The sequence below is a fragment of the Dipteris shenzhenensis genome, chromosome 20 (genome assembly GCF_047967505.1).
Source record: "Dipteris shenzhenensis isolate YYH24624 ecotype China chromosome 20, Dip_SZ_1.0, whole genome shotgun sequence".
Taxonomy (NCBI): domain Eukaryota; kingdom Viridiplantae; phylum Streptophyta; class Polypodiopsida; order Gleicheniales; family Dipteridaceae; genus Dipteris; species Dipteris shenzhenensis.
In genome coordinates, this window is record NC_141615.1 from 31,570,879 (window position 1) to 31,715,057 (window position 144,179).

Consider the following 144,179-nt stretch of genomic DNA (forward strand, 5'->3'; position numbering starts at 1 on the left):
TATCGCCTTAGTCTCTGTTAACATCGAGAAATTGGATGGTAATAGCCGTGCTTATAGGGGATATGAATGCTACTAGCCAATTAATGTCAGTACAAGAATGATTTCTCTAATGAGAACGCAAACATTTGGCTAAAGAAGTGGATTGCTTGTTCCATGCTCTTTACCTATTTTGCAGCCAGGATTTTCTAGAGCCTTTGGTGGAAGACTCGGGAATGCACTCTCAAGCTCGGTGCACAAGCGAACGAGATGCGCACTTTAATGCCTGACTTGTTCATGTGATGAAATTGCTCCATTAGTTCGATGCATTTAATGGTGGTTTCAGTTGTTTGACGTAGAGCTCTAAGTACGTGCACAAAGCTATCCATGTGAAGATGAGCACTCGATGGCAACTTTCCATTGGCTCAATTGGAAATGGGGCTCTGGTGTTGTAAATGGCACCCTAGAAATTGGAATTGCAAATATGAGAACCGATGGATCATGGCGCTTCACCTTAGGGTCTGTGCACACGAGGCAGAAAATGCGAGGCTAAGGGAGCACCAGCTTTGCACTGGCTGCGAATTCTACGACTCTTGGAATGGCTAAATTTTATTCACTGATATTTTAGCAAGGATGAAAAGATGAACAGCTGATGACCGACCGTTGCTTCCCGTACACCAGCTAGGACACTTCTGGCTCCATCAAGGTCGGCGTCCGGACGGAAGGGAATCCCAACCGTCCAATCGTAGACACTTCTTCTACAGAACTTCGCATCCATCGTTTTGCAGTCGCCATCAAATGGAACGTCACTGTCCTTTGTGGAGGTTCTCCCGTACGTCGCTGTCTAAGTCAGAAAACAAAGGAATGTTGATGTGTTTCTTGGAAGATGAGCCTCCCGCCCAACTTCGACGTCCGTGAATTGCCAACAGTCGGCAATTTGAAAAAATAATTTGGCTCGCAGCTCATGCCGCTCGCCAATTTCTTTTTTAGAATTGCCTCCCGCGGGCAATTCACTAAGGACTTCTGTCCGCCTCTGCATCGGTTCAAATGAAATGTGACACCAGTGCCAGAATTGGCACTTTGCAAATCGAAGGTGCCAAAGAGAGCACCGATTGCGCATCAATGCTCACTCTAGAGTAAATCGTGTGAATAAAACTGGATCACCTCTAGCTGCGCGATAACAAGAGCATGTGTTAGTCTTAGAGAAAGTTGTGACCCTCCAAATGAGTGTTCACAAAAAATCTGCAAACTATATACAATGAACCTGTAACATTTTCATTTTCACCTGTAAAAATTACTCTCAATTTTGTAAAATCTGTAAAATTTTAGGCGATTTAGTTATATTTAAGCCTGGGAGCTCCATATCCATAAGAAAGAAAGAAAGAAAGTTTATTCGTGAACTCTTTGTTCTCATCGATGCACACGGATTTTAAATTATTGCATCTTTCAAACGGATATTGTTTTCGTTGTTTCTTCTTCTTGCAGCTTTGGATCATTCCAGTTGTTTTCACTTTGTTTGCCCCGATTGGATCCGATCTCCGCAAAACATCGCACAGATAACTCCGCAGGCGAAATATTGGATTTTGCAGCAGTGAACTGCAACGTATCAATCCATGATTTCATTTGGTGCATAATTTCGGCCAGAAATTTCCTGCGAGGAGTCACAGAACGCAACGCGCCTGCGGGAGGCAGGATTTGATATGGTTTTCGCCGTTCGGCTCCACCTTATTAGATCGATTCAATTGCCGGGCCTGCACAAAAGAAATGAGAATGCGACGGTGCACAGGCTGCGAGGATACAGCGACGTGCGGTAGTTGAGCCTCCCTTTCGAGAATTTGAATCTTCACCTGCTTGTTAAATCGCGAATCGCGGTGAGGAGTTTGACAATCGGGGATCCAGTCGGAGTTTGGACAATCATGGAAAATGGACTGTTTCACCTATTCACCGATTCACTGGAACTATTTGCACTGCAATGAAATTCAACTATCACACAATCAGCCGTGGAAAATCGCAGTGCTTGTTGAATCAGCCGTGGAAAAGCTTGTTGAATCATCCACATCCCCTCCAATTTTCACAGCTCAGCAAATACTTGCTGTTTGCAATGGTGATTGATTCAGCAAATTTGTGGTGAATCACCATTGCAAACAGCAAATTTCCAGAACCAATCACCATCGATTCTTTGTTCTGTCCTCTTTCAGACCTTTCACCCTGCAGAGCTCGGGAAATTCGCTGTTTGGCAATGGTGATTGATTCACTGTAACACGCTCTTTGATTCTATCGTTTCTATCCTTTTCCTGCCTTCGTGATCTGCGCAGGGTGAAAGGTAAAAGGGGACAGAATCAGGACAGCGACAACTGTTTACAAACAGCGAATTGTGAAAACTCAGGGACGACTTCGCCTTGTCTTCCGTAGAGATGCTCACTGCTGCAGCAGGTGCTTGTGTGCAAGTTGAGGGTGGCATCTGCTGCACGAGTGAAAATCTACGGCTTCTGATGGCGATACGTGGTGGCCCGGAAGCGCTGAGCACAGCAATGGCGCCATGGCCACTCGCCAGCTCTTCTGTCTCTTTGGCGTCTGGAAACGAGGTACTGCCATCACTCCAGTCTATGCAACAGTTCCCTTGAATTTTCACAGCTCAGGAAATCCGCCGTTCGCAATGGTGATCGATTCTTCCTTGAATTTTCTCACAGGTCGGGAAAGGAAATTCGCCGTGCGCAATGGTGATTGATTCTGTCTCTCTCAGACTCTCACGGAGTCTCACCGTCTGGATCTTATCCTCTTTCCTGCCCTCAGGATCTCCTCTGAAGAGATCAGATTTCTGCAAAACCAGTTCCAGGCCCTGTTTTCGATGCCCCATTGCCACTCTGGCTTCTGTACGCAATAATTGTACTAGCGGCAAATACAAGTTGCGAGGTTGATACGTCGCCGTGCCCAAAAGCATGCGATGATGAGGTGACGAGCGTGGGCAGTGAGCTACTTGTTGACGACAGGCAGGTGCTGCTCAGTGCTGTCTACAGGCCGTCGGCGTCGGCTTTGGTCGCGGACTCGTCAGAAGTATCGCATTTGCTGGTAGGGGCGGAGCCATAAATGTAGCTGGACCGAAGCCCCATCTGTGGGAAATTCTTCTGTAGGATAAGGCGATGAGCTGGTCACGTGGAGGCACATTTAGCACGGGAAGGCGAGAGGGCGAAGGGGAGAACGAGGTAGCTAGCTGGCGTTGCTCTACGGCAGCAGGGCATGGAGCACGAGCAGCAGCACGGAGCTGCTGCCTGCCCTCCAGTACCTAGCGCGAGGAACAGCGAGTGCGAGACAGAGAGGGTGGGGATTGAGTTGCTGGCTGGGATGAATGATACAAAGGCTACAGCGAGGGAGGGTCGCGCAGCGAGCTTCGCGGGGTAGCTTCCTTCGCAGTGCGCGGGGGATTGATGAATTCTTGGTTGGAAGGGATGAAGCTAGACGCCATAGCCGAGGGAGCTCGAAGGTAATTCTCAGAGGTGAGCATGAGCGTGTCTATCTGTGTAATGCATCTCAACCGAAGACATTTTTTGTGATTCGAGTGAGGTTCTGTAAAACAAGCTGATCTTCGCCGCTGCCAGAAGTTGAATTCCCAATCGAGGAGTACGAATTGGCTTTTGCTCAATCTCTAATTCTGAAGCTAGCTTTGAATCTAGAGAGGAGGATATCGAGACGGTGCGGGAAAATGATAGCCTTTTGCTGAATCTTCACAGTTGTGAAGTGAGGGGATTGGGGATGCTGATGAGATAGTGCTACAATCTCTGCAAAATGTTCGCGGCGTGCCACAAGCTCAGCGGCGAGAATCGAGCATAAGAGATGGAGATGGGTTTGATAGCGAGACAGAATCTTCACCGACTGCAGGAGGCGAAGGTGAAAAGGGTGAAGGGAAGAGGAGGGAGATGCCGATGCGTGGACGGAGATGCCGAAGCGTGGTGGATAAGAGCTAGTGCTACAATCTCGGCAAAAAACGTTCGGGCGAGAAGCGAGGAGAGATGGAGAGCGAGCTGAGGATGGTGACGGACGGGAGAAGCGGAAGGGCGAAGAGAAGGTGAGGACGGGGGGCTTGGATGTGGAATAATGGAGGAGGAGGATGGGCAGGGGAGCGATGGTGGCTATGGAGGAGGGGGGGAAGGAGGTACAATGGTGAGATGAAGCTGAAATGGTGATGGTGGTGGTGTGGAGAGCTAAGGCGATGGAGGAGGGGAAGCTCGGGCGAGCTATGGCGATGGAGGAGGGGAAGCTCGGGCGAGCTGTGGCGATGGAGGAGGGGAAGCTGCGAAGGTGAAGGAAAAGCTCCGGCGAGCTGTGGCTATGGAGGAGGGGAAGCTCCGAAGGTGAGAAGCTCCGGCGAGTTCTGGCTATGGAGGCACGACCTACGGCAGCTCCGCGATGGTCTCGGATTCCGTTCGACATTCTGGCAGAATCAGAGAAACGGCAACGTCTGGCAAAATTTCCGTCGTCGTCATCTGCACCAGCAAAAGCAACAGTTCGAATCTCGGATTTGCCGGAACCGATTCTGGCGATAATCTTCAGTCACGTTTCCGACACGCGCTCACGAAATGCGATGGCCTTGACATCGACGGAATGGTACAATTTGGAGAGAGCCACGAGAAGCCATCTGTGTGTAAGAGGAAATGTAGCCGATCTGTTCCTAATTCCTCAATCGTTTAAATCCGTCCAAAGCTTGGATCTGTCGAAATGCTCACCTTCCGGCACTTCTATCTTCCGATCAATCCCTCATCGTTCCCTTCTCGTCGGTCATCTCCTTCATCAAGCTTTCCCTCGCGTCTCCCATCTCTCCATCTACATTCGTGATTCCCTTGATATCGACATGCTCTCTCGCTCTTGGCCTCGCTTGCTCTCCCTTAAACTCGTCCGCTTCCACCCTCGCCCTTCCCTCCCCCCCCATTCCTCTCCCTTCGGCATGGAATTTCGCTCCCTCATGCTCTCCTGCTCCTCCCTCTCCCACCTTGACCTCTCCCAATTCTACTGCTGGCCCGAAGACATCCCCTCCGCCCTCCAGATCCACCCCTCCTTCTCCCTCAACCTTCGTAGCCTTAACCTCCTCAAAGCCTCCCTCATGGAGGGCTTCAAGGCCTCCGAATTGGCGGCCGTTGCCTCCGCTTGCTCCCACTTGGAGGACCTGCGCATCGCCCTGGTTTTTGACCCTCGTTTCCTGGATTTTGTCGGGGATGATGCTCTCTTGCAGCTCGCTACCTGCTGTAAGAAGCTGCGCGTTCTGCATCTGATGGATGGCTTTGCATTCACTGATGCTCGAATCCGAGGCGATCCAAACGATGGCTTTGCCTCCCAGGATGCTCAAATCAGCATGAAGGGCCTGTCCAGTGTCTTTGAAGCCCTTCCTCTACTCGAGGATCTTGCTTTTGTGCTCTCTCAGAACGTGAGAGATGCTGTACCAGCTTTAGAAACGCTTGCTTCTTGCTGCAAAAGGTTGAGATCACTCCGACTTGGGCACTTTCATGGAGTGTGCAAAGGCCCCCAGCCTGATGGACTTGCATTGTGTTTGGGCCTCGAGGACTTGGTGATAAAGAACAGTGCCGATTTGGATGACATCGGTATGATTGCAATAGCAACTGGATGTACCAAGCTAGGTAAGTTTGGCCTGCAATCTTGCAAAGGAGTCTCAAAAGTTGGGCTGCGAAATCTCACAAGACTACTCAGTCAAACTCTTGTGGATGTGGAGGTTTTTTGTTCCTTGCTGATGAATGCAGTTGATACACTCTGGGCATTGCAGCCTATTCAGGCTACCATCCAACGCTTACACCTGGATTGCATTTGGGACACCGATCTTGTAGCAAGTGAATCAGAACAACTCCACAAGCCCCACGGAATAGCTGCTCCGAATGTTCTAGAGTTCAACCTGCTGAGGAAGGAAAATGAAGGGTTTATAATGCCAAATGCCCCTTATGGAACGGTTAAAGATGGAGACACTGGAAGGGGTAGGATGGGTGATAGCTTGGATCTCAATGTCTCTGTTCTTGGTACAGAAGGTGAACATGTGGATTCAAAGACTGCGCTGCCGATGAGAAAGCTGAAGGATGGTTCATGTGGTGGATGGCTTACATTGAGCAGCTCTGCTGGAAGCAGTTCAGAAGAGGTGGGGCTGAATGTTGGAACTGACCAAGATAATCTCATGAAACAGGGGTGTAGTAGTGTTTCAGTGGGTTTGGAGCTGATAACTGGGGGAGCTTCTCAAGCTGACCCAGATAACTTGTGGCCAATGGAATGTGCTAGAAATGAGACCCTGTTCTCTACACAGGGATGCTTAAAGTCAGATACTTCCAAAAGTGATAACAGGGGAAATGGGAATCTCAAAAATCTGGAGCAAGAGAGTGTGATGTCCATTACAGACTGCGTGACTGTGGACACTACACTTGAACCATTCACTTCTCGACCTGAAAGTTTCAATACATTGGAAGAATCAGTGTTGCCTGAATTCTCTCTTTCTTTCCGTGAGCAAGTTTGGAGCAAGTTGAAGTCTCTCTCCTTGTGGATCCCTCTAGGCGAGTTAGTGTCTCCATTACCGCTTATGGGTCTAAAGTTCTGCCCATCTCTACAAGAGATCAGATTAAAAGTGGAGGGAGATTCCAGGTTTTGGCCGAAGCCTAAAGCACGTAGTTTGGGCCTTGCCACTTTTGTTGATTACCCTGCATTGTCTAAGCTTGTATTGGATTGCAGTGACATACTAGGATATGCTCTTAGTGCTCCTCTGGGCCATATGGAACTGAGTTCATGGGAGAGATGGTATCTGCAAGGGATTCAGACACTGAGGCTTTGGGAGCTTGATTATTGGCCTCCCCAAGACCCAGATGCTAATAGGAGGGGACTTTCTTTGCCTGCTGTTGGCCTGATATCCCAGTGTCAGTCGTTGAGGAAGCTTGTGGTTCATGGAAGCATAAATGAGCACTTACTGAAGATGTTTCTGAACATTCCAAACTTGAGAGATGTGCAGCTGCAGATAGACTATTACCCTGCCCCGGAGGTTGAACTAAACACAGAAATGCGGACAGATGCTTGCAAAAGGTTCGAAGCAGCTCTTACTGAGCGGGGCTTTCCAGAATGACAGGCTGTTCAAGTATATTGAGGCAAGGCTACCCAATGCCTGTGGTGGATCATTGTGGTCATCATCCCTATCTGGGAGACCTGATGAAAGCCATTTTTTTCCTGGAAAAACAATCACAGGGAATAGCTGTGATTGGTTCCAGTTGGTGCTGAATTTTTTTTAAAGCTTCTGCTGACTCTGGATCTGTAAAATTGCAAGCCAAACGTCAAGTGTATGAGCTGAGTAAGTATACACAGCAATGGGTGAAGTTTGAAGCACTCGCACTTTTTATTTTGTTTTTGGTGTGAGGATTGATAAAATTGTTTCAAATGGGGTTATCTTGTTGCACGTCCCCTTGAGTCTTTGGTGCTATACCTGGGACGTGAATCAAATCTTAGTCTATGTTTCTAATGATTTCAGGAGGCTTTTTAAAGAGCCAAGCAGAGTTTATTCCAGTTTGTCTGCCCTCCATCAATCCCTTTTCCAGTAAGAATTTTAGGTGGTCTATACTTTTAGGGGAAATAAATGTTGTTCTGACATGCCTACTGCTATATGCTTGTAAATTAAGGGTTCTAATTTTCGCCGCTTTTTTCAGTTAGCTTGGTGTGCTGAGGAGATGAGTAATGTTTTTCATTGGTCTTGTCAAGGTAATATAGAAAATCTTTCTTTGGACTGTCGTGAGCGCCTGGATTTTGCACTAGTCACATGAGCTCCATTATTTGTGGATAATCTCGCTAGCCAGGATTGATGAAGAACATACATGAGTAACACATTACACCATTACTACCAGTCCATAAGAGAACCAAATCAAGGCATTCATGCTTGTAGGCTACACAGACGTGCTGTTTTTTGCTGGACAAAAACTGTGCAGTGTGACTTGTCAATTGACTAATATTGCCTGATGTCACCTAAGGAATGGGGTTTTATTTGCACTGGATTCTGGGTATTTGTTGTTTGACCATGTCTTCTGGGTTATGTGGGTTAGGGTTTGTTTACTTAATGCATTTGTTTAATGCTGAGCATTTGAGACACTGGTTAGTTTCTTGGCTAAAGTCAATGCATTATCCAATTTTTACCGCTAAGAAGTGCATTGAGTGAAGATGGACCTTATATACATATAAGTTAGCCCAAGTGACAAGCTCTGCTTTAGATCCAACAAATGCAAAATGATTTCAGGCTTTTGTTGCTGCACAAGATATGAACCTCCTTTGGAACAGCTGATCCAGGGCAGGAAAATGGTGGGAGATGGTCAAATTTATGCATCTGGTCTTTTTAAATTGGAGAGCTTTCTAATGTCAAAACAACATAGTGTTGCTTCTCTTACTCGATTTTGTGGACATGTTGGATTTCTTTGTTGACTTTCCTGTAGTCTGGATGTTATGAATACCGGTGGTCAGGCTATTTCTAAATCTCCTCTTTCGGTGTGTTCTCTTTATATATTTCCTTCTTAGTAATTCCCCTTTCCTTTCTGTCACTTTATATATTACTTAGTAATTCCTAACATTTAAGATGTACATATTCTGGCTTTTGTTGTCAATTTAAAACATTGTGAATGCATACATGAGCTATTTTTGTCATAGTTGTACAAGTGCACGCGGTTTTCTGCCTAGATTCTTTGGTTATATGGTCTTATTATCTGAGTATCAGAACTGCTATGCAAACATGTGAATACATACAGAGATTCATAACATAGGGTCTTTGTTGAGGGATTCAACCTCATACCTGCTAACTTGACATCTACAGCTTCGCATAGAGTATAATTAGTCATGATTCATTCTGTTTTGGTACTATTGGCTGTATATGAACCCATGATTCCATTTAGGGGCTTTTTTCATTGGAGGTTCACGATGACATACAGAGATTCATAACATAGGGTCTTTGTTGAGGGATTCAACCTCATACCTGCTAACTTGATCTACAGCTTCGCATAGAGTATAATTAGTCATGATTCATTCTGTTTTGGTACTATTGGCTGTATATAAACCCATGATTCCATTTAGGGGCTTTTTTCATTGGAGGTTCACGATGACATATGGCCTTGCCATATGTTGTGAATGCAAGACTAGGTCCAGGAGGAAGAGGCATTATGGGAGGCGTTGTGCATGTACATGGCCAATTCAATGCACAGGAACAGGAAGTCATGAATTGAAAAGTACCTAGTATGCGAGGGCTGTGCTATGAAGAGAACGTGAAGCTCTGATATTGTGCGTTGTTGAATCCATGGCTTCAAATAAATTGAAATTTTTATCATAATTGATTCAAGAGCAAATAATATAATATGAAGCTTGGTAGATGCTGCCATAAACATCACCATAGTTACCATCGGTGGTAAGCTGTAATTGCTAGAGAATCCTCCTATCACGTCCATCTCTCCTCTTAATTAGATCCTACCGGTTATCTTGTATCACACTTGAATTCCAAGTATCTCCATTCAAAGTACATGTATTTTATCCATCTCCTCCACTATATTCAAGCTATGTGGAGAAATGGAACATGATCCAAAAACAATTTGATACTATCCAAGAAGCATGTTTAATTTCATCAAAGCAAGTTTGATTTCATACTATCGATGAAGCATGCATAATTTCATCAAAGTATTACACGAGATATATAGTCTCTATGCCCCTATGCAGAGTTCTAAGGGGCCTATTATTCCATCTCAATTTGAAACATTGTAAAAATTCCATAATCTTACCTCGGGTCCCCATGGTGTCGGTATCCCCAAGAATCCAAGGCTCCTCTGAGTATATCAAGACCTCATATCATGGGATATAAGGGAGACAAAGCTAATCCCTTTTATAATTTTCAAAAACAGTAAACCCAAAGAATGCAAGGGTCCCCAAGGGGATGCGTGTTTGTGTGTTTCCCACCAACCGCATTCTCGGCTTGGAGGGAGTTGCAAACAAATATATGGTGCGCTCCTAGGAATCCAAGCTGAGGAACATAATAGCCTCAATATTTGAAGAAGACTTCATTGGCTTCCCAAGAAGGTTGGTAGAAACAGAAATATTTCTTCGGTGACTTCCATCGAATTTTATTTATTGGTGAAACTTGCATCTTAAAAAGAAGTTTTGAGATGGGAAACATACACATCTTTTCAAATGAGCCCTATGCAGCATACTGAAGAGGATGCAGAGTTCTTTTAATAAGCCTTCTCCTTTATTGCTAGCCTTTGTCACGGCTGAGTTTGCCCCCCGCACCAATGTCTCCCCCCCCACTCATCGCAACTTGTCCCTCAACAATCTCTCAAGCCCCATCCCTCCCTAGTTGGGGCTCTTCCTCTTACTCCATCTCTCCCCTTGCACCAATGTCTCCCTCCCCACTCGTCTCTCAACAATCTCTCAAACCCCATCCCTACCTAGTTGGGGCTCTTCCCTACTGTTGCTTGCCTTGAGCTTCGCACCTCCATGGCACAATTCCTCCTCATCTCACCCGCTGCTGGTTGGATTTAAGCTCTAACAATTTAGCTCTATGCTGGTTGGATTTAAGCTCTAACAATTTGTTCAACATCATTCTCCTATCTCTTTGATTGCTTTCCAATCTCAGTTGCCTCTTAGATTTGAGCTATTGCGACCTCTTCGGCACCATCCCCCCTCTCTCAAATCACTTTCCAATCATAGTATCCTCTATCTGAGTTCCAACATGCTTTTGGGAACCATCCCTGTAGAGCTTAGCCAATTGGTGCAGCTCATAAAACGCAGTCAACTTCGTACAAGTGGTTGTGTTGTATGCATGTATTTGTACATGCATGTGTATCTTTGTGTGTTTGGTCACACATAAAAAACTACATTCACGCACTCACATTGTGTAGAGAATCAATATACCTGTGCATATGTGTAGACACATCCTCCCATGTGTGTGCACATGTAGGCGCACACAGATACACATGATCATCTGCACTTACACGTGTATACACACACTTGTGCATGTATGTGCAACTTTATGTGAATGTGGTGTTAGTATATGCATGTGTGTCTATCTGTGTGTACATGTGTCTACGTATATGTAGTGTGGTGACTTGTGGCAAAGACACTCTGGAAAAGGGGGACGAAACGTGATAAGAGTTATCTGAGTTTTCATCCCCTTTCCTTATGTCAATGTTCTTAGCATGATGCATTGGAGAGCTTTCAGAAAGATTGGGTTACATGACAACAATCTTTTGTTCACATGGACAGATGTGTCACGGGCACTTTGACACTACACTTCATAGTCTACAACCCAAGAAATCTATTGAATGTTGAATCTTTGTTCTCTCCTATGAAAATTAAGGCAAGTGATCCCCCACCGACTTATGCATGATTGGTGGGTAATCTCCCAACATGATAGGATCTAGAAACCTACAGAGAACTCAAAGATGATGATCAAAGGCTATCATCAAGAAATAATTCTAACCCATCGTTGGAGACTATCGAAAGCATGTATCTCAAGGCTTTACATTCAAGTTCCAACATTATGTTGCATTTTAGCACCCATCATAGAAATCCAAGCTTCTCTTAACATCTTTTGCATATTTATATATATATATATATATTTTTTGGTGAACGCATTACCCAATCAAGTGTTGAACTCTTGTGCAACTATCTAGATTGTATCATTAGCTTAAAATCAAGGGATCTAGATACTTGATCCTATGGCCATTGTATGTAGTGATGTAGAGAATCCCCTTGTCACCAAAGTGGGTTGAGTTTGTACTTTTTCTCTTTATGGCTTATAGAATAAGGGTAAATCTTCACTTGCTATCATAAAGAAGCCGAAAGTCCTCGCTTGTTTTAATGAGGGATGCAACATGCATGAATCCATTAGGATAGCAATTGTTGGTGCAAACATTGCCATCCATAGAGATAATGACAATGGTGATTACCTCATGGTATGTAAGAGCATAGTCGTAAGTAGTTCCTAGACCTCACGACAATAGGCAAGCACTCCTTGGTCTTGCGAGGCCCACGATATAGCTTGGGCGCAAATGCACCATGCAATTTGTCAATAATCCAATGGGGTAGGGCATTGAGCCATTTAAGTGCTTTGGCCATGATTCCATCCGCTTAGATGCCTATCCATGCACTTGCAACTGGAGGCGCCTTCTATCATCATTTGCCCCTCCCACCATAACGGATATCCGCTCACCTCTCCAACCATAGTCTTTGCGAGAAGCCCCACCTCATTCTCCCCTCTAGCGAGTTGAACATCACAAAAAAGAAGTGCTAGCTAGTAAATTACAGCAAGGAGTTCATTGCCATGACCTCCCCTTCTACATCGCTAGCTCCTTGTCCGCTAGTCCCACCTCTACTACTAGAAACTCTAGTCTATGCTCAATTGTATCTCAATTGTATAGCTGCCCAAACTCAAAAGCCTCCACCCCACACTACCAGGCCATCCCCTCCACTAGCTTTGGTGATGACACCTTTGTAAGTCATATTCTCGTAGGTGCTTTTGCCCTGCCCATGCCCACCCTACTCGCTCTAACTTGTAGTAATGTTTCCCACTACACCCCCTATGATGCCGAAGCTAATTATGTATACCCGCTTTGCTACCTTGATCACCTCTGGTATTGCTTGGTTGGCCATCATCCATGTGAACACGAAGTATGGGCACACATTGTTTAGCCGCCTCTTTGACAACACCTCCATGAAGTAGGCTACCCATCTCTCTTGTGGGGGTTAAAGGTCACTGTGCCTTTACCCCGGTTATGTACAATACTCAAACACATATATAAATGAATGAAAAAGAAGATTAGGGTGGTTCTGCACCCACCAAAACTTGTGTGGCTCTCTGTCTCTCTCTCTCTCCTTCTTCCGTTCTTGCTTCCGTTGAGAGCACTCTCAACTGGTATCAGAGCCCGAGTGATCTAGCTGAGCATGCGTGAATGCTTAGAAGCTCAGCAGCTCTGTGGGAGGAAGGAGAAGCTCTGTGGGAAGCTTTGTGGGTGACTTTACTTGCATCCGAGTGTACAGAGACCTTGGCGGAACCTTTGGAAAAGTCACTTTGGTTTTGCGAAGTGGTTTTGAGAGCCTGTTAAGAGTTTTCAAAGAAAAAGTCATTTTTTGAGCTTTTTCGTGTTCCGTTCGATGACAGAGACTCCGTATTGACTTGTAGAGGAAACGATTTCTTGCTTTTGGTGTCCACTTCACTTCAAGAGCTTGGAAACACCTTCTTTTTTGAATCTGGGATCATTTCATTGGATTTCTGACTCACTGTGTCAGTTTCTGCGTTTTTTGCCCGGGTGTTGGAACTCAAGTTTGGAGCAACCATTTGCAGATCTGTCAGTTCCGGTGGACTCAGGAGGTCCTAAAACTTCTATGTTACTCATCATTCGCACTCCGGTGGAGTTTACAAACAGCTCTGTTTCCAAAAACGTTTTTCAGTCCGTGTGTTGGACCTAGTGATTGAGACCATGGTTTCCAAAACCGTCTGTCCCATTGCGTTCCGGACACCCAAAAACCCCTACCTGTCAGTTCTTGCGCAATTCGGTGGAGGATTTTCAAAGTTATAGATCTCTGTGTATTCGATTTCGTCTCTCTGTTATGCATTTTTCATTCTAAGGTTTTGAAACCTTAGATTTATGCCACATGGCAGTGGATAAGTGTTGACTCCCATTTCTCACTCATCGGTTGGGATTTTGGAGTTCTGGCAGAAGAGACATATTTGTAGATTTTCTTGCTGAGTCCGTTTATGTAATGGCGCCCATGTTTTGAGGCATCTCAGGTTCTATTTTCAGTAGCGGTCATTACCGTGGGACTATGATTTCTTGAGCATACCTTATGCAGATCACTCTAGTTGCAGTTTGAGCAGTGTGCGCTCATTCGTGGTATGCATTGGGTTGCAGTGGATGATTTATAGGCCATTTGGATGCATTGCGGTCCTTATTGGATGCGCTGATAGGCCCAAATTGCCTTGTGGGATGCTATTTTTATGGACGCTTTGCACATGGATGCTATTTTATGCTGAGGGACAGCTTTGACACATTGCAAGTGATGCACTAATAGTGCTATGCTCTCTTCGATGAGATATTATTGATGCATATGCCAGTGGACGGTGTTTATGCTTGAGTCATTTGGCACTTATTGGCATTTTGGATTGCCATTGCAGTTGGCATTTTCTTTTGGGCCAGATTTGCTCATATGGATGCATAGTATATGCACATGAGTCAGATGCATCTTTTGATGCTTTGAGCTTTGAGTTTTGGTGATATTTCACTCTATTGTGGCATACACATTTGGGTGCACCTGGTATTTGGTGTGATTCTCTCTTGCAGGCACTAACATTTGGGATTTTGCTTTATTTGCATTATGGCATCCTCTTTCATGTCTGAAAAGGAGTTTTTCAGCATTAAAAAGTTTGATGGGACAAACTTTTCTTTGTGGAAAGAACAAATAAGGGATGTGCTTATTCAAAAGAAGCAGATTAAACCCTTGGCAGGGATTGAAGCTAAGCCTGCAAATATGTCTGAGGATGATTGGAATGAGTTGGATGCATTAGCAAAGTCTACTATTAGACTTCATCTTGCAGAGTTAGTTTATTTCACAGTAGTAAATGAGCAGACTACGGAAGATTTGTGGAAGAAACTGTGTGCCACTTATGAGAAGGAAACTGCCTCTAATAAAGTTTACCTCATGAAGAGGTTGTTTGAGCTGCAGATGAAGGAAGGGGTCTCCATTGCTTCTCACTTGAATGAATTCAATATTATTTTCAGCCAGCTTCAGGCTCAGAAGATGAATTTTGATGCAAGACTAAGGCAATATTTCTCTTATGTTCATTGCCATCCTCATGGGATACCTTCCGTACAGCTGTCAGTAACTCTGCACCTGGTGGAGTACTGAAATTTAATGATGTTGTGGGTAGCTTGTTGGCCGAGGAGATTAGACGGAAGTCTATGGATGGCAACAAGCAGGATGTAGCCTTAAATGTGCAAAGGGGCAGATCACAGTTCAGGGGGAAGTCCCAAGAAAGAGGGAAGTCTCGTAGCAAATCCAGGGCACGGAACATTGAGTGTTACCACTGTGGCAAGAAGGGCCATATGAAAAAGGATTGCTACAAGCTAAAAAGAGAGCAAAAGGATAAGAAAAAGAATGCAAATTGGGGTGCAAATCAAAAGGAAGAGAGTCCAAGGGAGGACGAAGGAAAAGTGAAGATCGAGGAGATCAATGCAGTCACACATGATAGTGACAATGACGTTCTCTTCATGTCTAGTTTATCTGTAGAGTTCCTTACCACTTCCGATGATGCATATTCCCAGGATTGGATTTTGGATTCTGGTGCTTCATTCCATGTTACTCCCCATAAGGAATGGTTCTCCACTTATGACAGTGGAAAGACAGGTTGTGTGCATCTTGTAAATGACTATGCATGTGACATAGTGGGAGCAGGTGACAAAATTTTCTTTTGCAAATGGGTCTGCATTTGTTTTGAAACATGTGAGACATGTGCCTAAGCTGACCAAGAGTCTTATTTCAGTGGGTCAGCTAGATGATGCTAGTTTTCACACCACTTTTGGCTTTCAGAGTTGGAAAATTCAGAAGGGCCCTATGCTTTTGGCTAGGGGTGCCAAGTGTGGGACTTTGTATCCCTTTCATGTATCAGGGGTATTTGATCATGTTGTTGCAATAACCGAGTAGCCAAGCACTTCTTTGTGGCATTGCAGGTTGGGGCACATGAGCCAGAATGGAATGAAACTTTTATGCCATTTGGGTTATGTACCGCATTTGAGTTTCTCTGATTTTGAATTTTGTGAGCATTGTCTCTATGGGAAGCAGACTAAATCAGCCCATAAAAGAAGGGGAAAGAAAGAGTTTGAAAAGCTTGATTTGGTGCATTCAGACGTATGTGGTCCCATGCCTACACGGTCATTAGGCGGGGCTGAATACTCTGTGACATTCATTGATGATGCAACTAGGAAAGTGTGGGCTTATGCTATAGCTCGGAAGAGTGATGTGTTCCAGGTATTTCAGAAATGGCTGGCCTTGGTTGAGAATCAGTCAGGTAGAACGCTTAAATGCCTACGGACTGACAATGGTGGAGAGTATCTCTCTCATGACTTTCAGCATTTCTGTGATGCACGTGGGATTAAGAGGGAGCTCACATCCCCTCGTACTCCAGAGCAAAACCCAGTTGCAGAAAAGATGAATCGTACCATTCAAGAAAGGTTGCAATGCATGCTTTCCAATGCAAGTCTTTCTGGTGGTTTTTGGGTTGAGGCAATGAAGACTGCAGTGCATGTGATCAATAGATCACCTAGTAAGAGTTTGGATGGTGGTATTCCTGAAGAGGCATGGAGTGGCAAGAAGCCCTCTTACTCTCATTTGCATATATTTGGGTGTGAGGCATATGCACATGTGCCAAAAGAGCTTCGAAAGAAGCTAGATCCTAAGTCTAGGAAATGCATCTTTCTGGGTTATGGTGAACGTGGAGAGATGGGCTATCGTCTCTGGGATCAAGAAGCAAAGAAGATCATACGCAGCCATGATGTAGTCTTCAATGAGAAGAAGATGCATAAGACACCCATGAGGGATGTGGAAATGAGGAGAATCACTTTCCAGGATGTGAATCCACCTGCATATGTTGATAGACAGCAAGCTGTCCATGCACCAAATGTGCAAGAAATGGTACCACCTAGTACTCCCACAGGTATACAATCAAGGGTAGATGATGGGTCATCTATTGGTGGAAATGATGAGCCAAATGTGGCTGATATGCAGGTGGGACAGCAAGCTGAAATGCCCTTGAGAAGATCATCTAGAATGTCTAGACCGCCTGATAAGTTTGTTCCAGGGGTAGACTATGTGATGCTTACTGATTGCGGGGAGCCTTCTTGCTATAAAGAGGCTATGATGCGTGAGGATCAACGCAAGTGGGAGTACGCTATGCAATCAGAGATGAGTTCACTTATGAAGAATAAGACTTGGGACTTGGTTTCTTTGCCACATGGAAAGAAAGCATTGCCATGTAAATGGGTCTACAAAATGAAGGTCACAGGTGATGATGTGCCTAGGTACAAGGCCCATTTGGTTGCTAAAGGGTTCAAGCAAGAGAAGGGTGTGGACTTTGATGAGATATTCTCTCCAGTTGTGAATATGACCACACTTAGATGCATGCTTGGACTAGTGGCAGCAGAGGATATGAAGCTTATGCAGATGGATGTCAAGACAGCTTTCTTGCATGGGGATTTGCATGAGGAAATTTACATGGTGCAGCCGGAAAGCTTTGAAGAAAAGGGCAAAGAGCATTTAGTTTGCAAGCTAAAGAAGAGTCTCTATGGTCTTAAGCAAGCGCCTAGAGAATGGTATCAGAAGTTTGATGCTTTCATTCGGTCCCAGGGTTTCAGAAGGACTGAAATTGATCACTGCCTCTACACTAAAAGGGCTAAGGATAATAGCCTGATAATCTTGGCACTATATGTGGATGATATGCTATTGGCTAGCAAGAATACTTATGAGCTAGATGCATTAAAGGCCAAGTTGCATGAGGCCTTTGATATGAAGGATTTGGGATTTGCAGGTCATATTCTTGGTATGCGCATCACGCGTGATCGGAGTAGGAAACTCCTTTGGCTTTCACAAAAAGAGTATGTTACAAAAGTATTGCAGCGTTTCAATATGGAGGGGGGGAAGGCAGTGAGTACTCCATTGCCTCCATATGTGAAACTGAGTCATACAGATAGTCCCAAATCAGATGAGGAAAGGGCCATGATGGCCAAGGTTCCTTATGCATCATCGGTTGGGAGTCTTATGTATGCTATGATAGCTACTAGACCAGACATTGCATTTGCAGTGGGAGTTGTTAGCCGGTATATGGCTAATCCAGGAAAAAGGCATTGGGAGGCAGTTAAGTGCATCATGAGGTACATGAAGGGTACCAAGGAGATGTGCATCTGCTTTGGTAAAGGAGACATGCGTGTACTTGGGTACACAGATTCAGACTATGCAGGGCATGTGGATAGTAGGAGATCCACTTCTGGTTATGTGTTCACGTTTGCAGGTGGTGCAGTGTCCTGGATGTCTCGCGCACAGAAGTGCGTTGCTTTGTCTACCACAGAGGCTGAGTATGTTGCAGCCACAGAGGGTTGCAAGGAGGCTATATGGCTTGATCGGCTAGTGGGAGATTTGGGGATTCATACAGGTGTACCGACATTACATAGTGATTCCATGAGTGCTATTCAGCTAGCACGGAATCCGGTCTTTCATGCAAAGACCAAACACATTGAGGTCAGGTACCATTTCATCAGGGAGGTACTTGAGGACAAGCACATCGGGCTTGTCAAGGTTCATACAGATGATAACCCTGCAGATATGCTGACGAAGAGTCTACCTAGTCAGCGGTTTGAGTATTGTTGTGTATTGATGGGCATTGGATAGTATGCTCACTCGTTGTTCTCCCTTAAAGGCACATTGTCCTTTAAGTGGGAGGTTGTGGGGGTTAAAGGTCATTGTGCCTTTACCCCGGTTATGTATAATACTCAAACACATATATAAATGAATGAAAAAGAAGATTAGGGTGGTTCTGCACCCACCAAAACTTGTGTGGCTCTCTGTCTCTCTCTGTCTCTCCTTCTTCCGTTCTTGCTTCCGTTGAGAGCACTCTCATCTCTAAGATATATAGTAGATATATGTACCCCTCCTGTTGAACAAACGAAAAAGCCCTCCCTATTCATTACGTGAAAATTAACCCAAGTTAAAAGCTGTTGGGCCCAATTATAAAGATTAACCTAAGCTAGCACCTAAATTAAACCCTCCCCTATTCATTAAGCCCTAATCCTTGGCCCTCCCCCTTCATCGCAACCACAACGCTCCTCCCTTGCAATGTTTTGAATGCTTTTTCCATTTCTTTCATGCTTGGATGGTCATTTGGATGCTCCTTGTTACAGCTATAAGCACTAGCTAGTTCCACGAAGTCCAACAACTTAGCTTTTGCAAGAGCTTCATTTTCTCCTACCTTGCTCTATTTACTTCTCTCTTGCTCAAATCCTCCATCTATTAACTTCTTGATTCCTCTTCCCATCTTCTCTTGCTGCCCAATTCTACATCTTCTCTCTTTTTCCATCTCTTCCTACACCCTATCCCCATCGTCCACACTTTAAGGTCCTCCACCTACACCATCGTCTAAATGCTTCTTGCAGGTTCTAGCCAACTCCAACAATGCATCCTCTGTCATAGCATTTCTACCTTCTCTCTTCTGAGTGACACGTGGCACACTCACGGCTCCCAATCTCCTTAAGAAGAAGTAAGATCTGATAAGATAAGATGAATGCTCAAATATGTTTGGGGTATGGAATTTGCAAAATTTTGTACAATAAGGAGAAGTTTTATACCCCAAGGAATGTTGGGCAAAATTTATAATGTTCACTAGGGCACCAAAATGGAAACTATTGCAAAATTTGATGGAGATGGGTTTTTTAAGCCATTTATTACCTAAAACCACACTAGACTACACTATACTAGCCATCAGGATGTGGAAAATAGTTTTAGATATCATGAAACTTTTTACAAAATATTGCCTACACATCATGACACTTTTTACAAAATATTTTTGGGTTTTTGCCAAATGTTCGAGATTTTTCCAACGGGAGGTATACTACGAGTAGCATGATCTGTCTAGGTTGGGCTCATTAGGTTGCCTTTAATTTCAAGGAATAAAATTTTCTATATCTCAGTTGTTGAATTCTTTTTAGAAGATTTCAAATGGGATCTTCGTTAAGCCTTAGCATTACTTTTAGTTAGGAAAAATGTTTTGTGCAGTTATATATATATATACTCTTGTGCTTCTTCCTTGCCTTTGCAGCATCATCATCACCATAGCTTCCTCTTACTTCAACCTTCACAATTCCCATCTCGATCTCCATTCCTACATTCATCTCCATCTACATTCCTGATGAAGAAAAGACCAAGATGCACATCTAAGAGGTAAAGGTGCAAACCTGAACTCAAAGCCTTAGCATTACTTTTAGTTGGGAAAAATGTTTTTGTAGTTATATATTCTTATCATATTTGATATATATATATATAAAATATGATAAGATGAATGCTCCAATATGCCTGGGGTGTGGAATTTGCAAAATTTGGTACAATAAGGAGAAGTTTTGTTCCCCAAGGAATATTGGGTAAAAATTATAATGTTCACTAGGGCACCAAAATGGAAACTATTGCAAAATTTAATAAACATGGGTTTTTAAAGCCATTTATTACCTAAAACCACACTAGACTGCACTATACTAGTCATTAGGATGTGGAAAATAGTTTTAGATATTATGAAACTTTTTACAAAATAATGCCCTATACTATTACATATCATGACACTTTTTACAAAAAAATTTTGGGTTTTTGCCAAATGTTCAAGATTTTTCCAACAGGAGGTATACTACGGGTAGCATGATCCATCTAGGTTGGGATCCTTAGGTTGCCTTTAATTTCAAGGAATAAAATTTTTTTAATCTCAGTATTTGAATGCTTTTTAGAAGATATCAAATGGGATCTTTGTTAAGCCTTAGCATTACTTTTAGTTGGGAAAAATGTTTTTTGTTGTTTTATATGTGTGTGTGTGTGTACACACACACACACACACACATATATATATATGTATGTATGTATGTATGTATGTATGTATGTATGTATGTATATATATATATATATATAAAATCTTCTGCTTCTTCCTTGCCTTTGTAGCATCATCATCACCATAGCTTCCACTTCCTTCAACCTTGACAATTCCCATCTCCATCTCCATTCCTACATTCATCTCCATCTACGTTCTTGATGAAGAAAAGAACAAGATGCACGTCTAAGAGGTAAAGGTGCAAACCTGAACTCAAAGCCTTAGCATTACTCTTAGTTCGGAAAAATGTTTTTTGTAGTTATATATATACAGATATACTCTTCTGTTTCTTCCTTACCTTTGCAGCATCATCATCACCATAGCTTTGACAAAATATGAAGAGGGGAGAGGAGAAGAGTGGAGATGAGGAGAGAGGGCACAGCTAGAGAGCACACCACAAATGACTAACTGTACACTAGATTTAGTTGAAAAAATAGAATATATACAAACCCTTTTAGGGTTAGGGTTAGGGGAGCTAACCCTTTCCTTTATAGCACTCTATAAGGTTAGTGCTATGCACATATGATCACGTGATGGTGCTATGCACACATGATCACATGATGTTGAGCATGAACTCTCAACACCTTCCCTCAAGATCAACATCATGAAGTAGGCCTTCCCTCAAGATGATGATTCTGGGGAATCGAAGAAGGACTGAGCATTACATTCCATCACACCCCTTTAATGGGAATGTCCTTCCTCTGCATCAAACCAAGAGCTAGTCGGTGTTTCTCGAATAGCTCTTTACCGAGTGGTTTGGTAAAAATGTCTGCAACATTTTCTTTGCTATCACAATGCTGCAGTGTGATGTCACCAAGTAACACTCTTTCTCTGATGAAGTGCTCTCTGACATCAATGTGCTTTGTTCTGGAGTGATATACTGGATTTTTGGCCAATGCTTGAGCCGATTGATTATCACAGTATATTGTTGTTGGGTTTGACTCATCAAAGTAATTTGTTTCTGACAATAGTCTTCTGAGCCATATAGCCTCACATGCACCTGTAGTGAGTGCTCTATATTCTGCTTCAGTTGAAGACAAAGAAACAGTTGGCTGTTTGTTTGACAACCATGATATAGCACCTTGACCAAGGAAAAATGCATATCCCTGTGTCGATCTCCTGGTCTCATGATCTCCAGCATAGTCACTATCACAGTATCCATGCAACCGTGGATGACTTCCTCTGTATTCTATCCCAAATTGTCTTGTACCTCTGATGTATCTCAAGACTCTTTTGGCTGCATTCCAGTGAGACTGTTTTGGATTTGCCATAAATTGTGCTAGTGAGCTTACTGCATAACAAATGTCTGGCCGTGTGATTGTCAGATATATAAGAGATCCAATGAGTTGCCTATAGTATCTGTCATTGACTGTAGGCTTTTCTGAATCTTTAGTAAGTTTCAAACTCTGTTCCATGGGAGTGGCTGCAATCTTGCAATCTGCCATATGAAACTTCTTCAGGAGACTGTCAACATATTTGAGCTGACTCATGAATGTGCTATCTGAATCTCTCCAGAACTCAATTCCAAGACAATAGTGCATAAGTCCAAGATCTTTCATGTCGAACTCTGCAGATAAGTCTTGTTTTAGCTTTCTGATGAAGCTATCCTTGCTTCCTGTCACAATCAGATCATCTACGTACAAAAGTGCAATAGTAATATCTTCCCCTTGAACTTTGTAGTAGAGAGTATGATCTGCATTGGACTTCATGTATCCCAGATCAGCAAAATACTTGTCAATTCTGCTGTACCAACTTCTGGGTGCTTGCTTTAAGCCGTAGAGACTTTTCTTGAGATGGCAAACCTTGTTCTCTTTTCCTGGTTCAACATAACCGGCTGGTTGTTGCATGTAGACTTCCTCGTCTAGGTAACCATTGAGAAATGCATTCTTGACATCGAGCTGATACACATTCCATTTACTGAGTGTCGCTAGTGATATCAAGAACCGTATGGAATCCATCTTTGCTACTGGAGCATAAGTCTCATCATAATCTTGACCATATTGTTGTGCAAATCCTTTTGCAACTAATCTGGCTTTGTATCTTTGAATACTGCCATCTGGATTGTACTTCACTTTGTATACCCATTTGTTGGCTATGGCCTTCTTTCCTGGTGGAAGGTCGCATAATTCCCAAGTGTTGTTTTTATACAAAGCATCCATTTCCTCATTCATTGCAGTTTGCCATTCTGGCTTATCTACTGCGTCTTCGAAGTACACTGGCTCTTCTGTAGCCATGATGGTAGTCATAAGAGCATAGTTGGTGGTTTCCACCTGAATTGCTTTGCCTTTCTGAGCATATGTCAATCTGGCTGGTGGTCTGCTTTCCCTAGTAGACCGTCTGAGCTGCTGTGACACTGATTGGGGTGTTGCTGGCAATTCTTGCTCTTCTTCATCAATTTGTTCTGTAGATGACTGTGAAGTCGATGCTTCTATCTCCTGTGTAGGTGAGGTTTTCCATTCTGATTCCTCATCGAAGATTACATCTCTGGAGATAATGACTTTGCGGTTGATGGGATCATACAATTTGTATGCTTTACTTTCTTCACTGTAGCCAACCATGATGCATTTGCGTGACTTAGCATCCAATTTCCTGCGATGATCATCATGTATGTGGGCATTTGCTATGCAACCAAATATGCGGAGATGCCCAATGCGTGGCTTGTGTCCAGTGAATGCTTCATAAGGAGTCATTCCTTGTATCGGTTCGGTAGGAAGCCGATTAAGCAAGTAGTTAGCTGTAGCTATTGCTTCTGCCCAATACTGATTCGGAAGATGCTTTTCACTAAGCATTGCTCTAGCACTGTCTGCTAAAGTCCCATTCTTCCTTTCAGCTATTGCATTTTGCTGAGGAGTATCTGCACATGTGAATTGTCTTCGAATGCCGTGAGTTTTGCAAAAGTTCATGAAGGCTGAAGACATGTATTCACCTCCTCTGTCTGATCTCATGACCTTGATCTTTCTGCCTGTTTGGTTTTCTACCATGGCTTTAAATTCTTGAAATCTTGCAAACACTTCAGATTTCTCTTTCAGAAAGTAGACCCAACAATATCTGCTGTAGTCGTCGATGAAGGTCAAGTAATAAAGTGAACCATTGATGCTGCGGGTCTGGGCATAACCCCATACATCTGTATGAATTAAATCAAGAATACCTCGTGCACGTGAGGTACTTCTGACAAAGTTGGTTCGCTTTTGTTTGCCGAAGCAGCATGCTTCACAAACTTTTCCAAGAAACTGTAGCTTCGGAATCCCAATTGCCATATTTTGATTCCTTAGATCTAACAAGTACTTGAAGTTGACATGACCATATCTCTTGTGCCATTTTGCAGATAGTGGCATCTGTTGCATTTGAGCTGACATGGCATGTTTATCTGGTACTGTAGCTAGCATCCTGTATAAGCGTCCTTCCTTGACACCTTTTGCTACTAGCTGACCTCTTTTGGATTTGTCTCTGATAGTGCATTCATCACCGTCGAAGATGACTTTGTAGTTGTGTTCCGTCATTTGACCTACTGACAAAAGGTTCTTGCTGAGCTTCGGAGCATAGAGCACATCTTTGACTAATCCTTTTGTACCAGTGAAATTGTTCATAGGGATAACTCCTGTCCCTTGAACCGAATTCGGTGTATTGTCTGCTGTATAGATGACATTCTTTTGACCTTCTAATGGCTTCATTTCTGTGAACCATTCCTGATGATTTGTCATATGAGATGATGCACCGCTGTCGATGTACCAAGGATCTTGTTCCACTTGGTCGACTTGATAGCTGAAATCCTCTTTGGGATTGAAATCAGTGTCTTGGTGCATTGTATCAGTCTGATGCAATTCCTCACTTGCAAGAAACATATTGCCATGTTCATTTGCAAAATGACTGTGACTAGAATGTCCACCACGATGATTTCCTCTTCCTCGGGAATTCCCTCGATTACTGCTGGATTGACCGCCTTGGTCATACTGCTTCTTGCGGCAATCTCTTTCATAGTGTCCAAACTTGTGACAATAGTTGCATTGAATGTTTGACACATTGGTGGATGCATTCCCTCGTCCTTGGAATCTTCCTCGGTTGGAATGATTTCCTCTTTGCTGATTTTGATGTTGCTGAGGATGCTGCTGATACTGATGCTGATTCTGACTTTGATTTTGACCACTTTTCTGATATGATCTACCTCTGTTTCTGCCTTTGCCTCTGCTTCTGTCTGAAGCGGTGAATGCCTGATCATTAGAATGACCTTTACGTGCTTGAATGGCCTGAGTCCTGAGTTCTTCACCAAGTAGAACTGACTGAAGTTCTTCAAGTGTTGGAATTTGCCGTTGGATGGCAATACTCTGGACCAGATTCTCATATCCTTCTCCTAGTCCATTCAGGATTACTTGAACCATTTCTGCGGGATTCATAGTCTCTCCTGCTGCTGCAAGTTGATTGTTGTAGTCTTTGATGCGGAGTACATAAGCATGACCGGTTTCATTGCTATTGCGGAAACTCTGGTTGATCTGGTTTCTCAGGGTGAGAATCCTGGATGTGTTCTTGGACTCGTAGAGAGCTGCGAACATATCCCATGCTTCTTTTGATGTCTTGACTGTGTTGAGCTGTCCTAGCATGACATCTTGCACATTCTGCTTGATCAGGTGATAGGCATACTTGTCTTTCTTATCCCATTCTGCTTGAGCTCGGGCAATGGCAGGATCTGCTACTGGTGCGGAAACTGTTTGTGTAGATGTAGATCGCGATGTAGATCCCGTTGCTGGTGCTGTGACAACAGATGGAGTAGAGCTACTGGTGGCTGGATCGGCCAATGGTCTAGGTATGGATCCATCAACATACTCCCATTTGTCCTGAAGCACAAGAATGGTCTCCATTCGGTATTTCCATGTACCGTAATTGGAGTTGTCTAACTTAGCAGATGCCTCCAAATTGAGGTTGCTAGTCGACATGGTGCAAACAATGTACTCAAAAAGTGTCCTGGAAAACTCTGTATGAATCAACTGCAAATACACTGAAGATGCCAAGTGAAATCTCTGTACCGTCGGTGAAGATAGAACTGTAGTAAATAAGATCTGACCTGTGTTACAAGGCTTGTGGCAATGATGCCGGGAATAGCCAAGAGGCTTTACAAGGCTGAAAATGATGTGCACGATGCCGTGAGATAGCCAAATAGGCTTTACAATGGTGGCATGTGTGTGTGAAAGCAAGTGCTATCTGCCCACTGAGTCAATCTGCAATGCCTCTGAACTCTGAAGTCTGCTCACTGAATTGATGAACGTAAGATTTCAGGTAATGTAATGATGTGAAATCGGATGTGAGCGTATGGACTGACTCCGAGTAGGTACTAGTCGGGAATTTCGGGCATGGCTTAGATTGGCAACTTGGGGAATTCAAAGCGTCCCCTCTATGGCGATCTAGTCTACTCTGATCTAGATCTAAACCAACCGTCGATCGATGAAAGAACAGCAAATAATTCCTTTTCCTTTGTTCTTTTTAAGTGCTGGGTCAGATGCGTCGATGTAGAGGCAAATGTGCGTGAAGGAAGTGGTTTTGTCGGCGAGGCTTAAATGTGAGTGTAACTTGTGCCGAAATGTGCGCGTGATGTAACGAGCGCGTAGAGCACGAAAAATCGAGCGACTTTCCTTTTTGGAGCACCCTCAAATTCTTCCTGGATCAAGAGATATGACTTGATCTAGGTGGAGGGGCAAAAGGAGTGCAAATGGTGCTCAATGATGATGTGTCACTGTGAGTCACATGCAGTGATGATGTGGCACTGTGCTTAGCAAGAGGTGTGCCAGTGAAGCTCTGTGCTGAGGTGGCAGTGCTGAGGTGTCACTGATGACGTGGCTGATGACGTGGCCAGATGACGTGGCAGGTGATGTGGCCTGATGACGTGTCACTGGATAAGATGATGACATGGCAGATGCTGGAGCCTGCTGACGTGGCCAGATAAGATTGCCACGTGGCTAAATTTTAACCAAAGACCAAACCCACGGTTAATGATTATCCTAACATGGGTCAAATTCTATCTGCCACGTGTTGCATGGAGAGCCACTGGAATCTTTTGGAGATTCCGTCGAAGATGCCGATTCCGTCGCGGCCTGCGTGTGAGGTGGTCGTGGGTGCTCTTGGAGATCCGATCGATGGAGGCGCTCGCTTCGTGGCGAGAGAGTCGTTGAGGCAAATCAAGCGTATAAGCCCGTCGTTCGTGGAGCGGGAGCCATCAATGGGCGCTAGTGCTGGCTACTGCCAGTGAGCATCCGTGCTGGAGTCGCCCAGGCGATGGAGCTATGGCGCTGCTCGTCTTTGGAGCAAGAGATGCTAATGTCATTGAGGTCTATCAGGTGGCGCCTGCTCGTTGTTGGGACGTAGGAGTGTAGGAGAGCGTCTGGGCTGTTGGGGAGGTCGAGCCTCAGCAGAAGGACGTCGTTGGAGAGCTCCTCGTTGGAGCTGTGCTTGGCCAACATGCACGAGTCGGCCTTGTGTAGTGAGCCAACATGCATAGTCGCCTTAACTAAATCCGTTTGGAGATTCCTCCGTTGCGAGGATTGCAAGGCGCGGATGTCAGGGGAGGACCTACATCGTCGAGAGACGTTGTAAGGTTCGAGGAGGGACGTGCTGGAGTATGGAGCGGCATAGAAGCCGAGAGCTGACTGAGGTATGGAGGCGATGTAGAGTTTGTTGCTGTGGGCTGCACTCAGAGCTTAGATGCGAGCCAGACTGAAGAGGCGGGAGTTTGCAGGCACATATAGTTGGAGAGGTCGCTGAAAACGGGGGCGCTCAGAGATGGCCGCGGCAGCTGGAGTAGAAGCGTTGTGAAGAGGCTTTGGCAAACAATAGAGGCACACATGAGCGTTGATGGAGCTAGAGTGCCTAGTTGAATGGGCCGTTGGAGGCGTCTCGATGAGCTTTGAGGGTGCTTGCTGTGAGTAGTCGATCGGCTGATGAAGCCATGGAGGTCATTTGTAGAGCGGCTATGTTTGCTGCTGAGGCCGCCCTGGATAAGAGAGACTGAGAGGTCTCTGCCAAGGAGTAGGCTCGTATCTTTTCTCTCTCTCTCTTTCAACTCAAGAAACACTCAAAGGAAGGAACTAAAATCTCTCAAGAATGAACTCAAAGAAAGAAGAATGGACGGAAATTTCTCTCAACGGAAGTGAAGGGAAAGATCTCACAATCACTCAAGAGAACTCTCAATCTCACAATCTCTCTCACACTCTCAAGAAACTCAATGTCTCAACGGAAGACAAGGGAGCTCTGATACCATGACAAAATATGAAGAGGGGAGAGGAGAAGAGTGGAGATGAGGAGAGAGGGCACAGCTAGAGAGCACACCACAAATGACTAACTGTACACTAGATTTAGTTGAAAAAATAGAATATATACAAACCCTTTTAGGGTTAGGGTTAGGGGAGCTAACCCTTTCCTTTATAGCACTCTATAAGGTTAGTGCTATGCACATATGATCACATGATGGTGCTATGCACACATGATCACATGATGTTGAGCATGAACTCTCAACAAGCTTCGTCATCCTTCAACCTTCACAATTCCCATCTCCATCTCCATCTACGTTCTTGATGAAGAAAAGAACAAGATGCATGTCTAAGAGGTAAAGGTACAAACCTGAACTCAAACCTCCTAAAATATTCATAAAAGGGGCATGCTCTCCATATTTGACTCATGTGCCACTGATCACCTGTGTGACAGTCTATAGAGAGAATAGGTGGCAACAAAGATGAAAGTGCACATGCATAGCCTAAGAAGTCATATCTTAGAGACATTTTTGCTAGTAGTAGCCTCACCACAAGATTTTTGAAGTTCTTCCCTACGGATTGCTTGATACTTAGCGCATACTTAGCGCTGGTTTAGCCACAATAGGCTATGCAATAGTGCCATTCCTTCTATTGGCCCTTTCCCATGGCTTCCGTAGGAAGAGCAGGGTTTTCTCAATATGTAGGGTTCTGAGGCTTTTTGTCACCTACAGATATATCGAGGTTGTCGTTTGTAGTATACGTGTACCTTAGGACCTCGAGTCGTATTCCGGTGAGAGACGTAGGCTTAAGTGTGGTAAGCACACATAGTGCATGCATGTGTAAAAGGAACGTGTATCATCATGGTTGAGGTAATGAAGGCTTTCACCTTCATTGGAGGTTGCAGGGTTTAGGAGGAGTACAAAGGTTTAGGAGGAGGAGTTCAAGGGTTAGAAGGAGGTTTCAGGGTTTAGAAGGAGGTTCTAGAGTTTAGAAGGAGGTTGCAAAGTTTAGAAGAGGTTCCAAAGTTTAGAAGAGGTTCAAGGGTTAGAAGGAGGATTTAAGGTTCACAACGTTCAGGGTAGAGTACATGGTGGAGAACTCATCTCCCTCGTCGATCATGGAGGTTAAGGGTTGAGGAACTAAGGGTTTAGGGGGAGCATAGGAGTGGGAGAGGAAGAAGGTATAAGAGCATGGGGGAAAGAAGAGAGAGGAGGGAGGAGGAGGAGGAGGAGGGAGGAGGAGAAGGGAGGAGGAAGGAGGAGGAGGAGGAGAAGGGAGGAGGAGGAGGAGAGGGAGAGGATGGGTTGCAAGGTTGGAGGAGAGGGGAGGAGGAGTTGCAAGGTTAGGACATGCTTTTGGACGTGGAGTGCAAGGAAGCATGGACACTTGAGACAATTGCTTGGAATACCAAAGTAGAACTCAACACAATGCCCCAAAGAGTGTGGGCTTCACTCCATTATGGGGTATTTATACAAGTTGGAGAGCTTCTCTCTCTGCATGTAGGAATTGTAAGACATGCTCTCTCTACATGTAGAACTTGCATATAGAAGTTGCATGTAGGAGTTGCAAGTTGCATGTAGAACTCGCATGTTGCATGTTGCATGTAGGAGTTGCATGTAGAACTCGCATGTACAACATGCATGTAGGAATCGCATGTAGAACTTGCATGTAGGAGTTGCATGTAGAACTCGTATGTAGGAATCGCAAGTAGAACTTGCATGTTGATTTTCCTGAGAGAGATTATTCCTAGCCTTATGCAAGTACAAGCGGAGCTTTGCCACTACTCTACACACACATTCTGTACTACCTAAGTCCATGTTGGCACAGAGACAACATACTCCCAGATCTATTTTATTACCCATCCTCAGGTTATGGCTTATTGTGAGCACGTACCTGGGTTGCCATGCATGCAGTCCATTAGTGGTTGTGGAATTTGTGTCGTGCCAGTCGATCCTGCTGTAAAGCCTTGGCACCATACAATTTTTGCTCAGTTTCCATGTAGCCTATATCCACCATTTGTTCGAACAAAGATATGTGGCGTGCTTCTAAGAAGATCACCCTTTGATAGAGTCGACTTGTAATTTGAGCATCGACCCGTTCATTGGGATTGAAATTGAGGGGAGGCAAATGGGTATCGAGGTAACATGGGACCTCCAGAATGAATTCCAATGTTTTGTAGAAGATAGCACTTAGGCGAAGGAAGCGATCAATGTTGCCGTGCATTATTTGCTCATGCTACTGAAGTGCTTGGATCATTGTGCCTTGGATATTCCATTCTACACCAGAGTATGGTTCGATCATTGGCCAATTCATGGTGCGATCTTCATCCAAAGTGTGTATGTTGGCTTCCCATTTTTTATGTCGTGGAACTGCATAGAACTTGGGATGGGTTCTGAGACATGGAGGTGCACGTAGGTACTCTTTCAAGAAGATTACATCAAGAGCTTGGGACAGCGCCAATCAGGTTGTGGATCCAACTTGCTTATCCAATCTTTACTAATTTGACGCTGACAAAGGTTGGTAGGAAAGTTGTCCAAGGTCCATCCACCTCGAGTTTTCATATCAGGATATTTGCCCCAAAATTCCTTGATGGGGTTACTGGGAAGTGGTATCTCATCAAAATCATACCCATCATTGGAACTTGGCATGGGAGTACGAATTGGATTATCCGGATCCTGATATTCAAAATCAAATACTGTATCATTTTCTGTTGATGGCAGCACAAGTAGTGTCGGAGGTGATGACGGGGTAGGGAGAGAATCTGGGGACATGGGGGAGAAATATGGAAGAGTATTAGTTATGGAAGGGGGAGCACAGGGGAGGGGGGGAAGAACTGGGCAAATGGTTTAAGCAGCTTGGTAATCCTCTTGGGTAGCACTAGCAAGGGAAGGGAAGAAGCTAGGTGTGAGGGGTTCGTAAGTTTGTGACTGTTGGGTCAATTGAAAATGGTGAGAGGCATGAGCAAAGAGACAATGGAGGGAATAGATGTTAGGATGGAGCTCGAGGAAGGTTAAGAGGGTGGTAGCAGCAAGGGTAAGTGAGGTTATGAGGTTGGCAGAGAGAGTGGTTAGATATGGGAAGTTGGATGTGAGATAGGCCTTGTCATCTTCCGACACTTCTTTTTGCTAGTGCAATGGGATCATCAGCTGCATGGGTGGGATGTCGATTATGTCGGTTATCATCAGCTGCATGGGTGGGATGTCGGTTATGTCATGCCTTGCAAATAATAGTGGTGGCCTTTGTAGCAATGGCAAAACAAACCAGCAATAACCCTGAGGGGAGGACTACTCATGAGGCATACATATGCAATGAAAGCATCCGTCCTGAGTGCTATAAACCCGGAATGTGTGGACAGGCAAAAGATGTTTTTCTCATCTTGGCAAATTATGCGCAGAGTTTTGGTCCCTATGGAACGTTCCCATTTGATTGTTGGATGAGCGGAGATGATCTTGATTTGGAGTTGCTTCCATTGGATAAGCACGCGTGCATTGAGGTGATCTTCCACTTGTAGAGCAGCCACAAGCTCTTGGTACACCACCAATGTGCATTGTAGTGGGGCTTCATTGGTGTTGTCTTCCATTGCCTCATTGTTGTGCACTAGCAATTGGAGTTCAAGCTTGGAGATGATTATCTTTTGGGAGTGCATCTCATTCAATTTTTCTTTGTATTTCTAGTAGATGGTTGTATGTGCCTCCTTAAGCTTTCTCATTTGGAAGGTGACCTTCGCTTGTTGAGGAATGTCTTCAGTGGTATTGGACAATTGGTCCAAGACTTGTGCTTGTGAAGTGCTGGCCTCTTTAGCGGTAGCAAGTTGGTCCTTTAAGATTCAGCATTCCCTTGTGAGCTCGTCAATGCTGAAGGCACGTACTGCCAAAGACTGTTTCATGTCTTCAAGCTTGTCTTTGCAATCCTGGAGCTCTTCTTCTTTGTGAATTAGAGTGAGTTGAGCTTATGCCACTACCTCCATTTGCTGAGCATGTACGAAGGTCAAGGAGTTATAGTAGGTCTGTAGGATTGTCGTTGCTTGTACTGCTACTGTCATAGCTATGTTTAGCTTTGGTGGAGGTTGGAGGTCACATCCCTCACTGCCTTATCTTAAACTTGGACGTTTGGTTCATGCGCACTTCTTCTACCTCCTCATCTATTTGTGCCCGAAGTGCCTTGACCTCTATGGTGATTGCCTGGAATTGATCTTCAATTTTTGTTGCAGTCTGTGTGTCCAATTGTCTTGCATATTCTTCCTTGGCCAAGCATAGTTCGGACATTTGGATCATTTGGCTAGCTTGATGTAGGAGAATGACAGACGGTGATGAGGACTGGCGATACTGCTGATACAAGTGGTGCCCATGTAGCCATCCTGATGATTCTATAGTACTTGTGGGGGGTTGTTCCAATTGTATTTCAGTCACTTGGGTACAATAGTCATACTATTGATTTGGCACTAGCTCCCCTCGTGGCTCATGGACTGGCATGGCGTCAATGGGAGGTGTTGGTGTGGATGTAGCCTCAGGCTCCCGGTGCCGATCTTGCCTCAACCTCTGGTTGCTGTTGTTGTTGGAGATATATTGGTTGCAGTTGTGCATTGAGCTGTAGCATCTCATGGGGCAATTCCTCAATTTCGACCTCTAGAATAGGCATTTCCTCTGAGGTATCTACATTTTCCAATGTGATAGTAGGAGAAATTGGTGACAGCTCCCATACTGGTGAGAATGGTTTTGGTGACTGGGGTAGAGTCATTTCTCGTTCCTGTAGCTCTTTTTTTATGATTATAGCCAATAAGTGTGGAATTTTACAATTTTGGACTGATGAACCATCTAGTTTTTTTATAAAGAAGATGACTACGTGCTGGATCCAGTCTTGCTTTAGTTTCCTACTCAGCAAAACAAATGTGCGGAGTGGAAGGGATCGATTCTTGTCGCACTTAACCCCTAGGATTGTGGATAGGAATTGTGCTGCTTCCTTGAGGCGAGGTTTAAGGATGGTGTGAAGTAATATGACATCCCTATGGAACAGTGTGACTGTACTGTCGAGGATAATGCTGAGTGGGCTCTGATGTACATTGATGGTACTCAGCAAAACAAATGTGTGGAGTGGAAGGGATCGATTCTTGCCACACTTAACCCCTAGGATTGTGGATAGGAATTGTGCTGCTTCCTTGAGGCGAGGTTTAAGGATGGTGCGAAGTAATATGCCATCCCTATGGAACAGTGTGACTGTACTGTCGAGGATAACGCTGAGTGGGCTCTGATGTATAGTGATGGTACCGTACTTGCCAACCTGTGCAATGCTGGAGTGGTAAGAATGGAGAAAGTCCCTGATGTATGTGGTCATTGCTGTCCTCCAAGGATTTTAGGCTCTCATGCAAACTGCCTAGACCCCTTTGCTCTAAGTAAGATGTTGCTTCCTTGGAAAGAGCATAAGTCGATGTAGGTGGCCACACAAGTTTCAATGATTGGGGCCCTTCCATGGTTGTGTAGGTCAGTGGTGACTGGGGTGGCATTTGTTCTTCTTGGTCATGCACTGAATCCTCCTCAAAGCTATCGCTCTGGACCACAAATGCCTGTGGTCTCGTCGTGGTTGAGAGGATGTAGATGGCTGCGAACTCTGGAGGGGGTCTCGTGGTTGAGGCGGTGGGCTCTTTCTACGCATCCTCTTTAGTGGCGGCATTTTTTCTGAACCTGCATCCATGTGCATGTGATGTACGATTGATTATTAGATTAGTTGGCATGCAGGTATGACATTTGTGTGTGTTTGTGAGAGATCTTATTTTTATACATTCTTTGAGAGTGTCGAATGAAAGTGTGTGGCACAATTATTCATGCAATCATCTATGTGTCTAAGAGAAAGCGTGTGAGTACACGTGACCTAGTAGCTAGGTAGGGACTAATTGTATGCTTTTTTTTGTTTCTAGGATTTCATAGGGCAGCTAGAATTCAGGCATCACTTCTGAGGCCTAGGTTAAAATCGATTGATGCTACCTATATGTGTGAAGACGTACATATGCAAGTGAGTGCTCGTGATACAATCTAATTCTAACTAAGGAAGACTTGGGTTTTCCCAATCTTTGTTTTTGTCGGGGATGGCTTGTGTGTTGAAGTAGTAGTGCTTCAGTCGGCTCTCGTTTATTGTTGTGTTGAATTGGACTCCATCCAATGTTTCTAGCAGCACAGCTCCGATGGGATTCATCTTTCTTACTCGGTAGGGTCCTTGACCTAGATACTTCAGATTCCCCTTGTGTACTTTGGCATTATATAACAAGATCAAGTCACCTTCCTTGATGTCTTTAGCTTTAAGATTTCTGTCAAACCATGCCTTTCTTCTGCGTTTTTCTATTGTCATGGCATGGTAGGCGACTAGTCTTGTCTCTGTATGCTTCTCCAATTGATAGAGTCTTTCTTTCAAGGATTCATGGTCTCCCATGCGTTCCTATACTACTATGCGTAGGCTTGGTATTATAAATTCTAGTGGGACCAAAGCTTCAAGGCCATACACCAATTGAAAAGGGGTGTTCCATGTACTGACCTTGAGTGTGGTTTAGTATGCCCATAAGGCTGCATTTAGTTTTTCTGCCCAATCAGAACGTTGTGGTTCTACTACCTTGGTGAGGATAATGCATAATATTTTGTTGGTGGATTCGGCCTGTCCATTCCCTTAGGGGTAGTAGGGTGTGCTTTTTCTATGGATTACCATAAAGCTAGACAAGAGTTCTTGGATTACGTCATTGACAAAATGTGTGCCTCTATCCGACACAATTTCAATGGGGCATCCGAATCGGGTGATCACATTCTCGTATAAGAATCGTGCTGTGCTTCTGGCATTTGCCTTTTTGTGACTACTTTAGCTTCATCCCATTCGGTAAAGTAATCAGTGTGGCCACAATGATGTAGCATGCCTGTGTTCCCTTTGATGCTAGATGGATGGGGCCCACATAGTCAATCCCCCATTTTTCAAATGGTTTTTGTGCAACAACTGTTGTTAGGGGATTGAAGTCTTTGTATTGTGGCTTAGTAGTCCGTTGGCATACATCACAATCTTTTACATATTTATAGGCATCTACCCAAAGTGTTGGCCACCAGTAGCCTGCGAGGAGGACTTTCCTTGCTATGGCTTCCCCTTGGAAGTGTCCTCCTACAATGCCTTCATGGACTTCACTCAAGATTGGCATGATCTCATGAGGCGATACACATCTTCTTAATACCTGGTCCTTGTCCATCTTGTACAGTTGTCTTGCAATGAGTTGATAGGGTGCAGCCTTTAGAAGCAGTTTTCTGGCATCTACTGCTTTCATTTCAGGGGGTGGTCTTCCTGCCATTTATTACCCAATGATATCTCCACACCACTCTGGAACAACATCTATTTGAAATAGTGTGGCATCTGGTAAGTCGTCTTCTACTCCAATGGCTTCGTCTCCTGACTTGACACAAGACATGTGATCGACAATGTAGTGTTGGGCACCTTTGCGGACCACTATTTTGAAGTTGAACTCTTGAAGCAAGAGGAGCCATCTGGTTATTCTTCCTGTTGTACACAGACGGTTCACAAGATAAAGCAATGCTTGATGGTCGGTGTAGAAGACAAAATCATTTGCCAATATAGATAGTGCTGAAATTTCTTAACACTGTACACCATTGCTAGGGCTTCTCTTTCTATGGTGGTATAGTTGATCTCTGCATCATTGAGTTGTCGACTGGCGAAGTAGAATGAGTAGTCTTTCTTATGTTCACCATGTTGACAAAGCACACTCCCAATTGCATACTTGGATCCATCAGTATGAACATGAAAATCAATATCCCAATTGGGAGATATAAGGATGGGTGGAGGCAGTCAATCAAGCGAGCAATGTCGAGCAAGCAGGACCAAATAAGCGAGCAAGAAAAAGCGAGCAAAGAAGAAATGGTTGGGCTACCAACACATAATCTCATTGTATGTATGTACTCAGCATTAATAAAGATTTATAGAGCTTCCTCAACATTGAACATGATTATAACATAATATTGGAATTGCACATTAGTAATAGTGTTCTATATTCTATGAGATGAGCTTAAATAGAAATACTTTAGCTATCAACAACAGGTACTATATAGCTGAAGTGCATCACTTGAGAAAAACATAACCTCACTATATGTATGTACTGATCGTTAATAAATCTCTATAGTATCACCATAATTTTGAAGATGATTATAACATAAGCTTGTAAGTCTACATTAGTGATAGTGTTATTTATTCTCATGAGATGAGGTTGCATAGAAATGCTTTGGCTACCAAGTAGTATATAGTTGAAGTGCATCATTCAATAAAAACTTCAACATCGAACATGATCATAACATGTTATTTAAAGTCTACCTTGGTAAAAGTGTTCTATATATTTTCATAAGAAGAACTTGCATGAAAAACATTTGATTGTTTTTGTCCCAATATATAGATAGAGTTCTAACATGCTCCTATTATGAGCGGCCTTGCTCTATATTAGGTGTAAGAAACTAGCAAAAATTCCATTAAATTCACATTTTGATGCATGAAGTTTTACTAAATGGTGCAAAAGGTCATGATAATCATCTAAATCATGCCTTGCCATTCGTTTTGATATGTAACATGACCCCATTTGGATTTGTAAATCAAAAGATACAGGACATCGAAATTCTCATCTTTTGGGCCAAAATAGGCAGCTAAAACAAAAGGGGAGGGTACACACTAAAAATGAAAATAAAATATGGGATTAATCCATTTCATAAAGCACGTTTCTTGGTATTTGTACGAATACAACCACTTGTTTTCCTTGCCACTTCAGCCACTTTCTTGCCAGCCTTGCTACCTCATGCTTGCTTATGGTACCTACCAACTCTCTTCATAGGTACCTTCGAGACCCTTGTTTGCGAGACTGACACTAATCTCTCTTACGAGAGTCTTTCATTAGTAATTAATGTTTATTTTGTTTTATTTTGTTTATGACTGGCTACCTGTTTTGGCCCAAAAGATGAGAATTTCGACGTCCTGTATCTTTTGATTTACAAATCCAAATGGGGTCATGTTACATATCAAAACGAATGGCAAGGCATGATTTAGATGATTATCATGACCTTTTGCACCATTTAGTAAAACTTCATGCATCAAAATGTGAATTTAATAGACAATTAGCCGATTTCTTGCATCGAATCTAGACGAAAGTTTACCTAATAAGGACCATGTCAATATGTTGTCTATTTTGGCTTCTACCATTGATTTCTACAAGCAAAGATTGATTAATTTTTGAAGTTAATTCATTTTAAATAAAGGGATGTACTTAGCCTTTAGATTTTGTTGGATTGGTGGGATGTAAGAGTGATTCATTAGGGAGGGTTTTTTTGCAAATAGAAAAACATGGGTTTTGGTTCAAGGGTGAATAGAGTTTCAAAAACCAAGCATTTCCACATGCATGTAATGTGGACTATTCCATTTATGAACTCCTATGAAACTTTTGACTTGTGGGGAAGATTTCATTGGTGATCTCACTTATGTTGGTGGAGAGAGAGAACTTGATTATGGATGATTAATTGAATGAGTAAAAGTGAGTGAAGATAGGGTGCGTCTTTACTAATGATGCCTTGGCAATGACATAGGTCAAACTCTCTCATGGACTTTTGAAGAACTTAGACAGTTGCTAAAACAAGGATTTGTCAATTTGTTTTGATTATTTTTTTTGGCTTGCTCACTTTTTCTTGCTCGCTTTTTTTGGTTCGCTCACTTTTCCTTGCTCGCTTTTTGGTAATCCTCATATGGGTGCTGTGATGAGGCGCCACTTTAAAAACTCAAAGGCTTGGTCGCACTCTTCTGTCCATAAGAATTCCACTAATAATTTGTAAAGTGGTCTAGCTATCATGGCATACCGCAATATAAATCTTCTATAATAGCTGACATGTCCCATTAAGAACTATACACGTTTGGAATTTGTAGGAGGAGGCAATTCCATGATGATTTTGATTTTGTCCATGTCAGTTGCAATCCCATGTTGAGAAACGATGTGTCCCAAAACAACTCCGTGGGTGACCATGAACTGGCATTTTGTTGGATTTAGGGAGATTCCATACTCCCTGCATTTGATTAGTACTACTTCAAGACATTTGAAGAGGTCTTTTTTATTCGAATGGATGCACAAATCATCCAAGAACACCTGTAAAAACTTATTCAAAAATGACTTGAAAGCTGTGAACATGACTTGCTGGAATGCAGCTGGGGCATTACAAAGGTCGAATGGCATGACTCTATATGCAAAAATACCCCATTCTATAGCAAATGTTATTTTTGATTGGCCTTTAGGAGCAATTTGCACTTGGTTATAGCCATTGAAGCATTCCAAGAAGTTATGTATTCCAGAACCTGCCACCCTTTCCAACACTCTTTCTATTAAGGGTAGGGGATAATGATCCCTAATTGTGGTGGCATTCACATTCTTTAAGTTTATGCATATTCTGACCTTCTTGTTGCGTTTAGGCACAATGACGATGGGTGAAACCCAATCAGTGTGCTCTATCTCGTAGATGAATCTGGCATCTAGGAGTTTTTCCAGCTCGTCATAAACCATGGTGCCATACTTAGGATTTGTGCGATAAGTTCCACATACCTTAGCGTGGGTACCTTCCCTTATAGGCATCGTGTGTACTGCCACGTCTGGTGATATTCATTTCATCTCTTTGTACGACAATGCTAGGCAGTCATGGTATTCCATTAGGAGTGCTTTGAGTTTGGTTTCATCTTCTTGCCGAAGCTGTTTCCCAATGAAAACCAGTTTTTCCTCCTCCCCTTCAAGGGCGAGGTTTATTATGCGTGTTTTTGCTGGTCCCTCATAGATTGGAGTTTCTCTAATGCTATCGATTTCTTGAACTTCAGATTCTCTTAGTGGTCTTGGCATTGCTATTAGGACACTACCACTTGTGTAATTCTTGAAGTACTCCGGCACTTCTCGAAGATCAGCCTCTGATGGTGTTGAACTAGCCTGACATGTGCCATGTGTACTAGGTGGCATAGTTTCATTTACCAATTTGTTAGGCTCTTTTTTACTTTCTTTTTCTGAAGTCTCGTGATTGAGCGTCATCCGCACATGTGGCTTATATTTTCGAAACTTCTTACGTTAGGAAATGTGGGGTAACTTTTCCACTAGTAAGGTGTTCCCAACAAGTAAGGGTTCATTTGCTGCACATACTCCTTCCAGTCCCTCAGGGGACCATTCAAGAGGCGGTGGTTTTGATTTTGAGGAAGCTAGATTTGCAAGATACAATTCGACGATCCTTTTTTGGACTCATTCGAATTCATTAAAGTGTTCGGCCTTGGCTTTTCTGTGATTTCCTCTAGCTTTCTTGCGGGATCTTCAGCTGTTATTCAACTTTGAAGGTTCAACTTTTGGGAGCTCGACTGCCATTAGGACATGCAGAATGGCTAAGTCATTATCAAAGATTTGATCTTCAATTTCAGCATTCTCAGCCTCAGTTTCAAGGTCCCAAGGAAAATCGGAGTCATCATTGGTATGGGTACCTTCTTCAAGTTCATTATCCCACTTGAGGTCAGCCATAAAGAATGGCACCTCTAGATTGATTGGTTCTTCATGTGTGAGTGGAGGATCTACCTATAGCACCTTAGCATCTATCTGCGAGAAGATGGGGTCTAATGAATGGCAGTTGTCGATGGTTGCCAATGTTTGTATCCAGTCATTGACATTGCTTTGTGAATCACCCGCTATGGCATGCTATTGCAAGGGAGCTGATTTGCTTGAGATTATTGTTGAAAATGTGTCATCCAATGCTCTAGGCATAATTGGTTTTATAGCTCATGTCCCCACATTCACCCTGACTGCGGTGTCACGATTCTGGATTGTCAGTCTATCAGTTCCCCAGTCATGGAGGACTGACGCTTCCCGTAACCAAGGACGTCCCAGTAAGATTTGATAGGATTTTTTGGGAAGATCCAAGATTGTGAATGAAGAAAAAAGTGGACTCCTGTGACCTTTGTGGACATGCCATTCACTATTCCCAAGGGTTTAGCCCGTGAATCATCGACAAGGCGTATGTTGAAATTAGCCTTTTGCATTGGTGGGAGACCCCATTCATCGTAGAGCTCCTTTGATAGGACATTTACACTTGCTCCACTATCCACTATGGCTTGGACTTCATTATATGTCTTGTGGATCAAAGGCACAGTAATGTTGCGTATGTCCTCTCTCTCACCCATCTGCACAAGAATATCTTTGATGTCATTCATAGATGGAGGGGGATTTGCGAGTTCAATCCATCCTTTGAAACTCTCCCAGAGATTGGGACAATTTCGTAGGAGGATTCCGATGGGAATTAACACTGGGCAACTCAGGATGCTAGAGAGTGCGGCTCCTTCAAGTTGACATTTCGATACATTATGTTGAGTCTGTTCTTGGAGTAGAGGCTCAAGTATAGTATCAATACTTTGTGGGGCCAAGTCATGGATTGGGTCTTGAGCTTGCTTCTAAGCCTCAAATTGAGCTTGTTCCTTTTGTACCCATTGTTGAAGTGCCTGAAAACGAGCCTTCTCCACTTTTGCATTTGGGTAAGGAACTTCTTTTATTTGAGGCTCGGGAGCTGATGTAGATGAGCTTGGCGGAGGTGGAGGCACTTGTGCTTTCTTTTTAAGAAGTTGCTTTGGTTGGATTGGAATGTTAGGGTCCTTGGTGGCCTCTTTCTGCTGGTGTGTAATTACATTCACAGGTTGTGATATTACGCTTGCTGGCCCCAGACTTTGATGGTCCACCCCAATGATGTTGATTGGGACATCAGGCTTAAGTCTGTTTGTTGTGGGACCTTATTTTTCATGGGACAATCCATCCAGGCATGTCCTATGCCACAATCTCCTCAGAGTGGTTGGAAAGTAGTGGGGCTACCACGATGAGGCACTCTGCGATCCGGTGATTTTCTCTACAACCGTAGCACTTGATTGGTGCTCGATATGTGTTGAGACGTACTTGATTTGCATAGATTGGTATTAGTCCCTCTGTGCCTTCTACATAGTATACTAGGTACTCTGCTTCATACTCGAATGGGAGTCTACTTCCTCGGCTTGTAATTGATGTATTGGAACTACCTAAGGAGATGGATTTGGTGCTCTTGGATATGGTCGTGGATTCGGATTGCTGAGTAATTGTGGGACTTGTGTCCAAACATGAACATGATTGAGCCTCAAAGTTAGGGGCGCATGCTGGTTGCCTGTACACTGACATGGATGCCACTTGGTATTGTTGAGGTCGAGGCGGGTTGTTGCGCATGTTTAAGATGTAACTATTTTCATCATAGTCGTCAACGACGCAGATATGGCACCACAACCTTGGCAGTGGATTTGCTTGTGCAGTGATCTTGGCTCTTAGGACCGGGCACTCATTTGTTGTATGATTGGCCATGCAGTGTGGACACCAAACATTTTATCGTCGTGGATAAGTCTAAGTTGGCGGCTGAGACAAGTGAAGCTTTTGTTCCATGGCTTGCATCATGTCTTCAACGTGAATTTCATTCATGTGGCTTGCCCGAGATGGTGCGTGGAAAAGGGGGCAAATTGCAAGCTGAGAGAGAGAGAGAGAACAAGAAGGAGAAGAGAGAGAGAGAGAGAGAGAGAGAGAGAGAAAGTTTATTAAAGTCTTCGGAAGACTGATGGGTCTATGAGACTGTGAAAAAACCTGATACAATGAGCTGTGGTAGTGGAGCTACTAAACGAGCATCCACACCAATGCAAAATGCAAAAAATGCAAAATGGCAGTACTAAGTCCTAAGTACAACATAGTCATGTCGATAGTCGACTATATATCAATCTCAACATCATCATAATCATCATCATCATCAACAGGACATCAGGATGGATGAGGTAGTGGAGGCATGAGGTCAGCAATAGAGCGTTGTCGGCCTCTCAAGGGTGCAGTCCTTGTACATCTCTTGGTATCTTTTAAAATCCTCATCTTGCTATTTTTACCCCTTGAACCCTCCATCTTTTTCTCCCTCTTCTCTTTGTCTCTCTCTTCTTCTTCTTCTTCTTCTTCTCTCTCTCTCAGCTTTCAATTCGCCCCCTTTTCCGCGCACCATTTCGAGCAAGCCATGTGAATGAAATTCATCTTGTTTCGACATGCATTGATTGGAGTGTGAGTATTCTATTTCTATCCCATGAAATTCTCCATCTTTTTCTCCCCCTTTCTCTCTCTCTCTCTCTCTCTCTCTCTCTCTCTCTCTCTCTCGTTTAGTAGCTCGACCCTCACACCTCACTTGTATCAGGATTTTCACAGTCTCATAGGCCCATCGGTCTTCCAAAGACTTTAATAAACTCTCTCTCTCTCTCTCTCTCTCTCTCTCTCTCTCTCTCTCTCTCTCTCTCTCTCTCTCTCTCTCTCTCTCTCTCTCTCGCTCTCGTTTAGTAGCTCCACCCTCACAGCTCGCTTGTATCAGGATTTTCACAGTCTTATAGGCCCATCGGTCCAAAGACTTTAATAAACTCCCTCTCTCTCTCTCTCTCTCTCTCTCTCTCTCTCTCTCTCTCTCTCTCTCTCTCTCTCCCCGCCTACTCGCTGCTCCTCCCCCACCTCTACTCGCTGCTCCTCCCCTACTTCTACCCGCTTTGCCCTGCCCCGCCTGCTGGCTCCACCTTTGCGCGCTGCTACCCGCCCCGCCTATTGCTACTACCCCCGCTTGTATCTCCCGCCCTCCTAGCTCCCCGTAACTCCTCCTCTAGCCGATTGCTCGGCCCTCTCGTTGCCTCCTCCGCCCATGCAGCGCCACCCTCCCACTTGGCCTCTCCCACCTACCCTCACCTAGCCTCGCCACTCCCAGCCTCCTCCGCCTACCCTCAACTAGCCCCTCAACCTTCCCCGCCTACCCTCAGCCTACCTCCACCTAGCCTTGCCATCCCTTAGCCCGTATCCTATCACCTTCCTTCTCCATTCCCCTCCATATTCACCCATTCTTCTCCGCCCCGCCGACCTACAACCCCGCCTTCTACCCCCTCCATTGAGCTCTCACCCTCCCCACCTTTTTTCAACCCCCTGGGGGTACCTCCTGTCATGGGGGGGGGGGGGCTCATGCTCCCACTCCCGCTCCTGCCCTAAAGAGGACCTGCACCAAACACGGGTCAGTCAAACGAAATGGGGAAAGGTGGCAAAGATACGGATAAAGCCGTTAAGAAAGATGACAACAAAGCCAAGAAACAAACACAACTGAAACTCCAGGATGTGGACACACGCTACAACCGCAGTGGACTCAGAGTTGACAACAAAGCAAAGGCGGGGTCCACCTCATGCCTCAGCTTCAGTCTCAACTTCAGCTTCAGTTTTAGCTTCAGTCTCAGCTTCGGTCTCAACTACATCCTCATCCTCAGCTTCAGCGCTAGCCTCAGCGTCAGCTCCCGTTTCAGTTTCAACTCCACTTCCGTCCATAGCATCTACAGTTACAGCTACTGGCTCTCATATACCCCTACCCATGACATCAATTGTTCCACCCTCACCTAAGATAGAGGGGTTGTCACTGACACCATCTCTCCCTTCTTCTCCCGCTACAATTTTCTCTCTGATTATGACACCTAATTTGGAGGGGTCATACACTGTTCCGCACTACTCGACCTTTTTCTCCCCTCTACCTCTCAGTCAGCCCACGTTCCCACACCCTGCTAGGATCGCCTCCTCCAGGCCGCATACCGCACCCATCTCACCCAATCATCTTCTAGCCTCCAGTCTCATCCTCACACTTTCATGCCAGTCCTTTCAGTTTTCGCTAGAGCACGGACAAGCTGACCCATCAGAGGCTTGGGAGAACTTGTTGATGGAGGTTCATAACATCCGAGAGCGCGAGAGGGAGCTGTCATGCTTTGCACAGGAGCAGACATGCTTCACCCAGGAGTAGACGTGTCTGATACAGGAGCAGTCTCAGGCTATCCGAGACCAGCAGGCTGATCTTATTCAAGGGCTCAGACAGGAGATCTCGCAGCTCTGACAGGTCACTGCTATACGTACAGTCCCAGGGAGCCACACCCTAGTTGTGGAGGCACAGAGCATGCAATCTGCCATCGAGGAGACGTCCAGATGGATCGACGTAGCCAAACGGGAACTTGCAAGGGTAACCATTTCGGCTACCCTCCTAGAGCAGCAGCAGAGAGCCAACAAGGCTCTCAACATCAGAGTACGTGGGATCCCACAGGCAACTGAGCATAGGATTGAGAGAGCATGGCGGGTTGGGAGGGACCCCAACCGAGAGTAGTCCCTTATCATATGTTCCATGATGCCCAGGCACGACTTTGGGCTTTACGTCGTAGGTCAACCTTACGAGACCAGCCAGTGATCTCCATGGATGAGGACCTCACTCCACTACAGGTTGAGAGGAGGTGCTTTCTTTTGCAGCAGCAGGATCAAGCCCGCAAGGAGGGGAAGTGGGCAGTACTACGAGATGGAGGACTCCTTACAGGCCCCCGTCGGGCACCCACCTCTCCTCCCACATAGGGAGGCGTGGTCTATGAGACTCAGACATTCGAGACCCTTCCTGCACCATCTGGAACTGTAACAGTACCTTATGGTCAGAACCAAAAAACTTCTCAGAATCCTATACAGGTCACAACATAGTCTTGTATATAGATACACATCAGAGTTAAGAGCGCCCACTACCAATAGTAAGCAGGTATACATTGGAGTCTGCCTACAGAGATGAGACGAGGGATACAGGAGGGGTTCGAGGGTCAGGAGGAGTCGTAGTCCTCTACAGATCCACACTTTTGGGGACCATCTCAGTGGAGCAGAGAGATACACATTCCAAGTTTCTCTGGATCCGGATTCGGCACATGGAAAGCCAGGATCTGTTTATTGCAGTTTGCTACTTCCCCCCCCTAGACCTCTCGCTTTGCCAGAGATATTCGAGGGGAGGATGAGACATCCCCATTTGCTCTTCTTTATCAGTCCATTATTGACTTCTCTAGCCGCGGAGAAGTCCTCCTAGTTGGGGACTTCAACACGAGGAAAGGCGCTCTCATTATTTATAATGGTCTTGATAGATGGCCCACATCAGGTGGGTTCACGTGCTTTCCACATGGGGGAGGCTTTAGTGTTGTGGACTACATAATCGGATCCCCTGCCTTCACATCTCGCATCACTGACTTTACCGTAGCACCTCTCCCTCCAAGGGCTAATCATACCTATCTTTTCTTTAGCATTTCTACCCCCTACTGCACAGCACATTCTACCCCATTGAGTTCTTACTCCACCTACCATGATATACGCTTTGATCTCGCAATCACTCACCTACTTACTCTGGCCATCTGTACATACTTCTCGCATACATTGACTTTATACCCCTATTAGAGGATCGCGCTGCCCTAGTCACCCGCTCACTACAAGAGGTTGCTCTTCACGCCTTCCCCCACACCACCCACTCCATCCGCCCACCACCACCTGGGATACATTGAGGAGGCGAGGGCACGAAAGCAAAGGATTTATTGTTGCTTTGTGGATTTCCGCAAGGCATTTGACACGGTTCTGAGAGCCCGCCTCATATGATGCCTACAAGATTTGGGTTACGACCAGGAGATCATTTGGGCTATCATGGCACTTTATGAGTGAGTTTCAGGTAGAGTTCGGATAGGATCTGGATGGACAGATGAGATCATGAGCACTATCGGGGTCAAACAAGGGTGTCCATTATCACCTACCTTGTTTGGCCTCTACATTGACGAGCTCGAGACAGTGATGCAAACACGGGGGGTAGGTTGCTCTCTCGCGAGCACGCTGATCCGGATATTGCTATACGCAGATGACATGGCTCTCTTGTCTTTCTCAGCAGAGGGGCTCCTGATCTCAGGCAGAGAGTCATTCGACAATGCCATGATAGCCCGTGTGCGGGACATCCAGGTGTCGTGCAATTATCTCCCTCCTTATATAATAGATTTGCGGGAAGAATGTATAAAAAAGTAAGCTTTTGGGTCAAATTTGGAAGGAGTGTTTTAGTCCTTTAGATCAATCTAAAATCAAGGGCCTAAAATTGTGCTTGTGGCTAAAGGAGAACTCACAAAAGTTTGCTTTTCTAGAAAGCACGTTTCAAACCTTGGATCTTCATAAAGATCAACGCCTATCAACACATGGCTTAACGAGGGCTTAGAAAAGGAAAACTTCCTTCTAGGCTCACAAAAGTTTTGCTTTTCTAGAAAGCACGTTTCAAACCCTTGGATTTTCATAAAGATCAACGCCTATAATCACGACACATGGTTTAACGAGGGCTTAGAAAAGGAAAACTTCCTTCTAGGCTACCTACCGTAAATATGTTTTTGTAAAAAATGAAAGCCTAAATTTTCTCTTTTGGAAAATAAGCACCGGTCATGATACTCTACCCCCTTCGGAGGCATGCCAAAAAAGTGAACATAAAAATAAGAAAATACTTGATTTTTCTCTTTCAAAGACAAACGTACCCATTGTGGGCAAGCCAAAAACTGGACATAAAAATAAGTAAATAAGTGATATTTCTCTTTGAAAGGCAAACGATTACTAAGGCCTACGCATTGGGGGCGGGTCAAAAAGCGGACATAAAAATATACCCATTGGGGGCAAGCCAAAAATTGGATAGACAATCAAGGAACACAATGCTATTTTCTTTCTCGATAGAGTGAGAGGCTACTCACCCACTTGTGGTCCCTATCCTATCGAGGGGCACACCGCACTAGATAGGTGTGGTTAACTCACGCAGGCTGCACACACGCACCCATCCACGTCCTCTAAGATTTGAACCAGTGACTTGAGGATTGGGCTTGGTGACTTGAGGATTGGAAGCCCAATGCTGAAACCACTAAGAGGCTATTCTCGTGCGGGGAGGTGCTTGAGGATTGGAAGCCCAATGCTGAAACTACTAAGAGGGTATACTTGTGCGGGAAGGTGCTTGAGGATTGGAAGCCCAATGCTGAAACCACTAAGAGGCTATTCTTGTGCGGGGAGGTGCGCACGCTCACGCGGGTGCTTCAATGTTGACATCTCCGACATGCGCCAAACGAATCTCTGGAGGAGATGGCGGTATTCGATTGGCCACGGGTGCTCTTCTACACTCACACGTGGAGGCATGTGGTAAGCTTAAAAAGACCGTGGCGTAAGACCCTTCGTGTTGAAGTTTAAACACGAAAACTAAACAGATATTAAGGTTAAATAAACCATGTCTTCGTGTTGACGTTTAAACAAGCAACCATCGCTTCGATTTTCGACCATCTCGTTTTTGGACTTCTCCTTTGGAAATTCGGCTTCATGCTCGCAGAATTTCTCTATGAAGCTTCTCTGACTCAATCCGTTTCCAGTTCTTCAAGAAATTTGGAAAATGGCGACTCACTCCTCCTTTCCCCCCTCTCCAGCTCGATCCATCCTTCATTCAACTCAACGCGGTTCTAGGAATACCTGCGCAACGTGTTTGCTGCGCATATCTGGAGGTATTTGGCTCCGCCTTTCAGCTTCCAGACCACAGGATATCAGTTTTAATGGCAAGCTACATTCCATTGCTTTGCATTGGCTGAGTTTCGAGGCGCATCATTTTGGAGACTTCTGTTCAAGAAGGAGGAGCGAATCCCTTCAGAAAGCCCTCAGGGGCTCTGGTTGGTCCATCGAGGAGCCTTCCGAGGATCCAATGGCGAAGAAAGTTGAAAATGATGAAAACGGTGCATTTACATCTGTTAATGGAAACGATTCGACGCCTACAGATGAAGAATTCTCTAGTACACTACGGCTGGTGGAAAGCGCAATGTTGGCTGCTGCAGTGGGACTTGCGTATTTTTTGAGCAATTCACTTCGAATTGAGGTACCCGCTTCTACGCTCCAATGGTTCTAGTGGGAGGCATATCATGGCCGTTTATTACCTCTCTCTATAATCCAGGAGAAAGGTTTTTTTGCGTTAATAACAGCTTTGAAAGACTCAGGAAACATGATTGATATCATACGTTTGTGACACATTTGTGAAGGTTTTAAAATGAGGATGATTATTACGTGCGCTGCAAGAACTCTTATTAACGTAATGTAACTACTAGTACAAACAGTGCTGGATGTCAAGCGCTGCAAGATAACACTAAAACGAGCTTCACTTGGCTTTTTGACTGCCCTACAGTGATGCACATATGAGCCTTTATTAAGAAGAAATAAATCGAAGATGCACATGTTTGATTAAATTACATCACTCTTGGTTTCTAAATTTGTATTTGTTGCGAATTTTGTTGCAGAATTATTTTGGTTGTTTCTTTCCTTTGCCACCGGTCATCTCCTCTTTGAGATGGGGAGTTGCTGCGGGAAGAAAGACAATGGTATGTTGCTAGCCAGTACTGCTTTGTGGTTCTTATCGCTTGCAACTAATACAAAACCTGAAGGGATTTCTTTTGCGCCAGTACCATAGGGCAAGCAATTTTGAGCAAATATTTGTAGGGGTTACACCGTAACAATATCTGATAGATTGTCTAGTGAAACACTTTGGTGGATATTTTGATTTTGAGTGCTTATCTTGTTGCTACTGTTTAGGTCTTCTCAAGAGCTGAATACCTGCCCCCCTCTCTACTGCACACACACTTAACATGCAAACATGGGTGATTTCAAGTTGAAATGGGGTCCATGCCGAGTCAGACATGCATGCTGGTATGCAAGAGATCATGTTTTAAGCTCACAGAATATGCTTGAAAATTTACAGGTGGCCACAGTCATGTTACTTCTTGTGATTTCGGGTCCTTTAAGGGCAGCTTCTTATTTGGTATGCATTAACTTTATTTATTTCTAGTGTTTGATTCTTAGCTTGCAATGGACATATTCTCTGAAATGGACTGCAGGAGCAGTTAATGCATTTACGTTTTCATAATTGACCATCCGTCATTGAACTTTATTGCAGCTTATGCATGGATTTACTGGGTTGGCAATCGGCACACTATGGAGGTAAGAATGCTTTCTTTGTGTCTATGATGAAGAATTTTTGAAAGTTGTGATCAAATATAATATTTTGGGCTCAGCATGAACTTTGTAGATTTTAGGTAATGAAAAATTGTTTTCTTTTAAAGCTGTCAACAGATCTGAAAAAAGGGACCTTTGCAAGATATGTGATGATACCTAGAGTACCTGTGACAGTTGCCACAGCTATAGTGGACAGGAGTTGCTTTACCCTCCTTGGGTTTTGTGCTTCTAGCTTCTTTGATTACCAGAGAGTAGTATCCTGCCTCATGTGTCAATATTAAGTGAATTATTTGAGCAAGCTGATTGGCTGGTTTGTGACTGGAAATCTCATCTTGGGTCTTGCAAATGAGTTGGATATCTAACAAATACACTTTGGTTGACGAGAAGAACAATTTTATTGAGTAAATCTTAAGTTTAGCACGTTTGCATTAATCCTTGTTTGAATTTGTGCTGCTTGAGAGCATGTGAACAGGCTTCATAAATACCATCCATGTAACAAAGAACTTTCTAAAGGTGCTCTGTAAACACTTGTGTTGAAGCTGTTTGTTGGAGATATAGGTCCTTTGAGGAAACGACTAGCACACGGGCTGCCATGTGGGCAGCAGGTCCAAAGAATACCTGGCAATTCAAAACCACCAGGGTGGACAGCAAAGGTAAGGCTATGCCACCTGGCTGCTAGCGATTGGCTGGAGCATGATTGCGCAGGGATTGCAGTCAGGAAGCACTGTGATGACGTCAGCATCTGTATGGAGGGGCTGCAGGGAACTGTATGGACCTAAAACAGGCCTCCAGGAGCTGGAACAGAGCCTGAAACAGTGCAGAACAGCAGCAGCAAAGAGGTGCCTAGTTTGGGCCAGATCTGGGCCCTGGATCAGGTCGGGTATGAGCAGGACTGCCTAGGGCCAGTGGCTGCCTGCTACGTGGCCAGGTAAGGCCAGCCATGCCGCCTCTACAAATGTGCCCCCACCTGGGGGGGTTTTACTGGGTCAGTTGGCTGGGGGGCTTCCAGCCCTATAAAAGGCCATTGGGGCCTCATCCAGAGCAGCAAACAGCAGCAGACTGGAGCATCAGATCAGCATTCTTTGGGCCTACATCCAGGAGGACAAAGAGGGGCAGAAGAGTTGCAGACAGAGCTAGGAAGGGCTGCACGCCTAGGCTGACAGTTAGGGCAGCAAGGTGCAGGGATCAGGCACACAGTGACTGAATATATTGAAGCTAAACAAGGAGCATGCGGGCTTAGAGATCTAGAAGTGCCACGGAGGTTGTAGGACGACACCTTTTGGGGTAAGGACAGCGGACCACGATTTGGTGGGACTCTGAACTTCTTTTGTAATATGTCCTGTCGGCCGGAAATATATTTTGGTTTGTTCTATATCTCTTGTGAAGCATTGTCTACTTACTGGCTTGCACACACATATGTTTGTTGAATACACACAAGTAAAGAAGTTTTGGATTCCGTAGTTACACACTTCTACGTGAATTCCTGGGACACTCTATCAATCTTCTGCTTGGGGATACCCTTTGTCTGGTTCATTTCTAACATGGTATCAGAGCCCTGGTCGGAAGTTCACGGGAAGTGGAATTTGAAGGCAAGGGCCTTGCTAAAGGAAGACTTTGATTCAGTGCTCCGGAGAATCTACTTCAACGTCTGAAAGATTGCGCCCTTGTGAGTAGGAGGGAGGCTCAAGTTCAAACAGGTGTATGACACTCTTAGTCTATCTCTTCTCAGTTCATTGTCATGAGTATACTGTTCCCTAATTTTGGAGACACAGGCAAGTTGGATGGGAGCAATTACCCATTGTGGAACATGAAGGTCCGGAGCCATTTAGTGTTGAGGGAATCTTGGGAGATTGCGACGGGCAGAGAGTTAATACCTCAGCCGACGGTGACTCCAGCAACAGCGATTGCATCATCGGTGACTACATCGGCATACCCTATTTTGGTGAGAGCTTTGTTGGAAAGTAGAGGACAGAATCACTCACTCCTCTCACTCCCAATCGCAGCTAAAACAATACTCAAAGAGATAGAGAGAGATAGAGACAAAACTCAGATATATTCTTCCACAACTGTGGGCTGACAAAAGCTCAGAGATGAGCTGAGAAGATAGCAAGGCTGCTGTCAACAAAAGCTGAGTGTCCTCCTCCCCTAGCACACTTGCTGGTGCAAGGCTTGTCAGTGCAGGTGATGAGAACCGAAGGGGATAGGGGGGGCTATTTATAGGCCCATAGCTGGGCTCAGAAAACCGACCAGCGGGGGGTCGGCCCCCTGCTGCATCACCCGACCTGTTGGGCTCCACCACCGACTAGGCTGGTCGGCCACTTGTTGGCTGATCTGGCCGGCTTGGGCCAGGCCTATATAAAGGTCCATGTGCCCATGCCCAGCACATGAACTGCTGATGCAGTCCGCAGATCCCGCCAGTTGCTGCTCTAGGAGGCGCCTTTGATGCTGCACCATGTCATCTCGCAGCGTGGGTTCCAGGCCAAGTAGGTCCTCTTGTTTCCCCCCCAGCCCCCTATAGTCTCTTGTCCCCTTGTCCCCTCAAATCGGGGGCTCACAGGTGGGGCAGTGACATTCTAACAAGCCTGGCTCATAGGAGATGCGCAGGCATTGGCTATCATTGTGGGCACCACGGTGGATGTAGTACTTCAACTACAAACTTCTTTCGAGGCCTGGACCATTTTGAGGGACACCTACGAGCTCAACCACATAGCGAGGATTTTAGACCTCGAAGATGGAGCTCTAAGGCATGATTCAATACATGATTACACTGCCAAGATGAAGGTGGTGTGGGATCAGCTGGCGTCAGTTGATCAAAGAATGAGTTCGAGAAGGATGGCTAAACTATTGCTTGGCATGCTCCCAAGGTGCTATGGTAGTTTTGTGACTACTATGATTGTAGGGCTGAGGGCAGTGCCAATGATGTTCGAGGAGCTAGTACCATTGCTTCTACAGGAAGAAATATGACGGAACCGATGAGAAAGCCCCTTATAGCTCAGGACAGGGGCAAGGGTAAGGGTAAGCCTAGCAAAAGCAAGCCCAAGAAAGACAAATTTGATGATGAAGCGGACTCTTCAAATGAAGAAAACATGAAGAGGAAGAATGAGAAAAAATGCTTCTATTGTGATGAGGCAAGACATTTTGTGAAGGATTGCAAAAGAAGAAGGCTGATTAGAAGAAGAAGGGGGCCAGCTCAGAGGCAGAGGAGTCAAAAGTTAATGTGGTGTAACAGGTATAAGTTTTTGCTAGCAGTCATCCTTGACATATCCTGTGCATTTCTCTATTCGCATCTCCTTGTTCCCTTGTTCTGCTCTCATACCTCCATTGCCTCATCCATCCGGATATCCTGCTGCTGCTGCTGCTGCTGATGATGTTGATGATGATGCTGAGATTGATATATAGTCGACCATCGACATGACTATGTTGTACTTAGGGCTTAGTACTGCCATTCTGCATTTTTGCATTTTGCATTGGTATGGATGCTCGTTTAGTAGCTCCACTACCACAGCGTGTTGTATCGGGATTTTCACAGTCTCATAGACCCATTGGTCTTCCAAAGACTTTAATAAACTTTCTTTCTTTCTTTCTCAGTTTCTACTCGCATTTCCACTGCACCTTTGCATGGTATTAGACCAACATGTCATCTAAAAGCTTGGACTTGGAGGGTGTTTGAGGTGTGGAAAGTTCGGAGTTTGCTGCTGTATGGAGATTGCTGTTCGCAGGCGTTCGAGGCATGGACAGTTCGGAGCAGCTGCCATATCACACCCACCCTTACTGCATGGCACATGGATGAAACCGTCTTCATAGTGTGATGATTACTCATGTAGCCTAAAAGCACTAAGCTTTTTGAACTGACGGAGTTTGCTGCTGGAAGGTGTGGGAAATTCGGGTGCAAGCAAAGCAAGAAGGCAATCTAAAAGCATGGCCCACCCAGGTTGACAGTGAGAAGACTGTTGCAGGTATGGACAGCAAGGCATTCGGAAATTCTTGAAGAAGGCATCATAGCAGCCTCTTCTCCTTTCCTACCAGTCTCCCTTCTCTTCTTCCCCGGCCACCCTATCTCTTCTTCTGTTAGAGATGAATCAGACAGAGGGTATCCCGCAGCAGAAGACTGATAGAGAGTCCCAGGAATTCACGCAGAAGTCTGCATACTTTTACCTCAGGTAGGTGACTGGCATAGGCAAAAGACTGCACCACAAACTCGCCAATCAGCAGGCAGAAGAGTGCGCAAAGGACTGCCAGAGAACTCCAAAACAAGTACAGTGAACAAAAGGCTGAATGCCCTATTTATAGTGTGTGGGTAGGTGTGGGTAGGGGCTGTAGACAGCCGACCCAGTCGGGTGGTGGGCCTGCTTGATCAACCCACGTTAGGTCGGCTGATCCAACCTTAGTCAGCCGGCTGACCTGACCTTGGTCAGCCACAATGCTGGCCTGGTTAGTCCCAGCCAGCTGGCACAAGTGACAAGACCAGCCTGAAACAGGACCTCTAACCTGCCCCCAACCTTGGCTAAATGCCGTGGTAAACAGCCCCCAAACTAATTGAGTACACTACTCCTTTCGAGGGTTGGCACTTCACATAGAAGCCCTCACTCCCTGGTAACCATACAGGTGATGACTAACTGCAACAAGTGGAAACAAAGATATCCTTTATACCTTTCTGAGAAAGTGGTAGGATTTCCATAAATTAAAATACACTCCTCCTGGGCTGCAAGTCATTGAGGCGACTTTGTCTCTTAGTAGCAATGCTTATATTTGGTGGAAGAATTTGCATGATAGCAAGCCAGTTTCTTGTACATGGTCAGAATTTTAAAAAATGTCTTGTAAGGAATTTCCTCTAGAAAATGAACAAGAAAGTCATGGGAGACATGGGGTTCTCTGAGCATGAAAATGTTCCCATTGAACTAATATGTTGCCAAGTATTGTGAGGCGATTCTTAAGTAAGAAGACCTCATGGAGTTTCATAGAAGTAGGGGGTTTGTATGTGATCTTAAAGATGAGGCTATTAGGTTTGCTCAGATCTATGATGATTCTGTAGAAAAGTCTAAACCTTAGTTGAAAATCATGTCTTTCAAACTGGACAAGATAAAATCCTTTTTTTCAATGAAAGCTAAATTATAAACCTCCCCTCCCGAAAGGCAATGAAGGATTGGCGATGTTTTAAATGTTCAAGTAAAGATTGCATAGCCACAAATTGCCACTAATCAACCACAGGGGAATGAAAACCATTTTGATAAGGGTAAACAGCCAATGAAGCAAGTTCATAGTGTACAGATCTTGCCAATTCCTCCATACTCTCAATGCAAGGAAGTTCAAGTCTTTATTAGCATCAAGAGCATGCTTGCTTTGTTACATTGGCCATATGGGAGTCCATATTTTGGCTCCATGATCTGTGCCCAGAAAGGGCGTTTCTGGGCACCATTTCGGTGCCATTTCCGACACTAGAAACGGCGTTTTGGGCATGACAGTTTTTTTTTTTTGGGGGGGGGGGGGGGGTGCAGTGCCTCTGGAGCCTAGCCAAGGAAACATATATATAGAGCAGCAATGTAAGAGCTTGTAGACACCAATGCTCAGCTATAGAAGAAAAAGTACCAGCACACACACAGCACACACACACCCGCCTCAACCACCGAGTAAGAACCCCATTGGCAGGTAGGGCAGTTTTTGCTCTCCCTCTCCAGCCTCTCCTCTTGCTCTCCTCTCATCTTACAGCCCCCCTCTCAGCCCGCTGCCCCTCCTTTTAAGGATGGACAGTTGATCGGCCTTCATGGTATATGGTATTCTTGACATTCCACCCAATAGTTATACGGACTTGGAGCATTTGGTTGAGCATGACGATGCTCAGGTATATGTAATTTGTAGTTGTCTTTCTGGATGATATTTTATCTTTAGTAAGACTAAGCACGAGCACTGGAGCACTTGAAGTTTGTTTTCGAGTTGCTAAGGCAAAATAAGTTGTAGTTTTAACAATCCAAGTGTCTTCTTTTGTCAAGTAGCTAGGTCATATTGTATTTAACGAATTCTATCAAAGATTTGTCAAAGATTATGCTAAGGTTGCAGTACCTATGACTAATCAGCTTAAGGGGAAGGGAAGACCTTCACTTGGACTGAGGAAGCAATTGTCCAAATTTTAAGAGTGGTTGACCCTAATGGACCTTTGATACTCGAAACTGGTGCAAGTGGTAGAGCTGTGGGTGCTGTGTTGGTCCAAGATGTAGACCGGTTGCCTTTGAAGGCAAGAAAATAGCTCAGAAAAATTATTCAGCATATGTGAAAGCATTTTATGCTATTACCCATGCTTTGAAAACATTGAGGCACTATTTTTTGAGATTCTCTTTGATCAAGAGAGTATCAAGTGGTTGTGCAATCAGCCGGAGTTAAAAGATCGAAAGGCTAGATGGGATGAATTGAACTTGTGATGACTCAATGCTCAGGTGCATAAGGAGATAAGTGTTGGTGTTTACATATTGATTTGTTACAATGTACTTTGTCATCATAGATAAACATAAAATCCTTCGTATATGAAAGTGTGCAAAAGCCTCGCTAACAAATCGATGAGCATTTTTGTACTGTATGCAATTTAGATCCATGACATAATGTAGCAATGCAGCCATATCCCACATCAATGGCTAGATGGACCGGCATGTCAGCCAAGAGGCCAAACATACTGCATCCATGCTCAAAGGTCGGCTGGCAGCAGACAATTCCTTCAAATGACGCTTTACAGGCTGACCTATAAATATAAGGGCCCTTTTCAGCCTGGTATCACACTGTTTAGGACTTATTTTTCTAAACTGTTTTGCCATTTTTATCCATGTACCATGATGTCCAAGGTCCACTCCATTCTCCAGGTGCATGTGTTGGAATTTTAAGGCAAGTTTTAGAATATAGTATATTTCGATCTGTGTTTCACCTTCTTTTGTTAATGTGTATCTTTGACTGATCAATAACCCAACACCCCAAGGACTTTGGGTTAAGGGAAATATGCAAGGGCTATTGATTTGTTGTTTGTAGTGGTCTTTTCCAATATTTAATAGATTGTTAGGCAACAGTTCTTGGCTAAGCAGATCTGTTTTGAAGAACTGGCATGGAATCTTAATGGGTTTTAAGAATTGGCTTTTCTTCTTGTAGATCAAATATCAGCTGGGGCCTTTCAGTATTTATCTGCACTCTGGTAAACAATTTTAATGTCTCGCTTAACATAGTACCATTTATTCTTAGAGAAGGTTTTCCGGCTCTAGATTCAAGGTCATGTACTGTATTAAGAAGCTAGGAATGTGATATTGAGACACAATGGGCTGCCCTATGGCTCTCATGTACAATCAGTCTGTGCCACAATTCTTCAAGATTTTCAATCATGGGATTTCCACTGATGCCTAGCACAATTCTTAAATTTTAATGTGCCTAATGTGTTTGGCTTGGATTTGGAATCTTTTCAAATATTTACATAGATGTCTGCTTCTTTTGGTCCTTGGTGTTGCAGGTGCGAAGCTTAGGTGCTATGGGTTTTGTATTTCTATCGTCATGGTTGTTAAGGGATAATCTACTAGCTTTGGTGAGTGGACTTGTATTACAGGGATTTATGATGACTTGTCTGTTGCAATTGTATTGTTAATAAAGATTGGGAAGAAATCCTGTTTTGATTTATCCATGGTTGGTTTGGTTGTGCACATTAAAGTAAGGTGTGATTCGAAACGTTCAGGGGATTTTGGAATGCTTCGAATGGTAAGGTGTGCCCTTTCAAGTATCTGCACCTAATTTTTTTTTGAACCTACTTTCACAAATCCACTGCCGTCACGCGACTCCAATCTCCTCTTCGCATTTGATTTTGCCATTTTGCATCTGCGCTGCTGCTGGAGCTCTCGGGTCACTGGTGGTGACTGGTCTTTGCCTCTATGATCCCTCAACCTTTTCGTTCTCTCAGCCAGGGCCCCTTACTCAGTTGGCTCAGCGCTGCATCCTGTCCTATGTTGTCCTCAGCCCTCTCACAACCCACACTCAGCCCACACAGTGAGCACTCAGCAGCCCTCTCTCTGCATGCACTCAGCCCTCATCCCTTGCCCTCCCTCAGTTTGAATTTTAAATCCTTGTCATCACCTCTCATTCCCTTTTCCATGGTCAGCCCTCTGTCTGCCCTTCCACACTTAGCCCTCTCTCACGATTCAGTCCTCTGTCAGGACTCATCCCTTCCTCCCCCCCCTCTGTAGTGAACAGCTCTCTCCTGATCCCTATTGGGATTTATACACCACCTATGTTTGTCCTTCCAATGCCAGCTAGGTAGTAGGAAATAGAGTTGCAACCATTGCGGAAGTAGGGAATAGCTCTATCACCCCAGCTCTCCATCATGTTTCCAAGCTGGGAGGTAAGGGTGTAGGGTGTTGTGTAATTATCCCCAGACGATGCAGCTGATAATATATTACGAGGACACTCCGATCTTGCAAACATAGTAGCAGCATGTGTCTTGAGGCTTCGTCAGAGTTGAAGGAGGATATGCTATCAGATATTGGAACATCAAGTGTCTCGAAGAACAAAAGGCAAAGAAGCATTCCTCATCTCCATCTCCATCTCCATCCCAAATACTCGGTGGCCTACCTACCCTTGCATAGGCAAGGCACTCTCCATAACCCAAACCCCACTCAAGCTTGGAGGAAAGAGCACATAAAAATTGCTGAGGTAGAGATAAGGAGACTGATCTTGTCATTTGTGTTATCTCTCTTTCAATGTATGAAACACTCCTCAATGGTAGAGGATGATCAAAGACATTGTAGTGGTTGGCCCATGTGAGGGATGCACATGAGTGGACTATAGGGCCATGTGTACCACAATGCTTGATGATGAGATTGGACGCATAAATAGAGCCCTCAGTCCCATCAAGGAATGTTGGAAGAAATTTGGCTACACCACACTATTTGATCGGTAGTTTGAAGTTAGGAGGAGTATCATCAATGTCGTTTCGCCTCTTGCCTTGACACTCAAGGGTGGTAGGAAGACCACTAGCGAGTTTACCTACTGTTATAGCCGTAACGTTTGTGCGTAGACTGATGGCAGTACAACTCTTCCTAGAGAGAGTTAACTGCTCTCCTATGATGTCCTTGTGACTCATGAGGCTTAAGCTATATACCATATTGTATAAATTATAATTCATAAATTCTGAATTTCAAATTTTGAATTGAAGCATCCATATTGTCTTTACTCTTTCTAGTTGTATAGGGTTGATGAGATACTAAAGATTTTTGACAAGAGTTAAAAATGGATGCCCCGGTCTATCCATAGTGTGGTTGTCCTACTCCATCCTTTCTTTACGAGCACTTAGATATTTGCAGATGCTACATTGCTTCAAGCGTGAGATGAATACTTTGTTTGCATGTATTGAGAGTAGGGCCAGTTAGTTCTGCACACGAAGTTGTCCAAGTACATGAATAATTTAGGTTTCTCTTTGTCATGCTACCTCTAGGAGGCCGGAGGCATGTGGAAACATATGGGTATTCTATTCCCTACCTATAAGCATCGGCATTGAGAGTGCTCTCGTAGGTAATTGTTGTTGTGATCTTGTTGAATATAATCAACTCTTAAGTTTAATTGATGTATTTTAGTAAACACTGGGTTTGTCCAAGAGACACCATGGGTCTTTTGAAACCCAGTATAGTTGCTTATTTTTTGACACTGATGACGACATAAGCATTGCCTTTGCTTGCTAGGTATTTTGAAATTTAGAACAATAAAAATTTGAATTTGTATGATTGGATATATTCTAGTCTTAGAAAGTTATATATATAATGTATGTACTATGGCCCTGATCCTAGCAAATCTCTTTAATGAAGCAGCTTGCACTAAGTTCCCTCGCACATGGACCCTTAATACCATCACCCTTGTCCACAAGGCAAACAATCTCATGAGCCGAAAAACTACAAGACCATTATAATTGGGCATGTCATGTCCAATATAGGTTAGCTTGCATGTGGAGCCCTAGGGGACTCAAAGCCGAGGGACAGACATGCTGCCAGGTTGACCATGTGACTCTAGATCACACTCTCACATTTAGAGGTGTCATTGAGGAGAGACTAGAGCACAGAGACAGAGGGTTTGTTGCTGCTTTGTGGATTTCTGCAAGGCTTTTGACATGGTTTAGAGGGGGCACCTCATGGATTGCATCCAACAAAGCATGGTGGAAAACCTCCTTATCCATCTCTTCAGGGGTTTTTAACATTCCACCATTTGAACCAACCATAGAGATCTTGTACCTACTTTTGTGACTTTTCTGGGTTTCTTCTTGTATCCCAGGCCTTCTTGGTAGTCCATGGGCTTGATATATATACCTTAATAAGACAAGAATATGTCCAATCTTACAAAATAATACTTTTTAAATATAAAACAAGTGAAAGAAAAAAGGAAAGAAGGTAGCCTTGACCCCCAATGCCTTCTAATGAAGGATTTTGCATCTTCTCTATGTCATCCCAAGTTCATTGCGAGATACTACCACCCTACACTTCCACTCCATATAGCACTGTTTGTGGTGTCGAGTCGAGCAGCATATGACGTGTGTGTTGTCTTCTCGTGTCACTATTGTTACAATCACTCTTAAACCGGTAGTATTAACCCTAACCCCATCCCGCATCAATCCTCCATTGTATGTATTGGCTCCATCTATGATTGGCTGGCCAAGGTACTTAAATGAGTACACCATCTCAATGGGTTTCCCATTGTACCTGATACATGGGGGTGCTTAGCTGCATTGCCTTTACTACCAGTAGCTTTATTTAACAGCTAGCCCACTTTTTGTGCAAAAGGTATGCAAAATGTCCATCATCATTATTTGCATATTTGCCTCACCACATCGTCTACATATAAGAGCAACACAATAGCAATGCAAGGCCCCTCCTTCATGCTACTCCTAGACCTTCTTCTCAATGCACAGTCCAAATGAAGTGGGTGAGGGTGGACAACCTTGCTTGTCCCAATATTGCTGCGAAACTGCTCTTACATTCCGGTTTTGCATTTTAATTGACATATCATCTTCTTAGAATGTCTGTATACAGTCATTCTCAACTACTAACTGAAAGAGATAGACTGGAAGCAGATCACACTCATATATCCATGTGGAAACTGTGAGGGTGAGTGTGAGAGACTGAGAGGGGAATAAAAGGGGACCTCCAAAGAGATATATATCACTGAATGAATGGATGCCCAAAGGACTGAATACAACTGTATGAAGGGATAGAACCCTCACTACAACCCTCACTACAAAACTGTAAATGAATGGAACTGTAGAGAGGAGGTGAATCCTCACTTGATGATCCTTGTAATTCCAAGGCTACCCTGCTGGTCTGCTGCTGGGGGTCCTGGCCGCTGAGCTGAGCCACTGAAGGCCCAAGTAGTGGATGAATAATGAGGGCCAAGGGGCTGCCTTTTATAGCCCGCCCTTGGGCCATGAAAGAACCGACTGGACAGCCGACTTTGCTGTTGCTGCACCGACTGGGAGAAGGTTGCATCGACCCTGTCTGCTGATGTGGCAGTCAGGACTGACGTCATCGCTGCCATGTGGCATGCGACTGCTCCACCTGCACCTGCTCCTGCGTGGTAGTCCCTGCGCTGATGTGGCACTGACGTGGCTGTCTGCATGGCATCTATTGCATTGGGTGCTGACGTGGCAGCCCAGCATGTCCATGGGCTGTGGATGCCCGTGACAATTAGGCACTCCTACATGCTCCATCCGTTCTTTTTTTTGCAAAGAAAGGAACCTTCTATTAATGCTTGAAAAACTTCATACACAACAGCAGCCCCAAAGGTGCTCAGTATGGGGAAAATACCCCGGGATAAAGGCTGAAAGAAGAAGACCCAGCCTGTTCCAGAGAAACCTAGCTTGAAGGCTCTGCATGCAGGCCATAATCCTGAGGGCTCCCATCCAGATCCTCACTGCGCTACGATAGATCCAGAGGCAGTGAGGGATGTGGGCGGCCAGCTAGAAGTAGGAGATCTTCCTCGGCCGCAAATTGGACCATAGACGCGTCCAAAACCTAGAACGGACCTCTTGGGGCACCCAATGCCTCTCCCTTGAAGGGGTCCAAGTCGAAGAGTCCATTTGAAGCCTCTTGCCAATCTGAGTGGTATAGGAAAAGAAGGGCACCTCGTCCACCTGCTCGGTGAGACCAATTCTGGAAGGCCAAAGCCACTCTCCTGGATCCCACTGGACCTCCCTCAGGGGCCTACCTTCCCAAAGCTAGAGTTGCCATCTAGGGGCATCCTGCTCTGGGATGCTAGGAGGATTGATGTGCCACTCCTTCCCTAATCGGTCCACAACTCTGATCATCTGCCAATGAATCCCATCCAAACTCCCGTCCATCTCTGGGTCTCTCTCAGTGAGTGCCTGAAGTTGCTCCAGGCCCTACACAGAAGAAATCCGGCTGCATGCTGCCTCTCTGAATCATCATCCTCAAGGGGACCCTAGTTCGAGAAAATGGACCCAACCATCTGCTGTCCATCCACATCCGGAGTCCCTCCCACCAAGACTCAGGTATGGCTAGGTCAATCTCCCTCATCCGTTGCCTTGCAACTCGCATATGCGCTATGGCTCCAAGCCTCGCCTCTGCCTCCATGGGTAATTTGCTCCATTTGCTAAAGGAGCAGGCTGTGCCACTGTCCTAGTGTGCCCATCCAATGTGAGTCTGCTGCCCGAGCATACGTCCATCCTGATCCCTGATCTCCAGGTGCCAAATCTCTGCAACAGGGCTGAGCACGGATGAGGCCCCCCTGCTAATCTGTGCCAGACCCTATGGAGGCTCCTCATCATGGGGGAACCCTTCCCCATAAGGGGGGCCTCTGAAAAGATCCATCTGTGTGAATGCTGCCACTACCCCCCACTGCGTTGGGTGTTCCTGAGAAGCCCTTGCTGTAAGAGGAGCTTCTAGGGCTCTACGCGAGGGGTGAGGCCGTGCACAACCAACTTGCCCAAGAGGGCTCCGCTCTGCATCTTCGGATCAATGATACCCAAGCCTCCCAATGCCTGCAGCATGATCACTGTCTGTCAAGCGACCCGAGCTCTGGTATTCCTTGTGCCGTCCGATCCTGCCCAAAGGAAATTTCGAACCAAACGTCGGAGCTGTCCAATGCACCCTCTGTGAAAACACCAGCAGGAGGCAATGTACCAGGCCGTGGCAAGGACCTAGTTTGCCACTAAGGCACGGCCCGCTAGGGAGAGTTTGGCTGAGCTCCAGTAGAGCCCTCGTTGGGCTTCGTGGGTGGCAGCTGCGATTCAGAGGAGCAGTGAGGAGTTGCAATCTCACACCCTTAGATGGAGGAGGGCTCTTCAAGAGCGCGAGTGTGCACTGCGACGAGACCTCACCTCCATAGAGAGGCTCAGGGAGCAGGACCCAAGATCCCAATGGCTTAGTGACATATATGAGAGCGCACGCCTTGAGCTCCAGGACACGAAGGTTCGGCGGGCTGAGTTCTCCTACCACTCCACTCGGGCCCGTTGGTTACAGCAGGGGGACAGGATGACGAAGCAGTTCTTTTAGACCACTGGGCCTCGATCGTCAAGCACAGAGTTACAACGTTTACGGGATCTGTAGGGCATTATGCACACTGATCCACAGGAGATTCTAGAGCTGACCACGATTTTCTATAGCTAGCTCTTTCAGGCGGAGAGGTGACTCTAGCTTGCCTTGTGGCTTGTGAGCTAGTTTGGGACCACGTTCCGACAGTAATCTCGTGGGAGTTGTGCAAGAGTCTGGAGGAGCCTTTCACGGATGAGGAGCTTTGGGAAGCCCTCAAGGTCCTCCCGACCTAGAAGTGTCCTGGCGAAGATGGCTTGACTCCGGCTTTCTTCGGGAACTTCTGGGAGATCATTTCCACCCCTTTCCGCTTAGCCTCTTTGACATGGGTTGCCTTCCTTAGTCCCTCTTTGACACGGTGCCACTGTGAAGATGAACTACTCCCACGTGCTTTGCTCTGCTGCTGACATCTCTGAAAAGGAGGCACCACCCTGCTTGTCCTCCCCGAACTCCAGGTTGTTGAAGTCTCCTCCAATGATCTAGAAGTCAACATCTGGCAGACACTCTGTTAGCCTCCTCCAAAAGGCCGGACGGTGCTGTCTGCACGTTGGGGCATACACATTCAGGATCCAATCTTGGACTCTCCCATCCTGACTCCCATCCAAACTGTTCACCCTAGGATAAGCTCACTTTGATCGTCGACCTTTGGGGCCACCGCCTGGGAGACCGAGATGCAGACCCCTTCGCTCTGTCCTACGGTAGGAGACCACATGCGTGAGATCTGATCCCCCATCATAGCATCAAATACCCCTGGGGTCCACTTCTCCAACCCTGTGGAAGTGAACTGGAATCTCCAAACTGGATGTGTTTGGGAGCCCACTACATTGATCGAACCCCCTTTTTAGGGCTGCAAGATCATGAACGTCACCTCCAGTGGTAGAGGGTAATAGTTCAGGATCTCCAAGTAATTCCAAGGCCCCAATTTCCAAAATCATCTCGGGAGAGGAGCCCAGGTGAAGAATGGGAGCTGTTGATCGAAAGGACGAGCCCCTTCCCTCTGAATCCCCCTCGGAATGGGTGGGCTGAGATGGGAGGGGGATAGGCCGCTAAGATGAGGAAGCGGAGGGGGAAGCGATCGTGCCCTTGCCTACTGGCAAGGGAGCCGGGGCAGGTATGATAGGGGGGTGGGAAGGGGGGGAGGCTAAAGAAGATGCTATGGAGAGGGAGGGGGATAGGTCGCTGAGATGGGAGAGGGATAGGCCGCTGAGACGAGGAAGCGGAGGGGGAAGCGAAGGGCCCTTGCCTATTGGCAGGGGAGCCGGGGCAGGTCTGATACGGGGGTGGGAAGGGGGGGAGGCTAAAGAAGATGCTATGGAGAGGGAGGCCGGGGCGGAGGGTGGGGGGGGAGGGGAGGGGCAGGTGGTGAGGATGACCATAGCAGGAGTGGCGAGGGGGGAGGAGGGGGAGGGCGTGGAGAGGGAGAGGGGTCCAGAGGTGGAGGGGGTGGGAGGGAATAGGGGCAGTCACAGGCCCACCTTGATGATCATGCGCACTTGGGCTCTGAATCCCCTTCTCCTCAATTGCTGTTGGGCTACCCTCCGTAGCTTCTGCCATTGCAACGTCAAGATCTCCTGAGGCACCCTGTTGACGCAAGGGTGATTGTGGTCGCTGTACCTCCATTGATGGAGGATCAACTGGTTGAGCCGTGGCCCTTGCTGTTGGGTGGGAAGGGTCTCCAATCAAAGGCTCTTGCGGCTGCTCCTCCGTGGGACCCTCTCGACCTGCTCTCTCTCTCTCTCTCTCTCTCTCTCTCTCTCTCTCTCTCTCTCCCTCCCCCCCCGCCCCCCCCCCCCCCCCCCCCAACCCTGTGTCTAGCCCATTGCCTGCGGCGCTTTCTTTGAAGGTGTCACCTAGGGGGTCTGGGATTGTTGATGCTCCTGTTTGAGAGGGTGCTGGGCTCTGGCTTGCTGACTCTGCCTGGTGGGTTTTCCATATCTCACGCTCCAGGCCTCAGCTACGTTGTCTCCTTGGGGCCTGCTAATCTGTGCATCTGGCTGGAAGAACTCATTCTAATATCTGCCCCAAGATATTTCTGCATTTCATACCTATCCATCGGGTTAATCTCCTGCTTGTAAAATTGCATTTTTGTTCCTGGGTCTAGCCATAGTTTCTGTAGCGTTTCCTGCATTACTATCTGGTATATCAGCAGCCTTTATTCCCTAGATCTACATCCATTCCTCCCCATCTCTATACCAGCCCATGGTCTTTGTAGCCTCCATGGATTTGTGCAGTATCCGATTTGCATCCATCTTTCCAAGCTTGTTGAAGTACCCCATGAATTGGCATAGTGCTTCCCCCTTCAGTGGTATCATACCTCTCACCCAATAATATGGCATAGGGTGTCATGGACCTATTGTTTGTGCTGCTGTTTTATCATGCTGTTAATTTGCACGAGTATGTTTATTTTGTAGAGGATTCACCAAAATGTGCTTATTTATAAGGGCCCATTTCTAATCAATTTTATTTCTCCGAAGTGAATTTTCTACAATTTGAAGGTTTTAATTTGATGTTTTGTGTTTTTCGCAGATTACAATCAATGCTCATGCATCAATATCATTTATGCTAGCAGCAGTGGGAATTAACATTGTACCTTCTATGGGGAGCATCTATTTTATATTTGGTACTTTGGTAAGTGCTTCATTCAGTTAGATGTTAATTGCAGGAAAATATATTGTATTAATTGAAGAAATTGTACACTTCTAATAGACTTTTTTGCTGATGCAAAAAAAGTATGATAATCTGAACTTTTTTTCTGAATTTGCTGTTTGTGTGTTTCTATGAAAACTGTTCGCAGGTTCTATTGAATTGTGGGTCCTTTGTCTTCCTACTTCATGTATTATATGCCATTTTTCTTCGGCGTCTTGGACTCAACCCTTCCTTGACTTTTCCTGCATGGCTTAAGGCATTATAAAGGCGCTCTCTACTGGATGCAGCCATGATTCATTCTGTTTTCTTCCACTGTGAGTCTAAACAATCCTTATTGATGGATTTCTTCCTGATTTGCAATTTGAAGACAGTAATGGGGGTATATGTTTATTCTTGTGGGGATGTCTAAGAGGATGAATCGATAAAAGTCTGAAAGTATCTTTGTGATATTTCTGCAGGACAAGATGGGATTGGCAGTCCAAAAATTGCCATATGAGTACAATTCCATTCTATCCGCCAGATGATCACCTAACGGAGCAATAATGTCAGTGTTGGCTTCAACTAAGTGCGATTTCAGATTACTTTCTAGGAAAAAGTATATTTGCATCAAGAGTTTTTAATGAGTCAAGGGTATACATGAGTTTACATTTTGTCTAGAAAGTGAGATGATTGGGGATTTGCCTTGACAGTGCAGGTGATGATGGCCTTCTAATAGGGAATAGGACAAGCATGGTATACAATATGCAATAGGTCCTAAAACAAAAAAGGAACCTCAAGCATATGCTGAAATTTGGGCATAAATAGCATATGATGACCATTGAAGCTAGTGTGATGAACATTGAAAGTCTGCAATACTCTTAGTTTTCAAAGGGCACGCACGAGTTTACATGTGTCTATGAAGTGAGATGATTGGGGATTTGTCTTGATACTGCAGGTATTGATGACCTCCTAATATAAGCACACTTACACAATACACAATAGGTCCTAGAACAAAAAGGAACCTCAAGGTAATGCTGAAATTTGTCCATAAGGACTGACAAGAATAGTAATGACAATCATTAAAGATTGTTTAGTGTTCTAGCACCTCAGTTTTACCAAATGCTACATGCTCTTTCATACACGTATTTGTCTTAAGGTTGTGATCAAAGACATTGCATTCTTTGGTGCTGATAGAGTATAATTTGACGTGTGTGCGCGCGCACATGCACACTATTGCTCTACACTAGCACAACATGAAAATGCATCTCTGTGTGCAGGGGCGAGGACTGCACACACATACCCTCCCACACAAACATGTGGCACACGCGCGCGCGCACACACAGAGTGGTTTTGAATCTCCACCTCCTTTGAGTGAGAAAACATAATATCCTTGAGTTTGGAGGAGTAATTTATTGATCTGCCTCGATCCTTAAGCTATGTGATGAAACTATGAAGTTGAAGCAAGGCGATTTCCTTAGGGCACAAGTGGACCTGCAGGTATCTGCATCTTGATCTTCGTGACTTGAAGAAAGCGATCTTTGTAGAACCTAGGTTTTGTAGGAAGTGTAGCGGGCAGATATGAAGCGGCATATTGTTTGATTTAATAGCTTGATTGGAAATTTAGATGCCCTACCATCTTTCACAGTATGTGCGAAAATTCCATCCTCATTGAATTTTTGCATATCTTGTTGTCATTGATTCTTTGATCATTGATTTTCATACATATTATCCTTGGCTAGTGTGATCACATATATCCCTTGACAGATGACTCTATGATCCAATCGGAAACCTCCTGTCATCACCTAGACAAATGTTTTAGGACTTATCAATGACTTGATTGCTGGATAAATACGAGGACTGTGATGTGGCTTGATACCTGTAGCAATATAGGTGAGAGGGAGTGAGAAACACTGCCACGTGAGCAGCAATAGATATTCTTTCTTGAGGGTACAACACTTACCTTATTGGGTAGAAGAAGGCACCTACCAGGTTGGCAGAGGGGCCATACCAGGTTTTCAATAAGAGAGAGAGAGAGAGAGAGAGAGAGAGAGAGAGAGAGAGAGAGCGTTAATTCTAGTTTTTTGGAAGATTTTTTTTTTTGTTTCTTGACTTGCTTGTTTATTTTTGCTTAGTCACCTTCTTCCTTTCTTCTTTATTTCTTGTTTTCTTTCTCTTTTGTTTATTTGACGTATTTTAGTAAGCACTGGGTTTGCCCAAGAGACTCTGCGGCGGGTCTTTAGAAACCCAGTATAGCTGCTTATTGTTAGAAATGACCCAACAGAGGGTACACACAGCGGAAGACTTATAGTAATGCCCAGGAGCTCACACAGTGTGGGTGTGGGGTGTGGAATCACAAACTTCTTTACTTAATGTGTTGGGGTAAAGGCACATTGCCAACCCTTAATTAAAAGAATTAAAGATAGGACACCTATGACTGTCTTAAGACAGTCATAGGGTAAACCTAATCCTAATAAAACACAACTGAGTTTGTGGTGTGGCTCAATCATTCTTCACACCCGCATTTGAGTGTCTCTCTCACTCTCACTCTCTTGCTCTCTTCCACTACTCTCCCCCTCTCAACTGGTATCAGAGCCTCCTCTCCCAAGCCTCCTCTTCCTTGCCTACCCCTTTCCGTACGGACGTACGGACAGATCCGTACGGCCGTACGTCGTCCGTACAACCGTACGGACGGACTGTGACAGCACAGGCGGCGCATTTTCGCCTGCAGGGCGACGAACAGTGCGCAGGCGGCGGCGGGCCAGATCGAGGTCACGGGCGTGGTCACGGTGGTGGTCGCTGGTCGCGGGTCTCCTTGCACAGGAGCTGCTAGCTGCAGCTCGAGGCGCCGCATCTAGCATAGCAGCCAGCAGCTGCATAGCAGCTGCTACTAGCTGCTAAGCCTCTCGAGGCATTGTGAGGGCGCAGGGCAGCAGATCAGGGCAGGGTGAAGGCGCAGGCTGCAAGGCGACAGCAAGGGCGCGGGCGTCGTCAGGTTGCGACACTGCATCAGGCAGCTCCATAGCTGCTCGGCGCAGCTATTCCACGGCAGTCGTACGGACTGCCGTACAGTCGTACGGACTGCCGTACAACTGTACGGACGACAGTCCACCCACCTGCAGGTACAGTAAGGCTTGCGTGGACAGCAGAGTACAGTAAGGTACTGCAAAGACTCGTTTTTTTTTGGGGGAAGCGTGCCTGCTACAGGGACAGAGAGTACACAGGTACTCTGCAGGGAGTACTCTGCAGGGACAGAAGTACAGCAGGTACTTTGCAGGTATTGAAAAGTACAGCAGACATTTTTTTTTGTGTTGGAAGAGAAATAGTGCTGAAGCACTCTGCTTTGTGCATGTACACGTAGTACATGAAGCATTCCGATGGATTCCTGAAGCATTTCAGCAGTACACTGTGCATTTGTTGAGGTACAGCAGGTACTCTCGTGTCACTCACGCTTGAGGTGACTTGTACCACAGTGGTGGTGTTTGCACAGTTACTTGTCTTTCAGAAAGGTTAGATGCTTGTTCTGCAGAAGCTTCTATGCATTTACTGAGTGCAATTCTCAGTTTTGGGTGACCATTTCAGAGGGCTTTTGCCTGGATGTGTTTGCAGTATATGCCTTGAGGCAGTGTGTAGCCGGGGAGCACACATTTGCTTTGTTTCCGCAGTGCATTTGGTGACATTTGTTGCAGGTCACATTCTTTGTACGCACTTTGAAAATCTCAGTTGAGCCACGCTTGGTCAGGGCGCATCGAGTTTACTCGGTCCCTAACTGCCCATCGTTGACAGTGCTCAAAAGATTTTCTTCTTGGTGTTTGTACTTTGTGATTTGTGTTGTTACTGAGTACACAGGGGCAGTCTATGCTTTGCACATTGTCAGGTACAAGTGTCAGAGAGATTTATCATATTGCATGCTACCTCAGTGTTGAGGTGTTCTCCACTTGATTCAGGTGTCAGATCAAGGGGCTTTTGCCCAGACCTTGTTTGATAGCACTTGGGTTACTGACAGAGATCTTCAGATGCATTTTCTCCCCTTGGCATAAGGGTGATTGCTTGGGATTTATCCCATTTACTGTTGCAGGTTTTGTGACAGGCTGAAGCATCATTTACTGTTTTTTGGGTGTTTGCCAAGTGGTTTATGCAATTTTACTCAGTGCAATACCTCATCTGAGGTGGGAGAAGTGATCAGTACAGTCAGTACAGCAGTGTCTACAGCAGTGTTGGTGGTTTTGTCAGATGATTGTGCACTGTTAAGCACTTGTTGAGCAGCAGCAGCAGTCTGAGATTACTGTTTTTTATGCCTATTTGAGCTCAGAACAGTTTGTCAGAAGGTACAGTATTTGCAGGGTCATTTATTGTTTTGCTGCAGATTTTACTGACAGTAAAAACAGCACCATTGAGAGTGCTTCTGGCTCTTGAATAGAGCAGGTTTTTTTTTTCTGAGAAATCAGAATTTTTTATTCAGTCTTTTTTACTTCCAGGGAGTCGGGTACTTTCCTCATCTGATATGGCATCAGGGGGAAGTGATTCTTCAATTCTGAACATAAAGAAACTGGAAGGAGCACACAACTATGCATTATGGGCAGAACAGTGCTTAAATGTACTTCTGTTAAAGAAGATTGCTAAGCCCATAAGGGTGAAGGGTGTCAAGCCATCTGACATGGCAGCTGATGATTGGGAAGAGCTTGATTTATCTGCAAGGGCAGCTATCATGCTCACTATTTCAGACACTCTTGTGTTCAATGTACAGGCTGAAAAGACCTCTTATGGTCTATGGCAAAGACTAGAGGAATTGTATGCCCAAAAGAGCTCAGCCAGTAAGGTTTATTGGCTGAAGAAGCTGGTCGATCTTCGCATGAAGGAAGGTACAGCTATGACCTCACACTTGAGTGAGTTCAATGCCATCTTTACACAGCTGATTGCACAGGGGTTGAACCTTGATGAGGAGTTCAAGGCTACTTTCTTGTTGTGTACCCTCCCTGAGAGTTGGGACACTTTCAAGACCACCCTGTCTAATTCAAATGTCACTCTTATTTATGCTGATGTAGAGAGCTCTCTCCTTATGGAGGAGATGAGCAGGAAGAATAATGCGGGCAGCAAGTCTTCAAATGCTTTGCAGGTACAGGACAGAGGCAGGACTCAGCAGAAGGGGAGATCTGCTAGTAAGTCCAAATCCCGCAGTCAGTCCCGTGGAAAAAAGGACATTGAATGCTTTTATTGTGGCAAGAAGGGACATGTGAAGTCGAAGTGCTTCAAGTTCATACGAGATCAGAAAGCCAAGAAGGCTGAAACAAAGGATGCAGGAAATGCAAGCAAAGGCAAAGGCAAGGCCAAGGCAGATGACTTGGATGTAGTGAATGTTGCAGCAGAGGACAGTGACAGTGACATACATGATGTTTTATGCTCTTCTGCTGTAATAGCACATGCTTTGGTTATTGATGGCCATGACATGCACACCTGGCTCTTGGATTCAGGTGCTTCTTTTCATGTTACTCCTCATAGAGAGTGGTTTACTTCCTACACAGGTACTCATGGAGTTGTTCATCTTGGGAACAACTATGCATGTCAGATTGCAGGGATTGCCAGTATACAGATAGTATTTCCTGATGGACAGTCATTTATGCTTGATGGTGTTCGCCATGTGCCGCAAATCAAGAAAAATCTGATTAGCACTGGCTTATTGGATGACAGTGGTTACCACACCACATTTGGGGATTCCAAATGGGTGATTACTGATGGCCAGACTGTAGTGGCTGAGGGTTTTAAGAGTGATACCTTGTACCCTCTTTATGTTTCCAGTGTGGGTAATCATGTTGTTGCCATAACCGAGCTGCCAAAGGTTTCATTGTGGCATAGCCGGTTGGGACACATGTCTGTTAAAGGAATGCAAGGACTGTCACGCTTGGGTTATCTGCCGCCTCTCTCTTTTTCAGATTTGCCTACTTGTGATCATTGTATTTTTGGCAAGCATTCTGTGACTCCTCATAAGAGGAGACCTCCCCAGAATAGAGCACCACTTGATCTAGTGCACACTGATTTGTGTGAGATGCCACAGTTATCACTAGGGGGTGCAAAATATTTTATTACTTTCATTGATGATGCCACACGAAAGGTGTGGGTCTATTTCTTGAAGCATAAGGGAGATGCCTTAGATGCTTTCAAGAAGTTTGTCGCTCAGGTTGAGAATCGGACAGGTCGTAGGCTGAAATGCCTCAGATCCGATAATGGGGGTGAGTATGTGTCACATGCTTTTGTGCAGTTTTGCCAAGCTAAGGGCATCAAACAGGAACTCACAGCCCCTCATAATGCATCTCAAAATGGTGCAAGTGAGCGGATGAATCGAACTATACAGGAGAAGGTTCGATGTATGTTGTCTTATGCTGCATTACCCCATGGCTTTTGGGCAGAAGCCGTGCAAACAGCAGTTCACATTATTAACAGGTCACCAAATAAGGCTTTGGAGTTGAAAGTGCGAGAGGCGGTGTGGTCTGGCAAGCCACCCTCATATAAGCACTTACGTGTATTTGGCTGCGAGTGCTTTGCTCATGTACGCAAAGATCTACGCACCAAACTGGATCCAAAGTCTATCAGATGCATCTTTATGGGTTATGGTGACGAAGGTGAAATGGGGTACAGGTTATGGGATCCCGTTAAACGGAAGATTATACGCAGCAATGATGTCATCTTTAAAGAAGATAGTGTACACAAAGAACCCGTACAACCTGTGGAATACAGGAGGGTTCTCTATGATGATGTTGGACAGCAAAGAATGCCCATTTATATGCAGCAGCAGGCTGCTGCAGATCACCCTGTTCAAGAGGGTATACAGGCTGACAATCAGCCAGATAATTTTGCCAATGATGCACCATTGGATGTGCCAACAGATGGGGCTGTAGAACAGCCAGATATGGTGGTACAGCCACCCGTCATGCATGAAGAACAGGCTGGACAGCAGCCTAATCCGGAACATTTTGTTAGGAGGAGCACCCGTGCACAACGGCCTCCTGCCAGGTTTGTTCCAGGAGCCAATAATGTGGTTGATTTTATCATGCTGACAGATTGTGGTGAGCCTTCCAGCTTCAAGGAAGCTATGGGAAGAACAGAGAAAAAGAAGTGGGAGAAAGCCATGCAGTCAGAAATGGACTCTCTACTTCAGAATGATACATGGGACTTGGTGCAGTTACCTGCAGGCAGAAAAGTTTTGCCATGCAAGTGGGTTTACAAAGTCAAAGTGGATTCAAATGCTTTACCGAGGTATAAGGCCAGATTGGTTGCCACGGGATTTAAGCAGGAGAAGGGCATTGACTTTGATGAGATTTTTTCCCCTGTAGTCAAAATGACTACTTTGAGAGCAGTGTTAGCTCTTGTTGCTCATGATGACATGGATTTATGTCAGATGGATGTGAAGACAGCTTTTCTTCACGGAGATCTCCATGATGAGATCTATATGAGTCAGCCAGAGGGATATGCTGTTAAAGGGAAAGAGCAGCTTGTGTGTAAGCTCAAAAGGAGCTTGTATGGCCTCAAGCAGGCGCCAAGAGAATGGTACAAGAAGTTTGATGCCTTCATGCAGTCCCAAGGGTATCATCGGTGTGAGACCGATCATTGCTTATACACCAAACGGGCAAAGGATGGCAGTTTGATGCTACTCATTCTATATGTGGATGACATGCTTATTGCCAGTAAATCTCAGCATGAGATTAGTGCTTTGAAGAAACAACTGCATAAGTCTTTTGACATGAAAGACTTGGGTGATGCAAATCATATTCTTGGCATGCGTATTACCCGTGACAGGTCCAAGGGACTTTTGTTTCTGTCACAGAAAGAGTACATTGACAAAGTACTGCAGAGGTTTAAAATGGAGGGGGGGAAGTCCATTAGTACCCCGTTGCCTCCACATTTAAAACTCAGCAGTAAGGACAGCCCCAGATCAGATGATGATAAGGCTGAAATGGCCAAGGTTCCGTATGCATCTGCAGTTGGATCTTTGATGTATGCCATGGTTGCCACTCGTCCGGATATTGCTTTTGCGGTGGGAGTCATCAGCAGGTATATGGCAAATCCAGGCAAGCGGCATTGGGAAGCAGTGAAAGGTGTCTTGAGGTATCTCAAGGGTACCAAAGACTTGTGCATATGCTATGGTAGGCAGGATGCATTGGTGCATGGTTTTACAGATTCAGACTATGCAGGGAATGCGGATAACCGGAAGTCTACTACCGGATATATTTTCACATTTGCAGGAGGTGCTATATCATGGGTGTCTCGGTTGCAGAAATGCGTTGCACTGTCAACCACAGAAGCTGAATATGTTGCCGCCACTGAGGCTTGCAAGGAAGCAATATGGCTTACTCGGCTGGTGGGAGATTTGGGCATTACAGGAGATATGCCAGTTTTGCATTGTGATAGTCAGAGTGCTATCATGTTGGCAAAGAATCCGGTCTTTCATCAGAAGACCAAGCACATAGAGGTCAAATATCATTTCATCAGGGAGGTACTGGAAGACAAGCGACTTGAGCTTGTGAAGGTGCATACTGATGATAATCCTGCAGATTTGCTCACTAAGAGCCTGCCTACAGAGCGGTTTGCACATTGCCGCCACATCATGGGATTAGGATGAGACCATTCTTACTTTATGGTCTTGTATACAGTAACTGTATATTGCTGTAATTTTTATTCTTTTCTCCCCTTTAGGCACATTTAGGTGGGAGGTTGTTGGGGTAAAGGCACATTGCCAACCCTTAATTAAAAGAATTAAAGATAGGACACCTATGACTGTCTTAAGACAGTCATAGGGTAAACCTAATCCTAATAAAACACAACTGAGTTTGTGGTGTGGCTCAATCATTCTTCACACCCGCATTTGAGTGTCTCTCTCACTCTCACTCTCTTGCTCTCTTCCACTACTCTCCCCCTCTCATAATGTGCATCACATAGATGTGCAGACTCATCAATAGACAATGAACCAGCCAGATATAGAAGACACCAAAACTTACATATTTCCGTCCAAAACTATGGACACAATACAAAAGACATAGATCCAGAGTCCCACCAATGGTGTGGTCCTCTGATCTAACCACAAGGTCCTTCTCCTATCTGCCGGCTATCTCTAGACTTGAGTCCGTGTGCTCGACCTCGAGCGTCTATCGACTTTCCGTCCAGTGTGTTCTTCTCCACCTTACTGCCTGTGAATCAGCCTAGGTGGGCAGCCCCTGCCAAGCTTTGTCTGCAGCACACAGGTCCCTGTTCCACTGCTCCAACCTGCTGTCAGAGGGCTGCTCCAGAGAATGTGATCGCAACACCTTGCTGCCCTAGAAGACAGCCAAGGTCCAGCCTCTAGGAACTCAGTCTGCAGCTCACCTTCAACTCTCCTTTACCCCTAGTGTGAGGCCCAAGGGAGTGGTTCCTGGCTGCTCCCGTCTGCTCCTGCTTTTGCTGAACTGTTGGATGATGAATGAGGGCTGGAGGCCCTCCTTTTATAGGCCCAGGGGCCTGTCATAAAAACCGACCAGCCAGCTTCATACTGGCCGACCAGTCTGCTGCTGGTCCAGCCCTTTAAGGGCTCACAAAACTAGGCCTTTATGGCCCACACTTTTAGGGCTTTTGGCCCTCCAATCTAGGCAAGGGCCCAGCCTATATAAAGCATGCCACTGCCCACTAGCAGCCTCATTTGCTGCTCCACCAGGCCCCAGCCATGTCAGCGCCTGTTCACCCTGCTGCTGCTGGTTCTGCCCTCTACCAGGCTCTTCTCCAGCCACGTGTGCAGCGCCGTACTGAACCGTACTGCTGCTGTCATCATCGCGCCCTGCCAGGTCAGATCTGGGGCTTGCTGTCCCCGCCTTTTGCTCCTTCCACAGGTTCCGTCCTTTGCAGCCATGCTTGTCTCTGTGAGGTGCTGCCCATGTGGCAGCCCCCTCTCTCTCTCTTCTCTGGGCATCTTCTGCCCTAGGTCTCCCTCCCCCACACTCTCCTCATTTGGGGGCTTACAGATGGGGAGGTGACCTTTCCAACACCCCCTCTCACCGACACATCTCGGCCCAATGCCAACACGTCGATGAAGATGGGCATCTTCTGCCCTAGGTCTCCCTCCCCCACGCTCTCCTCATTTGGGGGCTTACAGATGGGGAGGTGACCTTTCCAACACCCCCTCTCACCGACACATCGCGGCCCAATGCCAACACGTCGATGAAGATGGGCATCTTCTGCCCTAGGTCTCCCTCCCCCATGCTCTCCTCATTTGGGGGCTTACAGATGGGGAGGTGACCATTCCAACACCCCCTCTCACCGACACATCCAGGCCCAATGCCAACATGTCGATGAAGATGCTCCAGTAACTCCCTGGTCGTAGTCCTTTGGAACTTTTCGATCTTTTCCTGGCTTTTCATCGAGTGGCTCTTGCTCCACCAGGTCCGGTTCCGCTTCCGCACACCATCCTAGTATACAGGTCCGTCTTTGGTAGCACCTCCTGGCACCACCTCCTTAAGTCACGTTCTTGCCTTCGAACTCGAGCAACCCAGCCTCCACGATCTTCCAGTTGTCCCCCTCATAATGAGTGAACAACTTGGAGTCTTCTAGGCACCATGCTCTGAGGGTCTGTTTCAACCCGTCCTTCCTTTGGCAAGGTCTGCAACAAAAGTACATCTCCAGATCACCTGGACTGCGAACTTTAAATGCACCTGACTGAACCTGAGTCACCCTCCTTCTCGCAAGGGCACAATCCTCCAGTCGTGGAAGTCGATTCCCAAGAGCTTCTGAATCAGGGTTGTCCTTCAGCAAGGTCCCTGCCTTCAAGCTTCCACACCTGTGAGCCTCCTACTTGGGCTCTGATACCATGTTAGAAATCAAGAGGGAATGAATTACTCAAACCTCCACCCAAGATCTCTCCAACTCTTACACACACTCAACTCAGATAGATGATCACAGATGCAATAAACACTCTCTTAGAAATAAATATGGACGGAGAGAGAAAGAGAGTATATTCATCCTCCGGATGATGGGCAGAAAAATAGCTCCAAGGGAGCAGTACAAAACACAGCAAAGTGCTGGAGAATATTGATGGACTCTCTCTCTCAGCAATTGATCCAGTGCAAGATTGAAAGCCCCTCTCCAAGGCTGTGTTCAGCACTCAGATCTGGAGCAGTTGCTGAGAGAGAGAGTCCATCAATATTCTCCAACACTTTGCTGTGTTTTGTATTGCTCCCTTGGAGCTATTTTTCTGCCCAGAGAGGTCTTTTGATGGAGGGGTGAGAGAAAGCTCTTGATCTCCCTTTTCTTTTGGCAAGATATGCACCTGTCAAACATCTTTACCAAGGAAAGTAGCAAAACCACGCTTTGATACCACTGTAAAACCACTCTATGTGCTACCTAGGAAAGTAGCAAAACCACGCTTTGATACCACTGTAACTTGGTGCCGGAAAATCCATACACTTCTCGAGATATGTGCTAGAGTTGTGGAAGTTGAACCACCAATTAGATAGAGTGCTAGGAGAGAAGGGTAAGGAGCAAAACACAACACTAGGGCCCAGAAATAAGGGTTGGACCCCCCCGAAGGTCTTCATTGAAATAGAATAATCATTGTAACAACTGGCTCTTGAAAGAGCATAGAACTAAGTACAATTCTGAATACATCTGGGAGGCCAGAGGCCTTTCTTTTATAAACCAGGCCTAGCAAAAAGCCAGGGCCTACTTTCTAAAAGCTAGCCGACCAGGTCAGCCAACCTAACCATATTCTAGCTGACCTAACCTGCTGCCAACAGATATACCTTTATAAGACTAGAATAAGTCCAATCATAAAAATTTAGATTTTTTGTTGTTCTAAAGACCAAAAATCTACACAAAAAATAAAAGGAAAAATGAAAGAGAAGAAAAAAGAGGTAAACAAAAACTTTTATGAAAAACAAAAGGAAGACATACTTGGCAAGCAAAGCAACACTTATGTCGTCATCAGTGCCCAAGCATAAGTGTTAGAAATCAAGAGGGAATGAATCACTCAAACCTCCACCCAAGATCTCTCCAACTCTTACACACACTCGACTCAGATAGATGATCACAGATGCAATAAACACTCTCTCAGACAGAAATATGGACGGAGAGAGAAAGAGAGTATATTCATCCACCAGAGCATTCACTAAGCAACACAAGATTTTGGCCAAGGGAAAAGGCAAGACCATTCCAGTTGTATCAAATATTTCCATTGCTAAATCAATAAAGTTTGCAATTTATGCGTATATGGTCTTTGTTAAAGAGAAAGAGGGTGAACCTCGAGTGGGAATAAGTCCTTTAGAAAAAGAAAAATTTCAGTTTTTAGAATCTTTCAAAGATTTTTTTTTCGATTCTCTACTAGGAGAGCTTCCTCCAGAATGACCTGAAGATCATGTTATAGAGCTTCTTCCAGGAAGTGAGCCCCCGAATCGTCCTCCTTATCGTGTGAGCGCAGCCCAGAGTGAAGAAATTATGACACAGGTACATGATTAGCTCTCCAAAGGACTTATCAGGCCTAGTTCCTCACCCTTTTGTTCACTAGTGCTTTTAGCTCAAAAGAAGGATGGCTCTTATCGTGTGTGTGTGGATTAGAGAGCTCTTAATAAAATGACAGTCAAGAACAGGTTTCCAATCCCTCGCATAGATAATATTTTGGACAGATTGAAAGGGCCACAATTTTCAGCCGTATTGATTTAAAAAGTGGATATCATCAGATAAGGATCCACCCACAAGATGTCCATAAGACAGCTTTTTGGACCAGTTTTGGACTTTATGAGTTTTGGTGATGCCTTTTGGGCTTACCAATGCACCAGCCACTTTCAATCGTATGATGGACATAATTTTCAGATCCTATAGGCACTTTCTTTAATGATATTTTGGTCTTTTCTAAGATAGAAGAAGAGCACAAAGAGCACTTGGCTATTGTGTTTAAGAACTAAGAAATCATAAACTTTTTATTAATGCCAAAAAGAGTGAATTCTTTCTTGACGAGATTCATTATCTTGGACACATTATTTCCAAGGAAGGGATTAGGATGGATCCAGCCAAGATTAAAGCTATATAGGAATGGCCAAAGCTCACCTCGGTACATGAAGTACACAGCTTTCTTGGGCTTTGTTCCTATTACAGGCACTTCATCCGACACTTTGCTGATATAGCATCCCCCTTACATGACTTGACCAAGAAAAATGTAGTTTTCAGGTGGGGAGAAAGACAAAGGACAGCTTTTAATGCTCTCAAAGAAAAGCTAATGACCGAGCCTATTCTCATTGTTCCAGATTTACCGAAACCGTTTGATGTGGACTGCGATGCATGTGGAGAGTGTGTGGGAGCTGTCCTCCATCTTCAAGGTCGGGTTATAGCTTATGAAAGCAGGAGGCTGTGTGATGCCGGATGCTTTTGGGTGTTTATGAGAAAGAGATGCTAGCAGTTATTCATGCTTTAAATATTTGGAAGCATTATCTTCTTGGAGCTGACTTTACAGTCAAGACTGACCACTAGGGTCTTTAGTATTTCTTGACTCAGACCAAGATCTCCGAAAGGCAGATGAAGTGGGCAAATTTTCAGTTCATGTTTCATTTTCAGGTTGTTTATACTCCAGGAGCTCGGAACAAGGTTGTAGATGCTTTATCTAGAAGGCTTAAAGTGAATAGTGTCACCATAGCATATCACAGAGACTTGGAGGCCATGAAAGAGCTTTATTTACAGGATCCAGATTTCGCAGAGACCATGAGAAATATTCAGTAGGGAGTATTATCCAGCCAGTATACACTGAAAGACGGATTTCTCATGAAAGATGATCATCTTTGTGTGACCCAAGACATGCCAGCCAAAGTTTTGGAAGAATGTCATGCTCCTCCTTACGCAAGGCATCGAGGTATTCTGTCTACTACACAGGCCATTGAGAGAGATTTCTTTTGGCCCGGGATGCGGAAATACATTAGTGTTCCAGATTGGGTCTGGTTGTTCATGAATGATGCGGAGCAGTATTTAGAGATGTTGGAAGTGCATATTACAGGACCATGATGAGGACATAGAGTTAGCTATCAATGATGATGTAAATCTTAGATTTGATGAAGCTTTGGGTTGTGCATCAAAGTAAGGAAAATTCTCTTGAGAAAGCACTTATTCTCTTAGACATAGGCAACTATTTAGCCCATGCCTATATAGGTAAGAATTTTACTATATTGGAATTTTAGTGCATCCTTAGATAGTATCTGTAGTATCACATAGTGGCTCATCTAGCTTGGCACATGACTAACCTTTTGTAGGATCCCAAAATTCATGTCCACAAGTTCATATAAAATTCACTTTGTAACCTCCCCATTAATCTCCTTAGTGATGCCTTGTTTGAAATCTAGAGAGCTTAAAAATAAATCTCAAACTATGTCATGCGTAGTGGATCGCATCACAAGACTTGGAAATGCCTTAATTAGGGGCAACATGGGGGGCCCTATCCCCCCACATTCACCCAGCTTTATTAACTTTCGTCCCAAACAGCATATTTTCACAAATGGGAATAAACAAAAGTAGGTTAGAAAACATTCTCCATGTCTTCTCTTAGCACCCTCTTGAGGCAGTCATTCCTTCATTTCTCTAATTTAAACTTTTCTTTGAGTTTGGTATCCTTTTGGAACTTTGTATGGGTTGTGATTTCCTTTCTAGCCCTCAGATCTCCCTTGGAGTTCTTCATCATCCTTTCTTTGATTGTGTAGACTTGTTAGAGAAAGACCACATGTATTAGTAAGGTAGAAACTAAGAAAAAATCATGTTTAAGAACATGTGGATTGTAGTACTCCAAAATTCTAAGGCACCCCACAAGTTGGGTGCTCTTGGGTCAAGTCTTATTCACAGCTAAAATACCTTACCTTGCTAGATAAGACGTTTTCCTCTACAATTCAACATAGCTGATTGTGCTTCCATTCACCACTTGCTTCTCCAAGATGTCATCTTTCTTATTTCCCCTTACCATGGGAGTATAAGGAACATTTTCTTTGATCTCCAAGATGGGAGGCTCGGGTGGGTTTTCAGGTTCACAAGGTTCTTCAACACAATGGGGAAGCTTTGTTCCCGGACACTTTCAAAGAACATGTAGTGGGGTATATTTTTTGGAGCTCAAGACTATGTATACTGTCGCTCAATAAATACCTCTCCGTCCTATCTTTTCTCATTTGGGAGTTGTGGGGTGTTCCATGAAAACTGGTGAGCTGAATGGACTCTTGGTCCTGAGATGACTTGGGTGCCTTGTGTATGGTGTTGCCATGGTCCACATGTGTGGGAGTCCCTTGCCATGTCATATGGCTGATAGGTGTTTTGCCATGTGTCACTTGCTGCCATGTGTGTTCTTCCATGTCCGATGCTGTCATATGTCATGGATTCCATGTGTTATTACCTTTTCTTCTAACTATTGTAGTGCGATATATTTTTTGGAGCACAAGACTGTATAGTGTTGCTATGCCCCCCTCCTATCCTTTCTCATTTGGGAGTTGTGGAGGTGTACCATGAAAACTGGTGAGCTCAATGGAAACTTGGTCCACAAGATAACCCGGATGCCATGTGTAGGGTGGTGCCATGTGTCCACATGTGTGGGAGTCCATGTGTAGGCTGCCGCATGTATCTTGCCATGTCATATGGCTGATAAGTGTCATGCCACATGTCACTTGCTGCCATCTGTATTCTTTGATGTCCGATGCTGCCATGTGTCATGGCTTCCAGGTGTTATTACCTTTCTTCTGACTATTGCAATGAAAAAGTCAGCTCCTTTCACAGCTCAGTGGTTTTTTAAATTATAACCTGTAGATCACACAATTGCCTTTTCAAGACGATCTTGTCCTCCATCTCATAACCCAGTTCAGAACGGTTGCTCATAGATTCAATCTCTGTAAAGCTCTCTTTTACAAAGAAGAGACACAAGATGGAAAGAGGGGCTGCTGTAAGTTGAGCTCAATGTTTTGGCTAAATGTAAGATATCCAAAAGCTCTACAAAAATTGTGACCACCTGCACAATGGTAGGACAATTAGGAGAATTGAGCAGCTTGTATACAAGAACAAGAGCAGCTGAAGGGTAAATTGTGAGGATAGCAGGAAATATTAGGACAAGTCTGTGGCTATTCAGGCTGTTCAAGTAAAAGCTTGAAAATAACCTCAGCTCAATTCAAGTTCACAAGATTGATCTTAAATTTAGCTCAGCCTTAAGCTAAAGAATTCAATTCTTGCTATCTACAAGCCAGCTCTTAATTTAGGAAAGCCAAGCCAAGGAAATATTGCCTCTGGATTTCCTTAGACTATAGCTCCCAAACTACCAATAGAATAAACTGCCCCTATTTGCCAAAATCACACCCGCCTCACCAAGCACACCATCCTTGATTTCTTCTGTCTAGCAGCTTCTCGTTGCTGCACATTTGTCAGCCTACATGACAGCCCATTGTCAGACTGCTCAATTTGCCATGTCCTTGAGCTTCATTCATCAAGTTCATCGGCAGCCAATCGTCAAGCGTGCACCTGATCTGGCCAATGGCTATATTCTAGGACAGCCAATTCGTCCCTTAATCATGGCAGTACAGGGCCACCTGCCCATATTACTTCAGGCTATCTCTGCTATCAAGATTGCCTTTCATTTAGTACTGTCAATCTGTAAGTATCATGCTGACCTAGGGGACTAAACCTACACACTCATTAGGTAACATTTACGAGGTTGACATTATTCCTTAGGCTTGAGCTAGCGAGGTCACCAGCCAATCTTAGGTGTAATACCTTGAACCGATTTTGCGCTTAAACCACCAGTCCGACTCAAGGTTAGGGCATGTGTTCCATACCACATGCCCATTCCACTTGTTGGAGATCAGGTGGTCACATCCCCATATGTAAGCCATTATATGAGGAGAGCATAGGGGAGGTGGATTGGGGATTGTTGGTGTTAAAGTGAGGATCGTACTAGCCTAATCTACCACTCAATGAGCATAAAGATTACGGAGGATCAAACCAAGTATAGAAAACCATGGGAAGAGGGATAGAAAGTATAAAACACTCAATCTATTGCAATGTATGTGTAATCAACAATACATGATAGGCTTCTTATATAGAGAGAGCCTTTAAAATAGTCAACACTTGTGGGATCCTCTTATCCACATCTCTCCTTGTGGATGTCCTTGATCCACATCTTCACATCATGTAGTCCACATCCTATATCTGACCACCTTAATTCTTCTTGTGCTTTTAATGCTTTATGTGTGGATGCCATGTTCTGTGATATGGTCATCTCACGCACTTGTGCTTTCGGCATGCTTTTTATATTCATGCGTTGCTTTACCATTATTGCAAAGGTCTTACCATGAGCTTTATTTTGCTTCAATGGCAGTGTCTAATTGCTAACAATGATTCTGACTTGACAGGCGTGTAGAGCTCGAAAAGACGATTACTTTTTCTTTTTGGAGCGTGTTCAAATTCTTCTTGGATTGCAAGTTATGGCTTGTCGAAGTTTTTGTGAAGAAGAGGGGTAATTGATGATGTGGTAGAGGCAGTTCATATGCTGCAAACACACTGTGCTTAGCAAGAAGTTGTGTGCTTAGGTGGCACTATGTGATGTGTTACTAATGACGTGGCATAAGGTTATCACGTGAAACTTCTTTGGCTAGCCTTTGGCTACATCTTAGTTAGTTGTTGACCACTGAGCAAACTGAGTATGGTGACCCTTATCTATGCTAACCCTACATGCCACGCGTTAGATAAGGAAACCTTAGGAGACCTTTGAGGCGAGGCGACATTGAGGAGGCGATGACAACGGAGGTCGGCATCATGTAGATTGCTCGCTACTAGTCCGTCGGCACTGGAAGCCCGTTGGTTGCCAGACTGCAAGCACAGACTTGGCCTTTTTTCATTCTTCCGACCCCGTTCTCAACACTTGGACTCTGTCGCCCTCTTGTCTCTGCACGGTGGATTATTGCATAATGAGGCATCGCGTCTGATGCTGAGAAGGCCGACCGGTTGATAAGGCGTAGCTTGGCGTTGGCGCAGTTCATGGTTGATCGTGGTGGGACTGGAGCCCATGGAGAAGCACTGTCCGCTGTTTGAGGGATGTGGATGTTGCTTAGAGATGGTGGAGAGGCTTTGCAGGTTGGCTAAGAGCTTGGAGATGTAGAGAGCCGTCGTTGCAAGAGGGCGTTTAGAGGTGACTCGTTGGTCATTGCATGCAGGAGCTCATCTGCCACTGGCTCCAGAGCAGCTTCTTCTTCTTTGACGGCCTTGGGTGGCACTTCGACGATAGATGGCTACCCAGACACAAGCAGAGGCACCTTCTCCTTACAGCTTTCTCTTCTGCAAGAAGAACTTTCTCGACGAGCTGTCGCTGACTCTTCTGCTGTTGGGACTGTAGCTTCCGTAGAGAGGATGACCTCTGCAGCAACTGGTTCAGCTACAGGTGTCTCCCCTTTAGCAGCTGTTGCTGCCTCCTTGGCCTTAACGTCTGTCTCTCCTTCCACAGACCGTTGCTTTTGTTTGACTCCGTGTTGCGGCATTTGCTTGATGTCGTAGATGCTCCCTTGTCCGCTTGCTATGTAGTTGCTTTTAGAGAGGGCTGAAGCTGATGAAACCTTGACTCTCTCAAAACACTCGAATGGAAGAGATCTCTCACACACAGTAGAAACTTTGCTAAAATCTATCACGCCAAGAAATGAACTTAAAAAAAAAAAACAATGGACAAAAAAATCTCTCATCAACTCAATGAAATAGCAACACTACTAAACAATCCTGGGCTTTGCTAAACCTACTCTGATACCATGTTAAAGTGAAGATCGTACTAGTCTAATCTACCACTCAATGAGCATAAAGATCATGGAGGATCAAACTAAGTACGGAAAACCATAGGGAGAGAGATAGAAAGTATGAAACACTCAATCTATTGCAATGTATGTGTAATCAACAATACATGATAGGCTTCTCATATAGAGAGAGCCTTTAGAATAGTCAACACTCGTGGGATCCTCTGATCCACATCTCTCCTTGTGGATGTCCTTGATCCACATCTTCACATCATGTAGTCCACATCTTAGGGTGGCTACTTTAATACACTTCTATACCACACTTCAGTCTCTAATTATGTGGTCATGGCACCATATTCCTCTACAATTGGTTGCCAGTTTGGTAGTATTTGGGCAGTATTTCGGTCTGTCACATGGGTTGGTTTGACAAGGGATTGAGGACTGTCACATGGGTTGCACATGGGTTGTCATGTGGGCAACATATAGACACAGAGAAGACAAAACATGGGATGTCATGTGGACAGCACAATCAAGACATGGACCTCGTTGCTTGGAGAAGATTGGACCATAGTCAGAGTAGCAGTAGTGCATGGATCCTCCTTCACAAGATGGTGTATGAGGTCGTGAGTGTAGATCACTGGTGTCGTTTTAATGTGGACGAGCCAAGTAAGACATGATCGCGGAGCTGAATGATCCAACATACAAAATGAGGAAGGGAGAGCTGTTTGGGGGTATTAGAGGGTGGCAATAAGGCATATGAGGTTGTTTTCAACTCCAAAGATTTTTTAACAAAGACGTTCATGGGAGATGAAGGGAAGGCACTGTTGCATAGCCTATTATGGCCAAACCAATTCCAAGTAACAAGGAATCCGTAGGGCAGAACTTCAAAAATATAGTGGTGAGGCTACTACTAGCAAAAATGTCTCTGAGGTATGACTTCTTAGGCTAGGCATGTAAGGTCGCTGATCAGCTGAGATTTGATCTCAGCCGTCCATCCGTGACCCCCTAAAACACATAATATCTACCTCAAAAACCTAGAATGAACCTACCAGAAAATTAAACTAAACAGATCATGACAACTAATCAAAACCAGTCAGAACAACAGTTTTCAAAATTTGATTAAAAAAACCAGCATCAACTAAAAAACTTTCATCAAGCTGTGAAGATACAACTCGATCAATCCTTCTTCACCACATACAAAACTTTCATCAAACTATGAAGATACAACCCGATTAATCCTTATTCACCACGGAAGATCCATCTATATTTAAATTAAACATGCAATCTTTGAAAACACCACCAAAGATCATCGAACTAGCACCACCAATGCCACGGACAACCTGATAAAGCTCTTCCATCCTCTTCACATCACTCAACCTCACGAGCATCTTCATCAACTCCTCCCAGCATATCACAAAATCTTGATGTAGAACCAACCAAAGAACCACCACCACCAGTAGAAATGCCACCACCAAGAGCACCAGCAACAGAACTCGAAAGAGAACTGCCAACAATAGAACCTTCACCAGAAGCACCACCAAGAACTAAAATAGCAGCAATCGAACTGGTACAAAAACTGCTCATAGAAAGACTAACTGCCTGCTACTACAACAACCAAACCAAGAGAAGCACTACTCAAGGAAACACCAACTGAATTGCACATTACAACAATATTCCCACAAACACCAGCACCCAAAATGCTTCCTCCATCACCACCACCAGAAACCAATGCAGGAATGTCAAAGGAAACACCTCCATGATCACTCTTAATAGTAGAACCTGCGCCAGAAATCTCACTTCCACATCCACCAACAAGAACCCCAACAATAGACGCTCCAAGATCTCCCAACCCCCTACGAACCACACCATCAACCTTCATACAATAAAACTCCATATTCTTTTGAAAAACCTCATCATACTTTCTTAAAGAACCATGTTCATCATGAGGATTAGCAGCCAATTCAAGAGCAGTGTTAACTCTAATAGAATTAGTACGATCATACTTCTTCAAACTATTAAGCCTTTTGTGACCTATCACTCGCATAGAGACATCATTAGGCACCCTACACACATTCCCAACTTGGTAGCAAGCTGTGGCATGCAAACTCTGATTGCTAAAATTCCTAGAGAAATCAACCGACTCTATCATTGTCTTTAAAAAATTTCTCAGACCCTTTAAACTCACACGGTTACAATTATACCATACCTGAAATACAAAACAATTCACAAACATAAGCAACAATAAAAGGAAAAACAAAAAATTCTAAACACAAAACACGACACAAACTTACCACTGTCTGAGGGTTATCGATACAATGCATGAAAACATACATTTTCCCATTGCATCCAGAAGTATCCTCAAGCATGTGTTTCTCAAGTTGATCATAAGTAAGCAGCACATCTGACTCATGCACACGAACAGGAGGTTGCATATCCTCCTCAGAAAAGTGAACCATATCCACCCGGTAATTCTTCGACAACTTTTGAATTGAACCTGCAATCGAAACACAAACACTTACATAGAAATATACACACAACATAGAAACCAACAAAAGAAAAACAACAACAAACTCACTCAAAAAAATCCCCCATTGCATCTGTGCCACGAAGAAAATCACCCCAAAGAACGTTATATAGCTCCTTCCCACCACGGATACAAAATCGAGCAAGACAATAGTAGGCAAACCTCTGTTGTACTCCCTAGGATGGTAAATTCTTGGTCGAAAATCCAACGACTTCAACTTTCTCACGAGGCTTATTGGCTCCCTCCTGCACTAAACGATTCATGGACATCATGATAAAATGATGAGTACCCGAAAAGATAGGATTCTTCATTATGTTGAATGGTATCTCAACAACACTATTGGCAATTATGCGGCTGAAAGCACCAAACATTGCCATCAAATGTTCTGCAGAAAACAACTCCCCATTTATCTTCGACACTTGCATGAAGAAGCGCTATGCAACATGCAACATGCAACATGCGAGTTGTACATGCAACTTCTATAAGCAAGTTCTACATGTAGAGCAATTCCTACATGCAGAGAGAGAAGCTCTCCAACTTGTATAAATACCCCATAATGGAATGAAGCCCACACTCTTTGGGGCATTGTGTTGAGTTCTACTTTGGTATTCCAAGCAATTGTCTCAAGTGTCCATGCTTCCTTGCACTCTACGTCCAAAAGCATGTCCTAACCTTGCAACTCCTCCTCCCCTCTCCTCCAACCTTGCAACCCATCCTCTCCCTCTCCTCCTCCCTCCTCCTCCTCCCTTCTCCTCCTCCTCTTCCCTCCTCCTCCCTTCTCCTCCTCCCTCCTCCTCCTCCTCCTCCCTCCTCTCTCTTCTTTCCCCCATGCTCTTACACCTTCTTCCTCTCCCACTCCTATGCTCCCCCTAAACACTTAGTTCCTCAACCCTTAACCTCCATGATTTACGAGGGAGACGAGTTCTCCACCATGTACTCTACCCTGAACCTTGGATCCTCCTCCTAACCCTTGAACCTCTTCTAAACTCTAGAACCTCTTCTAAACTCTGGAACCTCCTTCTAAACTTTGAAACCTCCTTCTAAACCATGAAACCTCCTTCTAACCCTTGAACTCCTCGTCCTAAACCTTTGAAATCCTCCTAAACCCTGCCACCTCTAATGAAGGCAAAAGCCTTCATTACCTTAACCATGATGATACACGTTGCTTTTACACATGCATGCACTATGTTTGCTTACCACACTTAAGCCTACGTCTCTCACTGGAATATGACTCGAGGTCCTAATCTTCATGTATACTACAAACGACAACCCCGATATATTTGTAGGTGATATAAAGCCTCGGAACTCTGCATACTGAGAAAACCTTGCTCTTCCTACGGAAGCCGTGGGAAAGAGCTAACATTTGGTACTGCTGCCAGGGAGACTAGCGTCTCAAGATAAGATAAACATGTGCAAGCATGTGCGCATGACAAACAGACTATTACTTCAAATCACTCAAGGGCTAGGAGAGCTAAAATTCTTCCAACCCCAGTAAAAAATAAAAATAAATAAATAAATAAATAAAAATCCTAGCTGAAACTCTTCGTTACCGGTTTAGGAAAATGCATGTTTTCTGGAAAAATAGCACCTTAAGAAATAAATCAAACCATGTGATGGTTGTCAAAGTGTAGAGCTTGAAATTCTGAACATTTCTCCTTTTTACGGAAGCACATTCTGACACAACCACCAAAAGTTATGGGCAATCAATGATTAAAGGTTCTAAATGCCATAACCCAAAAGAAAAATTAAAACTACCTCCCTACTCAAGCGTGGAAAAATTCAAACTTGCACATGTATTTGACTACTCAAACGTGGACAAATTCAAAGGTGCACATGTGTTTGACTAAATCCACAGCTCCCCCTCCTTCCCTATAAAAGTGCACCCATCCCTCTCATACTTCTTCTTTCACATCTTGCCTCCATCCTCTTCCCCATTCCGAGCCCTATGCAAGACACTCCCTCTCCATCGACCGCCACCCTACTCCCATCCTCACATGGTGAGTTACTTCGAGCCCATCTCGCAGCGATAACCTAGCCATCCACCCACCGTCCATTCATCCTCGACAATCCCGTTACACATCGAGAAAGACTTGGAGAGCGTTCAGGTGACCATCTCTTCCTCCCTTTGGATTTTCGTCAAAGTTTTCTGTCTGTCTAGTTTTTTTTTTTCCCCTCCTCCCCCTCCACCCCCCCTTCCACCACCATCCCCTCCTCCACCCCCCCTCTCCACCCCCCCCTTCCACCACCATCCCTCCTTCCCCCCCCCTCTCCACCCGTCCCCTTCCATCTCCTCCACCCCCCCCCTTCCCTCTCCCTCCTCCACCACCCCTCTCTCTCTCTCTCTCTCTCTCTCTCTCTCTCTCTCCCCCCTCTTCTCTCTCTTCTCTCTCTCTCTGTCTCTACCTCCCCTCTCTCTTCTACTCCTGTCTCTCTCTCTCTCTCTCTTTCCAAATCCCCTCTCTCTTTCTCTCTCTCTCTCTCTCTCTCTCGCTCTCCCCCTTTCCCCCCCTCTCTCTTTCTCTCTCTTCTTCCCCCCCTCTCTCTCTCTCTTTCCCACCCCCCTCCCTCTTCTCTCTCTCTCTCTCTCTCTCTCTCTCATACTGCCCCCCCCTCGCCGACCACTCCACTCTAATCTAAGGCCTTAAGGCCTATCTAACTCTATAAGGGCTTCCTAGCCCTTACTGCAGGTAGCGCCCGCCAATGGCAGCGGCGATGCACATAGTACCGCCTCCTATTGCGCCTCCTCTCCTTGCGCCCCCTACTATGCCTCCTCCCCACCCCTCCTGCTTCGCCTACTCTGTCCGACGCCCGCCCCATTGCCCTCCTACTCGCCTCCATCATCTCCAACCTCTCCTCGGCTGTGACACCCCCCCTCCTCTCCATACTTCTCCCCCTTGGCTGCAACACACCCCCCTCCTCTCCATACTCCTCCCCCTCGGCTGTGACACCCCCCCTCTCCTCTCACTAGCTGCTGTCGCGCGACGCGCTCCCCTCAATTAAAAAAAAATAAAATAAAAAAAACCCCTAATCTAACCTTAGCATTAACCCTAGGTTATTTTAACCTAGGTTAGAGTAGATATACCTTAGTTTAGTTAGTTGCAACCTAGGTTAGGCTAGCACCTTAGGCTAGGTTAGTCTAACATGTTACGTTAGTGAACTAGGATTAGTTAGCTTTAACCCCTCTAATTAGTTTAATTAACTGCAATTAGTTATAGTTACAGTTAGGTTAGCATAACCTAGGATAGCCTAGTTACAATTTGGTTAGGTTAGTTGAACTGACCTTCAGTTAGTAACTAAATGCAACCAGTTAGGTTAACCAAAGTAGTTGTCCAATTAAAGTAACTGGGTAGTTGGGCTAATTGGCTAGTTAGACTAACTAGAATTAACTTGGTTCAAACCCCTCAGTTGGACTTAAAGTCCATTCACACTAACCTTAAGACCAAGCCCCCCCCAAAAAAAAGGCCAATTTTAACCCTACTTCAACACTTCGTATCGCACCCGTTTGGGACCCAAATTGGACCCCATTTGAACCAAGATTTCACACACGAAAACACCACGCTACAGGGCATTTTCCCAACCCATTGCACACCATTTAGGTATCCCTAACACTCGCTCATTCGCGCCCCCGTGTGGGCCTCGTTCGCACTAATTCACTCATATCTTTACACTGTGACCTCCGATTGACGATCTGTATGCACCGGCACATTTCCCTACACACATGGGAAAATCTTAGGCACATTATAAACACGACGGTCCCCACAACACTAACACAACTCTAACCCTCCAAACACAACTACATTAACACCCGCACTTGTGACAGAGACATCCTTTGCAACTCTCGCCCAATTTGCATGTAGCTACGCTCTGGCCAACGCCTCCAACTCCAACGCTTGCCAAATTCGCATACAACTCCATTGCAACCACCGCCTCAAACAATCCTCTACCCCGATTCCCCCCCTAAAATTCAAGAAATCCCTTTAACTCCTCCATGCTACAACATGGCTAGACGCCGTCGCGAGATGATGATGGGGATATTGACGTCGATGCAGAGGCTGACAATTTCTTTAATCGCAAAAATAATAACAATCAAGGTAGGTGCCCCTTGGGAAAACTAGAGCTTCCCAAATATAATGGTAGGGGAGATCCAGCCAGATTCCTCCAACATTTTGATGCCGCATGCCGAGCGGGTGGAGACCAATCCAATGAAACCAAGGTGGCCTGGTTTCCCATGGCCTTAAACGATGAAGCATTTGAATGGTACCTAGACCTTCTACTGGAAGAGCGAGCCACATGGGACGTGCTTCAAACAGAGTTCAAAAGGCGCTTTCAAACGGAGAGACTACAAGATGTTCCCGCTCTCCAACTAAGCAAGATCGAACAATGCTGTCGAGAAGATGTACGCACGTATCTGGGCAAAATGAAAAGATCAATCACCAAATTTGACCCACGTCCCGATGCAAAGTACCTCACGGCCTGGTTCATTGCAGGACTAAGAAAGAAAATCCGCAAGGATATGAAAAATATTAGCATCTATGAAAAGTGCTGCTCATGCAGCAACCATTCACATCGAGGATGGCATGACCGACTCCGACACCAGCAGTGATGATGGTAGATCCAGTGCACGAGATAAGCGCTCTAAAAAGGGAAAATCCATAAAAGAACTAGTAGTGCATGACTAAGAAAGAAAATAGCACTGTGCTCCTAAATTGTAGGATTTGTACAATTGTTATATTCTATTTTTAAAAGGACTTTTTGCAATAATGGCACTTGACTTTCTTAAAAGGCTTTGAGGCAAACTTTTTATTTTTCCCACCTACATGTGCATGTCGAGAACCATTGCTAGAGGCATGACTTGGCTGACTTCCTTTTTGCATTTATCCTTTGTTGAAAAAACATGCTCCCCGTTACAAGAACGTGAAGCCATAGTCTTTTGCGTCTGCTCCTCCTACAACAAGAGTGCTACCAACTCTCTCTTGCCAAGCATCAAAAGGTTGAGAGACATATGAAAAGTAAGGAGTTCAAAATAATGGTAACTAGATTTATGGCAGGCATCATTTCCATCATGGAGCACATAACAAGTAACTCAAAATTGAACCTCAATCGTAGTATTTAATCATTTTTAAAGGAAAAAAGAGAATGAGTAAAATGGTGGACATGATACGCCACACAGCGGATCCTCCCTGCAAATGCCAGGGGTAGCGATTTATTATTGATTTTATGATGTCCATATTTTAGAAGCTGAAGTCCAACAAATACATAAATAAGGCCATACAATAATTGATCCTCGTTGAAGTCTATACAATATTGTCACATGGACTACAACCATATGAATAAAGTGTGAAGATAGTGGGAGAGAGGAAAGGAGTCTCACTTGCGGCTTTCTCACATACACAATGGGGGAATACACACACAGGTGGAGGCTGAAAACAGTTTTCCTCTTCTAAGTTGTGTAAGCCAAAAGAACTCTAGTACAAAGAAATAGAAGAACCCTATATGTGGGTCTCAAAACCAAACTCAACTAACTAAGGTGGCATACTAACTGAGCCACGAACTGGAGTAGATAAGGATAGCTGTCATCCAGCAATTATTCGTGGGCGGTGTACCAACCGCATCTGCAGCTAACAAGTCGGTGACATAAATGCACAACGGTCACCCTGGCATATCACGAGTGGAGCTCGATATCTCAACACTCCCCCTCAAGATCAATCCCAATTCTTGCACACCAAGCAAGTCTTTGAACTTGCGCAGCTTCTCTGCACCCAATGCCTTCGTGAATATGTCAGCTACCTGATCCTCTGTGCTGACATAAACTAGATCAATAAGACCTAGTAAAACCTTCTCCCGCACATAGTGATAATGCACCTCAATGTGCTTTGATCTAGCATGATAGACTGGGTTATTTGCCAAGTGTATACTGCTCATGTTGTCACAATAAATGACAACTGGGCCATCTGTAGACTGATGCATATCATAAAGTAGCTTATGCAACCAAGCTACCTCACATGCAGCCATTGCTGCATCCCTGTACTCAGCCTCTGTGCTCGACAAGGCAACTGTAGGCTGTTTCTTGCTGCTCCAAGTGACTGCAGCACTCCCAAAAGAGAACACATATCCATTGGTAGATCGTCTATCAGAAGTACTACCAGCCCAATCAGCATCAGTGTATCCATGCAACTGTATCTGAACCCCAGCCTCATAAAATAGTCCATACTGCAATGTGGACTTCACATACCTGAGTATGCGTCTAGCCGCATCCAAATGCGGTTTCCTTGGAGCTTGCGTAAACTGACTTACCAATCCAACAGCATAGCTTAAATCTGGCCTGGTAATAGTCATATAAATCAAACTTCCTACTATGCGTCTGTACATAGTAGGGTCTTCCAGAAGCTCACCTGCATCTGTGCTCAGCTTCACATTCTGCTCCAAAGGAACTGAAATAGGCTTACAGCCTGTCATCCCATATTTGGACAGCATGTCCAATCCATACTGCCTCTGCAGCAAGAGCTGTATCCCACTTGGTGATCTAATCACCTCAATGCCCAAGAAATAACGCAGCTCTCCCAAATCCTTCATCTCAAACTTCTGCCTCAATAGCATTTTCACATGAAGGATATCTTCATCACTATCACCTGTGATGATCAAATCATCAACATAAATGACCAGCAACATAATCCCTTTCTCTGCTTTTCTCACATAGAGTGAGAAATCTGCCTTGGAAATCTAAAAGCCAATAGTGACAAGATACTGTCCTATCTTGTCAGACCATGCTCTAGGTGCTTGCTTCAAGCCATACAAGGCTTTCTTCAACTTGCAAACAAACTCAGGATGAGTAGCATGAACATAACCTGCTGGCTGCTCCATAAAGACCTCTTCTTGCAAATCACCATGCAAGAAGGCATTCTTTACATCCATCTGATGTAAAGACCATCCCTTTGATGCAGCCATAGCAATGGCTGCTCTTACGGTTGCCATCCTTGCAACCGGGCTAAAAGTTTCTTCATAATCAATGCCATATGTCTGTGCATACCCCTTGACAACTAATCTTGCCTTGTATCTATTCACAGAACCATCTGCATTGTGCTTGATCTTATAGACCCACTTACAGCCAATTGCATTCTTGCCTTTAGGCAAAGGCACCAATTTCCATGTAGCATTAGCATCCAAGGCATCCATTTCTTCATCCATGGCTTTCTCCCATTTTTCATTTCCCATGGCTTGCTCAAAAGAAGTGGGTTCTGGTTCTTGTATCACTTTGACCATATAGGCATAGTGAATGGTTGTAAATCCATCATATTTCAGCCTATCCACAGGATACCTAGCTCTGGTAGACCTGCGCAAAATAGGCTCACTTCCAGGTGCTCTCAAAACATCTCTGGTCTTCCTTACTCCAGGTGTAACAACAAAGGAATACCTAACTCATCATCAATGCTCTGTTCTGAGCCACTGGATTCACCATCCACATAAGAGTGACCTGCATTCACATCAATCATGGGCTGATCTACCTTCCCTTTTCCTTTTCATGATACTTGCGTACCACTATCTGCATTGCTTTGAGGAGATTCTCCTGATCTCAATCTACCTGTCCATGGCGAAGTATGTGATCCACTGCTAGAGGACACTGCAGGTCCACTAATATTTTGTGATTGCTGTTGTGAATTCTATGCAGCATTACCATTTTGTGCATCTACATCAATCATCACATTTACTGGTTTATACCAGCTGCTCATCTCATAAAAAACAACATCTCTGCTCACTGTAAACTTACGAGTAGAAGGGTTATAGCATCTATACCCTTTCTGCTGCAGAGAATAACCAATAAAGACGCACTTCTCAGCTTTTGGATCCAACTTGGACCTCAACTCATCTGGCACATGAACATAGGCAATGCAACCAAAAATTTTCAAATGAGAAATGTCTGGTTTCCTACCAGTATACATCTCCTCTGGCGTCATGCCATGTATCGCTACAGTGGGAGTCCTGTTCATTATGTAAACTGCTGTAGCTTCAGCCCAATAATAATCTGGTAGATCTTTTTCATTTAGCATGGCCCGAGATACCTCTCCAATATGCCTATTTTTCCTTTCTGCAAGTCCATTTTGCTATGGGGTATGACTGCATGAATATTGCTGCTTTATGCCATGCTCCTGCAGGAACCTTGCAAACTCATTTGAGAGGTACTCTCCCCCTCCATCTGACCTTAGGCATTTTATTTGCAGGCCTGTTTCTTTTTCAACCATAGCTTTAAAAGCTTTGAAGTGCCCAAACACTTCACTTTTCTTTTTCATAAAATACACCCAAACTTTTCTGCTGAAGTCATCAATAAGAGTGACAGCCTCCAATAGATGCAGCTTTAGTAGTCCACACATCAGAGTGGATTAATTCCAATGGCTTTTTACTCTCTTGAACATGCCTAGGAAATGGTTTCCTTGCCTGTTTTCCAAATTGATAGGCTTCACAAACCTTATGCATTTCTGCAACCTTGAATTTAGGCAATCCTACAACAATATTTTGGGCTTGCGTTGATTTAAGTTGATGTATATTAACATGACCAATGCGTTTATGCCAGATATCAATATCTGCAACTACACCGGTCCCATGTGCAAACATTGCTGCACTCAATTCAGGCATGTACGCATCCAACGGAAACATCCTGCCATTCTTCTTTCCTTTTGCTATCAAGCGACCGTTATTTTTCATATCCTCAACAAAGCATCCATGAGGATTAAATCTGACCTACAAGCCTTGCTCAACCATTTGACCAATAGAAACCAGGTTCTTGGTGATGTTTGGGACATGAAATACATCAGACAGGTATTTCTTTTTCCCATCCTGCATAGACAAAGGAATTTTACCAATCTGCACAATAAGAATGCAGTATCATCACCAGTCTCCACAAATCCTGGTTTTTCCATTTTCCTTGCATCTTGCATCCACTCTGCATGACCTGTCATGTGGTTTGACGCACCTGAGTCAACATACCACACATCATTTTGTTCTTCTGCACTTGTCACAGAATTGGTCATGTGCTGCACCATGAATAGATGCTCATTTCTATCATTGCCTTGTCTACTGGAAGATGCATAATTGCCTTGCTGCAATTTTCCATTCATAATGTCATTCTGCTTTTTGTAGCAGTCCTTAGCCATATGACCCATTTTACCACAGTAGTAGCATTCAACATTGTTGTTTGCATTTTGGCCTCTCTGCCATCCACCACGGCCTCTTTGGCTCCCCCTACAGATCAGCCTCCTCTACCTCTGCCTCTACCTCTTCCAGCATTTGAGTAGAAGATAGTTTCTTTTGAAGTTCCTCCTGAAGAAGATGCACCCCCATTTCTCTGCTCTTCAAAAATTAGAAGAGCAAACAACTCTTCAAAATCAGGAAATTTTTCACGGACGGCAATGGATGTCCAGAACTGTGCATAATCCTTTCCTAGACCATTCAAGGTCACAGAAACTAGATCATCATCTTCCACTGGCGACCCAATGGAAGCAAGTGCATCTGCAATTTTCTTCACCTTCATGTGATAGTCATTGATGCTCAAATTTTCTCTCTGCACATTGTGCAACTCCTGTTTGAGCTGCATTTTCCTGGCTTGCGTATTTGTGCTGTACATTTTTGCCAAAGTATCCCATGCCTCCTTTGGCGTACTTGCATCCTGAATATGCACAATCATAGAATCCGAAATACTGATAGACAGCCAGTACATAACTTTTCTGGCTCTGTCATGCCATCCTTTAAATGCCTGCATTTCCTGTTGATTGGGAACATTAGGAAGAACTGGTTCTTCTTCATTTCCTGTAATGAACTCCCAATAGCCTTTTCCCATAAGGAAATTCGTCATTCTAAACTTCCATGCCTAGAAGTTGTTCTTGTCAAGCTTTTCTGTGACAATCTGTGAAACAGAATCAGACACCATTACAGAACACTGCAAAATATTCTGTCACTGCGAAAAGACCACACAGTCACTTCCTAGTGACGATTTTGCATCAACAGGCAACAAGCATGATTCTGCAACTCCCAATATCTCTGCACACAGGCATACGATGCAATTTCTGCGGCAAGTTTTCACCGACGCGGCTGAGCAGTGGTCGCACAGCAAAAATAGGGCCTTTTTCTGAGTGCCTGTGAAGAACTTCTGCCTTCAAAACGGGCCCCGAAATGGCCTCGAATCAGAAAAATAAAGTCATATACTACCCTCTCGCTACATCGCGAAGGGCGTCTCAATCTGAGACAGTGCACTCTTGCACTTCTGGCTGTGCTACCTGCAGAGATTTGCTCCCAAACTCGAAATAGGAAAGCAACACTGGTCCTCTTACCAGGACACCGCGAACTTGGTTTGCTTTCTTGAGCTCCTTACCACGAACAAGGCTTTGATACCATGTGAAGATAGTGGGAGAGAGGGAAGAAGTCTCACTTGCAGCTTTCTCACATACACAATGGGGGAATACACACACAGGTGGAGGCTGAAAACAGTTTTCCTCTTCTTAGTTGTGTAAGCCAAAAGAACTCTAGTACAAAGAAATAGAAGAACCCTATATGTGGGTCTCAAAACTAAACTCAACTAACTAAGGTGGCATACTAACTGAGCCACGAACTGGAGTAGATAAGGATAGCTGTCATCCAGCTATTATTCGTGGGCGGTGTACCAACCGCATCTGCAGCTAACAAGTCGGTGACATAAATGCACAATGGTCACCTTGGCATATCACGAGTGGAGCTCGATATCTCAACATAAAGGTGTCGTCATCATTCAATCTTGCATCCATGTTGGATTTCCTTGCTCCCTCGTATCGATAACATGCATTAAAAGAGGAATGTTGTAAGAATTCCGATTGAAAACAAGCTTTTTTGAATGGATGAACAATCAAAAATATTTGTAGGATAATATATAATATATAATTATGACAACCACACATAGTGCGGGCGGGGAGGTAGCGCACTTCCTTCCCCAAAGAGTGTTAATCTGAGGGAACGAGCCCTTCCTTGGGTGCCGAGATAATGTCGAGAATATTAACATTGAGAATATAAACACCGAGAATATTAGCGCTGAGGTATGTCTCATGAATAGATAAGATATTGGCATATTACCTGCATGTCAATAGTCATAATCGTAGTCAAACGCCAATAAAATCACTAGGAGCAGCATACTAGGTGAAATTCAAACTCTCGTTATCTTTTGGTGATTTTGTGGTCACCCAATTTCTCTAATAGATCATAATTGCAATTTTATAGACTACCACACATGCCACCAATTGGTCGTAATGCCTGCAAACCACCAAGCCATCAGTCTGATTAGATTATAGGTTGCTTTCAAATAGACTATAGACTATAGACTATAGATTACAGCTCTTGAAAATAGTAGAATTTGATCATCCAACTCAGGTTATTTGATTTCAAAGAGCGGTTTCCAGTGGCTTTGATCCAAGAATAACAGAATGTGGTGCTCAAACTTCTTCTTCAACCTATGAAGAGAACTCCTTGAGGACATAAATTTGCTGGTTGGATGTAGAGGAAGGGGGCAGGAACTATCAGATTTTTAGGTGAATTTTGACAGAGTTCTGGGGTAACAGCTATGGTGACGACCTGACAGGGTAGGCCTACTTTTATAGAATTCCTATACCCCCGACCGTCGAGATACTATTATGGCGACAGTCAGTGCTAAACTTTGATGGCGATGGTTGGCGCTGAACTTCGATGGCGATGGTTGACGTGAAGTGTCTAAGGCTGCGACTGACGTGGTGCTCAAATGGCGACGGGGTGGTGCGGTTTGGGATGGCGATAACCTAGTGGGGTGTCGTGATTGTGACGTTCGGCGCTATACTCTTTGGCGATGGTTGGCGGTGAATATTTTGGCCACAGTCGGTGCTATAATGGTTTGGCGACGACGGTCGGCGGGGTAGTGACTATGTAAAAGAGAGGCAGGAAAAAGAAGGAGTGGGGTGGGGGAAAATGTGGTGACTGGGTGGAGTGCCCTTGTGCGGTGTAACATGCGGGTGAGGTCAGCGTGTAAGGCACTAGATGCTTGTAAAAATGCAAGAATGGACTCTAATCACCTAGTGCTAACCGTGTGTGCACATGTGGTGTGTTCGGAAGGGACTAGTGGGCTGCACGTGTGTCAAGTGAGATGCCTACTGTACTGACTCACCTAGAGCTAGACATGATGATTATGATGAATGCGGTGAAGGCGGGCACCGTACTGTAGCATAACGAGTAAGGAGCCATGTAGAGTATGTGTCCAGCTTGTTCTTTACCTTGGATGCCATGGGCACTTTCGTGTTGGACTCCATTGTTGTGGGGTTTGACTTCCTTGGAGATGATCCATCTCCAGGGGGAGGTTCTTGTGTAACTCTTCGTAAGGTGGAATTTGGTTCCTGTGAAGTTCCTCGACTGGTGGTGGTGATGCTTCTGTTAAGTCAGACCGCCCGTGGCACCAGTGCATATTCAGTACGCATATTCAGTACCTGAAGCTGGCTTGCTGTGTCTGGTCCGTTGGTAGGTTCTTGTGTTGCTGTATCCTGGGAAGACATAGGTTCTTATGGTGCTGCCGTCGATGCCTTTGGGGTTTGCCCTATCTTTTTCTGGATCTAGGTGACTTTTGTGTCTTGGCCGCCTTGACGGGTGGTGTTGCTCGAACTATTGGCGATGCGTGGTGGTGGTGGATGAGGCGTGAGCGCACAGTGCAGCTTTCTTTGGGTAGTGAATGTGTTTGGGGAAAGTGTTGTCAAGGTGACCGGAGCTGTTGTGGTTGCGTTACTGTTCTCTAGACATCGGTATTGATCAAAGTGACGTTGGGCACAGAGGATAGCATCTTGTACTTGCAGCTCCCGAATTTCTTGAGTGGAGGATGGTAGCGTTGATCGAGCGTGCAATGGCATTGGTTTACCACTGTGGTGAGCTTTCTTCTCCTTTTGAGCTAGGCCCTTAAGCTATGTACTGGTGGAAGCTGGGGCTTCTAGTTGGCTTTGCTACGTCGCTTCATTGTCGTGGGTCGGCAAGGTCGGGGCCGAAGGAACGGGGCTCAGACCACACAGCGAGACTATCGCCGTTCGGCCACCATTGGTAAGCGAAGCAATTCGGGTGTGCCAATTGATCTGACAGTTGACGGCGAAGCACCAGGTTCTTCCTAGAATAATCTATTCTTTGGAGGCCTCTATAGGGAGAACATAAAAGCGTATATCCACAGCTTGGCAAACAACCATTAGACTTAGATTTACATAACCCAAAGTTTGTAGAAGTTGGCCATTTATAGCCCTTATTGAGGAAACAGTGAGGGTTAGGGGTACCTGTAGCTTTTCCCATACCTCTCGGGAGATGAAGTTGTGGCTCGTCACTCCTGGATCCACGAGTGCGTTGATACGCATGCGCAGTACCTGTAGCTGAATGAGCAACCTAGCTAGATCTAAGCAGGGTCATTTGTCTACGCTGTTGGATCTCAACATTACCGATTCTAGCTTCCTCGATAGCCTAGTGCTTCATCTTGGCCACCTCTGCCTTGAGTCCCTTTTCTCTATGCACGGCCTGAAGGGTGGAGATAGTGAGTGGTCTATAGTATCTTTTCAATTTGCTTCCATTTAGGTAGCCATCTATTTGTGTTCCGTCAAGGGTGGCTATTTGGCACGACCCTTCAGGAGTGATCTCAACTACGTGGTAAGGACCCATACCTTGGTACTTAAGCTTATGTTTGGTGTTGTGGACACTGTACAGGAATGCCAAGTCTCCTTCCGCTAGGTCCTTGTTCTTGAGGTTGTGATTGAACCACTTTTTACGTCGAGCCTTTTCTACTCAAAGAGAGTAGGCTGCTCGCAACCTTGTCTCTTCTAACTTTTCGAGGTTGACTAGCCTTTCGACTAACGCATTTTTCGTGAGTCTTTCTTTTACGACAAGATGGAGGCTAGGCACTACATACTCCATTAGCATTACTGCCTCTACCCCAAAGGCTAACTTGAACGGGGTACAATGTGTTGCCACTTTGTAGGAGGTCATGTAGGCCCATAACGCTGCTATGAGCTTATGTGCCCAGTCGGTACGACTGGCTTCTACTGTACATGTGATAATCTTACAGCAAGTTTTGTTGGAACTTTTGGCCAAGCCATTTGCTCTGGGGTAGTATGGTGTTGACTTCCTATGAATGATCATAAACTCCCTTGTAGGATTGCTATGGTTTTATTGAGGAAGTGAGTTCCTCGGTCGCTGACTAACTCCAATGGGCATCCAAACTACGTGATGACTTGTTCGTATAAGAACTTAGCAGTGGATCTTGCATCAGCCTTTACCAGTGGCTCTTTCTTCTACCCACTTAGTGAAGTAGTTGATGGCTAGGATGATGTATCGTGCCCCAGTCCCCTTAGCTACTGGGCTTATGGGACCAATGAAATTGATGCCCCATTTCTCGAAGGGTTGGTCGGCCAGGATTCCGATCAAGGGCATCATGTCTGCCCTGTGTGGGATTTGGATACGCTGGCAGGGGTCACATCGTTTGACAAATTCAGCCACATCTCCGAAGAGTGTTGGCCCCACCAGAGACCAACTTGTTGCACTTTACGTGCTGTAACCTAAGTAGAAAAATTCGATCTCATGTGAATAGATTTTTATATGTGGGAGTTCTAGGATCTCTTTGGTGAGTTCCTTAGATCTCTTGTGATAAATGGGCTTGTTTATGTGTCTATGAAATTTGTTTGTGGGAGTTCTAAGATCTCCTTGTTGAGTTTCTTAGATCTCATGTGAATAGATTTGTGTACGTGGGAGTTCTAGGATCTCTTTGGTGAGTTCCTTAGATCTCTTGTGATAAATGAGCTTGTTTTTGTGTCTTTTTTGTGGGAGTTCTAAGATCTCCTTGTTGAGTTTCTTAGATCTCATGTGAATAGATTTTTGTACGTGGGAGTTCTAGGATCTCTTTGGCGAGTTCCTTAGATCTCTTGTGATAAATGGGCTTGTTTTTATATCTATGAAATTTGTTTGTGGGAGTTCTAAGATCTCCTTGTTGAGTTTCTTAGATCTCATGTGAATAGATTTTTGTACGTGGGAGTTCTAGGATCTCTTTGGTGAGTTCCTTAGATCTCTTGTGATAAATGGTCTTGTTTTTGTGTCTATGAAATTTGTTTGTGGGAGTTCTAGGATCTCCTTGTTGAGTTTCTTAGATCTCATGTGAATATATTTTTGTATGTGGGAGTTTAGGATCTCCTTGTTGAGTTTCTTAGATCTCTTGTGAGAAATGGGCTTGTTTTCGTGTCTGTGAAATTATTAAATGTCTAAGATCTCCTTGTTGAGTTCCTTAGATCTCTTGTGGGAATTTTTGTATGTGGGAGTTTTAGGATCTTCTCGTTGAGTTCCCTAGACCTCATGTGAGAAATATGATTTTATTGTGTTTGTATTCTCACACTTTCTTTGAATGAATATGTAATATTCTTTCAATAGAATGTGAAAGAATACAAAGAGTTTTAAAGTGTATGAATTGAAAGTTTTAAAAGTTATTAGAAGAGTTGTCTCATTCTTACACTTTCTTTTGAATGAATATTTAATTTTCTTTCAATAGAATGTGAATTATTTTAAAAGAGTGTGATTGAATGACAATTAATATATTGCATGCTTGAATGTGTTTTTCAAAGGATATGTGTTGTTTTTTATAAAATGTGTATTGCAATATGTTTCTATTGGATACTCAAATTAGTTTTTTTTGCATTTTGTTTTTGGCAACTTCAAAAGCATGGTGCACAACAAGATTTGTTCATACGTGACGGAGATATGAAAAGTACATGCCTCGGTCTCTTTCTTGCAGTGTAAATATTGTGGACACAAATTCACAGGTGGTTCTACTTGCATCAAGCAACATTTTCTCGGAATAGGCAGTGATGTTGGAGCTTGCACATGCACTCCGTCTGATGTTCTTCCATTATGCAAATTGTATTTAGAGAAAGTGAAGAAAGTGGTTAATCCAACTCTAATAAGAAATTGTGCAAATCAACAAGATGTGAGCATTGAGATTGATGAGACGGTTGAAGGAGAAGCACCAATAAATGCGAGGAGTGTATCCATACATGAAGATGATGTAGATATGCTAGCAAGTGGGTCGCAGGTGAGTTTTGATGCAACTAATATCTGTCAGGTAAAGAAGAGAAAAAAGGGAGAACAATCTTCTATGGAGGATGGATTTCTTCGACAACAAGTGCATGAAGAGCACTTAAGATGGACAGAAGCATTTGTTAAAAATGGTATACCATTCAATGTCATGAGAGATGACACGTTTTGTAATGCCTTGAAATCATGTGCTAGACCAAGATTTATTTTGCCAGATTATAATAAAATGCATACCGATCATCTTGATAGAGTCAAACAAACTGTGGCGAATTGCTTGAAAAAAAAGATATTAGACTTTATTCCTATATATGGGTGCACTCTTGCATTTGATGGATGGACTAGCAAGCAGGCCAGACCCTTGATAAATGTAATGTGCATTACTCCCAAGGGAACTATGTTTTTGGAGAGTATTGATACGTCACTAAAAGAAAAAACTTCGGCATATATTGTAAAAATATACGAAAGAGCAATCCGCAAAGTTGGTGGCAGTGAGAATGTTACTACATTAGTAACAGATAATGCATCGAATTACAAGACCGCAGGTGAGATGGTCATGGCAAAGTATCCCTTCGGCATATATTGTAAAAATATACGAAAGAGCAATCCGCAAAGTTGGTGGCAGTGAGAATGTTACTACATTAGTAACAGATAATGCATCGAATTACAAGACCGCAGGTGAGATGGTCATGGCAAAGTATCCCACTCTAACATGGGTGTCATGTGGCAGTCATACTCTCAACTTATTGTTAAAGGATATTGGACAATTGCCATTTGTGCAACCAGTACTGCAAGATGCTAACGTCGTAGTGAGTTTTATAAAGAGTCATCAATACTTGCATGTAGTATTCAGAGAGCACTCTGTGAAGCAACTCAGGCAATTTTGTCAAACTAGATTTGCCACTTCTTTTCTAGTTCTTGCTAGATTGTTGGAAGTGCGTCAAGCTTTAGTCGAGACTGTTGTTGACAGACGATGGGCGAATTGTCTAGAACAAAAGACGCAATATGCAATACCAGGCTCTAAATGTGTACATCTTGTACAATCATCTCTATTCTGGAAAAATGTTGAAAGAATAAAAGAAATAGAACCATTTGTAATAGTATTGAGGATGGTTGATGCTGATGCCTTTGTTATGGGTAAAGTGTATTGGAAGTGGAAATTTAATTCCATAGAGACTTATGTGTTTTCTAAAGTTGTAGTAGACAAGAAATGGAACTATAGTTCAACAAAGACTTTTTAGTTCTCTAATGTAAAGTTGTAATAGGCAAGAAATGGAACTATAGTTCCACAAAGACTTTGTAGTTCTCTAATGTAATAGAGAAGGGGTCAAAATATACTTCACTCACTCACTCTCTCTCTCTCTCTCTCTCTCTCTCTCTCTCCCCCAACCCTCCATATCGCTTTCTTTTGTACACTCTCTCCTCTCTCAAACTCCACCCTCCCTATCTCTCTCTCTCACTCTAGCTCTTTTTCCTGCCACCCCCCTTCCATCCTAGTCCTTCTCAGTAACTTGTATTCTTCTATCCTAGTCCTTCCACAAACACTCTCTTCTTTCTTCCATCCTAGTGCTTCTCATTAACTTGTATTGTTCCATCCTAGTCCTTCCACAAACACTCTCTTCTTTCTTTCATCCTAGTCCCTCTCTCTTTCTTTATCATCTCCCCACCCATGGATGTCCTTGGCATCGTCGAAGACGTGGAGTCCGGAATTAACAGTCTCAAAGAATGGATTGTTGACCAAGGACCACAGAGAGAGGTCAAAATTCAACAAGGCTCTCCATTGACAGTGTATAGCATATGTATAGGAAGATAAACACACACACATAGCATAATATAAGCATATCACACATATTTGAAACATAGGTAATACAATAGGGACAACATTGATATAGTACAATTAATATTTATCCCAATATTATTGTCTATTGATCCTAAGCATAGCATGATTGCATAATATAATCATAGGAAGGAAAGTGCATATCATAACATAAGAGTTATCACATAAGCATAGCAATCATTTTTCACTAAATATCATGGATATCACACTATGTCATCTAATACCACAATCATGCAATCAAATGCCTCCTCAAATGAAAGAATGTGCACAATATGATTGCCTTTTTTTTCTACCTTTAGTATCACAATTTAAAGACTACTTATCGCTAGAAATTAAAAAATAAGCAATCTAAAAGAGGGGGGGAACATGTAAATTAAATACACACAGTAGGGTCCTGAGTACGGGCTAGTATGACAGTCGCATAAACGGCCTCCCAACAGATATCCTCAAAATTACCTCACCCATGGTAAAACCATAGGTAAGCCATTGCAAACCATGCAAGAATGGACCCGAGCAATGACTCCATGGATAAAAAGGGACTATAAAGGGACTATACTCGTGAGATTTTGTCGCTTCTGGTTGCTGAGCTCCCATACATCAGGCCATAAATAAGAGCATAGCATAGCATAGAATAACATAACATATGTGCATGTTGCATGGGTGGACCCTCACTTTTGGTCTGTTTCTAATTACTATAGAAGTACGTAATTATTCTCTCTTCATTTTGGTATCCACTTCTTCTATGCTTCGTTTGTTAAGGAGGATTGAATTATTATTCTGTGCATTGAATTGGGGCAAGGTTCAGGGATTTTGGACTATGGCTATCAAAGGCTTCGTTCGGCACCGTCCTCCCTGGCAGAATTAAGTCTAATTAATAATGAATTAGGCGTGAAGAACATAACATTGTATGCTTGCCCTTAAGGATTTTGGCATTATAGAGTAGAACTAGGGCACCTTCTTTGATATTTTTATCGTTGAGGTTTCCTGTCAAACTATGCCTTTGCGTGCTGGCTACCATGAAAAGCTTGCAAGGTTGCAATGAATATGATTACGTTCTATATAAGATATTAGAGTTCTGTGTTTCATACAACTTTCTTCACCTCTCTCATAGTCGTCCGAATCAAAGAAATGGCCCGTTTGACCGATGACATGGATATTGATAGCTCTTGGACATGGATATTGATAGCTCTGCGTTTGTGAGAGGTCTAAAGAGAAGGCTTTCGCTAAAGCACTTTGCTTGATTTACTTAAATGTTTTTCAATCTTTCTTTTTTGCTTCTAGGTCTTTGAACTTCTTGTTCATTGCAGGACTCGAGAAGGCTTGCCCCGGGATATTACAATCTGGTTGTACTCTCGTCCCTCTAAAACAATGTGCTGGTGAAGAAATACAAAAGTTTGCAACTTCATCGAATGCAATCCAAGGTATGTGCAAGTACACCACTATGTGTAGCGACGTTGGCGATTGTTTAGCGATACCCTATCAAATACACCTCTGTATGCAGCGACGCTCGGGATTGTTTAGTGATCATATAGTTTGCACACGACATGAGTCTGCCATGCATTCACATTCTTGCAGTCGCCTGATCTTGCTACGCGTGAGAGGTCTACGTGTTTCGTCTTTTGTTTTTCATTCGTGATTCCTTCCTTTAAGTTCCTTGTGCAATGGCTTAATTTATACTTTAGTGGGTTATGGGAAGTTTTTGACTTCTTGGTTATTGTGCTCAGGGTACGTTGAGTGTCGAGGTGAGTGTTGCATGCGAGCTTATTCAGCGCAAGGGATTATCGAGGTGAGTGTTGCATGTGAGCTTCTTGCATGTGAACTTAGCTTCGCGTTCTCTTGCAATGGGTGGGTGTGAGGGTCCTTCTTTCGGTTTGGGGTTTTTGCAGGAGGGAGGTGTGACTTCCGTTGATGGTATTTCTGTGGTTTCTTCGATCCGGATGGAGTTTCTACGGGTTTGAGCCGATGATGGCATTTCTGCAGTTTCCTTGGATCCGAGTGGAGTTTCTGGTTTGGGGTGTGTGAGTGGTGGAGTTGCAAGTGACATTGGAGGTTCTGGTTCATGGAGAGAGGGTCGTCCTTCTAAGCTTGTACGTGTGTTGAATTCTTCTGGTTTGTCCCAAGATGTTCCGTTTCTACAGATTGATGCTGGAGAGCTTGCTGTTTGTCTGAGAGTGTGCATGAGAGATCTGCATAGAAGGATCAGTGGGCTAGAAATTGATTCTGGTTTGGATTTGAGCGTAACGCTTGAGGACTTGGATTTTCGGGTGCTGAATAGTATGCTTGAGAAGTTCTTCATGCAAGTGCTTAAGATGAATGGAGAGTTGTTTCCTTCAAAGTCCTTGATGGCGATGTTTTGTGCGTTTGGCCGGATAATTGCAAGAAAGCAGAGATTGCGGATTGCAGAAACTAGAGTTGAGGAGATTCCATTCAATATTACGAAGAATCCTATCTTTTTCGAGGCACATCGTTGTATTGAGATGGCGATGAATCGTTATGTGCAAAAGGGAGCCTGTAAGCTGCATAGAAAGGTTGATGTTGTTGCATTTTTTGCTAAGAAGACTCTATTGGCAGATGTCGACTACAATATCTTCCATCCTCGTGGTCTTCAGCCAAGGCGATGATTTGCTTATTATTGTCTTGCACGCTTTTGCATTCTTGGTGGGAAGGAATTATACAATGTTTTGCATGCGGATTTCATTCGGGGAAACTGATACAATCGGTAATTTTGTTGAGTAAGTTAGTTTTTGGTGTTTTGTTAGTTTGTGTTTGTGTTTGTTTTTGTTTTTTGTTGGTGATAGTCTTTCTTTGCAAGTTTAATCAAAGAATGTCCAAAAATTATCTCGGGGGGGTCACTCATCATATGTAACCCTATCACGTGAGTTCAACAGAAGGATATTTTTAATTTCTAAAATTTACAGAAACAAATTTACATAAGGGACTATTTTAAATAGTTTTGGAAAAAATTTACAGATTTGTATAGAAAAGGGGTACATTTTATTAATGAAAAAATTTACAGATAAGGGATTTTAAATATAGGCTGGGTCTATACATAGTGACCCCCCTAAGAAAATTATCATGTGAATATGAAGCATTTCTCTCAAGATGATCTTCGTCTTGCTATTCGGGTGCATGAAGCCAATGTTATTGTTACTTATGATCAATTGGAAAAGCATCTTCCTGAGGATTTTGGAGGTTTGAATGGGTCTATGCATGTGTTCATGCAAGTCATCGACAATCCGAGAACGGTGGTAAGTGTCTCTTGCAATGGATTTGATTGGGTGTGTTTTTTGCTGGTCTTTTTGCAGTAAGTGTTTTGAGTGTTTTTTTGTGTTGTGTTTTAGGTTTGGTTCAATAGGAATTGGGTGAGTTTGAAGGGGCTCAGCAAGTTCGTGAGGACGATGATGGACACTGTTGGTTTTACTAATCGAAGTTTACGAGCCACTTTGGCTACAAGGTTGGGTGTGTGTGATGTGCCTTCTAATGTCGCTATGAGGGTTATGGGGCATAAAAGGGTTAGTAGTTTTATGAAGTATGATAGGAGTGAGAGTGTGAAAGTTGATATGGCTTTGAAGTTGGCTAGTAATCTGTATGACGAGAATGGTGGTTTGCTGAAATATGATGATGTTCTCAAGAAGAATATGGAGGTTTAGTGTAGGAAGGTTGATGGCGTGTTTTCTAGGGAAATGGAGGTTCCTCAGGCTCTAGAATTTCTTCTTCATCAACAATTAATGGAGCCTCTTCATAGATAGGATGAATAGGTAAAGGTCCTTTGAAGGGCTTTAAGAGGCTGATATGGAAAGCATTATGTATTTTCCAATTATCAAGTAATTCAAGCCTATAAACTAGATCATTTTGATTTGCTGTAGTAGAAAAACCTGTTATGAAATCCATAGATATTTGTTCCCAAGGTTGCGTAGGAATAGGCAAAGGCATAAGCAATCCTGGGGGCTTTCCTTTGTAGCTTTTGATCTTCTGACAAGTGATGCATTCGGCTATAAACTTAGCCACATCTTTTCTTATAATAGGCCAATGCATCACATGAGATAAGTACATAACATAAGCATAGCATGATTGCATAATATAAGCATAGGAAGGAAAGTGCATATGATAACATAAGAGTTATCACATAAGCATAGCTTAAGTTCAGAAGAATAAGTATAGAAATTAAAAGTATGTATCATAGGGACCAACACATAAGAATAGCATAGCATAAGCAAAGCTTATAGTATAAGGTGTGTAGAATATGATACCATATGATAACAGAACATAAGTCTATAGAATATGCATAAGAAGATAAACACACACACATAGCATAATATAAGCATAGCACACACATTTGAAACATAGGTAATACAATAGGGACAACATTGATATAGTACAATTAATATATACCCCAATATTATTGTCTATTGAGCCATATACAAGGGTCTCATAATTTTAATTTTAAGCATATTTACATCAAGGAGAAAAAAAAAAGTATATCCCAAGGTATTATTACCATTGGAAATTAAAAAATAATCAATCTAAAAGAGGGGGGGGAACATGTAAATTAAATCCACACAGTAGGGTCCTGAGTAGGGGCTACTATGACAATCGCATAGACGGCTTCCCAACAGTTATCATCAAAATTACCCCACCCATGGTAAAACCGTAGGTAAGCCATTGCAAACCATGCAAGAGTGGACCCGAGCAATGACTCCATGGATAAAGAGGGACTATACCCATGAGATTTTGTTGCTTCTAGTTGCTGAGCTCCCATACATTAGGCCATAAATAAGAGCATAGCATAGCATAGAATAACATAACATATGTGCATACCATAAGCATAGCATGAGATAAGTACATAACATAAGCATAGCATGATTGCATAATATAAGCATAGGAAGGAAAGTGCATACGATAACATAAGAGTTATCACATAAGCATAGCTTAAGTTCTGAAGAATAAGTGTAGAAATTAAAAGACTCCTTTAGTATGTATCATAGGGACCAACACATAAGAATAGCATAGCATAAGCAAAGATTATAGTATAAGGTGCGTAGAATATGATAGCATACGATAACAGAACATAAGTCTATCGCATATGCATAGGAAGATAAACACACACACATAGCATAATATAAGCATAGCACACACATTTGACAATAGGGACAACATTGATATAGTACAATTAATATTTACCCCAATATTATTGTCTATTGAGCCATATACAAGGGTCTCATAATTTTAATTTTAAGCATATCTACATCAAGGAGAAAAAAAATGTATATCCCAAGGTATTATGACCATTGGAAATTAAAAAATAAGCAATCTAAAAGAGGGGGGGGGGACATGTAAATTAAATACACATAGTAGGGTCCTGAGTAGGGGCTAGTATGTCGTGTAGATGGCCTCCCAATAGATATCATCAAAATTACCTCACCCATGGTAAAACCGTAGGTAAGCCATTGCAAACCATGCAAGAGTGGACCCGAGCAATGACTCTATGGATAAAGAGGGACTATACCCATGAGATTTTGTTGCTTCTAGTTGATGAGCTCCCATACATCATGCCATAAATAAGAGCATAGCATAGCATCGAATAACATAACATATGTGCATACCATAAGCATAGCATGAGATAAGTACATAACATAAGCATAGTATGATTGCATAATATAAGCATAGAAAGGAAAGTGCATATGATAACATAAGAGTTATCACATAAGCATAGCTTAAGTTCAAAAGAATAAGTATAGAAATGAAAAGATTCCTTTAGTATGTATCATAGGGACCAACACATAAGAATAGCATAGCATAAGTAAAGATTATAGTATAAGGTGCATAGAACATGATAGCATACGATAACAGAACATAATTCTATAGCATATGCATAGGAAGATAAACACACACACATAGCATAATATAAGCATAGCACACACATTTCAAACATAGGTAATACAATAGGGACAACATTGATATAGTACAATTAATATTTACCCCAGTATTATTGTCTATTGAGCCATATACAAGGGTCTCATAATTTTAATTTTACGCATATCTACGTCAAGGAGAAAAAAAATGTATATCTCAAGGTATTATTACCATTGCAGAGTTGTTTATGTGGAAGAGCTAAATGAAAAAGGACATTGATGTGTGTAAATATCTACATCATGAAGCTAATCAAAAAAATCACTCTAAAGTACTATACTTTCTCAAAATTCACTAAATATCATGGATATCACACTATGTCATCTAATACCACAATCATGCAATCAATTCAAATGAATTCAAATGAGAAAGAATGTGCACAATATGATCGTCTTATTCTTCTACCTTTAGTACCGCAATTTAAAGACTACTCGTCGCTAGAAATTAAAAAATAAGCAATCTAAAAGGGTGGGGAACATGTCAATTCAATACACATAGTAGGGTCCTGAGTAGGGGCTAGTATGCCAGTTGCATAGACGGCCTCCCAACAGATATCATCAAAACAACCTCGCCCATGGTAAAAGCGTAGGTAAGCCATTGCAAACCATGCAAGAGTGGACCCGAGCAATGACTCCATGGATAAAGAGGGACTATACCCGTGAGATTTTGTCGCTGCTAGTTGCTAAGCTCCCATACATTGGGCCATAAATAAGAGCATAGCATAGCATAGAATAATATAACATATGTGCATACCATAAGCATTGCATGAGATAAGTACATAACATAAGCATAGCATGATTGCATAATATAAGCATAGGAAGGAAAGTGCATATCATAACATAAGAGTTATCACATAAGCATAGCATAAGTTCAAAAGACTAAGTATAGAAATTAAAAGACTCCTTTAGTATGTATCATAGGGACCAACACATAAGAATAGGCTCATAGCATAAGCAAAGCTTATAGCATAAGGTGCATAGAATTATCCGAGCAATGACTCCATGGATAAAGAGGGACTATACCCGTGAGATTTTGTCGCTTTCGGATGCTGATCTCCCATACATTGGGACATAGATAAGCGCATAGCATAGCATAAGTGCATAGGATAGCATAACATAACATATGTGCTTACCATAAGCATAGCATGAGATAAGTACATAACATAAGCATAGGATAATTGCATAATATAAGCATAGAAAGATAAGTGCATATCATAACTAAGAGTCATCACATAAGCATAGCATAAGTGCATAAGAATAAGCATAGAAAAGGTTATTGTATAGCATAACATAAGAATCAAGAGATTACTACATAACATAAGCATAGCATAATTGCATAGTATAAGCATAGAAAGGTAAGTGCATATCATAACATAAGAGTCATCGCATAAGCATAGCATAAGTGCATAAGGATATCACTATTTTGCCTACTCCCACAATCATATAACCAAACACATGCGCAAAAAATTAGAAGTGAGAAAGATTATGCACAATATGATCATCTATTTCTTCCACATTCATCATTGCAATTTAAAAGCTACTTGCTAGGTCTTCTAAAAGTATCTTATGAAAAGAAGCACTCCAAAAGTCCTTGTAATACATGTTAATCACAAGCCTTGCAATACATAAAATTTTGATCAAAGCAACCAACTTGGAAAATACCACCGACGACCGATTTGAATTCCAAGCTCACGTGCGTAGTACAAGAAAACCAAGGTCCTATGAGATTCATGCAACAAAATGAAGCAACTCTTGAGATAGGATGAGGGCCAGAATGAGACAACACTTAGACTCTTCCCAACAGCTTTTTCATATTAACCACAATAGAAAAGGGAAACGTGCATATAATACAAGGCATGTGAAAGGTGCACATATTACATTATAAGTCTCGCAATACAAAAGAAAAATTCAAAGCAACCAACCTGGAAAATACCATCGATCAATTTGAATTCCAAGCTCACGTACATAGTACAAGGAAACCGAGGCCCTATGAGATTCATGCAACAAATGAAGCAGCTATTGAGATGGGATGAGGGCCCAAGGATGAGACAAAACTTAGAATATTCCCAATAGCTTTAACCAAGAAACCTTCATAGCTTAAATCCAAATAAGAATTCACATCTTCACCTAAAAATAATAATCTAATCGATAGTGTAACGAAGACCATAGCCAAATGAAGGCTTTATAATCTTAAGATCATGTTAGTTATTTTTTTATTTTAATCATCCATGTAATCCTCCTCCACATGACATTATAGTTACAAATACAACTCTTGAGACAGTAGTAGATCCTTGAGGAAAACCTTTCAATTCACCGAAAAGAATCAAAATTGTGTAGGCAAAAGGGGTTTAGAGCAGACTAGATGACTAGTAAGGCAAAATTAATGTCTTGCTAAATCTCTTCAAAATGTGGAATCAGAATCAAAATTCCACAAGGAACTCATTCTTTTACAAAAGAACCTACGTTAATGGCCTTTCAACCTTAATCTCACGTGCCATGCTGTTCCAAAAAACATAGTCTCTTTCGTTTGCTACTGTCGCTGCATATTCTACCATTTGCTATCATTTGACACTCCATCAATTTCCATCTTGCCCTAATTAAGCGTCTCCTTCTCCATTGCTTCAATACCCTTTCCTTTGAAAAACTACATCGTTCGGTCCTTTTGTGAGAAACTTAGCATTTACACATCCAAGTCCATATGTAGCTTTCCTTGCCATTATCTCCCTAGTCCCTACATACCTCCTTCCTTCACTATCTTCCTTGCAACTCCATCAACGCCATCATTTCTCACATCTCCCTCAACATCAAGCTTCCTTGTTACAAAGTTGCTTCTCCATAATCTCCTCAGTTAGGGCTCTTCTTGCGCTTCTCTTCACATGAATTCTCAGGTTTACAATAGCTCTTCTCTATTCTCATCTTACAATAGCTCTTTTCTATTCTCTCTATTGTTCATTCGTTTCTCTCGTCCATGGTTTCTCTTAAGTTTCTGATTGTATGATTAAATCTCTACTCTTGGGCAGTTGGATTGATTCACCGCTTGTGCATGCTTTCAGAACAAAGCTATCCTTTGTGGTTAACTCCTCTGTGGACTTAAGCTCCTGGCTCTCGTGTTTTTTCTTGGAACTAAGAGTTTTAGAAACGTGGTTACGCTTCTTTCTGGGCAGCTTGATTTTGTATGTATCTTCTTTTTCATAGGTATCTTCGCCCTCGTACAGCTGCACTTGAAAGCGCCCTTTGGACACCAATTGGAAAAACACCCAATCCTCGCTCTGAAGACCTAAGTCACTGGCCAATTTCTTCCACCCACCCACGATACGCAGTTTCCTTTTGGCATCTCTCTCTGATTCTACACAGCACACTAGGTGCTTGCAACTCTAGTTTGTCTACTAAATAATCTTGGAACCTCTCTGTATAGGCTTGCGTTTTTTGCTCAACTATTCAAAGGGCAAACGACCAAAATCGTTTCGATGACGAGGTCTACAGCAAACTTTACCATGTAACATCCACTTCTTCCCTCCATGCGTGGCTTTACGACCTTGAAGAAACTCGCAGTCGCTGGTACTCCCATGGCACCGTTTTCTAGGAACGTATGTCCATCAGCAGTGCCCAACTGCTTGCTCGTCATTCGATTACCCGCTACTTGCTCTTACATTCTCTTATCCTTCCATTGAATCCACATTCTTGTTTGCACAATGCCTAGTTGCATTCAGCTTGACCATTAGTCATCGCTTTCACTTCCAGACAGCGCGGCATGAGGAGCGCTAGCACTTGCTCCTATTATAGGACAGACTATTGCTATAACGATGCTTTTAGACAAACTATATATCAACACCGCTAGTTGGAAGAAGAAGGAACCAGCAGTAGCGCGCAAATAGAAGAAGAAACCAGCCACCATCTGAGTCTGTTAGCAGGTTCTTTCTTGCCTGCATGGTTTGTTCTGCTTTTTAATTTCTTTGTCTACGAAATAAAAAGCAACGCAAGCTTCAAGTCTTATGATATCATTCAGCACGTTGAATACGGAGTCTTGCAGCCTCCCTTCCCTCTTATAGCTTGCTGGAAACTCTCAAGTTGATCGGATGTCAGATATGCCACTGGGGAACAAGAATGCCCATATTCACATGTGGATGCTACACGATATGACGAAAAAATACGCATGTGACATCTGCATCCGTATATCCCACGGTTGAATAAGCACCAAACTTTTCAAGGGTCTTAAAATGAGTTATTTTAATGTCCTTGCAAAGAATTAGGTGCATTTGGTATTGTATGTGCTACTAGGAAGGGAGTTTGTTCCCGACCACATGCGGATCATAAGTATGTCAAGGAAAAATACACATCAGATAAGGACATGCATATGTCCCACCATTGGATCGGCACTGAAATTTGGACATTTCTCAAAATAAATGTTGTTTATATCCTTGCAAACTCTCAAGTTCATCGGATGTCGGATATGCCACCGAGGAACAAGAATGCCCATATTCACATGTGGATGCTACATGATATAAAGGAAAAATGCGCAATGAAGACCGATATCCATAGATCCCACCATCAGATTGGCACTAAAATTTGCACAAGTCTCAAACAAAATTTTTTTAATGTCCTTGCAAACTCTCAAGTGCATCAGATGCAGGATATGCTACCGAGAAACAAGAATCCCCACATTCACATGTTGATGCAAAGTAAAGGAAATATGCGCCAACGGACACCAACATCCGTATATCCAACTATCACATCAGCACCAAACTTTGCAAGGGTCTTCAAAAAAGTTATTTTAGTGTTGTTGCAAAGTGTAATGTGCATCGGATGCTGGAGGTGACACCGGGGAGCAAGAATGCCCATATTTGCATGTGGATGCTATGTATGTGAAGGAAAAATATGCAATGGACATCCGCATTCATATATACCACCATCAAATCAGCACCAAACTTTTTAAGTGTCTTAAAAAAATTGGTTGTAATGTTCTTGCAAAGTGTAAGATGCATCAGATGCCCGATGTGACACTAGGGAACAAGAAAGCCCATATTTGCATGTGGATGCTACATATGTGAAGGAAAAATGCACAACGGACATCCGCATCCGTATATCCCACTGTCGGATCAGCACCAAACTTTGTAAGGGTCTTTAAAAAGTTTGTTTTAATGTCCTTGCAAAGGATTAGGTGCATCGAATGCTAGATGTGCCACCAGGAAATAGGAATGCTCATATTCACATGTGGATGCTATGTATATGAAGGAAACAAACACAACGGACATCGAGATCCGTATACCACACCGTCGGATTAGCACCAAACTCTGCAAGGGTCTTCAAATAAATTATTTTAATGTCCTTGCAAAGTGTAAGGTGCATTGGATTCCGGATGTGACATCGGGAAGCAAGAATGTCCGTATTTGCATGTGGATGCTATGTTACATGTATGTGAAGGAAGAATGCACAATGGAAATCCGCATCCTAAAATGCTACCATGGGATCAGCACCAAACTTTTCAAGGGTCTTGAAAAAAGTGGTTTTACTATCCCTACAAAGGATTAGGTTCATCGGATGCCGGATGTGCCATCGGGGAACAAAAATGCTCATATTCGCATGTGGATGCTATGTATATGAAGGATACAAGCGCAATGGACACCGAGATCTGTATACCACACCGTCAGATCAGTACCAAATTTTTCAAGGGTCTTAAAACAAGGTGCTTTAATGTACTTGCAAAGTGTAAGGTGCATCGGATGTCGGATGTGACACCGGGAGCAAGAATGCTTATATTCGCATGTGGATGCTATCTATATGAAGAAAGAATGCACAATGGAAATCCGCATCCAAATATCCCACCGTCGGAAAATTTGCAAGAGTCTTAAAAAAAGTGTTTTTAATGTCCTTGCAAAGGATTAGGTGCATCGCATGCCGGATGTGCCACCGGGGAACAAGAATGCTCATATTTGCATGTGGATGCTATATACGTGAAGGAAACAAGCGCAATGGACATCAAGATCCGTATACCACACCGTCAGATCAGCACCAAACTTTGCAAGGGTCTTCATATAAGTGTTTTTAATGTCATTGCAAAGTGTAAGGTGCATTGGATGCCGGATGTGACACCAGGGAACAAGAATGCTCATATTCAGATGTGGATGCTATCTTTATGAAGGAAACAAGCACAAAAGACACCGAGATCCGTATACCACACTGTCAAATCCGCACCAAACTTTGAAAGGGTCTTAAAATAAGTTTTTTAAATGTCCTTGCAAAGTGTAAGGTGCATCGAATCCCGGATGTGACACTGGAGAGCAAGAATGCCCATATTTGCATGTGGATGCTATGTATGTGAAGGAAGAATGCACAATGGAAATCCACATCCGAATATCCCACCGCCAGATCAGCACCAAACTTTTCAAGGGTCTTAAAAAAATTTGTTTTAATGTCCTTGCAAATAATTAGGTGCATCGGATGCCGGATGTGCCACCGGGGAATAGGAATGCTCATATTTGCATGTGGATGCTATGTATATGAAGGAAACAAGCGCAACGGACACTGAGATCCATATACCACACCGTCAGATTAGCACCAAACTTTGCAAGAGTTTGCAAATAAGATTTTTCAATGTCCTTGAAAAGTGTAAGGTGCATTGGATGCCGGATGTGACACCGGGGAACAAGAACTCTTATATTCGCATGTGGATGCTATCTATATGAAGGAAACAAGCGCAACGGACACCGAGATCCGTATACCACACTGTCAGATCAGGACCAAACTTTGCAAGGTTCTTAAAACAAGTTTTTTTAAAAGGATGCCGGATGTGACACTGGGGAACAAGAATGCACATATTTGCATGTGGATGCTATGTATGTGAAGGAAAAATGCCCAACAGACATGCACATCTGTATATCCCACCATAGGATCAGGACCAAACTTTGACAGGGTCTTGGAAAAATTGGTGTTAATGTCCTTGCAAAGTATTAGGTGGATCGAATGACTTATGTGCCTCTGGTGAACAAGAAGGCAGATACTTGCATGTGGATGCTACGTGATATGAAGGAAACAAGCGCAACTGACATCGATATCTATTTATCCCACCGTCAGATCAGCACCAAAATCTGCAAGGGTCTTAAAACAAGTTGTTTTAATGTCCTTGCAAAGTGCAAGGTGCATCATATGCTGGATGTGACATCGGGAACCAAGAATGCCCATATTTGCATGTGGATGCTATGTATGTGAAGTAAAAATGCACAACGGTCATCCGCATCTATATATCCCACCATCGGATCAGCACCAAACTTTTGAAGGGTCTTTGAAAATTGGGTTTGATGTCCTTGCAAAGTATCAGGTGGATCAAATTCCATATGTGCATCTGGGGAATAAGAAGGCAAATATATGCATGTGGATGTTACAGGATATGAAGGAAAAATGCGCAACGGACACCGATATCCACATATCCCACCATCAGATAAGCACCAAAATTTGCAAGGGTCTTAAAAAAATTAGTTTTAATGTCCTTGCAAAGTGTAAGGTGCATCAGATGCCGGGATGTGCCACTGGGGAAAAAGAATGCTCATATTCGCATGTGGATGCTATGTATATGAAGGAAACAAGTGCAACGGACACCGAGATCCGTATACCACACCATCAGATTAGCACCAGACTTCGCATGAGTCTGCTACGCGATATGAAGGAAAAATGTGCAATAGACACCGACATTCATATATCCCACCATTGGATTAGCACTAAACTTTGCAAGGGTCTTAAAACAAGTCGTTTTAATGTCCTTTAATAGTGTAGGTGCATCAGATGCTGGATGTGACATCGGGGAACAAGAATACCCATATTTGCATGTCGATGCTATGTATGTGAAGGAAAAATGCATAATGGACATCCACTTCCGTATATCCCACCGTCGGATCAGCACCAAACTTTGCAAGGGTCTTGCAAAAATTGTTTTTAATGTCCTTGCAAAGTATCAAGTGGATCAAATGCCATATGTGCCTCTGGGGAACAAAAAGGCAGATATTCGCATGTGGATGCTACACGATATGAAGGAAAAATGCACAAGGGACACCGATATCCATCTATCCCACCATTGGATCAGCACTAAACCTTGCAAGGGTCTTAAAACAAATTGTTTTATTGTCCTTTCAAAGTTTAAGGTGCATCGGATGCCGTACGTGACACTGGGGAGCAAGAATGCCCATTTTGCATGTGGATGCTATGTATGTGAAGGAAGAATGCACAATGGAAATCCGCATCTAAATATCACACCGTTGGACAAGCACCAAACTTTTCAAGGGTCTTAGAACAAGTGGTATTAATGTCCTTGCAAAGGATTAGGTGCATGTGGTACTATATGTGCCACTAGGAAGGCAGTTTGTCCACATCCACATATGCAGATCATACGTATGTCAAGGAAAAATACACAACAAACAAGGACATCCATATGTCCCACCATTGGATAGGCACTGAAATTTGCACAATTTTCAAACTAAATGTTGTTTATGTCCTTGCAAACTCTCAAGTTCGTCGGATGCCCATATTCACAGGTGGATGCTACATGATACGAATAAAAAATGCACAACGAATACCGACATCCGTATATCCCACTGTTGGATCAGCACCAAACTTTGCAAGGGTCTTAAAACAAGTTGTTTCAATGACCTTGCAAAGTGTAAGGTTCATCGTATGCTGGATGTACGTGACACCAGGGAACAAGAATGCTCATATAAGCATGTGGATTCTATGTCTATGAAGGAAAAATGCGCAATAGACACTGATCACATCCGTATACCACACTATCGAATTGGCACCAAAATTTGCGCGGGTCTTAAAACAAGTGGTTTTAATGTCCTCATAAAGGGCCAGTTGCATCTGGTACTGTTTGTGCTCTAGGGAAGGTAGTTTAATTTGCCCCATTACACATGTGGGTTTGAATACGTATGTGAAGGAAAAAAACACATTGGACAAGGACATCGATCCATATGTCCCACCATCAAATTGGCCCTACATTCTGCACAAGTATTAAATAAATTATTTTTTATGTATTTGCAAAGTCTCAGGTGCATTGAATACCGAATGTGCCACTTGGAAACAAGAATGCCCATATTCGCATGTGGATGCTATGTTTTACTACGCTTGCAAAGGATTAGCTGCATGAGGATTTAGGTTTTAGGGCTTAGGGTCTAGGGTTTAGTTTTTAGGATTTAGGATTTAGGGCTTAGGGTTTAGGGTTTACTTGCAAAGGATCTAGCTGCATGAGGCTTTAATTTACGGTTTAGGCTTTAGGGTTTAGGGTTTAGGGTTTAGGATTTAGGACTTAGGGTTTAGGGTTTAGGATTTAGGATTTGGAAGGATTTAGGGTTTGGGGTTTAGGGTTTAGGATTTAGGGTTCAAGGTTTAGGGTTTAGGGTTTAGGGTTTAGGTTTAGGAATTATGGGTTAGAGTTTAGGGGTTAGGGTTTAGGATTTAGGATTTAGGGTTTAGGGTTTAAGGTGGATTTAGGGTTTAGGGTTTGAATATTAATTGCATTGTATTCTTAATTGACATAATTTTCATTTAAATATCAAATTACATTGCACACTGTATTTTTATCATTACACATTATATTTTATTTTTATAATTATACATTTGGCAATTCGAGTATTGTCCTTAGAATTAAATCAATTTTATTTTAAATTCTTTAAATGTTTATTAGATGTATATAATAAATAAAATAGCATTTAAAAGATAGAAACAAGATAATTATCCTATAATTTAATTAATATAAGCTTCTTATGTATTGTAAAATATTGTGGTTCATAAACATTTTATGATCATTTTTAAAATTAAAAAATCTTTCCAACATTTAGAATACAATGTTTTTGCTTATTTCATAGATAATAAACAACTCATTTCCTCTAGCTAGTAGACTACAACAACTATATTATTAATGACTCACTATACCATGCATAACAGAAGATACATTAATTTCTTGGATGTTAATTTTCTAGATAAAGACTAATATATATAGAATCCAATTCACATTTTCTTTTTTATGTGCCATGTCGTCTAATTAACCTCTTATACATAAATAAAGAACTTTTCCTTATAATATATATATAGGAATAATGTAACACACTCTTCTAATTTCCTAGGTGACCACCCCTTTTCCTAGATAGAGGTATATATCTTAACTAGAGAATGAGATTTCCTATATAGGAATGCAACACACACGTCTTATTTCCTAGGTGAAAACCTCTTTTTCCTAGATAGAGGTATCGATTTCCTATATAGAAATGTAACACACTCATCTACTTTCCTAGATGACAACCTTTTTTCCTAGATAGAGGTGTGCATTTTATCTTTTATCTAGATAGAGGTATCAATTTCCTATATAGAAATGTTGCACACTCATCCAATTTCCTAGATGAAAACCTCTTTTCCTAGATAGGGGTATGCATTTTATCTAGGGAAGGAGTTTTCCTAGATATACATACCAAAATGCCTAGTTATATCTAGGAAATTTCCTCCTTTTCCCTAGTTTGTGAGGTTTTCCCTATATAGTGAACAACTAGAAGTTCCTTATGACAGGGCCCCAAAATGAGCTCCCTTTTTTCCTAATGGCCCATGGTTGACTGGTCCTAGGCTTTCACTCCACTTCTCCATTCATGCCTTATTGCAATAATCAATCCTGCATAATCAAGATCTTGAACTATCGCATGTGATCCCTACACAAAACAAGATTGTTGATGTGATGATGAAGGCCTTGCGAGCTCCTCAACATTGGTCATGCGGCAAACCGATACTCCCTCCAAGACATAGAACCACTTTTGGAGTTAAGCGGGTTGATAGAAGCAATAACTCTTGTGCAAATTTGTTACAAGTGCTTGTACGCATTCTAACTTCTATATGAACGCTTCTTTACAACGTAATAAAGCAATCCTTTCTTGACAAAAGCATCGACATGATAATTACTGTGAAAGAGATAGCAAGTACCTACGCACGCAGGAGTAGAAGAAGATCGGAAGAATATCGTCTGCACAATAGGCAAGCAAAAAACATGATGGCCTGGGGATAGATATTGGGGTGTGTAGTTTGTCATTTTCTGTGTGCGAGACCGGCGCCGAAAAATGACAAAATGTAGAAGACCAAAAGATTATATGCTACTTGAACCCCAAACCACAAACTTCTACTTATAAGCCTCTACCACTACACTAACGCACGCTTGCATGCAGGTGTTCATGGTCATATGTTTATAAGCATATAATTATAAACAATAGTTTATAATCGTCGCTCCGGCGCCGTGAAAATGCACCGGCCTGCATGGGTCCCGCCTCAAACAAACTATATACCCCGAAATCTATCCTAAGGCAACATGATGCCACATTGGCGATAAATATTAACCTCCATGGACAACAATGAATAAGTTTGAGAGGCCGGCATATGTTAACGTGAGCGCAAATGCCTGAACTTGTGGTGCAAAATCATCAACAGAGATCCGTGTCCGATTCTCGGAGGAGGCAAAAGAAGAAATTTTGCTGCATTAGTTACGTGGTGAAGAGATCAACAAAAATTCGATCGGGTTGTTATTCTGTGGTGCTGCCTGGGTCTTGCTACACGGGGAGCTCTTCGAAAGGGCACTCTTGTTGTCCTGCCATCCATGTACCAATGAGGAAATTGCTTTCAGAAACATCCCGTGTCAGCGACGGCCAATGAAGTTCGTCCCAAAGCTTCTGCCATGTGAGACGAAGACGTATTACTTTTATGCACAAACTCTCGACGTGATCCCAGGTACCCTTCTGAAGGGCTCGTTGCGCTGTTGCTGGCAGATTTGTGAGGCCTGCACCCACTACCTCAGCTATCATAGTTCTTACTACTATTTGCAAGCTTCCGAGATCGTTAAATTCACTGGGCTTCTGCACAATGATGGCCGTGCTCACGTCGCCAAGACTGCTCCAAGCGTAGAAAGCGTTATTTCTTGCGCGCTCATGCAATGCAGCTTTGACTTGTGCTGTAACTCTCAGCCTTTCCAAAATGTGCATGACTTCGCCAAAAAGCCCCTGAGATTTCGCACAACGTCCAGCTACGGAAGCAACATCTTCTTCTTCGAGAGAGCTGGCCCTCTGCGCATCGATTCTTTGAACGTCTTTGAGTTGAACACGAATCCACTTAAGCCAACGTGAATGATCGTGGAGCAGATCAAGTTGCAGGTCAAGGAATCGTCCAAACTGCAACGATCCAAGGACTTCCTTGGCGGCCTTCCAGGGGACTACTGGAGTCCGTGCTTCACCGCCTAGCCGTTCTGACGAACAAAAAGAGCAAAACAACCGTTTTATGTCGCCTCACGATTTTTTCATAGTGACTATATTGTGTTAACATGTTTGTGAGGAAACAAGAGGTTAATATTTAATGTCTAGTTTACTAAAAAAATGCATATTTAGATTTTTAGAGATTTGCTTGGGTGTGAGAAGGTTAGCATTTTTACCCCTAAACTATTTAATTAGAATTTTCATTTTTAAAAGACTTGGGGCACATTATTTTACTTGCCTGCCATCTGGTCAATCATTTTCATCATCTTAGTTGCTTGCATGACGCCATCAAATGTGACGTCCACCTCATGATGCTGCTTGTAGAACTTTTGTAGTGCTTTCATGATAGTAAGTAGAGATGCCGTTGTTGCACTCCAAGATCCAATTGCTGAAATCGACAAAGGTTTAGTGTCATGAAATGTTTCTTCTTGCAATTACCAATGCCCTGAATTTGCTTTGATTGAATTTTCCCCTTAAGTCATAACAAGGTAGTAGAACCATTGGAAGATAACATAAGCTTAAATAGCTCAAGTGTTCTAGGATCCCTAGCTAGTGCTTTGAAAAGATTTTTTGGGCATTTGGAAAGAAGGGAACATAGGATAATGGCAGCATTGCCCATGGGAAAAGGACCACGGCAAACTTATTCCAAGCTTTTTTCCCTCCCTAGTTAGGGAGGAGATGTAGAAAATGGAGAAGTAGATCCTTGCCATACATTTAATGCCCACCTAGACTATTTGTGATTAATCCAAAAACTAGCATCAATCTATAATCGACTAACTCTCAAGAAAACATACATGACATCTTAAAATTCCTAAGGCTCATAAAATTGTAGGAAACTTACAATATATGTGCTCATATTTTAAATCTCGAATGCTCTCGAATGTCGGTGGACTCCCTTTCACATTTGCCAAGAGCTTGCCCAAATCACTTATATTTGACCTTTTAGAATAGAGGTCATCTAGTTTTTTACTTTGTTGTGAAATGTTGGAATACCAAAGTCCCAACGGACGCTCACCAGGAAAGACGTGAACTTGTTCAAGGTAATAATTATGATTTGCCTTCTTGTACTTGGCACTTACACAGTAACACAACCATTGGCACCATGTTAACACCACCTTGCTTGCCTTTACACACACAATTTGCCATACTAGCAAGATATCAACTGCAATGGCTTGGAGTCGGCATAGCAATCCCCTCAAGTACTTCTTTCTAGTCCCTTTAATGCCTATCATGCTTAATGGTAGCTTGTGCCTATATTCAAGCAACTTCATCTTCCAGAAGCCTTCCACAGCTTCAGAGCATGATGACTTCAAAGAAATAGTTTCTTGCTCCTGGTAAATGATAGGTCTCCACCAGCGGACATGTATGGCTATTGAGCTGGAAAGAATTGCTAGTATTTGAACCACTAAAATAGGCCAAACGGTCCATCCATAATCTGATTCTGTTACATAATTGGGTATTCTGGTCCTAGCCAAGGCTATCATCAGTGCCACAAGAGAGGTTGAAGACAAAGCTCCCACTGCACACCTGAGTGCACCACGACTGGGTGTGAAGTATAATCATTTTTAGATTAAAAAAGACACAAAAGCATGAATATGCAAGATGTGAAAACACAAATTCAAATGAGATATGGATACTATAGTTGAGGGATTCCTAACCCAATGTAAGATCGTGCCACGACGTATTGCTTGGAGCCAGTGCGCGCTTGCATCAATGCTTTCAGATACCTAGCTTTAGACTCAGGTTCAACCGGCACACGTGTAGGGGTGAGGATGCCAACAGTTGCATGAGCTGCCAATGCACCACTGCACATGTAGGCAAAGGAGAGAAGTGTAGCCAGCAACACTACCATATGCTCCACACGAAAGGTGGAAATGACTCCAGTTCTCAGTTGGGTGCATACATTTACAACCATAGTCACCACCAAAACTCCAAGCCCAGCCAGATTTGTATCCAGCTCCTTCGTAGTCACGTCGCCCTCCTCATTTAGTCGTCCCTGCGCGAGTACGCTACCCACCGATGGTAGAGCGAAAGCCATGAACGTGCACGTCAGTACCACTCCAGTCAATTTGCTGAGTTGATCCGCCCCACCAGGCATTGGCGTGCTTATATCGTTCGGGAGCTTGATCGCTATTGCGATCACGGACAGTGTGACTGCATTCACAGTCGTCCAACCACACGGAAACCAGAACATGCGCTTCCTTATGCCTCGAAGGATATCAGCGACGAAGAAGAATAAGAGGATGGCTGATGCTGCGCCTATGTACATGCCTACTGCATGCACAGCTCCCCTTACGTCGGGCTGGTAAGCTGTAGCCATTTCTCCTTGCTTTGCAATTCAAGAGTACAGTATCCTCTTTGTGTCTCTCACACTAGACAACAACAAAGGGATGACGCTTAGGAGCTTAGAGCCAGTGACGGTTTATATAATGCTTGCTTTGTCTACTTGTGCTTCTTGTGGCGTCGTCTGTAAAGGGATGCTGGCTTCCTAATCCTTCGTCTGCTCCAATTTCGGCGCCCAACGGATATTCTATTGCTCGCAACCAGATACCATCGACAGTTTGTCTTTGCAACCGACAAGGTCCGGGTCTTCCGCCATAGCCAATCTAATGGGAGCTCGGTATACCTGAATCCAGCCGCATCGCGCTTCGCACCCCAAGTTCCTGGTCAATTGACTGCAAAATACAAAAAAACTAAACCCAAAGAAAAAGCTTGAGTTACTGCGTTTTGGTACTAACAAATAAGGACTTCGCTGAACTCGATGCATTTCAGTACTAAAAAATAAGAATTTGACGAACAACTTTAAAGGAAAGGGCAAGACTTGGAAGAGCTGCAAATCTAGAATAGAAAACAGGATCCTCGAAATCTTCTCAATATATGCATCCAAAGGCGATCAAATGATGCGGTGCGAGTAGTGCGATCGTGACCGTCTGTCTGATTTCTCAAAGTGTAATGACAAAGACCCATAAATTGATGGCTTAAAAACTCCATTATGTAAGCTGCTGTAGCTTTTTCAACCTAACGATGAAAAGAGTTCATACTTTGGGAATAAGGCAATAAGGGTTCCTCACAGCCCCTAATGGCGGTTTTAAGTGCTGAAAATTCCAAGAGCACCATCATAGTCCATAGCATACACTTTTCTAATCCTCACATTTTCAAGACTCACAACATTTATTAGCACTCCCTCCATAGATGTAGTGCGATACTGAAGGATTGAAACTCTTTTGTGAATATCGATATGTAATTATTTTAATTAAATACGTTGTGTGTTTCAAATTGTCATTTATGAAGATCGTCCTACAAAAATTGCCTTTTAATAGCCCAATGCCCTTTAGAAAATATGTTGCTTTCTCTTTTACATCCAAAAGCACTTGCACTAACACTATACTAGGACGCAGTGCCTACGCACACTTGTGCACTCTTGTTTTACAATGGAAGAATTTAAAGACATATTATTCCAAAGAGCACATCTTTACTCTATTTTCCATAGTGTACTTACTTTGCTCACTAAGCAAACATGGCTAAGAAGAAGCTACACATTTTAAAAGCTTATAAATGTTTTCTCCTCCAAAAAGCTTGCAATGTGATCATGTGTTTTGAGCATATCCGAGAATGGATGTCACAAAAGGGTCACAAAGACCTCCAAATCTTTTGTTGTTATAGTGATGCTCACAAAAACCCACAAATGTATGTAAATTTATGGTTCAAGCCCTCCAAATATGTAAGTTGTTATAGGTTCTTAGACCTTCCAATGAAAAGAACATCAGTAAAAGAACATACTTGGAATGTAGATGGAAATAAGATGTAAGCTTTTGTACTTTACAAGAGTGTTTTCATAGTTCATAGCATTCATGCTACCTGCCTCTTCTTTTTCCAACCCTCTAAATGCCATAGGAAAAAAATGTCCTAGGAATGTAAACTAGGCACTTCATAGAATTATTCAAAGGCATTGATAAGGCATTTTGGGGCTTTGATTATTTGCCATGATATTTATGTACTAAAAAAAACTTGGAATTGTTATGGATTAGAACTCACACCTACTAGTTGGAGTTTTAAGATCGACATAACACCAAAATTTCAAGTTGTTCTTAGTTTTTAAATAAAGTGGGCATACTTCCTAATTAAAATGAGTTTTTTAGAGTTTGTAGCCCTAAGTCTAAGGATGACTATAACTTTGCTTTTTATTATCTATGGCCTTAAATGTAACTTTAGTGAATGCCGACAAGGTCATTTTTTGCTTGGGTGTAGCCATTTTTGGTGAAGTTTAGGGAATTTGATGTATATGAATATCTTGCATCACCCATAACTTATGCATTGCTCAGCGGAATTCGGTAAACTTTTCTTCAAGTTGTAGTACCATTCCAAACTTGATCATGAGACCAAAAATTATGGAATAACGATTTAGAATGAGACCATTAAAATTACAAGTGCTATGTTGCATGTGAAGCATGCATCTTGAAGAGTATAGTATATAGCAATTTATTTAAAAACATCAAAATTTTATTTTATACATACATGCAACCAAGTAATCGTTTAAAAGTACATTACGTGAGCTTCTCCTCATCCCAAGGACACACCTAAATGAGAACATTAGGTATGGTTTAATGGGCCTCTAATGTTGTGCTAAAGCTATGCACACCCATTTGAGGATACGCTCCATAACTTTTTTTGATTTATTGAAAACCAAAATGGATTGAAAATTTAGAATTGGGACTATTGCATGGTGGTATCAAAACAATGCTAGTTGTTGATACTAGTATGTAGATTCACCCTAGAATGGAAGAAGATGAAAATGTGCAATTTGTGCATGTGCAAAGATCTTTTGATAAATCCAACCCTATTTACAATTTTGAATTGTTTCTTTTTCCATGCACTTGCTTTCTATATGGCTAATAAGCATGCCAAAGGTCATTGCATTTGATAATATACATAATCAAACCCGATAGAGTGTCCTTTGGCCTATTTGTGTTTTGAAGCATTTTAAGCCACATTGCACTTGTTTGGGATATTTAATTCTAGTGACGTGTGAAAACTCGTTGGCTTAAAATTTTGATACTCCCATGAATTGTAAAATTTCACACCTCCGACCCTTTGAATCTTGGAATATTAAGTACCTCCAACATGCTCTCGCCTTGTAACCCACACGCACCTCAACATGACCTTGCAAGTCTTTGGTTTGGCATTGTCATCTTTTAGGTCAATTATTTTCTATTCTTTGCTTGCCTCACAAGCTAGCTTCTCTCTATTTTGAAGGTCTATTCTAGCTAATTAATCTATTTTGGCGATTTAGTGATCATCACCATGGTATCAATGGCAACATGTAGCTCACCATGGCCTGCAAGAGAAGTAGACAGAGGCTGCAAGAAGGAAAGCTAAAAACCTTGGTCAAGGCACAAGGAACAAATGGTCGAGGAAAGAAACGGCACGGTATCGAAACGGCAATGAAAGACACTTTTATAATGTTTGTGAAGGGAGAAACAATGAGAAGAAAAAAGACTCCTTGCAAAATAGCAGCATGAAGAAGTTGTTTGTAGATGCACACATTCGATCATTACCATCGAAGCAAACAACATGAGCTGTGGTGTCACAATTGGTGGGAGTGTTCAAGGCAACAACATCAGGACATTCAAGTGAATACCAGTCTCGAGTCTTCACAACCTTTAGCTTGCACCCTAAAGCTCATTGAGTGACAACCCTACCAACATCTTTGAAGATGCACGCCGAAGAGGCGATGCTCCTAACCTGAGAAATGGTCTATAAAAAGAGAAAAGGATGCACAACTTAGATCAACTAGTTGCAAAGAGGGTGACATTAGCTATGTTGATATCCCCTGAAACAAAGGAGAAATGGCTTGGGCATACAATGTCAAAGACGTTGTCAATCAGAAGGACCAACGTGGATCTAGTGGTTGAACGAAGAGCAAAAGCAATGCACGATCATTCCGATCTGAGAAGTTTGTGGGCTTCAACAAAATGCAAGGAAAGGAGACATAGCCTAAGTGTGGAAATCATTGCTAGAGAGACGACGTTTTTGCATGAAAATATGGGAGTTTCTTCAAATAGGAATGGTATCTCTAAAAAGCGGATGAGATGCAAGGTGTTTGACTAGCGCATCATACACATGTATGCTTGATACAATGCAGGTCAATGGTTGCCTAAACAAGCTCGACAGTTGTTTGTGATTGAGCCTTGGGATAGTTTACTTGTTTCATTTCGAAACCATCCTGGCTTGGACTTAATGTGATTGTTCTAAACCAACCCAATGGTTGAAACATCATGCAACCGTGGCTTGTTCAGCTCACGCACCAATTATTTGATTGTTCTGAACCAGCGTGGTCGAACAAAAATTAACATCAATATATTTCGCAACAAAACAACAATATATTATTATTGTCCTAAACAATCCCGGTGGTTGGGACATCATGCAACAATGGTTGATTTTAGCTCAAACACTAGTTCTGTGATGGTCCTGAGCAAGCATGGTTGAACTAAAACTAACAACAATATATTTACAACAGAACAACAATATATTTTTATTTTACTAGGGCCAGCCCGGTGGTTGGAAGATCATGCAACCATGGATGGTTCAGCTTAAACACTAGCTATGTGATTGTTCTGAACTAGCGTCTTTGAATAAACATTAATTGTTGACCATCCAAATGGTTGCAATTATTGTCTTAGTACTTAAGTTAGTTAAATTTAATTCTCTATCGTTCAGGTCATATACCACTTAATTTTTGGACCGAGATAGCTTTAGACTTAATGTGATTGTCTTAAACTAGCCCAGTGCTAGTTCAAGTCAAACAGTAGTTATTGATTGAAATTGTGATTGAACAGATATAAAGGAAGACAAATCAATACATCGGTATTGTCTAATAGTGAAATTCATAAATGAAAAGTAATATATTTTTATTTCCTAATTGTAAAATTCGGAAATCAAAAGCAATATACTAGTTATTGTCTAATATGTGAAGTTGTGACTATCAGGCTAAACTAGCCCGATAGAATTTCCTATTGTTCAAGTCATATACCACTTAATTTCTAGACCAGGATGGCTTGGACTTAATGTGATCGTCCTAAACAAGCCTAGTGTTTCATTCAAGTCAAACAACAATTACTAATCAAAATTTTGGTTGAATAAAAATAAAGACATGAAAAGCAATATAGTGGTATCATCTAATTGTGAAATTCAGAAATGAAAAGCAAGATATTGTTATTTTCTAATTGTGAAATTCAGAAATGAAAAGAAATATACTTGTTATTGTCTAATATGTGAAGTTGTTACCATCAGGCTAAACTAGCGTAGTAGTTAAAATTTATGACTGTCCTAAACCAGCTTGGTGGTTGAAATTATGACCGTACCCTAAACCAACCCGGTGGTTGAAATCGTACTATATCCTAAACCAGCGCGGTGGTTGAAATTGTGACTATCCTAAACTAGCGCGATGGTTGAAATTGTTTTGTTTTGAGCTAGTAGCTTGATTACTTTAATTATTAGATTCATTATGTGTGACTGTGTTAAACCAGCCCGAGGGTTTGAAATTGTTTTGTTTCTCGTAGGTTGATTAGTTTAATTAGACCGCTTTTTTGCACATACAGTAGTGCAAAAAGGGGGCTCAGTGTGTTGTTTGCGCATATTCAAAATCTTGACATTTCAAGTGGGCAAAGGAGCTTTGAGCATTGTAAGCCCTGGTATGTTGGGAAACTCAAAGACCTGAATGTTTGTTGTTGCAAAACACACATAGACTTTGACCTAGCTCAGTAAGCTATGAATGACTTGAGATCTGGTTGTGTTCGAACATTGCTCCATGGGTATTGATGCCCATGTCTCCTCGATGAATGCACAATCTGTAGGCCACCTAGATCCTCATCATGTATTGCAAGGGAGAGAAGGTTTTGTAGCCCAAGGCCTCTGTGGGAGCTAGTCGTTTGTCCAAAGGGAGACCGTGAGTGGCACGGCATTGAATACATTTGTGTCACATGCAAGCATTATTGTCTAAAGCTGAAGAAGAGGCAATTGCATGTCTATCCAAATGAAATGAGGAAAGACAACCATGTTGCTCTAAAAAGGAGGAGATTTGAAAATGTCAATATTGAAGGATTCGATAAAAAGAGATGGCTACTATCATATAAGAGCACTCAGCTGAGGAAGCTTATAGGTCACTTGGTTCAATCCATCCCAAAATATGTGCTTCAAAATTTCATGGCCAGCTGGCAAGATAAGCACTTCAGTATGTGACTTGCCAAATTTCCCCATGACATTATTGTCTTTGTCATAGATTTTGCACAAAATTATTCATTTCAAGAAAAATATGAGATACAAAGTGGTCACTGGTACAATAATTAGATAACAATTCTTGTGCATATCACATACAATCATTTGCTTGCTTCTTCTATGACTAATGCCAATCTACTTGCTGACTCACAAAAGTCCAGGTCTAAAGTAAACACATATATGACACCCTATTTAAGCAGCATAATTTTCTACTGCATTGGGAATGGTAGAAAAAAAAAGATCCCCATGCAGAAAATATAAAATAACATTGGATGTGGTCCGATGGTGTTGCCTCTCAATTTAAATCAGCCAGTGGATTCTACTTTGTCTCAAGGCTCAAATCCTTGACTGGCGGTCTAGACATGATGTGGAATTTCTTTGGTTCTAGCCATGGTAAGGGTGAACATAATGAATGTAGTGCTCTTATTAAGCAAGCTCTGTTTAAAAACCAATTAACATGCCCTCAAAAAAATCTCAGTAATGCCCATGATGTGGTAACATGGCTGCTAGCCAACCTCTCCACAGGCACACATTCAACATATAGTAAACAAAGTCTTAAGAATAGTGCAGTGCACAGAGGGTTCAGTGAAGTGAAAGTGGATGAAGTACAAAGGAGAAGCTGGCACAATTGCGAGAAAATTAAAGGAGTATGTATTTTGCACAACACCTGGGGATTTTCAAACAACCACCTAATTAAAACAAGAAATCTTTCTTGTTTCTGCAGTGGGTGCATCATAGGGGATCATGACAAAATTGTGAGAACATTGCAACTGTGAAAACATAGGTCCAATGAGTTCAAGTTTTTTCTCTATGTTTGAACAGATGGAGTGACAAACATCGACTCGACATAGTTTTGGGAGAGTTTCGATGACCTCACTGACTATCTGGATGAGGGGGATAACTTTGTAGTTTGTCGTTGCCTCTAGGGAGAATGAGGAAGATGACCTATACTTTGTGTTGCAGTGTAAAAAACCTAAGCACAAAGTTGAGGAAGCATTTAAGGATCATTGGGGAAAAACCTATGAAGAAGTGGGATGTAGTAGTTGGAGTTTTTTGGTACAAAAAAACATCCAGTAAATGCCCTCGGGGGGGTCAGTATGTATAAACCCTCTATATCACATGCGTTCAAGGCCTATTTGTAAAATCCCTTATCTGTAATTTTTCCATTAATAAAATGTATCCTTTTTCTATACTAATCTATACATTTTTTTCAAAATCATTTAAAAAACTCCCTTATGTAAATTAATTTTTGTAAAATTTAGATATTAAAAATATCCTTCTGTTGAACTCACGTGATAGGGTTACATATCATCACTGACCCCCCCAAGGAAATGCCACAATTATGTTATGTTACATAAGAGTCCTCAAACTATTGTGTACTCTCATCTAGTAAGAGCTATTAAGTTCTAGATGCAACTTGTGCCACAATGAAAGAAGGGCAAGAGTGTCTCCAAATTGGATTTAGACATGCATGAGCACACCATGGGGTGTCTTGGAATAGTGGATGAGGATGACTAGAAGATAATACTAAGAAAATATAGTCTCATTACAAGAAAACAACATTCCACTTATCTTGGAAAATGGAAAATGTATTTGAGACTACTTCTTTTCGTAAATCCCAATCAACCACTGCACTTGTTCTTGTAAATCCTGAATGATAAATGCCACGCTTGTTTTTAGTATATCCAAAACAACCATGATGCTTGTTTTAGTAAATCCCATAACCAATCCACAAATCCTAAACGAATGAATTGTATGCCATTCATCTAGTAATAACAGGAGCAAACCACTGCACTGGTGACAATTACTATCCTAGTGTGCAACCAACCACCATGCTGGTGATCACTTACCCTACACTACCGCCATCCTATCCTAAAATGGATAGTATTGTTGCAAAGTTACTATATAAAATAGTCTTTTTTAGGCTGGTTCTCTTTATCTATTGTCAAACTTTAGCCACCCGGATGGTGACCACAAATCCTAAATAAATGAATTGTATGCCATTCATCTTGTAATCCTAGTGCCTCCAAGCTGCAAACAACCAACCAGTTCTATACTAAAATGAATCGCATTGCTGCAAAGTGCTATCCTAAAACAGATACATTGCCCGAGTAAACTTTGGAGAATATTAATAATTCAATAGATTACATACAGATTACATAGATAACATCTCAAAGACTCCTTTTCTTCAGGGGGTTGGTTCCACATTGCTTTGAGTAGGTCGCCTTTTGAGCTCCTTGATTATAGGCTTGGCCTCCTTGATCCTTTTCTAAAGGGGGAAGGTTCCTCCCTTTAGGGGCCCGGCCCCTCCCTTCATGTCACTTTCTCTTTCCTTGGTTTGGGCTCCCCGACTACTACTACAGGCTCGGCCCTTCTTGCTCCTTTCTTGAAGGGGGAACCACATTAGGGGAGATTTGGGTTCTCAAAAGCTCCTTGTAAGGAATGCAATAGAAAAATATTAGTTTGCCTAGTATAATCCTATGTGTAGGGGTCATAAAGAAGGACAAGGTGGTTTTAGAAGACTGTACATGTTTTTGCTTTGCATTTATGCTCAAGGATCCATCAAATGAAGAAATGAGGCTATTTAATATTTCACGTGGCAGGGAGAAGTGTCACCATTGGCTTGGTGGCCTAGTGATCAAGGCTCTTGAGTGATGCACAGGAGGTTGTGGGTTCCATTCTCCACAGGCATGCTAGTCACACATTTATTTTTTGGTTAGGCAGGTTGGACGGGTGGCAGCAGGTTGTGAAATGTGGCAGTCGCATGGGGCTACTCACTATTTTGGTCCTTGCTTTGGGATATGTAGTGCCACATGTTACTCTTATAGGGTTCCCCCCTTCCTCCCACTTGCAAGGCCACTTTCCATGCATTGAATACCTTTTTTGGACCTTTGTAGGGGCAATTTTCAAATTTTTGGTGCACAAGGAGATGTGGAAGCACACACTAGTTCCTCCCCCAACTTGGTGGTTTTCTTCTCAAAACCCATGAACACCTATTTCATTAATTTTGGACTTTTTGTGTTGTTTTTGGACGAAGCCCAAAAATCCTTCCCAAATGAAAACTTTACTTTGTGAAAATATCCTTCCCAAATCAAAATTTTACTTTTTGAAAATATTCTTCCCAAATCAAAAGTTCACTTTGTGACACTATCATATTCACATAAATATATTGTTTTTTCAATCTATACTTTTGCACCAACATGCAAGAATTTGAAATAATCCTATATTAGAAATTCTAGCTATATCTAAGTTATTTGTTAATTTAATTATTTTTAATATTTTTCCTTGACGTTTTTCCTTGACGCGATAAATTTATAAATCCATGAAAGGAGACTTAAATATTTCAAGAAAATAACATTGTCACTCGCAATATGCACAAAATTTTTAAAACTTTTAATAAATTAAAAAAAGACATGATGCCATAAGACCCAAGTTTTGTATTGAACCAAAGAGGTATAATAGCAATTATAGCTATTATTATATGATTACATTGAGAGACGTTGCTCTCAGCTAGAGTCTTTATATCCAAAATGATATAGATTGAACATATATTTACAATTTAAATTGTTGCTCTTAAAGAGCCTCAATTCGTGCCATCTACATAATTTGACTCCCCATTGTCTTATTACTCAATGTCATGACAGTCCCTTGCCAGGTGCCATCTGCATAATTTGACTCCCACTTGTCTTGCCAAGCCTTGCCCCTTGGGTGCATTGACTCCCCATTGTCTTATTGCTCAATGCAATAGTCCCTTGGCAGGTGCCATTTGCATTAACTCCCTATTGTCTTGCCAAGCCTTGACCCTTGGGTGACATCCAGTGCAAAATACAGGTGCCATCTGCATTAACTCCCACAAGTTGTCTTGCCAAGCCTTGCCCCTTGGGTGCATTGACTCCCCATTGTCTTATTGCTCAATGTGATAGTCCCTTGCCAGGTGCCACCATCTGCATTAACTCCCTATTGTCTTGGCAAGCCTTGACCCTTGGGTGACATCCAGTGCATATTTTGACTCTCATTTGACATAGGTGGTGATGACTCTGATTATAATTGTCTTGGATTGGCTTCTTGCCTAGTACCCAAATAAAATCCTTCAATGAACTTCAATACAAAGCTTTAATCATGGACATTCTTCATTTGCACTATCTCCTTCTACTTCCTCCATGGCGAGGGGTGTGATTTTTTGGTGAGCTTTTTGTCATGAGCTTTTTTTCAATTTTCATGAATATTGCGAGCTTTTCATTCACTTGAGAGAGAGAGAGAGAGAGAGAGAGAGAGAGAGAAAGGGGGAGGGATGGGCACATGGGTAAGGTGGCATGGAGAAGGGAGGGGAGGGGAGTTGGAACATATATTTGTTATCATAGTGGAGAACGTAGAGGGGAAACTTATAAGGTATGCAAAGAGGAGTGTAAGGAGGAGAGAGAGGATGAGGAATGTGAAAGTTATGTTCATCTACTAAATGCAAAGGGGAAGGGAGAGCATGTGGGAAATTTGTTCATTTTCAAAGTGTATAATTTGAGAGGTTTGACCTCAGATTTGGATTCCTCGTCGAATTCCTGTCATTTTGAGTACCAACATGACCATATTCCGATAAAAATTGAAAAAATGGTGTTTTTGTCATTTTGGCCTGTTTTGGGCCTATTTTGAGTCTGCGCTAGCGCAGACTCAAAGTAGGCCCAAAACAGGCCAAAACTGAATTCATGACAAAAACACCATTTTTTCAATTTTTATCGGAATATGGTCATGTTGGTACTCAAAATGACCGGAATTCGACGAGGAATCCAAATCTGAGGTCAAAAGTTTCAAATTATACACTTTTAAAATGAACATATCTCCCATAGTTCCTTCCTTCTACTTTGAATATGGACATATCTTCCATAATTTTTTGCCTCCTACTGCCACTCATATTCGCCCCCCCTTGTGCATAGTATACACTCTTCCACCCCTCCCACATGCTATGAAAATGAACATATCCTATATCCTCTCCCCCTCTTTCTAACCTTCCCATTTTTCTTATAACAAAAACGCGTATGGATTTCTAAGAAAAGCTCGCAAAAACAAAGGAAATGGTAGAAAAGCTCACATTAAAAAGCTCACTAAAAGATTTTCCCCCATGGCGAGCATCCTTAAAAATTCGTGTATATGCAAAATAGTTTGTTGTGGTATTTTTATTTTTCCTTCTACCTCATATCCCATGCGCTTCTTTGATTTCTTTGCCCTTGAATGCCAAGACACTATGATTGTCTCCATCGAAACTTGAGAGACCGCTTCATCATTTGGGACCCACTCCTTCATTATACAATTAGTATACAATGTGTTGTTATCCATATTCTCCTTCCTGCCCTTTGGCTCATACTATACCATTGTAAATGTTATAGCTCTCCCTTGGTCATGTCTTTGCACATCAACTACTTTTGCAACCCAAAACTTCACATTCTCATATTCATCATCCGATGGCCAAACCACAACAAAACAATCGACCTCTATATCTACTTGTGGCATAAACTCTCTCTTCTTCGGTCCACAATATGGACGTGGGAGTAATGATACAAATTCATTTTCAAAGACTGGAGCTGGGCGCAAATCGTTATGAACATTTGGCCAAAACATATTGCATTCTTCCTTGACATCCTTTGAGCCTCGCATTCTCTCAAGGTCCTTTATTAAATTTCGTGTCTTGTTAATTACAGTGGTAGTGTGTTCTCTCCAAGTAGGCTTCGAATCAGGATATCTCCAGAGCATTTTCTCTTTGTATGTAATAAATGCTTTTAATCCTTCTATTTCATAGTTAGACCTCTCATTGAATTCTTGTATAGGAGCCCATGTTGGATACCTTTCCTTGCTGGGAATTAAAGTTAAGAGACTGTAAGGTTCTCCAGGTTCCCATTTTTATCATGAGAATACTGTTGCCATTGCATTACAGGTTTTTCATCTTAAAAAAAAAAACGAAAGTAGTGTGGATTGGTATGACCTGTCAATGCATCACCACCCGTTTGTATGAAAGGTAGAATGAAGCTCTTCCAATCATACATTCTTTCGAGCCTCTCACATACTGTACTTTCCTTACGACCACCAACTTGCCTGCCACATCTTCTTACCAAGTCATCTATTGTCTCCACATCCTTGCAATTAAGCTCCCTTGAGACTGTGCTAAAAACCTGATCGATATCCTCATGTGTATGCCCAACATATAAAAATCCACATTCGACCTCATTGAAGATTTGATGAGCAACTAGCATGGAGTAGAATGCAAACATGAGTACATTCTTATTTTCTCGCCAGCAATTATTAGCTTGTATTCTGAAAGTCGGTGGTAGGCGACCTTTTTCTGCATGTATATTGCGAATTGCCTTCATAATAGATGTTACAACTTGATTGCTATCATGTAGATGCAAGGAATCAATCCATATATCTGCAAAGAACTTAATTCCATGCACTAACACTCCACATAGATGTGTCTTTAGAAAGTGCTTTCCTTGTAATTTAGGTGGAGTGGCAACAAAACGAGGCAATGTTGTTGTATTCTGATCCATGCCATCTACAATAAGGCACATGTAGTCATCGGGATGCGAAATAGCTTGCTCCTTCCAAAATGCATATTTTTGTCTGGAATGTTGAATAAGGTCATGATATCATCACAAACATTGCACTTTGACATTTTGTGCCTCCTTGGGATTTTAACATATCCAAAGTTCTTCTTCCAAAGAGTATATAAAGTATGAGAAGAAGCTACAGCATCCCCTCTTTGCCTTTGCTTTTCTGCAATAGAGTCAAATACTTCGAGCTTTGTCAAGCCCATTGGAAGGTGCATTTCAGTGATCGCGTCACCGTTAGGGAGTTTGGTAGATATATGGGGTTGAGGTAAAGCATTTTCATGTATGAAGTCTTGCAAAATTGCTGTTGCCCTGACAGTTGAGATTCTTGATTTGGACCTTCCTCTATTACCGTGAATGCTAAATTTGTTGCCGCCCTTTGCCTTGGTGACTAAATCCCAATTATATGTACCATGGGATAATCTAGTAATATTGCGATATGCCTTATTGCAAATCCTTTTTCCATTTACGAGAGGTTTTAGCCTTTATTGCCATTCTGAAGAAAGCAAGAGAGACTTGTGAGAAGGTATTCATTTTTTTCGCTTCCTCTTCTTTGCCACATGTGTCCTCTACATTCCATGATGTCTGCAAGATCAATGAAGCACATACATCTTCGCTTGCAACATAGATATCCCAATGCATTTAACATGTTCTCCTCCTTCATTACTCTCTTCCTCTTTGGTTGCTTTTGTGGATCCGCCTGGATTCGCTTTCTCTTCATGCATATATATGACCGTTTTCATTCCTCGTGCACATTGTTATCTGTATTTATGCACTTCTTCTCCTCACGTTTGTTTGTAACCAGGCATCCATGATTGGTCGTTGCATCCTTGTCCATATCACAATCAAAGTTAAATATTGAATAATCCTCTGTTGATCTCATCCTCGTTTTTAACATACTCTTAGGACCATTTAATGAATTCAATATTCTACGAGAGTATTGAGAACCTTGAAACTCTTCCACTCCTAAGATAACATCACTCATTGGGACATCTTGCATGGCTTTCACAAATCCACAAGCTTGATTGACACCAGGTTTGTTAATATGCATGAACTCATCCACACTTGACAAGACATTGCTATTGAAACCTTTGCCCTTCTCACTGTGCAAGAATTCATCCACCCCAGATAAGGCTTCGCTTCTAAAATCATTTTGTTTCTCGGAACCAATGAACTCATCCACTCCAGATAAGATGTCACTTCTATAATTGAGTATATTGAAATCATCCACATTTGAAGTGATAGAGCCTGGCACATGGGCACGCTTTTTAGGTCCTTTGATATTGTAGTATACCTTGTCTTTATCATTGAAAACCACGTGCCTCTTTCTCATGTTTAAAAATTGCATGCTCCATCTCATATTCTTGCCTAGCTCATAGTAGGGATCACATAAGGATGTTATGTTATCAATCATACAATCATCAGTGACTTTTAGAATCCTCATCTATGCAAATGACCATTGCTCCACTTGTTCAAATCCCAATACTTCACCTTCTGCTACAGTCTTATTTGCAAATGATCTCATTTGTAAAATGTCCCCTATAGTAAAATCCAAGGTGGTGCACTTTATATTCTTGATAATGTCTATTGCATAAGTCTCATCTTTGTCCCATGCTATAAATGATTTGTTGGATGTATTGTAGGGCATAACATCTCCAAGTGTTTCCATATCTCCACATTTATACTTTAGCTCAACATGTGCGCTAAGAATCGTTGATACAGTAACTGCCACCTTATCTTCACCAAGTCTTCAAAAGTGGCAAACTGAATTGGGATCACTATCATGGATTGTAGCAAATGCAACTACTTCTCTTTTGCTACATAAAATCTCATCCATACTTGGAAAAAAATCTATAGCCATCTCCTTTGTGAGAGTCCTTCGCAAGCAAGCTGCAGTAGCAACAATTACATAAATATTAGTCTCTTTTTAATACTCTACTCATTTATTATAATTTTTAATTAGTACTTAATTTATTGGTGGGAGAAGTTATCCGATCAAGTACTCATCAGATGGACACAGCAAGTTATCCTTTGCATGGTCGATTGAGCATTAAATACTATTTTTGCTCTAGTGTCATGCACATCCGTAAAAAAACACGAGCCTGCTAGGTATGTTATCCAATCAAGCACTTATGGGATGGGTGTGCCACTTTGCATGTAAGTCAATTCCACTTAGTTGAAGGTGTGTGCAAAGTATTGTGCCCATCGGATATGCTTTGCATTGTCGATCAAGCATAAAACACTGTTTTTGCCTTAGTGTCATGCACAACCATGAAAAAACACGGTCCTAAGTGTGTTAATCAAACAAGTACTTATTGGATGGGGGCTCCACTTTTCACACAGTCCGTTTAAACTAGGTTGAGATGCGTGCAAAGTATTGTCACCATCGGATATGCTTTGCATGGCTGATTACGCATTATACAGCGTTCTTCCCATAGTGATATGCACATCTGTAAAAAAACACGCCCTTAGGTATGTTATCTGACCAAGTACTTATCGGATGGGTGTGTCTCTTTGACAAAATTTCAATACCACCTAGGTTAAGGTGTAGGAAAAGTATTGATCCCATCGGATATGCTTTGCATGGTCGATCGAGCATTAAATACTATTTTTGCTCTAGTGTCATGCACATCCGAAAAAAAACACACTGCTAGGTGTGTTATTCGATCAAGTACTTATGCGATGGGAATGCCACTTTGCATGTAAGTCAATTCCACCTGGTTGAAGGTGTGTGCAAAGTATTGTGCCCATCGGATATGCTTTGCATTGTGGATCAAGCATAAAACACCATTTTTGCCTTAGTGTCATGCACAACCATATAAAAACACAGCCCTAGGTGTGTTATTCAAACAAGTACTTATCGGATCGGGGCTCCACTTTGCACGCAAGTCCGTTTCAACTACGTTGAGGTGCATGCAAAGTATTGTCACCATCGGATATGCTTTGCATGGTCGATCACACATTATACACCATTTTTTCCCGAGTGGTATGCACATCCGCAAAAAAACATGCCCTTACGTGTGTTATCTGACCAAGTACTTATCAGATGGGTGTGCCTCTTTGAGAACATTCCAATACCACCTAGGTTGAGGCGTACGGAAAGTGTTGTGCCCATCGGATATCCTTTGCATAATCGATCGAGCAATAAATACCATGGGCGTTCCACTTTGCATGGAATACCATACCACCGCTTTTGAGGCACGTGCAAAGTATTGTGCCCATCGGATATGCTTTACATGGTAGATTGAGTATTAAATACTGTTTTTGGCCTTGGTGTCATGTACAACCGTCAAAAAACACGATCATAGGTATATTTTTCAAACAAGTACTTATCAGATGGGGATGCCACTTTGCACACAAGTCAATACTGCCTAGGTTGAGGAATGTGCAAAGTCTTGTGTCCATTGGATATGCTTTGCATAGTAGATCTCACATTATACACCATTTTGTTCCTAGTGTTATGCACAATCGTCATAAAATACGTTTGGAGGTGTGTTATCCAAACAAGTACTTATGGGATGGGTGCACCAAGGTGTGTACAAAGTTTTGTGCCCATCGGAGAAATGTAGATGCGATAATATTACAGAGGGAGAGAGAGAGAGAGAAGAGAAGAGGGAGACTTAGGGAGAGAGAAAGAGAGAGAGGGAGAGAGAGACAGAGAGAGAGAGAAAGAGAGAGAGAGAGAGAGAAAGAGAGAGAGAGAAAGAGAGAGAGGGAGAGAGAGGGAGGAATGAAACTTCTGTGATAGAGGGAGGGAGAGAGTAGGGAGGGAGCGGGAGAGAGAGAGAGAGAGAAGAGAGGAGGGAGACTTAGGGAGAGAGAAAGAGAGAGAGGGAGAGAGAGAGAGAGAGAGAGAGAGAGAGAGAGAGAGAGAGAGAGAGAAGAGAGGAGGGAGACTTAGGGAGAGAGAGATAAAGAGAGAGGGAGAGAGAATGAAACTTCTAGCGGCCGTGGCCACCAAGAGAGGGAGGGAGAGAGAGAAAGAGAGAGAGAGAGAGAGAGAGAGACTTCTCGCGGCCATGGCCGCCAAGGGAGGGAGGGAGGGAGGGAGGGAGGGAGGGAGGCTGAGAGAGATTAAGAGAGAGAATTCAGAGAGAGAGAGAGAGAGAGAGAGACATAGAGAGGGAAAGAATGACAAATCCTAGTGGCCAAGAGGATAGAGGTAGGGAGGTAGAGAGGGTAAGAGAGAGAGAGGGAGAGAGAGAGAAGAGGAGAGAGAGAGAGAGAGAGAGAGGAGAGAGATGGAGAGAGAGAGAGAGAAATAATTGAAAATCCTAGGGAGAGAGAGAGAGATAAAGAGAGAGAATGAAAAATCTTAGCCGCCATGGGAGGGAGAGAAAGAGAGAGTTGAGATAAACTAAGAGAGAGAATGAGTGGGATGAGGATAGAGAGGGAAACACATAAGAGTTGTCAGAGAGAGAGAGAGAGATTAAGAGAGAGAATGAGGTGTCTTGACTATGGCTACAGAGAGCTTTAGGAGTCGAGAGAGAGAGAGAGAGAAAGTCAAGAGAGTTTTATATATTTACATGTTTTATATTATACTTTTAAAAAATTATAAAAGAGTGAATTTATGGTTTGTTTTAAAGGTGAGATAATATTTATATGTATTTTTTCTTTAGATACTTGTTCTTCATTTCTCTCACATGTAGGTTTAGCCACTACATCAAAACCCCTTCTTTTGCATATTTAAGCCTCTTAAACCCTAGCACATTAAAATGAACACAGAAAAAGAAATTGTTTATTGCTTTTCTTCGCTTCGACGGTTGGTTTAGCATAGTTTAGCATATATTAGATTGCCTTAGAGGAGAGACAATTCTCCTAGTTGCCAATCGAAGCCATGCTCAAATTTTTCTAACTAGTTCCTAATCGTTGTCAGTCCCTTCGCTCACATGCGGTTTAACACTCATAACATGCTATTAAATAAGACCTTTTACCATTTACCAAGAAGTTTATCAGTGGGCAGATTGCATGAGCAGATATCAGTGGACAGATTACATATATCAGTGGACAAATTACATGTCATGGGACATATTGGAGCTTGATGATTATTGGTTATTTTTATTGCATTTGTATAAATATTTAAGCTCCTTTATTGTCATAAAAAACCTTGTAAAGCCTTCTATGCTATTTTTTACATTTATTGTCATATGAAGCACCTTGTAATAAACCCGACCATCCTGACCATTCACTATTTAAAGAGTATCAGTGGGCTGCATAAGTGAATATCATGTGGGTTGCATAAGTGGATATTAGTGGAACAGTTTTTAGTGGGTAGATTGCATCAGTTGGGTATCAGTGCACAGATATCAATGGATGGACAGATTACATGTCATCACGAAGATTGAAGCTTTATGACTAGAGGGCAAATCAATGGATGGACAGATTACATGTCTTCACGAAGATTGAAGCTTTATCACTAGATGACATTTTATATTACTGTAAAGCTTTATTGGCTAATTTTTTTACATTTGTACAAATATTTAAGCCTTGTAAAGCCTTCTAGGCTATTTCCCACATTTATTACCATATGAAGCCTTGTAAAGCCTTTTGGGCTATTTCCCACATTTATTGTATAAGGGTTGTATATTGTACTTTACTTGTATGTATCTAAATTCTTCATTATCTTTTCTTGTAGGATTATGGAGCAATCAACTAATGTGGTGGCTATCCTAAATGACTCTTAGATCAGAGAATGGGTTTCTGATGTCACTTTGAATTTCAAAGGAAAGGAATATAGCCCCAATAGCTTTGGTAGGTGGACTCGATATCACATGGGCAAAAGAGCTTGGTTTCTTCATCAAAAGGAAAAGAGACTCTTTCTACTTATGTCAAAAAGGGAGTTCAATGGTGTTGAAGATCCATGGGATGCTACTTTCTTCAAAAAAGATATGACTTCAAGCCTTGTGGTAGGCATAATGATAGAGCCAAAAGAGACCTTTGTGGATATTTTTACAAAGAGTTTAGATCCTAAAGTTGGCGGTCTTCATATTATTGTGTCAAGGAGAGACTCAAAGACCTTTGTGATGCCTCCTCCTCAACCATCTAAGTTTCCAGAGCTGCAAAGTGCATTGGAGACTCTTTCATATACTTGGGAGCAATTTCCTAGTGTGGTGGCAAAAAGGATGCATGCAAAGATAATGTTTGAGTACTTTTAAGATGTAGAATATGCTCCTCATATTCAAGGATCTTCACATGAAGGAGATCAAAAAGCTCAGACTTCGATGCAGGGACAAGAAGAATAGGCACACTGTCACAAAACGTGTGGAACATGAGTGCAAACTTCTAAAGCAAGAAATGGTGGATGTAACTAAGGATGATGAAACACAAGCCTTGAGTGCACGGGAATTAAAAAAAATTGAAGAAGATCAAGGTCGATCCACTGCAGTTATGCTAGAAGCTCTTGCTAGCAAACCACGACGTGAAATGCAAAAGGCTAGTACTGCAAGAGCCACGGTTCCAAGCAGTAAAAAAAGACATCATCCCATTGTAGAGAGAGATAATGTGGATGAAAAACAGTTAAAAGAAGAGAAAGATGAAGACTCAGAACCCGAGGCTGAAGATGATCAGGATGAACTCACATCAATCAAAAATCTTAATCTGTGTCTTAATGAAGCAGTTACACATGATGATGTGGGATATATCTGGGGTCAAAGGATGTGGTTTGTGAATGCCAAAGATGTGGAAGCTGCAGCTCTCCTTACTACTAGCTGAAGCCTTGATATATCCTATGCAATGTAAATATATGAGGCTTTGAGAGATGGTAAGAAACCTGTGGCAAGCAATGTGGTCTTGCGCCCAATAATGTTTTGTCCAACCAAAAATAGTTTTCTGGATCAAATAACATTTACAGGGCCTACACATTTTGAGGAAACCTTCAGTCGATTCTTTAAAGACACTCTTAAAAATATTCCACATGAACAAGGCGAAGAGGCACAAGGTGAGAATATGCTAAAGGAAGCAAAGAAGGAATTCCTCCTTCATTGTAGATTCCAGCCCATTGATGGTCAACATTGGGCTTATGCTTGTAATTAGATTGCAAGGG

The 144,179-nt window shown here is 43.1% G+C and overlaps 3 protein-coding genes across 8 annotated transcripts; 2 read left to right on the forward strand and 1 right to left on the reverse strand.

Annotated features, from left to right (window-relative positions):
• Window positions 1–4,121: 4,121 nt before the first annotated feature.
• Window positions 4,122–8,499, forward strand: MAX2 (RNI-like superfamily protein). Of its 2 annotated transcripts, XM_087392104.1 has the most exons (4): window positions 4,122–7,297; window positions 7,475–7,540; window positions 7,650–7,701; window positions 8,231–8,497. In XM_087392104.1, the coding sequence occupies exon 1, from the start codon at window positions 4,352–4,354 to the stop codon at window positions 7,073–7,075; it is 2,724 nt and encodes a 907-aa protein (XP_087248230.1). In that variant the 5' UTR covers window positions 4,122–4,351; the 3' UTR covers window positions 7,076–7,297; window positions 7,475–7,540; window positions 7,650–7,701; window positions 8,231–8,497. The 2 variants fall into 2 exon arrangements, with proteins under 2 accessions (XP_087248230.1, XP_087248229.1); XM_087392103.1 differs by having other exon boundaries at window positions 4,122–7,540; window positions 8,231–8,499.
• Window positions 8,500–47,031: 38,532 nt separating this feature from the next.
• LOC147889541 (uncharacterized) lies at window positions 47,032–82,327 on the forward strand. Of its 3 annotated transcripts, none has more exons than XR_015542899.1 (10): window positions 47,032–47,642; window positions 48,058–48,138; window positions 48,516–48,575; window positions 48,711–48,754; window positions 55,895–55,937; window positions 56,247–56,318; window positions 64,840–64,941; window positions 65,108–65,273; window positions 65,418–65,503; window positions 82,302–82,327. XR_015542899.1 is itself a non-coding variant. In XM_087391575.1 (9 exons), the coding sequence occupies exons 1-8, from the start codon at window positions 47,169–47,171 to the stop codon at window positions 65,222–65,224; spliced, it is 993 nt and encodes a 330-aa protein (XP_087247701.1). In that variant the 5' UTR covers window positions 47,032–47,168; the 3' UTR covers window positions 65,225–65,273; window positions 65,418–65,887. The 3 variants fall into 3 exon arrangements, 1 of the variants encoding a protein (XP_087247701.1); XR_015542898.1 differs by lacking the exon at window positions 82,302–82,327 and adding an exon at window positions 65,649–65,887; XM_087391575.1 differs by lacking the exon at window positions 82,302–82,327 and having other exon boundaries at window positions 65,418–65,887.
• A 2,473-nt stretch (window positions 82,328–84,800) lies between these two features.
• On the reverse strand, window positions 84,801–86,528 carry LOC147889542 (uncharacterized). Of its 3 annotated transcripts, none has more exons than XM_087391819.1 (4): window positions 86,285–86,528; window positions 85,958–86,160; window positions 85,419–85,519; window positions 84,801–85,170 (listed from the first exon to the last, which is right to left on the reverse strand). In XM_087391819.1, the coding sequence occupies exons 2-4, from the start codon at window positions 86,074–86,076 to the stop codon at window positions 84,899–84,901; spliced, it is 492 nt and encodes a 163-aa protein (XP_087247945.1). In that variant the 5' UTR covers window positions 86,077–86,160; window positions 86,285–86,528; the 3' UTR covers window positions 84,801–84,898. The 3 variants fall into 3 exon arrangements, with proteins under 3 accessions (XP_087247945.1, XP_087247944.1, XP_087247946.1); XM_087391818.1 differs by having other exon boundaries at window positions 86,242–86,528; XM_087391820.1 differs by lacking the exon at window positions 85,419–85,519 and having other exon boundaries at window positions 86,242–86,528.
• Between the last annotated feature and the right edge of the window lie 57,651 nt (window positions 86,529–144,179).

Bases quoted from the DNA above. Each gene is read 5' to 3' on its own strand.
- LOC147889542 (XM_087391819.1), bottom strand. From the start codon at position 86,076: ATGAGTCAGATGTGCTGCTTACTTATGATCAACTTGAGAAACACATGC. The intron at 85,520-85,957 runs GTAAGTTTGTGT...TGTGGTTCGTAG, and splicing joins TCGATAACCCTCAGACAGTG to GGGGTTGGGAGATCTTGGAG. The intron at 85,171-85,418 runs GTGTTTCCTTTG...TATTGTTGGCAG, and splicing joins TATTAAGAGTGATCATGGAG to TTCTCTTTCGAGTTCTGTTG.
- MAX2 (XM_087392103.1), top strand. From the start codon at position 4,352: ATGGAGGCACGACCTACGGCAGCTCCGCGATGGTCTCGGATTCCGTTC.
- LOC147889541 (XM_087391575.1), top strand. From the start codon at position 47,169: ATGGCGACTCACTCCTCCTTTCCCCCCTCTCCAGCTCGATCCATCCTT. The intron at 48,139-48,515 runs GTATGTTGCTAG...GAAAATTTACAG, and splicing joins CTGCGGGAAGAAAGACAATG to GTGGCCACAGTCATGTTACT. The intron at 48,576-48,710 runs GTATGCATTAAC...ACTTTATTGCAG, and splicing joins TAAGGGCAGCTTCTTATTTG to CTTATGCATGGATTTACTGG.